Source organism: Quercus suber, unplaced genomic scaffold, assembly GCF_002906115.3.
Source record: "Quercus suber isolate HL8 unplaced genomic scaffold, Cork oak 2.0 scaffold_246, whole genome shotgun sequence".
In the NCBI taxonomy this organism is placed as follows: domain Eukaryota; kingdom Viridiplantae; phylum Streptophyta; class Magnoliopsida; order Fagales; family Fagaceae; genus Quercus; species Quercus suber.
In genome coordinates, this window is record NW_027069702.1 from 673732 (window position 1) to 817455 (window position 143724).

At 33.8% G+C, this 143724-nt stretch overlaps 11 protein-coding genes across 18 annotated transcripts in view; 7 read left to right on the plus strand and 4 right to left on the minus strand.

Annotated features, from left to right (window-relative positions):
* Positions 1-1456: 1456 nt before the first annotated feature.
* LOC111991804 (U3 small nucleolar RNA-associated protein 21 homolog) lies at positions 1457-14562 on the minus strand. Its single transcript, XM_024023617.2, has 18 exons — positions 14315-14562; positions 14205-14232; positions 14017-14117; positions 12474-12677; positions 12109-12352; positions 11316-11491; positions 8730-8812; positions 8254-8326; positions 7313-7378; positions 6858-6900; positions 5627-5766; positions 5084-5296; positions 3922-4006; positions 3487-3781; positions 2959-3217; positions 2587-2809; positions 2224-2441; positions 1457-1990 (listed from the first exon to the last, which is right to left on the minus strand). The coding sequence occupies exons 1-18, from the start codon at positions 14438-14440 to the stop codon at positions 1841-1843; spliced, it is 2727 nt and encodes a 908-aa protein (XP_023879385.1). The 5' UTR covers positions 14441-14562; the 3' UTR covers positions 1457-1840.
* A 3435-nt stretch (positions 14563-17997) lies between these two features.
* LOC111991793 (26S proteasome regulatory subunit RPN13) lies at positions 17998-29462 on the minus strand. Of its 2 annotated transcripts, none has more exons than XM_065780763.1 (14): positions 29308-29462; positions 27757-27808; positions 24505-24597; positions 24281-24340; positions 23533-23571; positions 23363-23437; positions 23175-23241; positions 22249-22330; positions 20871-20989; positions 20736-20759; positions 19388-19482; positions 19222-19299; positions 19059-19113; positions 17998-18244 (listed from the first exon to the last, which is right to left on the minus strand). In XM_065780763.1, exons 2-14 carry the CDS (start codon positions 27793-27795, stop codon positions 18105-18107), a joined length of 966 nt encoding a protein of 321 aa, XP_065636835.1. In that variant the 5' UTR covers positions 27796-27808; positions 29308-29462; the 3' UTR covers positions 17998-18104. The 2 variants fall into 2 exon arrangements, with proteins under 2 accessions (XP_065636835.1, XP_023879367.1); XM_024023599.2 differs by lacking the exon at positions 29308-29462 and adding an exon at positions 28019-28179.
* Positions 29463-34283: 4821 nt separating this feature from the next.
* On the plus strand, positions 34284-40494 carry LOC111991797 (protein APEM9). Of its 2 annotated transcripts, none has more exons than XM_065780764.1 (6): positions 34284-34557; positions 34768-34944; positions 37005-37082; positions 38474-38759; positions 39003-39361; positions 40028-40494. In XM_065780764.1, the coding sequence occupies exons 1-6, from the start codon at positions 34502-34504 to the stop codon at positions 40152-40154; spliced, it is 1083 nt and encodes a 360-aa protein (XP_065636836.1). In that variant the 5' UTR covers positions 34284-34501; the 3' UTR covers positions 40155-40494. The 2 variants fall into 2 exon arrangements, with proteins under 2 accessions (XP_065636836.1, XP_023879379.2); XM_024023611.2 differs by having other exon boundaries at positions 37005-37043.
* A 2820-nt stretch (positions 40495-43314) lies between these two features.
* LOC111991795 (uncharacterized) lies at positions 43315-55120 on the plus strand. 2 transcript variants are annotated; one of them, XM_065780766.1, is made up of 9 exons: positions 43315-43618; positions 43755-43860; positions 44994-45175; positions 50001-50146; positions 51373-51464; positions 51664-52004; positions 53456-53519; positions 54188-54250; positions 54687-55120. In XM_065780766.1, the coding sequence occupies exons 1-9, from the start codon at positions 43449-43451 to the stop codon at positions 54876-54878; spliced, it is 1356 nt and encodes a 451-aa protein (XP_065636838.1). In that variant the 5' UTR covers positions 43315-43448; the 3' UTR covers positions 54879-55120. The 2 variants fall into 2 exon arrangements, with proteins under 2 accessions (XP_065636838.1, XP_065636837.1); XM_065780765.1 differs by having other exon boundaries at positions 43316-43618; positions 44982-45175.
* A 2811-nt stretch (positions 55121-57931) lies between these two features.
* On the plus strand, positions 57932-59791 carry LOC111991782 (uncharacterized). 2 transcript variants are annotated; one of them, XR_010631828.1, is made up of 3 exons: positions 57932-58872; positions 58955-59299; positions 59381-59791. XR_010631828.1 is itself a non-coding variant. In XM_065780756.1 (2 exons), exons 1-2 carry the CDS (start codon positions 58615-58617, stop codon positions 59150-59152), a joined length of 456 nt encoding a protein of 151 aa, XP_065636828.1. In that variant the 5' UTR covers positions 57932-58614; the 3' UTR covers positions 59153-59791. The 2 variants fall into 2 exon arrangements, 1 of the variants encoding a protein (XP_065636828.1); XM_065780756.1 differs by having other exon boundaries at positions 58955-59791.
* Positions 59792-71396: 11605 nt separating this feature from the next.
* Positions 71397-75726, plus strand: LOC112008809 (pollen receptor-like kinase 1). Its single transcript, XM_024041150.2, has 3 exons — positions 71397-72294; positions 73514-74104; positions 74818-75726. The coding sequence occupies exons 1-3, from the start codon at positions 71586-71588 to the stop codon at positions 75423-75425; spliced, it is 1908 nt and encodes a 635-aa protein (XP_023896918.2). The 5' UTR covers positions 71397-71585; the 3' UTR covers positions 75426-75726.
* A 2507-nt stretch (positions 75727-78233) lies between these two features.
* LOC112008824 (glutathione S-transferase) lies at positions 78234-79541 on the plus strand. The gene is made up of 3 exons (XM_065780767.1): positions 78234-78466; positions 78652-78700; positions 78940-79541. The coding sequence occupies exons 1-3, from the start codon at positions 78317-78319 to the stop codon at positions 79386-79388; spliced, it is 648 nt and encodes a 215-aa protein (XP_065636839.1). The 5' UTR covers positions 78234-78316; the 3' UTR covers positions 79389-79541.
* A 72-nt stretch (positions 79542-79613) lies between these two features.
* Positions 79614-90564, minus strand: LOC112006395 (inositol-tetrakisphosphate 1-kinase 1). Of its 2 annotated transcripts, XR_010631840.1 has the most exons (3): positions 90008-90563; positions 80469-80703; positions 79614-80178 (listed from the first exon to the last, which is right to left on the minus strand). XR_010631840.1 is itself a non-coding variant. In XM_065780768.1 (2 exons), exons 1-2 carry the CDS (start codon positions 90105-90107, stop codon positions 79754-79756), a joined length of 525 nt encoding a protein of 174 aa, XP_065636840.1. In that variant the 5' UTR covers positions 90108-90564; the 3' UTR covers positions 79614-79753. The 2 variants fall into 2 exon arrangements, 1 of the variants encoding a protein (XP_065636840.1); XM_065780768.1 differs by lacking the exon at positions 80469-80703 and having other exon boundaries at positions 90008-90564.
* A 19666-nt stretch (positions 90565-110230) lies between these two features.
* Positions 110231-117050, plus strand: LOC112008815 (U-box domain-containing protein 35). Its single transcript, XM_065780750.1, has 10 exons — positions 110231-110350; positions 111242-111481; positions 111711-111832; positions 112556-112770; positions 112861-112912; positions 113616-113880; positions 114150-114251; positions 114836-115264; positions 115801-116559; positions 116673-117050. The coding sequence occupies exons 1-10, from the start codon at positions 110231-110233 to the stop codon at positions 116760-116762; spliced, it is 2394 nt and encodes a 797-aa protein (XP_065636822.1). The 3' UTR covers positions 116763-117050.
* A 1137-nt stretch (positions 117051-118187) lies between these two features.
* Positions 118188-121335, minus strand: LOC112008810 (pentatricopeptide repeat-containing protein At3g42630). Of its 3 annotated transcripts, none has more exons than XM_024041154.2 (2): positions 121156-121335; positions 118188-119691 (listed from the first exon to the last, which is right to left on the minus strand). In XM_024041154.2, the coding sequence occupies exons 1-2, from the start codon at positions 121288-121290 to the stop codon at positions 118546-118548; spliced, it is 1281 nt and encodes a 426-aa protein (XP_023896922.2). In that variant the 5' UTR covers positions 121291-121335; the 3' UTR covers positions 118188-118545. The 3 variants fall into 3 exon arrangements, with proteins under 3 accessions (XP_023896922.2, XP_023896921.2, XP_023896919.2); XM_024041153.2 differs by having other exon boundaries at positions 118188-119694; XM_024041151.2 differs by having other exon boundaries at positions 118188-119703; positions 121156-121334.
* Positions 121336-135094: 13759 nt separating this feature from the next.
* Positions 135095-143724, plus strand: part of LOC112008823 (biotin carboxylase 2, chloroplastic) — a 24955-nt gene continuing 16325 nt past the window's right edge. Inside the window, 1 exon segment of the mRNA XM_065780751.1 lies at positions 135095-135208. Within this exon segment, the coding sequence (XP_065636823.1) occupies positions 135095-135208 (114 nt within the window).

Below are 143724 nucleotides of genomic sequence, written 5' to 3' on the forward strand. Positions count from 1 at the left end.
TATTTTGGTTTTGAGACCCCAAAAGCTGCTGTGCTAAAACGTGACTTGGGTTTTAAAACTAGCGTTTTCTAAAAAGCTCTCAATGAGAGCTTTGCTATCACAACATTTTCCTTTTGGAAGCAAAAAAAGAAAAAGTTATGAAGACTCGTTGCTGAAATATAGCAGCGTCTCCTAAATAATACGCCCTCCGTCCCAAATTACTTGACCTATATTCCATTTTAGTTCTCAAATAAGGTTTAAATTATCATTACCCCACTAAGCTTAGTTATGTGAGCTATTAAAGTAATTGAAAATATGGTTAAATTGGCTTCGGTTGAGGCACTACATGGACTATTGGTTTGGTATTGATGTTAGCATGTCCCCTCGTCCTCGTCCTCGGCCTCGTCCTCGGGCCTAATGGAACAAACACATTCTAAAAAAAATCATCATTACTAACAAACCAGGTTAGACTTGCCTAATATTCATTCAAGTAAATGTTCAATAATGCATACAAATGATTTAACCCATCCACGGCCAGCCTACTTTTCAAGAAATAATTAATCAAAGAACTCGAAAATTTCATATTCATGTTTCAGAAATAATAATAATAGAAAAATAATAATAATAATAATTTGCAATTGAATAGATAACGATAATTTTAATCTGTTTAATCAAGCTATGCATAATGATCAGCTGGCACTTGGCCATCAGATGGATCACAATGGAACCACTTGCATATATTATAGCCCGTTGGGACTTCTAGGTGGTCCACTTATTTAGCTTTTTGTTAAGCATACTTAAAAACTTTAAAAAAAGGAAAGAAAAAAAATGAAGGTTTAAAAGTTGTATATAAAAACCAAAAACTAAACAAAATAACTAATACCAAACACATATGACCATGATTATAGATATTATCTACAAAATCTCCAACTTCCTTTGCCGCTAAAGTGAATAGGTGGAATAATCAAATGACCGTGACACTGCTTTGAAATCTATTCCCTGACACTGACCCAAGTCATCTTTTAGCTATCAAACCTAAATAATTGTAAGAAATCAACAACCATAGCTTACCAGTAATCACAATCACAATACCAATTGTCTTCGTAACTTAGTTCCTTCTAACAAAATTTGTTGCCTAGAATTCAATCCAACTATTTTTTCGATTCTGTAGGGCTAAAAGTCTAGTTTACCGTCTAGGAAGACACTATCTAAACATGACTTGGGTACAACTACTTGTATCAAGTGGCCACAAGACCGAAATGCATTACAAGCTGAAAATGACTGCTCTTGGTGCCTGCGATGAAGATGCGTAACCAAAATGTTTCAGAGAAACTTATTTCCATGCTTACCCTCTTTTACCTTTTGTATGAGATAGATTGAAAAACTCGATTGAGATAAAATTGTTATCTACTTACAATAGTAGGGAACTCATGCCAACCAAAATAAGAAGGGAATCAGTGTGGAATGAAATGAAGAATAAAACAAAAACTCAAAGTAGATTAGCACAATTTGACAGGCTAGGATGAATATTTTAAATTTTCTCCCTTTTTTCCTGGGGTATCAGTATCATATGGAGTTGAGCTATAGCTTACAACATATCATGACATGAAGACTCATCCACCAGTAATAACACATGAGCGAGTGTGCGCGCACACACTACGTTCCTTGATTGATATATCCATTGAAATACATGGAACCTTTTAAATAAAATTTACTACTACGTGCAGTCTCAGCTCCATCTAATCTATGCCATGATGATTTCTGTAACTATGACACTATTCCTACTTTCGCAATAAATTAGCCAAATTAGCAAACAAAATTGGGGAGGCATTACAATATATGAGCTGCTACCTCAGGACAGCTAAAATTGTGAATTGCTAAGAAAAGTGACCATACATCTAGCACTTTGGAACAATTTATCTACTCCTTGCCATACTGTGCTCTGAATATCAAGAAGCTTCCTCGCCTTTTCCTGTAATCTTGACTGACGCCTAATTGTTTCACCATGAATCTAGCCAGAAACAGGAAAAGATGTTAGCCTCAATAATCATTCCCACACCAACTAGAACCATCCAAATCTGGAAGCATGACTAGTTGGTACATTTCCTTTCATTTAACTTTGATATTGCTCAACTTAAAAACAAGAAAAGATTGGATTGCTGTGTACTACATGACATATCTTCCCTATTCAATAAAATTTTATCTTATAAAAAATAAACAAAAAAAGGAGGAAAAGATCTATACCTTCAGAAACAACCTGATGACAGCTTGAATGAACTCAAAATTGTTTCTGCAGGAAATCTCATGTATAAAGTAATCCAAAAGTAGTTCTATTGAAAACAACTCTGGTCTTTCATCTGGTTCTTGCTGATCATCGTCATCATCTATAATTTGAAGCATTCGAAGTTCCATGTCCAAAGTTGATGGAGATAAACCTTTAATATAATCAGTAAATGCTGAAACTGCAAAATATGAAGTACACAAAAATAAGACCAGTGATGTGCTTCCGAAGATGTTACACTACCACCAGGAGGGGAAACACCACCAATTCATGATTGATGATTCACAACATTCAGAAATAATCGAATTAGTGTTTGGCATACTTACAATTTTTCATCTCCATAGAGGACTGAAGATGTTGCAAAAATTGGGATGGTGGCATATCAGATTCCCTCCTCTTGTTTTCCACCTCATTAACTTTAGTATCCTTCTCCTCATTTGCTGTCTTACTAGGGTTAAACAATATTTCTCCAGAGAGAGATGGAACAGAAGGCAAGAAGAAAGGAGCCTTTTCGGGTTTCTTTGGAGGCTCTATTGGTTTATTACGAACCTGGAAGTTGCATGTTCATGACAAAGAACTAATAAGTAACCATCCACTCATACAAGGAAAACCATGATACAGATGGATATTATCCTTCTTTTCTTAGTTGGGTTATCAAGTTAGAATGAGAACAATTAAGAATGGAGACAAGAAGAGACCTTTATGATATCTAGATTGATCAAGCTCTGCCACTGACTCTTTGGCAGTAATGAAAGAGTAACTAGATCTGGGATTTGCTGATCTGGAGTAGTAAAAGAAGCCTCCTTAGACTCTAAGTGGTTCACAACGGCCTGATCAGAATCCTCAACTTGAGAACTTTCCATCGAAGAGACAGATGGCAGCTTAACGCTCACAACTTCTTTTCCACTTGCATAAGAATTGACATTTGAAGCTCCAGAAAACATTGCCTGATTTACCCTGATAAAATTGTCTGCTATGAATTTCTCTTCTTCTACTATAAAAATAGGGCAAGAAAACCTACCACAGTCAACATACTGCATGTTGCATGCTAAATTCTTTTACAATGTCATAATATTATTATTAATTTCATTTTGATCCTATAGTAGTTGGAAGAAAAGATACAGTTACAATCACATTAATAACATTCATTTTACCTTTTTGTGTGACACTATACATATCAGGAATGCCATTTGAAAGCAAAACGTAAGACATAACTACAAACTTACCATAGGTATACCCCATTTTGATCAACATGGGTAGTTGCTAAAACATCCATATTGGGTGACAGACACAACGCTGTGATAGACACATCAACCTGTAGTGCATCTATCTGTCTTGCTAGGATAACATCCCAGATTCGAAGACTTCCGTCCATACTGGATGACAAGAGCCATTTCCCATCCTCACTGAAACACAAATCTGTAATGCGATCTGTATGACCTTCAAATTTACGAACCATTCTTAATGCCACAACATCAAACAAGCGGATAATTAAATCATCTGCCACGGTAGCCAATAGACCTGAAAATTATGTCAAAAATAGCTTGATCACAATTTCATCCAAGGAATAATATTATAAGCGTTAGAGATCAGAAAAGCAAGACAGAGAACAATAATAAAGTAAAAAATTGATAACAACAGAAAATCAGCATAAAAGTTACCATTAGGGCGATGGTAAACAATCTTAACAACGGAACAACCAATTTCCCATCTGGATTTTAGTTCGCGTCCCTTGAAATCCCATACCTGCACATTAGAACATTGGAGGAATTGAACTTTCCAGCAGAAATTAATTGATCATAAACAAAGATTTTTCTGTATGATGTACAAAGCATTATAATTATAAGCTGGAGATCCAACCCAACCCATTGGCACCCAAAAATTTTAAATAAAAATAAAAATTAAATTAATAAATAAATAACCTCCCAACCCTTACTAGTGCACCATGAAAGCCATATAAATATGGACAGTCTTAATATATCATAACAGATATTTGGACCCAAGAAAAATCCAATCAAGAGTCAGCAGAGGCATCAGATTGGACAGGAGAAAATTCCTTTCCTACGACCTTTGTGTTATGGTTATCACACATTAGGTAACAGAAGACCTTGCACCATATATATATATATATATATAGAGAGAGAGAGAGAGAGAGAGAGAGAGAAGTTGAAGTTGATATGTTTCTCGAGCTTAACCCATGCTAATCATTACATTCAAGACTCAGAAATGTAAAGTCAATGCAAGAAGCATATACTCAAACTTTCAGAATTCAAATTACAGTAATTGCCTCTATTTAAACCAAGAGCCTAATAGCTTAACTGTGTTTCTAACGGAGTCATCCAAGGTTCAAATCTCCCCTCCCCCAACTACCGAATTACCAAAAAATATAATTGCCTCAGTTAAATAAAGTAGGAAAGGAGTTTTAGATATAAAATTGGTCAGTCAAAGAGCAAAAATTCAAAGGCAGCAAAGAGATTAGCTAATTTTATACAATAACTTTTTTTTTTTTTTTGATAAGTAATTTTATACGATAACTAAGACTAATAAATTTTATTGTTTTTGTTTTTCCTAAACTCACTCCACACCATATAGTGTGCTTAGATGAGCTCATTTTCATTGGCTTATTTTGTTTAAAAAAATAAGTTATATAAACGTACAGGCTTTAAAAAGTTGTACATAGGCTAGCAATGAAAATAAGATGGTATTTTAAGCTAAAACAAACAGACCTTTGGATGATGACATTAAAGCATTAGCCAAAAATGAAAGTTCACAATTACAACCTATATGAAAAAAGGATATATCTTGGGAGTAAGAAATAAAGACCTTTATATCTCCACTATAGCCTGCACTTATCATGAGGGTATTTGTTGAATCACAAGCAACTCCAGTCACTTCCCCATCATGGGCACAGCTTCTTCTTTCTGATGTATCCAAGTAGCTGCCACGGCTGATTCCTGATTGAAGGTTGAATCGCTCAATCCAACCACCTGCTGTCCCTAACACAGCAAAATTGCCACATGCACTGATTGCACAGGCCTGCCACCAAATAAAAGCAATAATCAACTACTTGATTTTAAAGTTAAAAGATTAAGCACTATAGGAGTCGTTTGCCACAACTTTTCAGTTCTCAATCATATTTTCATTGCCCATTTGGTGATATTCAGAAATACTAACAAATCACATTGACTTGTCAAGATACATGTGCTTTCCTAAATCACAAAACTTTGGCTAATCAGATGAAGCAAAAATAAATAAACAACTCATTTTTTCCGTCGATAGAAATGGGTTTTGTACATCATGGAAATCTAAAATCCTTCCACATAAGAAAATAATAAATGAAAATGAGAAGTAGAATGAAACTCTAACCTTAACAGGGGTTGGATTTTCTGGACATGGATTTAGAATATGTTCGCCAAGAACAAAGTTTTGAAGTTGCCACACGTATGCCTGAGCAGTATCCATATGACATGTTACCACATTGCACCAATCCCGCTCTCTGATTTCAGCTAAAGTTGATTTGACAAAATAAAAATTAGTAAATCAATACATTTTATAAGGAAAAATCCACGGATTAAGTCATTTAGCAGAAAAGGCTTCCATTTCAGCTAAGGTCAGATAATAAAGTACTAATTGCAACTAAATTTTAGGCATTTATTTCATGATAAAGTAGCTGACACAAGATATAAAAATAAGCTCAATGGTTGATAAGAATATACACATGATGATTAAATAGAAAAAGGACCAAAGTAAATACATACAAATATCAATTTTACCGTTCTTATTCCAGACCTCAACAACTCAAACAAAAATAGCATTAAGCCTTCTTTCTTTCTTTTTAATAAGTACATTAAGCCTTATTTCACCCTGTAGTAGTGGTCTAGTGCTTTTATCCACTCCTTCATCTTAAGACTTTATTGATTTCTTAAATCTTAGATTAATTCATTCAGGAAACCTTTTGTAATCTAGTATGCATGAGCATCTACGCATTCTAATAAAACTTCATATTACTTATTCAAAAGAAGTAGGTATGAGTAGCATGTAAATAAAGAATGTAATCCAAAATGACTCATTTGTGAGAAGAGAAATGCACCATCAGTGTGCAACAAGATGACCATAGGCAGCTTCAATCAATAGTTAGCACACTATAATAAACAATGGTTGCAAAGATTGTCTAGCTAAAAGGACTAAAGAAAGAGAAGGATGAAATGGTTGGCTAAGTAACCAGACATGAATTGACATAGATGAATGTAAGCATTTAGTTTAACAGAAATACCCTGCAAAGTACCAGATTGGCAAAAAAGGCGGGGGGAATATATATATATATATATACACATAATGCAGCCAAGTCTAGATACTCAATAAGGATGGTGAGATAAGGACATTTGACCCATGGACATTTGACCCATAACCTAAAAACCTACTATTAAAAGAAACGGCCACTATAGGCCACGAAATGAAAGGACCAAAATCAGAAAACCTTTCGGTTATTGTACTTTTTTTTCAGTTATTAGTACTGAATGCATTAGCCTTTTCACATCTCAATTACATCAAGATGTAACCAAAAATCATTGAAAGAACTCTCATAAGAAGACCTTACCACAATCGAATGCAATAACAGGCTTCAATTTTATCTCTTCTTCCTGAAAAATAATCAACAAATAAAAACTAAGTGCTTGGTAAAACTTAACAACTAAAACAAGATTGCAGTTCAGGGTTAAAAAAAATGATAAACTCCCTAACCATCAAGCATTTTTCTGAAAAGATTTTAAGGACTGTGGTACATGAGCTTGCTTACGAACATCCATGATATACAAAACACGACCTTCTAAAGATTTGTAATAGAACAAGTAATGAAGAATTATATATATCACTGCTGTAGCAGGGAGGAAACTTTTGAAGTAACTTATGCTATGCCTGGAGATGTTTTAGTTAAGCCTTCACAATTTAAAACTTCACACTAAACTTGCAGAAGAAATACAGCAGAAGCAATAATACAAATGAACTTAGTAATATGATAAATAAGGGTGAAAAGTACCAACTCATCAGTCATACCTTCACCCTCAGTTTCTTGGCTCGCTTAGATACATGACGTTGAGAAAGCTCCCTACTTTGCTGATCCTATACACAAGTAAAACTATAGAGGTAAAGAAACAAAATTTGCAGGCATAACTAAAGTGGACATCACTTAGAAACAAACAATAACAGTTCAAAGAAACTTTAAGAAGAGTAAAAACATGCCAAGAGCTTAGTAGCTCAATTGGCACCTCCTAGAGTTTCCAACGGAGACATCCAAAGTTTAAATCCCCCCTCTCCCAACTATCGAACAATCCAAAAAAATATAAAAGAGTAAAAACTTCAAAAACAACCACATTTAGGCATTCAAACACATGCACACAAGTAGATCATATAATATTACTTAATTGGCAATTAACGTTATTCTGATAGGTACAATAGAATTTCAACTTATGGCATCCACTCCATAATAATTGATCTTTACCATCAAGCCAAGACAGCGCATGGTTTTTTTTTTTTTTTTTTTGATAAGTAAAAATTTTATTGATCTCAAAAAACACATGGTTTTTTATGTAGACAAGGTTCGAACCCCAGATCTCGTGTATAGAGGGGCAAGTGTTACACGGGTAATAGTTTAGGGGGTAAGTATGCATTCTCATAGTTTAGAGGGGTAAGTCTAAAGGGGGTATAATTTAGAGGGGTAAAGTGAAATTTTCCCAAAATAATAAGCATACTAAACATTGTCCACAGAACAAAGAGAAGTTGTTACTTTTTCCCCTAAAAACAAAAAAAAAAAACACAACGTATTGTGTAGTCCAGAAAAAAGAAACATAAAAGTATCACTGTGTTTTGGTAAGCCAACTCAAATGACAATTCCTCCCCACAAGTGGAGGTGGAGGGTGATGTTGTGGGTTCAAAACCCACTAGGTGCATGCACACACAACAACAACAATGTATTGTATTGGTAACTGATGCCAAACCTGAATTACAGAGAAAAGGCGAAAGGCACGATCCTGCCCAGCTGATAGAATATGCCTCCCATTTGCATAAAATCTGTGAAATATGACTAAAACTCAAAACCAGAAAGGATGCCATGAGGAATGCAAATGTACATTCTAACAGTGTTGAGTAAGCAAAAGCATAAGCTAGACAAAAAAAAAAGGGCAAAAAAACCATGGTGAAGCTGGATTCACATTGAACTTTTGTTTTGTTAAGTAATTTGTGGGAATTAGAAGATTCTAGGAAAAGTTCTCAGGTTCATGTGACTGCACTACAATCAAGAAAGAAAGAGCACCCAATCAATGTTTGGGAATTTGTGAATCCTATAAGGGCTTTTCCTTAGCAAGTATAAACCCTTTAATGATATACAGACGGAAGGTTCTGGAGTAAAATAATAATGACATTAATGAGCTCAAAATTTCATACCTATTACAGAATTATGGCAAAGCATTATTACCTTATGCAAAGTGGAGGAGCACTATGTCCACTTCGAAAGCGAAGAAGACGGGGATCTCCATCACTTGTGTCAAAAATCCACATCTGAAAAGGGGAAAAAAAAAAGGGTCAGATATTAATTTTCATGTAGGATAGAAGTAACATACATCCATAAAATTTGCAAGATGAACTCACCCTAGCAGTTAAACAATTAATATCCACAAAGAAAACAAGGTTGTTAAATATTCATTTACTGTGTCATCTGATACCATATAATATCTAACTTAAATTGCTAACAAAAAAGGTTGAAATTAACCAAATTCAATTATGATTTCATAGAGTGCGCAAAATTAAGCACTAGAACTGACTTTTTTTTTTTTAATAAGTAATAATTTTATTGAATAGAAAACTGAAACATCAAGTATACAGGGGGGTATACTAAATACATAGCACATAAGTTCTAAGTTTACAATGATCCATAAACTCTAATAGATTATAGAAGGTATATTCTCCTGTAGCCATCATCCACTCAAAAAAAGTTCAGAAAAATTGCATCCTCACTTCTAAGATGGACTGCTCGGACTGCTCACATCCCTCAAAAATTCTAGCATTTTTTTCATGCCAAATGCACCACATCACACAATGAGAAATGGCCTTCCAAATTGCACTATTTCTATGTCTTCCCAACCAGCCTTGCAGAAAGCTAGTAAATCTACAACATCCTAGGCATCGCCCAATGAACTCCAAACAACTCAAATATCTGTATACTTTCTGTATACGCTTTTCCAATTTTAATAGTTTACAAATACTTATAAAAGAATGAACTCCAAATAACCCAAAAACTATATCCCATAATTCACTTGCAAAAAGGCATTGTAATAGTAAATGACTCACCGTCTCCCCATCCTACTTACACATGAAACACCAACTAACCAAAATTATGTTTCTCTTCCTCTAGAAGTGACACTATTAACCATATAATGAAGAGAAGAAAACACATCATCATTTAATTTTTAAAAATTTCTTAAAATAATGAATAGGGATTGTGAGAGAGGAACTAAAGATCTTTGAGGACGCCGTGCGTGCTTTGGTAACAGTATGGAAACTAGTTCGGCCACCAACTTAAATGAATGCCCACGCTCAATTATTCTCAGTGGTAAGATAGGGCTTTTTCCTTTTCTATTCTACATATAACAATCATTAAACGTATGTTCAAACTCCTTCTCCATCACCTGTTGTGGCCAAACTCTCACAGATGTTCCCTTTGAACCTGCTCCACCACATAGGAGCGGGTGTAGCATGTATAAGTAATAATGATATGCATGTATATGCTCCCTCCAAACCTGTTGAGTGTTGACTATGATAATTCTATCAAAACCAGGCTTCTAGTCTTACTGTATGGCTTAAAATATGGCAATTACAACAAATTTCTAATGTCATTGTTAAGAGACATTTTATTACACTAATTGTAAGGGCCAATGGTGATGACAGGAGTAAATAGAGACATATGCCAGTATATAGAAAGATCAAGGGAACTCACTTCTGCAAGAGAATTTCCTATGAAGGGACTCAAAGGATTAGTCAACACTGAAGTAAACTTCCTGGCTAAGAAATGCAACTCTAATATAAAGAATACTTTTGGAAAAACTCTTCACCTACAATGTTCAACAGTCTTTGTGATTTCAAAATTATTAGCTTTCGTATTTCCATGTGCAAAGATATCCTAACCTTTCGTATTTCCTTCTTTATTTACAATGAAGCTTTACTGCATCAAAAGCTATAAATATAAGAGATACGCAACCTATAACCACCTCTTGATTTCCTAAAACAAATATCCACTAAAAAGACAATGCATGACTTGTGGTGAGAGAATGGTCATCTCTTCATCTACTTTTTTTTTAATTGTTAAGTACTTATCTCTTCATCTCCTAACTTTGCCAGATCACTACTACGTCAACACTCAAGTCCTTTTGATCAACAGACCCACAAATCCTCATAAAAGATGCCATTTTTTGCTAATGCTACATACGTCATAATGGAAACACCAAAGCATGAGAATGATATATTCTAAATTTATAATGTTTTAACTTTCACCCTATGTCTCAAATCAATTTTATGTAAAATTCATCAAAATGCAACACAAAATTATGTTAAAGATGATTACCATGCCTGATGAAAGATGTGGATTAACTAAAACAACATGAGAAGCTTGGCACAAAGATTACATAGAAAAACTCTAATATCCTTTTCGGAGTAAAAAATTTCAACACAAGACTTTCGAATCAACTTGATTTGGAATAGCTTTGAGGCCCATATGAAAAGTTGAAAGACAAAGAACAACTTAATGTAAAATGATATGCTTAGTTTAAGAATCTTCATTGAAGGTAAAATCAAGTTTAAATTATGTATCTTATACAATATTCTGGCTGCACTAATAGGCCCATATGAAAAGTTGAAAGACAAATAACAACTTAATGTAAAATGATATGCTTAGTTTAAGACTCTTCAGTGAAGGTAAAATCATGTTTAAATTATGTATCTTATACAATATTCTGCCTGCACTAAGATTCACTATAAACACCAAGAAAGGACACTTCATTCATCTTACTTTAATAGAATTGTCTGCTGATGAACTCATTAAGACAGGCTCATTAGCAAAAAAATGCAGTGAAATTATCGAACAATCATGAGCCTCTCGTATGACTGATTGAAGCCTTCTCTTCTCAAGATTCCATATGCTAATGACACCAGATGAGCCTCCAGATGCTAGAAGAGGCTGTCCATCTACAAAGCATAGTATATAAACAAAAGCAGAAACCACATCCTAAGTTCAAAAATAAACATCGAGAGAGAGAGAGAGAGAGAGAGAGAGAGAGAGAGAGAGAGCATCTCATAATTCAAAAGAAAAAGGAAGAGGGTAGGGGGAGACAACAATCATCAAATGAAGTTCCGAGATTGACTTCCATTGGTATAAGCGGTGATACTTATTACAGAATTATAACACAATATACAATTGGGAGAAAAGGCAAGGAGATTATCTGTAAAATCTCTAAAGAATACTCCTCTGGATAAGTAATGTAACAAAGAATAGTTCAACTTTAAAGGCTGTATAGCAATGGAAAATGCAACTTGGCTTTACTAGTTGCAACAATTAGCTTCAAAATTTGGTGATTGTGATTAACAATACACACGCACAAAGAATAAAACCATTGCAGCATAATCTAGCAAAAATGTAAAAGTTATTTGCTAAGCCTAGCAAAAGCATAGACTACATATGAAAAATAAATATGTTCATCAACATACAAAACTCCAAATCTAGCACAGTATCCTTGATGACACCATGCTGACATTAAAAACGCCTTTACAATTACAATATTATATCAAAAGCTTCAAGCTCTTACCTGTGCTAAAAGATAAGGCTGTTACAGCACCCCGTGTAGAATGCGAGAAGGTAACCAACTCTTCATCATAGCGAATGTTGAGAACATGAATCTTTCCATCAGCACAGCCGACTGCAATGACATCAAGTGCTGGTGATGAAACACAACTAGATATAGATGAGTTCCATCCCTTGAACTCATAAATTTTTTTCTTTGTGCTAATGTTCCAAAGCTGCAAAGAACCTTCCTGGCTCCCAAGAAGAACCTGTGTTGCAGTGCTTCTTGATAAGAGGTTCTTTCTAGAAATGAGCGATAGGCAACCCCATCCATGTGATATAACTTTTATGACACCTAAATGTTTGTAGGAACAAAGAAGAAGTGGTTACCTTATTCAAGTAGGTGTCTGGATGCACTATACAGCTAGGACTAAACTTATCATCTAGCATGATGTGTCCAACAGGAGCAGAAGGCTGGTCAATTCCTTTAAATGCCCATATGAACATGTTACCTTCCACATCAACACTAAGGACATGTTCTCCAAACAACAGCAACGAATTGACTTTAGCGTTATGCGCACTCCAAGTCGCTACCTGTTAAATATATCATTTTCAGTACTATACATGCACAAATCTTGCTACTTGTATGGTGGAAATCGCTTTAACATAACAAAATAAAATCTCAGTTAGATACTTTAAAACTAACAAAATTTTTTGCAGGATTGACATTTGACAGCTTTCTAAGAAGTGTCCGGACGGCCACATTGACCATTGGATGAAGAATGATCACAGGGCCGACCTTATGCCTAGGCCATGGCCCAAGGCCCCCTACTACTAGAGAAAGGTCCTGAAATGTGGGCGGCAATAACTTTTTTTTTTTTTTTTTTTTTTTTTTTGTACTTTAAAAATACATTTTTTCCTCCACTCTTAAGAAGGCCCAAAAAATTAAGTGATGCTAGAGATACCACAAATTTTACTACATAGGTCTTACAAAATGACGTGTCACCAATCACAAGAAATAATTCAAATACCCATTTATTATCTTGTTCAAATGCCACCAATCACATTCATTAATCATTACCACGCTAGTTTGTAAGCTTTTCGTAATAAAATTTGTAGTAGCTTTAGCATTTACCCAAAAACAAATTATGGTTCAATAGAAATCCAACCCAATTACCACTAAGTGAATTAGTCATATAAAAAAGTAATGATAATCAATTTTAAATACATAAACAAATATTTAATATTTTAAACATTAACTAAAAATTATTTAAGTGATATTTAAGTATATAAATGGTCCTTTAAAGCTATAGCCTTGGGCCTAAAACTGTATTGAGCTGGTCCCAAATTATCATGCATTCCTATTTAGAATGGAACATCCTCCTACTCAACTTCATACAATTGGTGCAAGTACAATCATGTCTATCAGTTTGTTTGTATGGCATTAAGTTATCTGGTTTAATTTCTTGACTTACTTGACAATTTAAGCCCAAGTCAACTCAACAATGCCTCACCGCACACAAAAACACGACAACAATTTTGAGAACAACATGATTATACAAAAATTTGCACGGCAAACGAAAGTCCAAGACTAGCATTTATTTAAAAGTTAGAGTCAACATTTTTCCCGGCGGTCAATAATAAGAAACAAGAGAAGTGAAAAGCAAAATCAAAGCCTGTTTTTTTTATCATTTTGGAGATTATACTCATTATATAATCAATACTTCCATAAAGAAAGCGAACATGAAATAATTAACAAAATGGAAAGTTTTTGATTTGGAAGCCTAAAAAAAGGCGCTTATACAAACAAACCCGACATTTTTCCATAATATCTTTGATGGTCAGTTGTAATTGGAGATACAAAACTAGTGTACCACGAAGTGAGTTAGAGACTAATAAAACAAATTTTAACAAATTTACGAAAGAGACAAACCTGGTGAGCACGCTTAACGACCGCAATCTCATTCCCGTATGCCACGAATGTGTAGTCGCGATACGAAGCAAGAGCACGGATCTTCTTGCCCAATTGAGGACCTTCATTCATAGATTTTTAAAAGTAAACACACAAAATTACATCATTATTATTCACAGATATATATATTTTTGCATATATAACCTTACCGACGAGAACCAGAGTAAGCTTGGCGCGCTGAAAAATCAAAAAGGGAAGATTGATAAGAACCAAACATTCTTTCGCATTAAATCGAGGGAGAGAGAGAGAGAGAGAGTACGTTGTAGACTTGAAAAGCTTTGCCGACGCTGACGGTGACGAAGGTTTCGGTGCCTAAACGTTGAACGGAGAAGGGGACGCCGCTAGTTATGTATCCAATCGCTCTGTACGGTTCGAATATTCCCATTTTTCGAACCAATACACAGAGAGAGCAGATACGAGAGAAGGAGAAAGAGAGACTTGAGGGGTTTAGGCGATTAGGGTTTTACATACTAGCACTAAACGGTGTGTTTTGTTGATCCGCTTTGCTGCTGCTTTTCTTTTTTCTTTTGTGTATATATACACACACACACACACATATATATATATATATATATTTTTTTTTTTTTTTCTTTATTTGGCCGACTAAAAATTTCAAATTTCACCAAAAACTTACAATTTGCCTTCCTAAACTATATCTCAAATTACACTTTATATCCTAAATTATGATCATTATTACATTTTGCATCCTAACATTAAGTTTTTCGTTAATTTGGATGTAAAAGTATCACATAATGTGAAAAATACTCAATTGCCCCTTTTCTTAATCCCTTAAAAATAAAAAAGAAATCGCATTTTACCACCTAAATTATACTCTTGATTACACTTTGCACTTTAAATTTTATATTTCCATTCTAGTTAACGACAAATTTAACATTGAGGTGCAAAGTGTAAGAAGGGTTATAATTTAAAGTATAAAACGTGCATTCGAAAAGTTTAGAGTACAAAGTGTAATTTATGACATAGTTTAGAGTAGTAAAGTGTAATTTCTCTTTCTTTCTTTTATCTTTTTTTTTTTTTTTGTTGTATATATGACCTAGGATAATTTCACTCAAATTAATTGCACGTTAAGAACATATTTGGTTTGCTATATTTTCATCACCTATCACTCAATTTTTATCACTCATCACTCAAATTTTGGTGAGCCCCACCATCTAGGTCATTGTTTGGTTTGGTTTGGTTTTTGTTTTCAATTCTCATAGCTCTTTACTCAAAAAATTGAGAATAAGTAATGAGATATGAGAACAACTTTTGGGAGTTTTTAGAGTATTAGGAAACTAAGTTAAGTGACATTTTTGTAATAACTCAACACAAATAGGACCCACTCCATTGTCTTGTCTCCATCATGGCAAGCCACTTGTCTTTGGATTTTACAACGAAAACATTCAAGATTTGTAATTTTACCTCTTGAAGTTATATTTTGTTTGTATCCCCTCTTATCAGTATTTTTAGTTAAGTGTCACATAAATTTGTCATGTGAGTTTGGCATGTCCAATAAAATGATATCACGTTGTATGTGATAGTTGAGGTAGTAAAAGTTAAGGCAATCTTCATTTTGGGCCTTTCATATATTATTATGTTTTCACATTGATCCTACTATCATTTCTATAAATAATATGACAATCCATAATATATAAATGCGTGTAATAATAAAATTCATGCCTTTTACAACATTTTTAAAGCTAATTGTCATTAAGTAGTCAATATGAAAGGCACTTTTTTTTTTTTTTTTGAGAAAAAATATAAAAGCACTTAACAGTAGATTACTAACGAAAATAGACCGCATGGTCAATATAAAAATGGAATCAGACATGATAGGTTAAAATGAAAATTTTNTTTCACCAAAAATTACAATTTGCCTTCCTAAACTATATCTCAAATTACACTTTATATCCTAAATTATGATCATTATAAAGGGGAAGTTTTATAGAAAAGTATTTTTAAATGATATTTTATATTATATATATAATTAAAATTTTAAAGCAAATAATTTATAGAAAAGGTGTAACCATATTAAATTATGATTTTAAAATTTTTTGGGTAAAATATCATTTTCGTCCCTAAACTTTCAAAAGTTCTATTTTCGTCCCTAAACTATCACAAAAGTTCGTTTTTCGTCCCTAAACTTTCAAAAGTTATATTTTCTTCCCTAAACTTTTCCAAACGTATTGATTTTCGTCCCTCCCACATCAGCACTCTGTCAAGCCACGTCAGCACTCCGTCAGAACTTTTGAAAATTTAGGGACGAAAATAGAACTTTTGAAAATTTAAGGACGAAAAATGAACTTTTGTGATAGTTTAGGGACGAAAATAGAACTTTTGAAAGTTTAGAGACGAAAAATGAACTTTTGTGATAGTTTAGGGACGAAAATAATATTTTACCCAAAATTTTTAATTAAATTTTATTTAATGATTCCTTTTCTAAAATTTCTTCAAATTACATGGCCAAATTTTTTTTTTTTACTAAAATATAATAAATAATGAACCCTTATAACAGAGCTTCAGTTAAGTAAACTATGTTAATAAGTTTAATGTTAAATTATGTTATACAATTTTTAATTTTTTTAAAGTGCATTTCATAATATTAAATAAATAAAATGAGAGGGCATCAAGTATGACACAACTTTTACCTAATATTTTACTTTAAATCCTATAGTGTAAAGGCTCAAATAAATCAAACCCTCTAGTTTCAAAGGTAACAAATTAAACCTTATAGTTTTAAGTACTTTAAATTCTGTAGTGCAAGGGCTCAAACAAATCAAACCCTCTAATTTCAAAGGCAACAAATTAAACCTTATGGTTTAAAAAAAGTAAAAGATTAAATTCCACAATTTCAAAAGCATATTAGACCTTGGTGTTTTAAAAAGTTATAAATTAAGAAGTAAAATATTAAACTTTGAGATTTATTGACCTTATGTTAAACTTCAAACACAATATCACAATATCGTTTTGCTGAAAAATCGAGGCTTAATTTGTTATTTTCTTAAGATTCAGAATTTAATTTGTTATTTTTGAAACTACATGATTTAATTTGTTACATCCCTTAAATATGGGATTTAAAATGTAATTTTGCAATTTTAAAATATATTATATGAATTGGAAAGGCAATGTAATTTCCCCCAAACCTTTATAATATAGTATATATATTTTCATCCATTGCCACACCCCTATTTCAAATTAGCATTGATAAACTCTACCTGCAACGATTTCTTTCTTTCTTCTTTTTTATTTTTTCAACTACCTGCAGTGATTTCTAGTCATTGATCCAAAGACATGTTGCTGCCACTTTTTTTTTGTACGAAATCACAAGGACTCATATCACAAAGTAACAAAACTTTTTTTCAAGGAAGTAATTCTAAAACATTCTGGATCCCATATGTTGGCATCATTATGATGAACATCAAAGAACACATCCCTCCAGCTGAACTCGTTCATATCAAAACTATTTTCTTATAAGTAAAATATCATTTTTATTGATCTATTAAAATTATTCTAGCACACAAGTATACTAGAACGACAACTACAAAATTACAACTTAAATTTAAACGATCAATGGATTTACAACAGAAGAATACTTCGTCTTGGTTAGAATTCCCATTTAATCATACAAACTTAGTCTAGCCCTGCTCCAACAACAGTTCAATTATTCTTTTCTATCCAAATAATTCACATTGCTAATGGAGTAACAAAAACAGTAATCTTATACAATCATATCAATGAGACGCATAATCTGATTGTTTTATTAAAAAAAAGGGGTTATAGATCAGTGTAGAGAGGAGTTATAAATGCAAATTAAAACCAACCCTTTACCCACACAAAAATAAAGATAAAATAAAATAAAATAAAAAAGAGAAAAAAAAAAAAAAAACATTTTTCCTGAATATATGTGAAAAATACAAGGTGAGCAAATAAAAAAGAGAAAAAAAAAAAAAAACATTTTTCCTGAATATATGTGAAAAATACAAGGTGAGCAAAGGAGAGTCTCATTTGCCTAAAATAAACATGGAGAAAAGAAACGAACAGGAAGCACACTACGACTCATCCATGTGATCATTACGATTACAAGATTGAGATCTTAAATCCTTGTCATCTTGCCTTGACTCCTGGGAATCTAATGTCTTGGAAACTGAATCCTCAAGTGCCTCAAGAAAGGACAATACGGTGAAGTTGTCTGCAATAAAAGATGAAAAGAAAATGGTCACATGACAACCCCTCTTATATAAGGAACTGTAAAACCCTCTTTCTTCTCTATTTCCTTTTCTAAAAATGAATTGTGAAGACTGAAAATTAAAAACAGGCAACAGCTCTCTACATGTTTGGATCCAATAAAGATGATCTTTTCACGAACATTTCATGCCACATGGTTCAAGGAAATGTTTGTGAACATCACAGCAGTATATGAAACAGAAAGGTAAGCCACTAGACCAGCTGCTCGTTATAAAGGCTATGAACCTTACAATAGGCTGTGCATTTTTCTTTATTGGTAAATTACACAGCACTCCCAATGGATTTATTTGAAAACACCCATGAACCCTTCATCTACTGTTGAGAGGAGGAAATGCCATTTAAGGCAGAGCTCATTGACTTACAATGCACTTTGCATTTTTTTCTGACAACAAATAATATTTTCATAAATAATAAAAAAGATATTAAAATAATCTAGGGAAAAAGTTGAAGCATACAGATTATATACCCATTGGCATCAGCAACTTAAAACCAACAATACACGGAATCCAAGAAATTGAGGGCCTCCTATCATCTACTAACATCCAAGAGAATAAAGAACTGACAAACTCAAGACTTTATTCACTCCAGTGAATGCTCCTGCCCATCAAACAAGTCGCCCAAACCAACATTTTTCCCGTTCCCTTGTATATTAACATTATACACTACTAACCAGTAGCATGCTAAAGACACAATACTGCAGAGTAAATTGGGAATAAAAAAAACAAAGATAAGAGATTCTAGAACCACTAACAACTTACATTTACTTGGGTCAATTCCAAACTGAGTCAAATCTATCTGTCCAGTTTTAAGTACCTACAAGAAATGCCAGGATAAAAAAGAAAATAAAAACGTTACCCTTGAGAGACTTCTACAGCATCATACACAAATAAGAAATTAAATAAATAGGGTTCAAATTCTCACATAAGTAAATGAATCTACTTGTTGACGGAATGGTGGACTTTGTAGCAACTCTAATATGTCCTCTGGAGTCCATTGACCCTGAAAGCTCATAAGCAATTAAAGTTGTAAAATGGACAACACTGAGGTAATGGAATTATGGACACTACAACTCCAAACTATTGTATACCTCAGGTAAGTATGATGTTAAATGCTCTTCCAATTGCAATGTCTCAATCAATGGCATTATCAATTCAGGCTTCAAAATATCTCCTAATCCCAAGCCTAGCCAACAAAAGAAAAGTCAGAAAATAAAATCCATATGCCAACAAAAGTAGAAATGCATGCAGTATTAGTAAAACCAACTGAACCATGAACCCTACATAAAATTAACAGATTTTATGAACTCACTCACAGATCCTACTTGAAAACATTTGACCTAACTACACTACCACGAAAGCAAACAAAAATCCAGCCATTAAAAAATATCTGGCATAAAAGGCATATCAATGAAAACCAACATATGGTAAACCTGCCCCTCTACAAATCTATTGCTACCTGGTCATATTCTTTTTAGTATCATTCACTATTTTAACAATTCTTTCTGTTATTTTGATTTGTAAGTTACAGCCAGTGAGCATTGAAGCCAACATCATCCTCCATCTTACTCTTACCAGGAAAAGAGGTGCCATTTGAGCTACAGCTCTTTGGCCATTATTTAAACAAAACTCAATAAAATGAATCAAGAGGTCTCCACAGAAGCAGGTAATAGAGAAAGAAATGCAAATCGGAAAATGATAACCAGACTTTCTTATTGGGTGATCCAAAGGAGAAATGTCTTCACATGCTAAATAAATAATAATAATAATGGCTCTTATTTCTTTCATTTTCCACTTGGTAATGTATGTTTTGTGATCTATTTCATTGTGTGTAGCAAGGACAATGCTTAACATAACTTTAACACTAGTTTAAATTCTAATATGTGCATCACACATAATTTGACTTCAATAAAGGTTTCTCACAAGTCACAAACACCTGAAAAAGAAGGGGAACTGGGAGAACAATAAGGAAAAGGATACAAGAGCTGTGAAGCTGGACCTAATAAGGAAGACATTTTTGATAAGTGCACCTAATAAGGAAGACAGAAAAATTTCACAAATTGGGGAAGAACCCAGATAAGTGGCTTATTAACCCAAGCAAGCCTCTCAATCCAAAGAAGTGCTGAACAATAATCCTGGTGGAGGCATCAGTCCATAACTTTGGATCCAACTCAACTATTCCCCTTTGACTTGAACTAACGAACACATTAAATAGATTTTTCTTCTTTTTATTTATTTCAATTTCCCCTTTTCTTAATTAAATATTGGATAAACAACTATGCCACATGGTCCTAATAAATATCCTAGATGGGGGGCAACCCATTAATGTAAAGCTTTGAAAGTGCATTTAATACTATCCATTATTATCTATTGACAGACGTAATTTACAGTCAGCAGATACCAGAGATTGATATGTAAAACAACAATCAAATTTATCACCTCCATCTGGATCTCCAGCAATATCTGCATCAAGTATCATCAAATAAGAAAAGTGAGATTTTAGACCATCAAAATCACGAATGCATGCGCGCGCGCACACACAAACAAGCACTCTTTAAGGGGACATCTTCATACCTGCAGGTCCGATGTTACTCAAGATTCGTTGCAGGTCTTCCAATTTCACTGGTCCAGATGATGAGCTTACTTCACTGGTTACATCTGCACTGAAGTTTGGGACAACCAAGTTTCCAGCTCTGGAGATCAAATGAAAAAAACAATATGATATACAGCAGGACTTGGAAAACAAAGATCAACAAGAGTAGAGTGCAAAAAATCACTTCTAAATTTTATAAAAGAAAAAAGATTCATCAAAAAACTTTATAAGTTATAGCCTGCACAAAACCCCCCAAAATTCCATTCCCTGCAGCCAAAAACCACCTTAACCTACTAATAGTGCCAAGACTAGATGCATTGCAATGTGCACCAAACTTAAGAAAGACAGTAGCAAGCCTTGTGAATGATCAAGGGATGCAATATTTGGTCCAATGGGAGGCCAGAAATGGCCTGTGATACACAATGGTTCCATGCATGGGCAAATTTCCCTATAAAAGTATTATGCAATCAAATGTAGAATCATTCTCCAAATTGATAGACTTGTCACAATTATGTGAACTTGAACTCAAAACCAGGGTTCTTGGCTTTAACACTGTTCAAGGTCTAACCCGTCAGTGGTGAATGTGCCTAGATTACCTGGCAACTAGCTCTAGTGGGCGGGGTTAGTTTGCCGTGGGTTTTACTAACTAGAGGCGAGTCCAAAGGACCCTTCTATAGAAAGGTTCCCTACGATATCACAAAAACAAAAAAAAAAAAAAAAAAAAAAAAAATAACTTAAGTACGCACAAATTATATAGGTCCCAAAATATAACACCATGAAGAAACCTATCTTCATCTTTCAAATGATTTCCCTGTCCAAATTTCCCATCATATTTGGTGTCACAATAACCCTTTTCTTTCCGATCATCGAAAAAATATCTCTGTGGATTTGTTCTTACAAGTTAATTTTCTGGCCACCTATATAATCTGTTTGTTAAACATGAATTAACATGTACTGGTTCCTGCCTTTTGGAGATCAGCTGTCATGTATTGAATGTTGCATATGATTGTTGGTGAGGTGGAGGGGGAATTTACAACTTGAATTTCTACAAGTAAAAACAAATTCCATTTCATTTTTGGATTATGTATCTTGTAAGTATTAGGAGTTCAATTATTTTGTTAGAAGCTAGCAACATATCGATACACATAAATATGATCATTGACTGCCTGATTAACAGGTTAGTAAAGTAAACAGCTTTTATAAATTATGTATCTTGTAAGTATTAGGAGTTCAATTTATATAACTAACAGCATTGCAAGAGTTGTTATAGAAACTTCATACTCTCAGTATAGTAGTATTGTTCAGTAGTTAAACCCAAAAAATAAAAAAGTACAAGTTCTTCTATTATAAGAAATATACCTCGACGAGATGTCATCTTCAACCATATCTTCAGAAACTTGTAGAGGAACAGAAGCATCAGGCTCCTCTTCACCAAGGAACTCTGTTAAACAAAAAATAAAAATAAAAAGTTTAAACTTGATGGAGATATCTCACAATAAAGCAAAATAGCCAGCTTACTTTGAAAGTAGGTTATATGATACTATTTTTTTTTTCTCTTATAAGTGTTATATAATATATAAATTAAAATCAGTCATTTCAAGTGCACTAAATAATATAATGCCATATAATACTATAGCATACCCTCTTGTATTGTATTAGGTTATATACCTTCTTATATTACATTATATGAATTACATAAAATATGAAAACCTTCAACAAATTAACAAACTGTGGTAGTGTATGAAAAATTACTGGGGGATGGGAGCAGCTTTTCAAAACAACAGGCATGGTTAAAGTGAAGATGTATAGACAAACACACAGTTAAACAAGAAAAAAGAAACACTGAAAATGGATTTTTTTACTTTTTAAGTTAAAAAAGAAAGGGAAAGTGAAAAATTACAACAGAATTAAATAAAGATAAGACAAGGGATTTGGCATGGAAAATTTGGTCACGCACAAAAGATATCAGACAGACACAGACACAGACACACCATCAGTACCATGAGTCATTTCAGTTTAGAGGCATTTAAAAACCATGATGTACCCCAAAAAAAAAACACATGTATTTGGTGAATAAACAAACATGTTAGCCCGTGTTGTGCTTGATGGGAATATGGCCTTCAAGCAGAATCATAAAAGAGGATCGATGCAGACAATGTCAAATAATTGGGACAAATCTCTATGCATTCTAAGACTACAGTTAGTGGAACTTTGTTTTTTGTAAGTAAATAATTTCATTAAAAATAGAGTTGGTGGAACTTAAATAAGCAAAATGAATTTTATACCTAATGGTCGGTTCATGTGGTAGTTGGCTAAGCTACATAACTGTGAGTCACCATCAGCATTAGGCTCCTGGAACCAATTCAAGGAATAAATGTCATAATATTAGAACTTGTGGCTCAGCTAATTATACACAAAAGGAGGAAAAAGAAAAGAAAAGAATATATATATATATATAAACATTGAATCTGACCTGCATCCAAAACATGAACTTTCGGTCGTCGGTATTGAACTTCAATATGTAAACCCTTCCTGATGATTGATTAACCTGAGTAAATCAAGAATGATATTCACGATGATCAATACTAGACTCAAATATACCACAATTATAAAGGCCAAACAATTAAACACAAAGTGATATACCTTTTCAAAAACTGCTTCATCAGGAAAGACAATCTGATCCTATGATATTGTGTCAAGAAAAATTTTAGAAGTAAAAAAGTTCCAATCAATAGCCACATAAGAAACACTAAAGATAGTTTCTCAACCAAAAAAAAAAAAAACTAAAGGTACAAAGATAAAAATTAGAACAAATCACTGATGAGGGAAGAGGAAGAAGGGGAAGAAATCAAACAGGCTCCCAAAGGCAGGGGCAAGGACTAGGCTATAATATGAAACCACTATGGAGAAACAATGATAATGTCATCCAATAACAGTGAAAGCAATGAATTTAATTATGTCAGTTGCTACTTCCATGAAAGAAACAGAGACAATGAGTTCACTACTTATTTTGGATATAACTGGTAACAAACTATTTAGCATGACAGCCCTATCACACAGCACACCCATACACACAAATAGAATAAAACATGTGGCCCACGCATATCTAGCTGTCTTTTACAAAATTATTATGTTAAGTTATTCACATGCATCTTACACATACCAGACGTGTCCAATGTATTAGCCATTAATAAAGGGGAGTTTAAAGCTATCCACGCTTCCTAGCTTGACATACAGTAGAATAGTGGATCTAATTATCTAACTGAAAGTCAAAAACACAACCAAACACAATGTTAAACACAACCAAACACAACAACATTGTGTGCATTTCATTCTCTATACACAATTTGCCACAGCAGCCAGTGAAAAGTAAAAATGATAACTAGGATACATCTTCGACAGCATTCTTTGTTCGATCAATCCACTGAAAATGGACCAATCCTTCCTCCCCCTGACACAAATACAACATAGATTTTCTCAGAAGTTGTACCAAAGCATAGGTGTTAAGATAAATTAAAAATAACAGAAAATGAACACTTGAACTTTAGTAAGGTAGATCAATAGACAAATGGAATGTCAAAAAATATATATTCAGTAGGTTTTTATTTACCATACCCTTGCTATGCGAACAAGCCCTTTGCGAGTATCAGGGACAACCCTTTTCCCTTCAAACAACATTTTACCAGCACGGAACTCCAGCATAATTTCCTGCCAATTGAAGCTTGTTTGAAAAATTCATGCAACAGATACCATAGAAAACAAGAAAACTGGATACACACCCATGTCCCAAAATATTTATCTCATGCCACATGCTGAATATTATTAACCTCAAATGTCAATGCCAAACAAAAAGCAGAGCAGAAGCACAGGAAGAATCAAAAGAAGAATAACAAGAAGTGTGGCCAAAATGATGAGCAGATAAAGCGCATAACAATATAGTACATACAAGTTCACAGAGACAAAATAGTCTGCTTGTGCCTCCTAAATGTACTGGATTCTTTATAAAATTGTTGAGTTTCGTGTCCAGAAAAATTCCACCTGTATGACTTGCTATATAATATCCCATGCTGCAATACCAGACACCATGCCACAATTGAGCATTAATGTCTGGATTTCAGGTTATTGATCTAAAAATCAACAGCAAGACAAGGTATTTTCATAACTGGAGGACAGGAGACGAAAGAGGAAAGGATCTCTAGACGCTACTCTAAGCTTTTTACCACTCCAAAAGCATAGGCCTAATGCAAATCATTTATTTGCAAAGGCAATATCTTATTAGAGCTAGCATAGGTTAGTTTCTTTCTATGGACAGTGGTGTTGGGGAAAATTTTGACCATTGATAATTTACAGAGGTGACAAGTGGTTGAGGTGGATTGATGTTGTATGCGTAAGAGGAACAGGGAGACTATTGATCAATCACTCCTACATTGCCCCGTAGCTCAAGAGTTGTGGACTAGGAAGCACAGAAACTTCATTTGCGGTGCCGTACTTGTGTTGTACCTGCCATGTCATGTTATAATTTTTAAGGAATTGCTCATGTCCCTGAGTAGCTTCTGTATCCATGCCCATGCTTCCTAGGTTGTGGAATAAGGTGTGTTCACTGTTTGGGGTTCACTGGGTCATGCCACGTGGTGTTGTGGAACTTTTCGCTAGTTGGTCAGGCAAGTTCAATAGACACAAAACTAAGGTGCTTTGGAGTATGATCCCTCAATGACTTATGTGGGTTATCTAGAGGGAAAGGAATGCACGTACCTTTGAAGGGAAAAAAAGATTGATTCATGAGTTGATGCTTTCCTTCTTTGAGACTTTGTTTGAATGAGCAAATGCTTCGGGCGTTCTTACTTTTATTTCTATGCTTGATTTGCTTAATTTTTGCACTTTCATTGTTATTTTAGGTTATATTTGCTGTTGTCTCTATAGCACACTGCCTATGTGCCTTGGTTTCATTGTATTGTTTTTGATAGGTATGCCTTGTTTTCATTGGAAATTCTAATTTCAATTTTCAATGACATTTTTTACTTATCAAAAAAAAATTGTATAGCATATACGAGGTAGGCAGACCACTCACAAATTAACATCGATGATAGTTCTAGATCTAGTCCAAGAAAAACAACAATAGGGGTTCTATTGAAAGCACTGAATTTGGGATATGATAAAAGTAGTTTCTGTTTGGAATTCAATCCTAATTGCATAAATGGAGCACACAAAAGAGCCAAAGCAAGTGGATGTCCATCACAAACTAGATAAAAACAAAATACAAGAGAAGCCTAGTAGAGAAAATTATCAAACCTAAATGGCCCATTCAAAATGAGAATATATAGGTTGACTTTCATGCAAACTTAATGTTCTTCAGCTCAATGTTGGGCTTATTATTACTTGGCAAGTTTTTACTCCCATGGTAAAATAATTAATGCACATGATGAATGTGATCCTTCTACCTTGCCATCCATGTTACCCTTACAAAGGCATAAGGTGCCATTTAAGCTCCTGCTGGGCTTTTTTAAAATACAAATTTCCCTTTCGCATTAATTTTGAAAAATATAACATTTTTTTTTTTATAGGTAACAAATATAAACATATCTTTCTTTTCATTTATTTTTGCTTTCGGTATATCCATCGTCACAAAGATTAATAAAAGACTTCAACATTCTCGGATAAGAGATTAAACCAATCACATAAAAATGTAACAAGCAACCAATGACCGTTAAGTCAAATGGCATTTCCTACTGTTTCCAGCAGAGATATCCAGGGTACAAATCCCCCTTCCCCACTTAAGATGTGTGCATATTTGTGTGTTTGTGTGTGTCATTTATCTCCATTTCTTAAAGACTACTCCCTGCCTTACAATTTTCTCTTTCATTTACTTGTTTTTTATAAAACCTTTTGCATGCAACCAAGATGGAGTGTGAATATGATTGTATCTAATCCATAACTATAAGTAATACTATATTGAAGTTAATTCTCTGATATAGACTGCTTTGATGTAAGAAATGTCAAGGGCTCTGTGTGTTGCTTACTTGCTTTACTTATGGAGGATTTCAACTACTGTTTTTTTTTTTTTTTTAATTCTTGCTAGTTTTTTGTAACATTAGGAGGCGCTTTCTCGGTAAGTCAGGTTTTCCGCTGGTTTTGCACTTGTTATAAAGATCACACTGTTTATCGGATAGTGTACTCACACATCCAATATTATTTTAAAAAGAAAAATTAAGTTGGAACTTCCTAGGCTAACAAAGAATCGTTTTTTATGATTCCAATACAAAGAAACAAACCTTCCCTTATTCAAACAAGAATTTCTATACATATTAACTGAAAACTCGCAATTAGTATCAAATACTCCAATTAGCCCATGAGCGATTTTAGTCCCTAAAGTTTAAAGTGTGATCGCTTTCCATCCCTATAATGTGTCTGATGTAGTGTAATGATGATGTGTCACTTTTCAGTTTGGCCACGTCATTAAACGTAAAAGCAATCACTTTAAACTTCAGAGACTAAAATCACACATATTTTAAACTTTAGTAACTAACATTATATTAACCGAAAACTCGCAATTAGTATCAAATACTCCAATTAGCTCGTGAGCATGATCGCTTTCCGTCCCTATAACGTGTCCGATCAGTGATGACGTGTCAATTTTCAGTTTGGCCACGTCAAAACAAACTAGAAACGATCACTTTAAACTTCAGAGACTAAAATTGCTCATAGGCTAAAACTTTAGGGAACTAACAGCATATTCTCAAGGCCATACTCATACATATATCATGTACATGTGTATACGCAGGCATACAAATACATGTATATTGTACGGAACCACATACATACATACATGCATAGAAAATTATGATAAAATGGGTAAAATACAAGATGTACCTGCATTTGTGGAAAAGCTTCGGTCGAAGACGAACCCATAGCTCCGGTTATTCTAAGTAAAATAAAATAAAAACAATTTATCGGATTAAATAATTAATTAACGTTTAATTTCTTTGATTCATTTCTAAGTCCTAGTAGTTCATTAGAATTTTTCTTTCTATTGTATAATAAAACCCTAGGTACAGACTGAGAGATAAATCAAAACCCTAGAGAAAGGAAGTTTAATTAAAAAAATAAATAAATAAACAATAATAATAAATACCTGTAGAAATTCACGAATATTCCTCTTTAATCGGTATTCGGTGGTGGGGAGATTCAAAAATATGGTCAGGTTTGTGTAAGAGAGAGAGAAAATGAGAGAGAAAGAGAGGTTTATTTAGGAGTTATCGACTTTATTATGAAGGCTCATAGTTGAGTTGAGTTGAGATATCGGATCAGACGTCACAAGCAAATTACGCATTTGACATTCAAGCCCCGACCGCCTCAATTTTTTATTTTTTTATTTTTTTGGGAAGTTAGTAATTTATTAGGATAAAGTATTAAATTTTGTCTTTTTGGCAAAATTGGCTGAGTAGTATTTTTTAAAGAAAATTTTAGGAGAGTAGATATTTATGTAAACTCCTTTTCAAATTTGAGTTTGTCAAACCTTAAAATCGAGTTTAGTAAACTTGAATTCCAATTTGTTATACAACTTTTAGCTGTCACGCAACCTAAATTAGTTGAAACTTAAGTTTGATTAACTCGATTTTGGGTTGGAACTTAAGTTTAACAAACTTGAGTTCCAAAAAGAGTCAATATAGCTAAATAATTTCAGTTACATGCTATTCTTCTAAAATTTTCCTTAAAAAGTACCATTCAACAAATTTTGACTCGACTAATTTGTAGGGAATTTTCTGATTGGGCAATTCTTATAACAATTTATATGTGTATTTTCAGTCATATCATCTATTTGAAGTATATGTTAAATAATTCCCTCAAAAAAAAAATTATATGTACAATAATTTAATGAGTATGCAATTTAGTCAGCAAATAGTATTATGAATTGGAGGGGATTTTTTGAAGTTGGTTTGGAGAAAATTAGGAAAACCAAAAAAAAAAAAAAAAAAAAAAACTTTCTTGCTTTATGCATGGGTAATAGGAACTAACAGCATATTCTCAAGGCCATACTCATACATATATCATGTACATGTGTATACGCAGGCATACAAATACATGTATATTGTACGGAACCACATACATACATACATGCATAGAAAATTATGATAAAATGGGTAAAATACAAGATGTACCTGCATTTGTGGAAAAGCTTCGGTCGAAGACGAACCCATAGCTCCGGTTATTCTAAGTAAAATAAAATAAAAACAATTTATCGGATTAAATAATTAATTAACGTTTAATTTCTTTGATTCATTTCTAAGTCCTAGTAGTTCATTAGAATTTTTCTTTCTATTGTATAATAAAACCCTAGGTACAGACTGAGAGATAAATCAAAACCCTAGAGAAAGGAAGTTTAATTAAAAAAATAAATAAATAAACAATAATAATAAATACCTGTAGAAATTCACGAATATTCTTCTTAATCGGTATTCGGTGGTGGGGAGATTCAAAAATATGGTCAGGTTTGTGTAAGAGAGAGAGAAAATGAGAGAGAAAGAGAGGTTTATTTAGGAGTTATCGACTTTATTATGAAGGCTCATAGTTGAGTTGAGTTGAGATATCGGATCAGACGTCACAAGCAAATTACGCATTTGACATTCAAGCCCCGACCGCCTCAATTTTTTATTTTTTATTTTTTTGGGAAGTTAGTAATTTATTAGGATAAAGTATTAAATTTTGTCTTTTTGGCAAAATTGGCTGAGTAGTATTTTTTAAAGAAAATTTTAGGAGAGTAGATATTTATGTAAACTCCTTTTCAAATTTGAGTTTGTCAAACCTTAAAATCGAGTTTAGTAAACTTGAATTCCAATTTGTTATACAACTTTTAGCTGTCACGCAACCTAAATTAATTGAAACTTAAGTTTGATTAACTCAATTTTGGGTTGGAACTTAGGTTTGACAAACTTGAGTTCCAAAAAGAGTCAATATAGCTAAATAATTTCAGTCAGATGCTATTCTTCTAAAATTTTCCTTAAAAAATACTATTCAGCAAATTTTGACTCGACTAATTTGTAGGAAATTTTCTGATTGGGCAATTCTTATAGCAATTTATATGTGTATTTTTGGTCATATCATCTATTTGAAGTATATGTTAAATAATTCCCTCAAAAAAAATTATATGTACAATAATTTAATGAGTGTGCAATTTAGTCAGCAAATAGTATTATGAATTGGAGGGGATTTTTTGAAGTTGGTTTGGAGAAAATTAGGAAAACCAAAAAAAAAAAAAAAAACTCTCTTGCTTTATGCATGGGTAATTCATAATTCCCCTTAAGTCAAGCAATTTCCCTCTTAACTATTAAAAATAGCAAATATTATAGGCCATTAATTAGATCAACCTCACCAACTAGGTTGCAAGGGGCGTTTGGTTAGAAATTTACTAAGATTCTTGAGAATATGATGACATTCTTATGTTAGGTTTATTCCTAATAATTTTATATGAATTTTTTTATGTTTTCCAGAATATTGTTAGATTTGTAAACACAATATCAAGTCATTTTTATAATTTTTTTCCAAATAAATAATAAGAAACAAAATATAAAAGTATAAATCATGGAAAATTCACTAAAATTAAATTCTAACACTCTTCAAATAACATATAAATACAAAAATAATTTTTAAATTCTTGTTCTTCAGGACAATCACGACATCATGCTTTGTTAATAAAAATAATTTATTTTCATTTAGCAACTAACTTAATCCCGAATAGGAGATTTTTATAAATAAATAAATAAATCCCAAATAGGAGATATATAACGACTAATTCTTAACCATAATTTTTAAAAAAGAGATAAAGACAACATTTTTTTGTTTGTTTGTTTGTTTTATTTCTATTGGTATAGGGTATGGAGGAATTGGTAAAATTTTAAATTTATGCCCCAAAAAAATGTAACTTTTGGGTCAATCTTTGGTACTTCTGAAATACAGTGATGTGATACTCACTTCTCTTACATTTTTGGTTAATTCATATCAACTGGCAACTCATATAGAAAGTCTATGTAAGGGATAATTCGTGTAACAAAGTCAATTAGTCAAGTTAGTTAGAGTTAGTTACTGGTAGCACATGCATGAATTAGTTAGATTAGTGGAGAGCCCATTCAAAATGTGTTAAGTATGAGAATAACCATCTTTTACATATGCTAAATGAACAACTGATAGGTATTACAGCAAATAGTATTATGAATTGGAGGGGATTTTTTGAAGTTGGTTTGGAGAAAATTAGGAAAACCAAAAAAAAAAAAAAAAAAAAAAACTTTCTTGCTTTATGCATGGGTAATTCATAATTCCCCTTAAGTCAAGCAATTTCCCTCTTAACTATTAAAAATAGCAAATATTATAGGCCATTAATTAGATCAACCTCACCAACTAGGTTGCAAGGGGCGTTTGGTTAGAAATTTACTAAGATTCTTGAGAATATGATGACATTCTTATGTTAGGTTTATTCCTAATAATTTTATATGAATTTTTTTATTTTTTCCAGAATATTGTTAGATTTGTAAACACAATATCAAGTCATTTTTATAATTTTTTTCCAACTAAATAATAAGAAACAAAATATAAAAGTATAAATCATGGAAAATTCACTAAAATTAAATTCTAACACTCTTCAAATAACATATATAATACAAAAATAATTTTTAAATTCTTGTTCTTCAGGACAATCACGACATCATGCTTTGTTAATAAAAATAATTTATTTTCATTTAGCAACTAACTTAATCCCGAATAGGAGATTTTTATAAATAAATAAATAAATCCCAAATAGGAGATATATAACGACTAATTCTTAACCACAATTTTTAAAAAAGAGATAAAGACAACATTTTTTTGTTTGTTTTATTTCTATTGGTATAGGGTATGGAGGAATTGGTAAAATTATAAATTTATGCCCCCAAAAAATGTAACTTTTGGGTCAATCTTTGGTACTTCTGAAATACAGTGATGTGATACTCACTTCTCTTACATTTTTGGTTAATTCATATCAGCTGGCAACTCATATAGAAAGTTTATGTAAGGGATAATTCATGTAACAAAGTCAATTAGTCAAGTTAGTTAAAGTTAGTTAGAGTTAGTTACTAGTAGCACATGCATGAATTAGTTAGATTAGTGGAGAGCCCATTCAAAATGTGTTAAGTATGAGAATAACCATCTTTTACATATGCTAAATGAACAACTGATAGGTATTACGGAAGTCCATGTATAACAACCCAATTGTAAACCCTAGTCTCATTAATGAATACTGATGCATTTTCTTAACTCTCACACACACACACACACACACACACACACACTCTCTCTCTCTCTCTCTCTCTCTCTTGTTTTTTCAATACTTGAAGTTATCCTACACCAACACACACCACATGCATTAATTCCTTTCACACATGTACCCTAGACTATGTTCATCATCAACCCTATTCCCTTAACACTCAAACACTTAACCCTAAACACTCGCCAATAGCCTTTTAGCTCAACTAATATTTTTCTAGCGTTTCTCATGGAGACATTTAGGGATTAAATCTCACCAAACACTCAAAAACTTAACTCTAAACACTCACCAATAGCCTTTTAGCTCAACTGACATTTTCTAGTATTTCTAATGGAGACATTTAGGGATTAAATCTCACCTTCTTTGATTATCAAAAAAATATACATATAAACCCTAAACCCTAAAAGACCTAAACATCACCTTAATCCTTTCAGTACCATTAAAAAGGGTATCAAAGCAAACTTGGTAACCCTTATGCGGGCTTGAATATATTGCCCACAATGTGGACCTTATCAAGGAGCCTCAAATGTGTTTGGGTTGATCTGGATTTTACAAATGACTACAAAGAGCCTTACTATGTTAGATACTTGAGTAAAGCTCAGTCTCCTATTCTTTTTATTTATGATAGACTTGGAGTTAAATCCTAAATCTCTTTTGTCAGACATGAAACAAAGCACTTGGCATTGCTATTGCAAGAATCAACCTTCCTTTGCATTTGGAATTGGTTCCTCATAATATGCCCTTTTAAGGGAATTGGGGGTATTTAAAATTGTAGTTGCTTAGGTATTAACTTAGGGGAATGTGAAACTAGGACTCATGTACAATTTTTTGTTTGAATAAAGCTATTGTGTATTTTATTTTATTTTATATAAAAAGTGGATGACACATCATAAAAAATAGATAAGTTTATTGCTCTATTAGCCACGTACATAGGAAATTTTAACAAAAGCGAACGAAAAATCAAATATAACTTGTTTTTAGAACTTTAGAGACTAAAATCACTCATTTGAAATATTGAAACTAAAAGCACTCAAATTTTAAACTTTATAGGTAATTATTTATTATTTTTTTTAAGAGAGTTTCAATTTATGGAGGTCCGCTCCTGATGATAGCTCATTATCATCAAACCAAGACACCAATTGGTTTTTGGTGTAGGCGGGGATTAAACCCCAAATTTTTTATTCAACCATTAGAGACTTTGTTGAGCCAACTGGAATCTACTTTTATAGGTAATTATTGAGTACTCTCAATAATATAATGGAAGAAGGAAAAACCCATTAATTAAATTCATGGTGCCACCTACCAATACCTTGGAGCAAAATTAATGTGGTCTTTTATTGATTTATTTTGGATAGTTCCATAGTTACAAAGGGGCAAAGAGGTTGGCTAAGTTGGTTGGGCTATCAATCTCAAAGTGCTTGTAACCGTAAAAAAAAAAAGAGAAGGGACGAGGTTATTTTCCCTTTTATTTTGAAGTAAAATATTTTTCGTTTTACACATTCTACCATGTTTTTGGGAGTAAAATCGGTTCTCTCCTTCTAAAACGACCTTATGTACAAGGAAGACACATATGCAAGGGACCCATTTTAAGTGAGATTCTGTTAACCTAACGTTAACTATTTTCTCTCTCAGGACAGACGGCTACGTTGGTGTTGGTAAGTAACGTTGTTACTATTCTGTAGCAAGCGGCTTGATCCTCACCATATTCCTCCTCGCCCCAATACCGGCGAGCTTCTCATCAAGATTCAAGACCAAGGTCCGCTAGTCTTAAAATATCAAATCTGACCGATCAAGGATTAAGGGTTAACAGCAATTTTCTCTTAAAATGGATCATGTGCGTTGCACGTGACTCTTGCATATCCCCTAATATTATTTCTTTCTCCCCTACTTGCACAGCCAAAGCTCCCACCATACTCAGAGAGAGAGAGAGAGAGATAGAGAAAGATGGCTGTAATTGAATCAAATCCTTCAATTTGGGAAGAAATCGAGCGCTCCGAGAGGTAATTTGGCTTAACTATATCTAACTTCTTTTCGTTTTTTATATTCAAATTTCTTCAACAATTCCTTTCTTCAAAGCAATTGATTTTTTTTTTTTTTTATACCGGCGAGCTTCTCATCAAGATTCAAGACCAAGGTCCGCTAGTCTTAAAATATCAAATCTGACCGATCAAGGATTAAGGGTTAACAGCAATTTTCTCTTAAAATGGATCATGTGCGTTGCACGTGACTCTTGCATATCCCCTAATATTATTTCTTTCTCCCCTACTTGCACAGCCAAAGCTCCCACCATACTCAGAGAGAGAGAGAGAGAGATAGAGAAAGATGGCTGTAATTGAATCAAATCCTTCAATTTGGGAAGAAATCGAGCGCTCCGAGAGGTAATTTGGCTTAACTATATCTAACTTCTTTTCGTTTTTTATATTCAAATTTCTTCAACAATTCCTTTCTTCAAAGCAATTGATTTTTTTTTTTTTTTTGGGGGGGGGTGTTTAATTTGGGTTCTGTTTGTATTTGAAAATTTTAAGAATTGAAAAACACTGCCATAAAAGTTTTGATATTGTTGTGTTGTGTTGTGTTGGGAATGGCAGCTACCTTGTTTGCTCAATGTATTCGGAGGCAGAATCATTAGCTTCGTCCATATTGAAGCGTCTTTGTAAATATGATGATAAAAGCATATTTGAAGTCGGAGAAGAAGATGTTGGATTCCGTGACATGTTGGAGTCGACTGGTATGGTGTTGGTCCAATCCTTGAAGGCACTAGGAAGGTACCTTTCATTTAACTCTTAACATTTGTTTTGAGAGAGAAACATGAATTTCATTGAATTTATGTTACTTTTTAAGACTTGCTATTACTATGTTTTGGAAGTTTTTATAAAAGGATGGAGTAGAGTAGGATAGAAAAATGCCTTCTGGGTGCGAGGATAAACTGCTTAACCCGTCAGGAGTGAATAGGCCCTTGGATTACCCGCAAATTGGTTCTGGCGGGTGGGGTCGGTTGCCTGTAGGAGTTTAATTAACCGTGAGGCTTGTACAGTATATTCTGCACCGTGTAACTAATTTGAGTGAAGTTCTCCCACGTCATCAAAAAAAAAAAAATTTAATTAAAGGATAGAATAGAGTATGATAGAAATTAAACAAGGTTGTATTTTACTAGATAAAAAGGTCATACTAGTGCGCAATGCTCTCAATTAATGTAGGAAATGCAACATTCTGCTCACTTGTAAGTAGAACATTGATATGGAAATGGATGTTCCATTGGATGGGTTTATTAGACGTATATGGGTTTCTTCTTTTTCTTAAAGACCCATGTTCTTCTATGAGTTTTTTTTTTTTTTTGGGGGAGATTTGATGGTTTTCTTGGCTGTTGATTCGTTATATAATGGTTTTGGAAATGCTTGGGGATTCGTTAAATGGTTTGATATCGAGCATTTTTGAATGAATGGAGTTTGGGCCTTCCAGTGCAAACAAAATAGTTTCTAGAATTCTTTGGGATCAGCCGTGATAGGGGGTCTGCTGGTGGCAGGGGGATGATCTATTCTATTCCATTAAATGGAGTTGGGCATCATAAGATGTGCTGGAAACCTGCTAAGAGTATGGGTTTTTTCGGTGCATGGGTATTATCGTGTTTTGACCCTTTCTAATGATATGTCTTTCTTATGGAAGAGCAATTGGATGTTGAAAATCATGCTTAGAGTAGCTTTCTTTTCTTGGACAGCAGCATCGGGGAGAAGTTTGACTATTGAAAACTTGCGTAAGAGGAACATTTGGGTCTTGGATTAGTACTATTTGTGCAAAGGTAATGCGGAAACAGTGGATCACTTATTTCTTCATTGTCTTGTTGGTATGGAGTTGTGGTTGATGGTGTTTGGCTTGTTTGGAGTGTTCTAGGTCATGCCAAAGACAGTGGTAGAATTGCTTGCTTCTTGGCAAGGGCTATTTGGTTGTCATAAGAATGGAATTGTTTGGAAAGCCATTCCACACTGTTTGATGTGGTGTCTTTGGGTGGAGTGGAATGCCTGAAGCTTTGAGGATGTTCAATGGAATATGCCGGACATCGAATTGTTCTTCTTTAGGACTTTGTTGGATTAGATGTCAATTGTAGATTGATATTTGTAATTTACTTGATTGATTGAATTGTCCCCATTTGTGTACATCCTGTATACTTGGGTGATTGTTTTATTTGATATTAGTAAAGTTTTCATTATTTATGCCGCATGGGGTCCTTGATTTATTTTCGGGTTGGCAAGGGTCTTTTGGTGGGCATCGGAGCATTGATCTATGGAGGACTGTCCCACATTGTGTCCTATGGTGTATTTGGCGAGAACGGAACTCAAGATGTTTCGAAGGGAAGGAACGGTCTATTTCAGAAATTAAATCTCTTCTTCTCCACACCTTGCTAGAGTGGAGTTCTTCCTTTAATCTTTTCCCTTGTTCTAATTTTTTAGAAATGCTTGATCTTTGTAATTTTTGTGTTTGATGTACTGTTTTCCACGTACACCTCCGGTGTACCTGGACTTTTAATTAATACAATTCCGTTATTTATCAAAAAATAAATAAATAAAATTTGATGCCCCTTTATCATATAAAAGAATTATATTTGGGAGGATTTCTTTATAACTCTCATAAAGGTTATTTTGAGAGATGGTAATTTAATTCTTCTCCTTTCCCATCTTCCAAATGATATAATTAGATCATTTTATTTTTCTCTATTTTGTTCCAAAACTCATCAACTTGTTATAATGGATGTTATCTTTTGGCTAGGCAAATGGAATGTGTTATGGTAATCTTGAAAATTTTACTCATAACTTCTTCTGGGTGCATGCAGGACATCAGAAATTCTGACTCAACTTAAACTACTATACGAGTCTGTTACAGCTATCCCTGTTCAAGTTCTACTTACTGGGTACCTTTATCATTTGCACATCATACTTTCTGTTTTGCCATGTGATTTGAATTTGAAAAGAATATATGAAGGGTTATATTCTAATGTTTTGTTGTCTGGCCTTAAATTTAATAAAAATAAGCTCAACCCTAAAAAGTTCATTTTGTCAAAACAGCCTTGATATGGATAGAATGTCCATAATTGGTCTTGTTTGATAGTATTTTTTTGGTATGTAAAGTAGTCCATTAAAATAAACAATGCCAAAGGAGTTTTTAGGATATGTCAATTGTCTATTACCCCAGTTGTTCAAGTGATTCTGACCCTCCATCTCTTCTCTCAATTTATTGGCTTTGGGGATGGATTTCCTTAAATCATCAGAATTTAAAGTAAATAATCTTCAATTATTATTTGAAATGCTTAGGTTGCACAACTACTTTACTTTTGTCAAATAACTAATACAACTTGGGACATTTGTTTGCATGCAAAAGGCCAGGGAAAAGCTTTTTCTTTTAAAAAAATAAAATTCTTCATAGAGAACGAAGAGGGGCTAAGGCATGTAGATGCATACAATAGCATAAAAGGCTTAGAGAAGAGAATAGGGATTAACAAATTCAGGAAGAAATGTCCTTTTGGCATCCCAAAGTCTTACACACTGATGGTCCCCAGTTCGATCTTGGGCAGCATCATCATTCCATTTTTATTATTCATCAATATGTTTTTTTCCCTCTTGCTTAATCCTTTTCCCTATCGGGCAAAAAAAAAAAAAAAATCCCAAAGTGAGGAGAGCACCATAGCATCATGAGTTTAACCAAGGAGAACTTCTAATTCATGTTATGTCTCCATCACTTTTTTTCTCCAAGCACATGCCTAAGAAGACAACGTAGCCACTCTCCAGAAACTTTTATTGAAGCCCCTTTTTTTTCTCCCTATTAATGACTTTTCGTGGCTTAAAGCATGTGTAAGTTTAATCTAATCCACAAAACGTAGGACATGGGACATGGTTAACCTATGGATTTATCTGCTTCTTTTCATTGTTTGCATGTTGGGCAAACTGAAGGGTCCATGCAGTGTAGCATCTTTATTGAAGTATTCCTATAACAGTGAAGGATCAACAAACCAATATGTTCTTTGATTCATACTTGTTATAAATGTCTTTATGAGTAAGCATGTGGGATTTAAATGCATATTATAGTCTAGAAGATGTGCATGGGTAATTCAGTCTTTCTATTTTGTCCATGTAACTTGGAAGGGGTATTCTCTATACTTCTAAAGGAGTGGTTGTAAAATTAGAAGACATGGGTAATTCAGTCTATTTTGTTCATGTAACATAGGTTTTACAACATATTCTTGGAAGGGGGTATTCTCTATACTTTTAAAGGAGTGGTTGTAAAATTTTTATCATTGTTTGTCAGGGCTTGTTTTCAGATATCAGATGGTTCTTCTTTTGGTGTTCGAGAATTTCTTGAGGAGTTCCTTAGCAAGTGGAATTGTGTGGATGAACAATACTATGTTCTTGTTGGTGCAGAAGCAAATGTAGATTGTATGGCAAGATCTGAGAGGCATTTTATTTTGGGAGTTGATGAATATGTGGAAGTTGTTGAGGTCTATGCTGTGACGCTACTTGCAACAGTTTTACAAGATATGCACCTCGCTATCTTGTGGGTTGAGAAAGCTGCACTACCTGAGGAAAAACGACAGGTATATATATATATATATTATGTGGTACATCTAAGTTGGCAGTACATGTACTGTTCAAGAACTTACTGATTTTGTGACATTTGATATCATTTTTGGACTAAGCTATAAAATGATGATTGTTGATTCACATTATGCTCTATGTTATATAACATATCAAAATGATGATTGTAAACTTGATTGATTTTATTGATAGATGAAAAGAATATTCTTTCTTCTTATATTCTACCATCTCCTTTCTTCTAGGTACTTTTGAGGAAATTGCACTCCCTGCATTCTCTTAAAGCCACCAACTTGTCACAAGGGTCCTCACCTCTGCCGGCAGATAACCATGATGGCCATTTATCTTCACAGAAAGAACTGAACGTGTCTGAGGGTTCTCAAATAGCCTTAAAAGCCACATACCCACCTAATCAAGGGAATGTTACAAAACAAGCAGTTTTAAAATTGTCTGAACGAATGGAGCCATATTTCTGGTGGTTTCGTACCATCACTTTGAAGTTTGGTAATGCTCGATTGGTCGTATCTAATGGAAAGATTATGCTGGGCTGTTTGATCCTGCTCATGTTTTATGTTCTCCGAAGGAAAAAAGCTGCTTTGAAGAGGTAATGTATTTTTATTCTCTCTGATCTACCATGACTTCAAAGTCAAAGCCTCAGGTCAAAATCTATTCCTTTTTCTTTAGGTTCAAATCTTATTTGGTTCCTGGTTCATTTTGCTTGCTCTCAGTATGGAGTGCTCTAAAATAAAAACTGTTTAAAATGCCCTTTATTTATTTAGCTGAAATGTCATCTCTTTGTCCTAGTTATCATAAACTTGATTAACAATTGATGGTGAATTGGAGGAGAATGGGCTTTATAAATAGGTTATTTAGATCCACATATGTTAATTGCTGCATTCCAATATTCCACACAGTTATATTTTTATTGTTACTATTGAGTTCCAAACTAATATTTATCTGGATGACTAATGTCATGAGTGGCCCCCCACCATTTCTCCCACCTCCTCCACTGCCCTCACAGCGAACCCTATTCCACAACACAACTACTTTTCTCATGTTTTCCTGTCAATTCCCCCACCAACACCAGGAAACTCCAAACTATTCCCCTCATGAACTGGACTTAACATATTTCATGGAATCACTTTGTTAAAACGAGTCATGTAAAGCAGTACAAATACTTAATGGAATTGAAAGTTTGAGGGCCAGTGGTGGAGAAGTTAATTATCGTATGTAAGAGATATGATGTTTTTATAAAATATCTTTGTTTCAGGACTGTTACAAGACAAGCGCTGTTCTTGAAAGGAGCTCTGGTAGATTTGTGGAAGCTCGCATTTTCATACCAAGTGAATCCTCTGGCTGCTGTTCAATCTCTGGCTACTGCAACACGGGGACAGTGACATAAATTTTTAGTCATTATGCTCTTTAGGTGTCCAATACAGGTATAAATACAGATATCTTCAAATGAGCAGCCTCTATTCTAAAGAGGCAATGTTGTTTTAGTATGGATCTTGTATTTCCTCTTGTCAATAATGCCATGCTATTGTAATCATGATTCATGAACTGGTATGAATTAAATATTTAACAAACAGGTGCAATTTCTATGTTTTACTGTTTGTTGCGAGGAACTAGATATATCATGTGAATTGTGATGCACGTTTACCACTAAACCTCATTGTTCTATGTACATTTTCATGGTTATAATGAACAAACAAAGTGAGAATACAATAATTCATGCCCCACGATGCATTCAATATCAAGTGATTGTTTGTTTGCTGAGAAAGAGGAGATCGAAGGGAGCGAGGGGGGCAAGATGTTGGGCCAAGTGCCAATAGACACGTTGGGAATTTTGTTAAAATAGCAATGACATTTGTTTTTACGCGACTTCTATTAGTCATCTTATTAACTTTTGAATCAACCTACTCTATAATTCGCACATATGGATTTGTATTTTATTTTTCAGTAAAAATTATGGTTGTGTATAAAAGAAGCTTGTGTTATCTAACATATTTGCATTTTCTGTTTCATTGCTCATGACATGGTCTTGGCATGATCACGACTGTAATCAGAACGATGTTATATTGCCCAACATGATAATGTTTGATGAGACAAGAGTTGGATTTTGAAAACAAATTGTTAGTTATTATAATTAAAAACCATTCATTTGATCATTTAAAAAAAAGAAAACCATACATTTGGGATTGCACTAAGATGTAGAGTTTTAGTTCTAGTAAAATTAATACCTCCTGCGGTAATCCCAAACTGACTCTAAAACTCGATCTCTTGCTACCTCGAAGTTCTTTTTAGGGAATTCCGAACACAATGCCAGACACGTCTAAAATCATGCTTGAAAATACCTAAGATCATGATTGTTTTTTCTTGTACTATTGTTTCGCAATACTGATATTTCAAGTTAGTGGGGGATCTGGTTAAAAAATAAAAACAGTTCTCCAACTACAGTTAACAAAATTTGAAAAAGAATAATCAAAAGTTCAAAACCCTGTCAAATAGAATTTTTTCTCCTTCAACACAAGTAATTATTAACGTGATCCGCATAATGTTACTAAATACGCGATTTGACATCTATATATATATAGGGTCCGTTTGGATTGAACTTATTGTTGCTGAAACTGAAAACTGAAAACACTGTAGCAAAATAAATTTTAAATGTGTGAATAGTACCGTGGGACCCATTTTTAATATTTTTTATTGCGTAAACAGTAAAAAATAGTGCGTGAACAGTAATTTCTGTCCCCTGCACAGTAATTTTACTGTTCACGCGAAAAAAAAAAAAAGGGGAAAAACGCACATATCCAAAACGTGAACGCTGAGGCCAAACGGGCACATATTAATAGACAAAATTAAGAAAAAGTTCAATTATAATTTGAAATTAAAATCCAATTTTGTACTATGTGTCTAAATTTATGTGAGGATTATACCATAATTATCCACTTAAATTTGTGCCATATGTCCACCTAAGTTTTTTAATCTTCGTGCAAAGTGAGTTAATGAGGGCAAAATATTAAGAATCTGATATTAATAAACTATAATTAAAAAAAAAAAACCAATCACATATACTCAATAAAAATCACTACACAACAAAGATCACCACACATTTTATTTTATTAAAATTTAGGAAAAAAAATGATAATAAGTAGTATTAAATTTAGATGAGAATTTTAATATGTGACTCATTACATTTACATTTAAAAAAAAATAGTTTGACTAATTATTTATTTTTTTATGATAAAAATTGTGTTTAATTTTAAATGTATCCATACGAATGTATTTGTTACATGCTAATTTTTTTAATAATTTCACTAATTTTTATAATAAAAATTATGTTTAATTTTAAATGTATCAATGCATTTGCATGGGTTAAATGCTAGTTTCATATAATAGGTTATGTATGGGATTAATTTTTTTTATTTTTTTAATTTGTCGAAGGAATAGAATGGATAATTCATAAATGAAAGGAATGAAACATGGCGAATATTTTCTTAGTGTGTTTAGGAGTTTATAAAAGGAGGGGTATTTTTTAAATGTGTTTAGGAGTTTATAAAAGGAGGGATGAAAAAAGAAAAAAAGAAGAAGAAGATATGTATATTTATTAATATATCGTACTCATTTTATTTGTTTCCCCCCCCCCTAAATAAGGATACAATTGGTATTTCACCTTTATTTCATTAAAAAATAAGTGCTCCTTTTGGGAGAAATTCTTATAGGGGAATGGAGTCATTTTATTCATTTCCATTAAAATTCCAAATAGAGAAATAGATGAAATATTCTTAAGATAATCAATTCATTTTCCCTTGGTACCTATTGTTTTTTATGCATCCAATATTTCACTCACATTATATGGGTCCCATAAGTGGACAAGATTCATATGTTATGAGTGTAATTTGCATGCATTCGAAACATTAGATATTACATATGAAATTTACATATTGTGAGTGTGGCGCTGCATGCATTCAAAAGGATCAAGACATTAGATACTTTTTTCCTCTTAAAGGGATTGTAACCTTGGAAGCACATTGGATTTTGTATCCTTGGAATAAAGCTATAAATGAACCAAGTTGTTTACAAATAGCTTGGGTTCGACTCAAAAAATTAAGCTTGTTTATATTTGTTTATTTAGCAAATCAGCCAAGCTCAAGCCAAACTTTAGGCTTGATTATAAAACAAGCCAAGTTTAAAAATAATTATGTTTAAACTAGGCTCAAGCTTAGGCTTAATTTATGGGTGTGTAGTGAACCTGTCAAAACTGACCTGATCCAATCCAATCCACCAGGTTAAGTTGGTTTTTAAGAGTTGATAGGTTGGGTTGGGTTATGATTTTTTTTTTAATACTGTGTTGGGTTGAGTTCAGGTAATAAGATTCACAAATTCACCTAACTCGACCTAACCCCAACCCACTTATATTTAATATATATTTAAAATTTTAAAAATATATTATACAATTTTTTTAATTTACTTTTTTGTCATTTTTCCTAAATAAAACCCAAACCCCAAGTTCTCTCATAAAGTTTATGTTTATTTGGTGTTATGCTTATACTGCTTTGCCCCATTGCCTTTCCTAACTCAGTTAAGCTCGGCTTGGTTTGACTCGACCTGACTAAACGGGGAAGTAGGGGCAGATTGGTCATATCGGCATAACATATTTTGGCTAGAGGGGTTTAGATCTGCAATGATAAATGATAAAAACGTGGGCGTGGGCGTCCCCGAAGCCGAAGCCAATTTTGGTTTGGGGAAGAGAAGGCATTCGATTTCGAAGGAGATTAACGATGGAAACCCAGGCTCAGAAGAAGACTTATTTACATTATAACCACACCGATCCTTGCAGATTCGCTAGGTGGAATGCCAGGTACTTTCGTAATTTTAATTTCATATCTCACTCTCTCAGTTTCAGTTACTAGCTAGCTCTCTTTTTTATATTTCAATTGTTTTTGAATATAAATAGAGTGAATTTGGATTTTTGTTTTTTTATTTTTTTAAAAAAGGGAAAGCTATGAATTCATGGAAGCAAGGCCTTGGCAAGAAGTGAATGAATTTTATTCAAATGCAGTGAATGGGCACTCATCACTGTCTGCTTTGTTTGGGATTCAGGTGGGGTTTTTTTATTTTTTTTTTTATTTTTTTTATTTTTACTATTTTCATAATTTGTATTTGTATTTGTTAGCATGTGATGTATATATGCTCTTTTCATGAATTGTATTTGCTTCTGCATTTCTTATACTAGATTGATGCTGCTCCTGCTCCCTTCTTTCCTTGTTTATGTCATATTTTTAAATATATCTATAACTCAGCTGTCATTAGTGTCGCATAATGGTGTCGCGGAAGCTACAAGAAAACAAAACGTTGCTTTCTGAATGAAAATCTTGAATCCACGAGAGGTTCTTTGTTTCCATAAGGTGATAGGGTTTGAAATCCACCAAAAAGAAACAGTAGACATATGTTTGAATTTTTATAAATTTGATAACTGAATTGCCTTGGAGGATATAATGAGTTTAAATAGTAAAAGGTGGCTAGGAAAATTCACAAAAAACCCTGACTCGTGCTAATCTAGAAATTAGGTGGCAAAATGAGAATGTTAAGATGAACAAGTGGAAATACTAGGAAATATAGGATTCAAAATGAGGAATTTCGATTAAAGATGGGGCGACTCCTGTTGATAAAAAGAGAGCAATACTTGCTTAAGATTGTTTGGTTATGTGTAGATAAGAGCAATTAATACACCTAATGAGGAAGAGCGGGTTGGTTCAAGTCAATGGATTGAAAAAAGGTAGAGGAAGACCTAAGATAACATTAGTAGAAGTGATAGAAAAGAATACGTGAATTAAGGAGGTAACATAATAGTATGATTTCAGATGGAATAGAATGATTGAAAAGAATATAGGTGGTCGACCTTGATTAGTTTGTTCAGGATCCTATTCGATCCAAATTTTTGGGACTTGGTTGTTGTTGTATATCTTTAAATATCCATTGTATAAAGTACCTTATACCATGCTTCTTAATACATCTTTCTTGAGAAATCATTTTGCTATGCTACTTATTGTGAGCTCAATCATCAAGTTCATGTTGATTGATAGTGTGAATATGGATTCTCAAATTAAATGCTGGTAACTTTTCCCCTATGATTGATGGGAAAGAATTTACAAGTTAATTATGTTGATGATGGACTATTATTATCTTAGGTGATTAGTTATTTATTATATTTATTTCTATAGAATTTTCTCCAGACACATCATGTTCACAATAATGCTGAAATTCCAGAGGTTTCTGATAAAACTGAATTGGAGAGTGTTTCTGCTGAAGATAGGACTGGGAGATGGGCAAGATCAACATTCAAAATTGTTCTTTCATATCATGGGGGTTCCTTTGATGGGTGGCAAAAGCAGCCTGGCTTAAACACAGTCCAGGGGTAAGTTGTTTTCCTGTCAAACTCTGCAATTTGCTCAAATCATTAGCATAGTACATGTGATACTTCATTTATTTTTGGCAAGTGATAATTGTTTGCGTGGGTTTTTAATTGAATCCGTTTGAACTGCAAGTGGAGAGGAGTTGATCCTTTTTTTTTTTTATTATTTATTATTTTCAAAAAAACACGATTTATGAAATGAGTTTATTGTGGTTTTCGTTGGTCAATGGAACTTTTGTGCTTTTTCCATAGATTTTTTAGTTATAGGAATAACGGAATCACTTTTTTTTTGATAAGTAAGAAGAAAATATTATTAGTAAAAGAATAGCAAGAAAGGCACACAAAGTTCACGTTAGTGAACAAAGGAAAAAAGAAACAAAAAGATATAAGCAACTCCTAATCTATACTAATAGATGAAAGAAAATCCAACAGAGTAGAACAATCCGAATAGCCCCAACAACGAGACCAATTGAAGAGGGTCCGCTGGCAATACTCTAATAACTGAACCGCAGTTTTCTCCTCATCCTCAAAAGACCGTCGATTCCATTTAGTCCAAATAGTTCACATTAAACATCTTCTAACCAAATCCTAAATATCTGAGCTATGCTTCCCAAGCCAATGATACCACCAAAATAATAAGTCCACAAATGAGCTTGGCATGACCCATTCCATCCCAAACAACTGAAGCATATACATCCACAAAGAATGAGCTGTCGGACAAAAAAGTAATAGGTGATCCATAGATTCCGCATTACAACAGCACAAACAACAACGATTCACCAAAAGGCGACCACAAAGCATAAGGTTATCCAAAGTTAGAATCTGACCATGGGCTGCTGTCCACATAAAAAAACCACCCTTTTAGGAACCTTAACTTTCCAAGGGAAAGTGGAAGGAGCTGCATTTCGAATCTTATGATAAAAGGACCGAGTATCAAACTTCCCACTGCCATTAAGATCCCAACAAAGTCTATCACACCCTCCTTCCCTAGGAATTTGGGTTTGGATGAAATGAAGAAAGGAGTAGGAAGCCGCCAACTCCCAATCATTGAAGTCCCTGTGAAAACTTAAACTTCATACTCTGTCATTATCACCCACAGGAGGGCTTAACACCTTTGAAATACAAGCCTCCTTATTAGCTGAACACAAAAATAACTGAGGATAAAGAATTTTGAGAGGAATATCACCAGTCCACTTATCATGCCAATAAAAGAATACAAGAACCATCCCCCACCACAAAAGAGAAATGCTCAGCGAAAGATTCCCACCCTTCACTAATACTCCGCCATAACCCACAACCATGAGCCCTACTACAAGCTCTAGTGCACCAACCCCCTCTTCTTTCCCCATATTTCATGGCAATGACCCTTCGCCATAGATGCGAGGTTTCATGGCCATTCCTCCAAAGCCATTTCCCTAATAGGGCCTGATTAAAAGGCACCAACTTCCGAATTCCTAACCCACCAAACTCATGTGGTAAGCAAACCTTTTCTCAAGCCACCAAAGGATATTTGAAACACTCAACTGATGAACCCCACAAAAAGTTCCTTTGGATGCATTCCAATCTAGTCGCCACAACTTTAGGGATGGTAAAAAGGGAAAGGTAATATGTCAGAAGGCTTGAAAGGGTGCTCTTCAACAAGGTGAGTCTACCACCCTTTGAAAAATAAAGCCGCTTCCAGCCTGAAAGCTTCTTTTCCATCCTCTCAAGGATCGGATTCCAAATGGAGGCTGTTTTAAACAAAGTACCCAATGGCATACCCAAGTAAATCATAGACAAATTGCCCACCCTGCACTGAAGGATATTAGCTAGATAGTCCAATAGGGACAATTTCACTTTTCCCCACATTCACCTTTAGACCAGTTAAAGCTTGGAAACAAGTCAAAACTAGCCTAATAGAAAGAATCTGCTCTCTAGAGGCATCATAAAAAAGAATGGTATCATCAGCAAATAGGAGGTGAGAAACCTGGATACCAGTAGAATTAACAGGACCCACATGAAAAGCCTGAATGAAACCCCCTTCCTCAGTTTTCTTCAGAATTCAACTTAAAACCTCCATGATCAACAGAAAGAGAAGGGGAGACAAAGGATCGCCTTGTCTGAGACCTCTAGAGCTTCCAAAGAAACCAATAGGAGATCCATTAACCAAAATTGAGAAGTGAACGGTAGAGACACAAGTCTTTATCCATCTCCATCTATCCCCAAAGCCCATCCTCTCCAATAGATAAAATAAGGGGTCCCAATTCACATGATCGTATGCTTTCTCAATGTCTAGCTTACACACCACCTCCAGAGTACGACATTTCAGTCTACTGTCTAAAAATTCATTAGCAATAAGCACTGGATCCAAAATCTGTCTGCCACCAACAAAAGAATTCTGTGACTCCGAAATAAGATTGTCCAGCACCCGCCTCAATCTGTTAGCTAAAACCTTAGACAACAGCTTATACACACCGCCCACTAGGCTGATAGGCCTAAAATCTTTGATATTTGCGGCATTTTTTTTTTTTTTTTTTTTGGGATCAAAGATAAGAAAGAAGCATTTAGAGACCGTTCAAACTCTGAGCTCCTATGGAAATGATCAAAGAATGCGATGACATCTACTTCCACTACACTCCAGCATTTTTGAAAGAAAGCCATAGTGAAACCGTCAGGACCTGGGGCTTTACCACCCTCCATCTCATGAAGAACCTTTACCACTTCCTCCTTAGAAAAATCCCTCTCTAATTCAAGCCGCTCATCCTCCTCAATTCTAGCAAACGCTAAACCGTCCATAGAAGGGCGCCAAGAAACTGACTCAGTGTACAACCTTTGATAAAAATTGACCACCCTAGACCGCACCTCTTCTTCATCCTCAAAGAGGACTCCATCCACCTCTATACCCCGAATATGATTAGTTCTTCTATGGGAGTTTGCAACCTGATGAAAGAAGTGAGTATTATTGTCCCCCTCCTTCACAAATAAAACCCGGGACTTTTGTCTCCAAGAAATCTCCTCCAAAGAGACAAGATGAGCAATCTCTCCTTTAATGTGAATACAATGAGATTGATCCTCTTGAGAAAGACCAGACACGTCCTCCCTAGCATCCAAACCCAGCAATTCAGATAAAAAACATTTCTTCCTAAAGGCTAGATCCCCAAATTCCTCCTTATTCCACTTTTTCAAGTCCTCCTTAAGAGCTTTTAATTTACGTGCCAGAATAAAACTAGGAGAACACGAAAAGCAATACCCATTCCACCAAAGCCGAACCCTTTCTACAAAACCCTTTTCTTTCAACCACATATTCTCGAACTTAAAGGCACTCCGACCTCTTTTAACATTACCTGCCACCACCAAAAGAGGGCAGTGATCAGAAACTACTCGAGGGAGTACCCTTTGAGACACGTTTCCAAAGTGATCTACCCAATCCACCGATGCCAAGGTTCTATCAATTCTTGACATAGAAGTAGACCCCGAATCTCTAAACCGAGTAAACGAAGCCCCTTCAAGGGGTAAGTCCACAAGGTAATTAGCCTCAATGAAGTTAGAAAAAGCAAACATAGTTGGACTAAAAGCCTCACAACCAAGTCTCTCACTTGGGTATCGAATGGTATTGAAATCCCCAAAAAAACACCAAGCCGTATTTCACCTGGAGTGCATCCTTGAATGTTCTTCCCACAGAGCACCTTGCAGATTATCCTCATTAGGCCCATACACTCCTGAACAAGCCCATACAAAATCATTTGCAACCCCTTTCAGTAACACATTAACAGAATACAAACCAACAGCACAATCAACTTTATCAAAAACTCTCTTGTCCCAAACTAGTAACACCTCCCTGCTGTATTGACTGCATCTAGAACAACCCAATTCAGGAACGGACTACCTTAAAGGCTCCGAACAATTGAAGAATTTAAAGAAGACAGCTTGGTTTCTTGAAAGCAAACTATATCACACTTCCACTCCTTGAGAAGATTTTTACATACCTCTCGCTTTTGAGGATTATTTAATCCCCTAACATTCCAAGATAGCAGTCGTAAACTCATTTAAAACTGGTAATCGCCCCTTTACCTAGTGAGAGGTCTCTGTTCATCCCCTTAGATGCTACCCCATCATAATTAATAGAAGAAAACAAACCTTTGAGTTCCCTAAGCCCTTTCTGCTTAGAGTTCACAAAATCTATAGTGGACCCAACACTAACAACATCAACACAATCTTGTTCAAGAAGACGGAACAGAGCCAGGCATTGATCTTCGTGCTTAACAATAGGAAACCCCACAATTCTACAGAAATTTTTCATCAGGTTACAAACCCATTTCGAGTTTTTCACCGCTGACCCTCGAACCTCTCCCTCACCACCTTCCTGGATCATGTCCAGCTCCTTATGATCATTATGATCCCATTTAGATAAAGGTGAGCACTCCAAAGAACCATTCTCATCCTCTCCATGAAATAAACCACTAGGATTAACTTCACTGTGCTTCCACTGCAACAGAGGATGCTCAGGCCCTTCCTGTAACATCTCAACCCCATCCAAATGGCTCCATTTCTCTCCCTTCTCGCTTGAAACCATCATTCCTTTTGAATTAGGAACTCCACTTTGAAGTGTGGTCTTTCTGCCTCTGAATGTGCTAACAAAATTGTCATCATTATTGGTTAATACACAATGACAAATGCTACCTAATTCTGTGTTTTTGGGTGCTTCAATATGCCTTCTGTGGATTTAAAACTATCAAGATTCCTATGTGTACAAAATGAGTGAATTGATTGAAATTTGCTAAGTACTTTGATAGTCCTCTTTCATTTTTATTAATACTCTTGAGTCTTGACTACACTTTACTTTTGACAGCCTAATTGAAATATCTCTTGGGAAATTTGTTGATGAGAATAAAGTTAAACTGCTGAAAGACAAAGGTTTACCACTGGAAGGCTGTGTTGTTGTTGCTGGGCGCACAGACAAAGGGGTCACAGCTCTTCAACAAAATTGTGCTTTTTGTATGTTATTACTTCATATCCCTAAATGTTGTATATTCGCTACTTGAATATGTAAATTTTGGCCATGATGTTATTATTTAAACATTTATAAAGGTGGCTATGCTCTGATGGCTGTTTGCTTTACACACTCCACTTTCTATTTTTATTTTTTATTTTTATGATGCAATCATTGTGTGGAGTAAAAGAAGCTTAGAGTGGAGTTCTTGCAGTATCACCCTAAAAACATATATTAGTTTGAGAACTTTTCTTAACTTTTTTGCTATTGTTACTGAGGTCCATATTCAGTTACATGTACAAATTCCAATTGTCTACTGGAAATGCCCTTATTTAGAATGATAGATGCAGTTATCTCTATGATTGTGATATATAACTGCAAGAATGTTTTTAAATTGGTTTGACTTCATTATAAGGGTTTGAGAGGAAATTGTAGATTTGGACTGTATTCAATGTTACATATGAACTCATCAATTATAAGATCTCAAAGGCCTTATGTAAAAGTAACAAGGTAGCTAGGATATAAACATTGTTGTATGAATTGGTAGTGTTTTAGCTCAATGAAGTGCAACGCACACGCGCACACACACACACACACAATTCATGCATTCGGACATTGCTTCAAGTGAGGTAGTGCTGGTTGGCTGTATGCTCTAATACTATATATGCAGAACATGGGAAAGGTGTTGATATGGCTTGGGACTATTCTAGTATATTAGTCCAAGCATTGTACCTCTTGGACATAATGTTTAAAGTTTATTGGTTCTCTATCCTGCGAATTTTCAATGAAAAATTCTTCTGTTGGTTGGTAGGCTCCATTGATTGCATCATGTGTTTCCCCAAAACATTTAGTAAAATTTATATCTGCACTAGAGTCTTTCATGACATGATCTGTTAGGTTTCTTTGGGGTTCAAGTGATTGCCTAATGGTATTGGGACTATTTGTGGTGCCCAGCGTCAGGGTTCAAACCTCCCCTCCCCCCTATATGCCTAGCAAAAAAATAAAAATAAAATAATGATCTGTTATGTTTCTTTGATACTGCACATATTTGAAGCAATTGCTTTATGGATCTTTGATTGAAGAAATTTTATGTTATCCTTTTCTCCTCGAGTAGAGTGGTTTGTTACTTTGTTCAGAGCTTTAGGAGATTAATCTAGATTGTTTTTGACACTAGTTCCATTTTATCCATCTGGTGTGTGATAATTGCTGACCTTATAATTGTTATATCTAGCTACTTGGAGAAGGGATATAAAACCTCGGAATATAGGGGAGGCCATCAATAGTGCAGTGCCAGGAAAACTTAGGGTCATATCTGTTTCTGAGGTAATTTTTTGTTCAGATTTTCCACAAAACCAAGCTAATTGAAGCTGAAATTTGTTAGCTGTATGTTTATTTCTTCAATATTTGTAGTAGTTGAAATTTGATCTTTGTTATTAGCAACTGGAGATGTTTATCTGATTATACATCTCTGTCTCTCTCACTCTACTTCGAATATACTTATATCACGTGCTACTCACTGTAGGTATCACGCGTATTCCATCCTAATTTCTCTGCCAAATGGAGGCGCTATCTTTATATTTTTCCAATGAATGATTGGGAGGATGGGGAACAAAGTAGTGAGAGTAGGGAGGATCTTGAACATTTTAGATGTAGTGAAAACGAGGATGACCAGAAAATTGGACGTGTTGAATGCAATGGGGAGACTGTTGAAAGCCAAAATATCAATGATGGGGAAGAGCTTGAAAGTGGAAAGAAACCACGTACCTTCTGTATAAGCAGGGTTAACCAACTTTTACATCAGCTAGAAGGAAAATTATTATCTTACAAGATGTTTGCTCGTGATACCAAAGCCTCGAGAAGTGTGTAAGAATAAAAACCTTTGATTGCTTTTGGAACTTGTGTTTCTTGGAAAACCAGGCTTGTATGTATGTATAAGGTAATAAGTGTGATACCAAAGCCTCGAGAAGTGTGTAAGAATAAAAACCTTTGATTGCTTTTGGAACTTGTGTTTCTTGGAAACCCAGGCTTGTATGTATGTATAAGGTAATAAGTTTCTGGTTGACATATTCTCCCCTTGTAAATGCATGGTGGAGGGTAAGATCATAGGATCAAGACCCATCGGGGGTGTGTGCAACTTTTTAGTAATTAAAAAAAAAGTCTTTTGTTAGATTTTGAAGAGTTATACTCAAGACTATCAGATATAAGTATAGATGAAAAAATAAAATTGGACACAAACACTTTGCTAGGTAGGTCATTTTATATATGAATTCTCAATTTACATGCTGGATTGGCTTCATTAATACTTATAGCTAAATTTTGGATGGAGTGAGTGTATCGCTCTCCAACCCCCCACCTCCAACCCTTTTCTTTTACTTCTTGTTGGCTAGCAAGGTATTATCGGCCATTTGACTATAATTGGAGCCTATCTTTAGCTAAACTAGAGCTTTCAATCTTTTTTGCAACTTAAGTTTGCATCCTTTCCTGCCATTGTCCTTTCGGTGATGCAATTCAGATCATTTGTGTCCATTGGTGCAGCCATTGGACAACAACAAATCTTGCAGTTGATCATGGCAGCTTGCCCGGAATTAATGCAAGCCATAAGCCTGTAACCACCAAGAATTAAGCAAGCATCTTATGTTGCCACATGCCCTTCTGATCAGTTTGTGCCCATCTGACTATCATGATCTGATAGGTACAGGAACATGCCAATTTTGCTGTGTTTGAAGTGTTTAGGATTCTAAAAAGAAAAAAAAAATGACAAAAACTTAGGATTCTTTTTGACAATAATCTGAACTTTTTGAATATATTTATATTATAACCAAAGAAAGAAAATGGATCATACTAGATAAATATAGTACTATATTTGCATGTTTTTAATATAGTAAACTAGTCTGCATCGCACTATATTTGTTGAGCTAATGTCTACCATCCTTTTGTACCTTTTCAGTTCTCTATGTTGACCTCTTCATTTCTTGTCTGCTTCCTATCTTGAGGAGGATGGTGGATAAATTGTTCTAGTAGGCATTAGACTTTGACAGTTAAAAGGTTGAAAGCTTCGGATAATCTTACAGTATAAGCCATCGAAGTCCCAATTTTATGCTACTGACCTGATCTGAGTTTTTTGGGACTTGGGAAAACTGAAAAGATTGCATAGGTTCAAAGATACTTGCTAGTGTATTTTTGCATGACTCAGTTACAGGATAGTAGCTTTTCTGGGAATAACTTTGCCTTTGTGATGATTCCTTTGACGTTGACTTGATTTTTCAGAGAGGATCTGTCCATGAGTGCTCTAACTGCAACTGTTTCTATTTCAGTGGTCCTCCTACGGAGTGTTTTGTCTACCATGCTCGAGCCACAGAAGCTCGACTGCCATCCTCTGTAAGTGTTTCATTATTCATTTGCTGTTTTCTTTTCTAACTTTTCTTTCCTTTTTTCTGCTAATGTTAAAATCTCCTTAAATTGTTGTTATCCTGAAGAATGGAACCCCATTAACGTGTGACTTTTGTGTGTGTGTGCCCGCATGCATGCAACATGAATGTGTGCTTGCAATATTTGAGGAAAAATTCTCAATTAACAAGACTTTGTTGGGTTTTGGGTGATGCAAATGATAAGAAAGAAAGTGAAAATCTTGTAAATAATTTAAGAGTTGACATGGGACTTCTTGTTCCAAGCTCTCAACTTGTGGCCTAACTGAAATTGGAGCTGGATACCAATTCATCTAAAAAAAATGTACAGCTTGTGTGGGTGTTCTAGATATCTTTTCTTATAATCTGATAGTTATATTGTAGGATTAAGTAGAACTTCTAGAATAACATTCTATTTAATCTTGGAATAGTCATCTGCTAAGAACATATTTTATAAACTAGAACATGTAATAGTTAAATTTCTTCTTGCATTTTTGAATGGACAAATAGTTATATGATTGATTTTGTAATGTGCAAGCATGTCCAAACCATTTTTATTTGCTGATCGGACGTGATTGTGTTGTCCTTATGTATGCTGCAACACCAATTTTTGGATATTCATGTTTCTCTGTATTTTTCTAGGATCATGGGGAAGGAAGAAAGGTTATGTGTGTTGAGCTGGTTGCTAATCGCTTCTTACGCAAGGTGATTGTTTTACGTTTTATTATGTCAAGAAATGTATGTGGTAAAGTGCATACATTGAGAAAATAGGTATTGCAAAGATGACGACATGAACTTAATTTCTTTGGATGTGGAAACTAAAGACCTGATTGGAACAGAAAACTGTTTTCGAGAAGTAGTATACAAAACTGATTCCTATTATTTTTTAAATAAAAAATGTGTTCGGTAAAGAAATAGTTCAAAAACAGTTTTAAAAAATTAAACACAATATGGGTTTGGGTAATAAAAAAAACGGTTGGAAAGTGTTTAAAACAACAAAACTAACAAGAATGGTTAGTGCCATGCATACATTTATCTTTGTATTTCCATTCTTAAAACCATCAACCTGCATTTTCGGGTTATCTTGCTGATGCTCTAGGGTCTTATTGCCACTAATTTGGTGGCTAACCATAATTGACAGATGGTCAGAGTGCTTTTGGCAACCTCCGTTAGGGAAGCAGCAGCAGGTGCAGAAGAAGATGCACTGCTAAAGCTAATGGATGCCACTTGTAGACGGGCTACTGCTCCCCCAGCACCTGCTGACGGCCTATGTCTTGTTGATGTAGGATATGAAGAATTTGATTCGCAAATCTGCCTCATTCCAAAAGACTAAATTTATTCTCATAACCACACAGATCAAGCCTCCAATCTAGATTGTTAGTATCATGCACACAGATGTGTTGGGGAGGGGCCTTCATGACTATAGATGGATCCTGCCCTGAATTACTTATGTAGAAACTGCAGCTGTTTAAATGGTCATAAATATTCCATCAATCGTGTCGTTTTGTTTTTGTTTTTGTTTATTTTTTGTAAGACCTACATTTATACATGAGTTTTGTTCTCACTTTTAGCTTATTAAGCTTTTGTTTCCAGTGGGTGAATTATTTACTAAATTAGTTATTTATATAAGAGCCATTCTTTTTAAAGAAAGAGGTTCTTATTAAATATGTTCTACTATGACGTTAGCAAAATAAAAATTAAGTGAATCATATTATAGATTCCACTTAGTAGTATGGGAGTTGTACACTTTTATTTTTTGGGATTTTTAACCTATGACATATACTTCTGATGATAGTTCCATTATTAAATCAAGACACCAATCGGTGTTTTTGGTGTATGCGAGGATTTAACTCAGATATTTTATTCAACTATTAGAGACTTTACCAGTTGAGTTGATTGGAACTCACAAGGGAACTGTACACTTGGTTGAATAAAAGAATAGCAACCATTTAGTTTTGATACTTAAAATTTAGGGATAATTACAGTAAACCCACTTGAGATTAGACCCGTTTTCACTTTGCCTACCTGTAGTTCAAAACTTATTACTTTGCTCACCTGAACTTCAATCTGTTACTCCCCCATTGCTCACCTCACCCTCAGACGTTAGACAAACACGTTTTTATTCAAAATTAGAACATGAAACGGATCAAACAACACAAACTCACTCTCTTTCCCTCGCGAGCCCTAGGAAAGCGAAAATTCATTTCTGCATCTGATATTGACATTGTGTTGCAAGTGTAAACCCAGACGAGCAACGGGTTGTTCGAGGGACTAAAATCCTAGTAAGAAATCAGTCACTGTTTGAGTTTTTACTTTGGGCTCGTGGTTGTTTATTGTGTTTTTATTATTCAATCAATGGTCAATGTTACATGTAATGGAATGAGAATATTGGTTGTGTTTGTTGATGCTTATGAAAAATGTGACCACCTGTTCTTTGGATTTGTGTTTGTTTGTGGGCATTTTGTCTGTCTGTCGTGGTCATTGTGTCTCACAGTGGACCCAAGTTTCTATTTGCTTTAAATTTTCAGTGTTTGCATGTGTTTAGTGAAACAGAATTAAAAAAAAAAAGCAGAAAATGTGGTCCCTCTATGTGTGTTGTATTCCAAAAGCAAAACAGAAACGTGCAACTGTTTATTTTTTTGTTGTTTACAATTCTTTAATTGTTAATTGTATATGTGTCAAATGGCAATTTGTTATTGCAGAAGGATGATATTGTGAAATTGGAGGTACATTATGGGGGTGCTTTTCTGTGGAACCCTAGTTTAGAATACTTTGGAGGGAAAGTTGAAATAGTGTATAGGGATCCTGATTTGCTTAGTTATTTTAAACTAAAAGGTATATGTGAGGAATTGGGAATTGATGAACCGTGTAGGGTTCAGTATTTAGGTCTTGGGGGCAACTTAGAGCAAGACTTGAGGCTTATATAAGATGATTAAGATGTGGTAGCCTTGTGTAAGCCTAATGAGGGAGGGCCAAGAGACACCATCATACTATATGTGGAAAGTGGTAATGCTCCACTTGCAGTTGAAGTTCTTGATGGTGCAGGGGTTGGTGTAGGAGCTGGTGCAAGGGCTGGTGTAGGGGCTGGTGCAGGGGGTGCAGGGGCTGTAGGGGCTGGTGCAGGAGCTGCTACAGGAAGTGATGGTCTGGAGGAGGAGTTTGATTGGTTGAATGAAGGTCTCTCCACCTCATCCAAAAACTGATACACCTCATCCAAATACTGATACACCTCATCATCCAAACACTGATACACCTCATCTAAATAGTAATACACCTCAGCCAAACACAGATACACTGGCCCAAGCAATGTTCCTCCTACAAACATAGATTTAGATGAAGAGTGGGTTGAACTAGCTTTAGAGGATGATATTGCAAGTGTGGATAGTTCTGATGATGAGCAGGGTGGCAATTTGGAGTTCAATGAGAGGACTGATATGGAAAATGTTAGGTTGGCAAAAGGGATGAGGTTCCCAAACTCCCAGGTGTTTAGGAAGGCTTTGAGGGAGTATGTGATTCAGCATCACATTGATGTCAAGTGGAAGTTGAACGAGAAGAAGAAGATTTTTGTACATTGTAAGAACAGTTGTGGATGGAGGTGTTATGCCTCAATGGTGAGTGGAGAATGCACATTTAAGATCAACATTTTATCCTGAATGTACCTGCCCCCTAACATTTAAAAATGGGCAAGTTACATCAGCTTATGTGGCAAAAAGGTATTTGGAGGATTTTGGTAAGAATCCTAAGTGGGAGGTCTCAGGTGTTAAGCACCATGTGATGTAAAAGATTTCTATTAGTTAGGTGTATAGAGCAAGGACGACAACTAGGGGGCTGATTACTGGGAATGAAGAGTCTCAGTATGGCCTACTTAGAGATTATGCAGAAATGATATTAAGGACAGATGTAGGAAGTAGGGTGATTCTGCAAACAGAAATGGAAAATGAGAATGCAGAGCCCAATTTTAAAATGATATACATTAGGTACAATGCTCAAAAGGTTGGCTTTCTAGGTGGTTGTAGACCTTTTGTTGGGTTGGATGGATGCCACTTGAAGGGTAAGTTTGGTGGGCAATTATTGTTTGCCACTGCCAAGGATGGAAATGACAATATATTCCTAGTGGCAATGGCTGTGGTTGAGCAAGAGACAAAGGATAGCTAGATGTGGTTTTTGGAGCAGTTTACAGATGACATTGGCAGGCCAGAGGAGCTTAATCTGGTATTCATCTGTGACAAGCAGAAGGTATTGCTTACCTTAGCTGTTTACATTAACTTACTTGATTGCAGGGCCTTTTACATGCTTACTTGCTTTTTACATGCTTACAATGTGATGACATTAGCTTGCTTGCTTACATGCTTACTTGATTGCAGGGCCTTTTACCTGCAACAGAGACTCTATTCCCAACTGTGGAGCACAGGTATTGTGTGAAGCACATATACAACAACTTCAAGGTTAACCACAAGGGCATGGAGTAGAAGAGTGTTCTGTGGAGGTGTGCTGGCACAACATCAGCCAGAGAATTTGAGAGGGGGATGAACCATCTTAAGAGTTTGGATGAAGAAGCTTGGAAGTACCTAGCTGATATAGAGCCTGCACAGTGGACCAGATCCCACTTTTCTTCAAGAGTTTTGACAGATTGTATGGTAAACAATCTGAGTGAGATTTTTAACTCTATGATTGTGAAGGCTAGAGACAAGCCCATCTTATCAATGCTGGAGTGGATCAGAGTTAGGCTTATGAGCAGGTTGTATATAAAGAAGACTGGCATAGAAAAGTATGGTGGCAAGTTGTGTCCAAGCATACAAAAAAAGTTGGAGCAGTTAAAATTAGAGTCTAAGGGTTTCTGTGCAATGCCTTCTGGGAGGTTTGTGTATGAGGTTGACAATGAGAGGGAAAGGCATATGGTGGACTTGGTAAAATGGACATGCAGTTGTAGAGTATGAGACTTGACAGGAATCCCTTTCAAGCAAGGAGTTGCAGCCATTTTTGTAAATCGTGAGAAACCAGAAGACTACACCCATCCATGCTACTACAAGGATGTTTATGTGGAGACATACAAGACACCCATACCTCCCATGCCTAGCCAGTCTGAGTGGATGTCAAGTGCCCAACCCAAGCCTGTTGCACCTATTGTCCATAAGCCACTAGGCAGGCTACCCATGAAGAGGAAGAGAGATGCTAATGAGTCGAACCCTTATAAGGTTTCTAGAGCAAACAGGCCACTGAGGTGTGGAAAGTGTCACCAAGAAGGGCACAATGCAAGGGGATGCAAGGCCAATGTCACTAGTGAGACAGCATGGGAGAGGAGGCAGAGATTGCAGAAAGGGAAATCTGTAAGTTTTTACAAATTTTTTTTATTCAAATACAAAATGCCAATAACTGACACTGTAAAAACATGCTCATATTTGGTTGCAGGGAAGTGGAAGGCCTTCCACACACAGACAAGGATCACAGGCCCCATCTTCATCACAGACCCAATCCTCAGCTCAGCCCCCATCTTCATCACAGACCCAATCCTCAGTTCAACCCCCACCAACACATCAGCCTTACACTATGGCCTCATCCTCATCCAACCAGGCAGCAGGGTCACAGCCACAAGATCCAGCTCCATAGCCACAAGCTCTATAGTCATAGAACCCAAGTCAGTGGTACTTTTCAGACTTCAGGTACATAGTTAGAGGAGCTCATTGGTTCTCTTCAAGCCAGCTAGCACCACACACTCCTGCAGAAACATGGGAAAGTAGAGCACCATCATCACAGGTACTGTACTTGTAGGTTTGATGTTTTATTCATTGCAACTGTGATACTGGTAGTTAACATGTGAATTCTCGTACTTTATAGCCTACAAGACCACCTGTTACCAGAGGAGAAGCTGCTTTGAGAGGAAGGGGTGATGCAGCTAGGGATCAGAAATGTAGAACAAGAGGTGGAAAAGCCAGCTGTGGTGGGAGAGGCAGGGGCAGGGGCAGGGGTAGTAAATGAAGACTAAGTCAAGCCACTTTTGTTGCTGTGTATAATGTATTAGGGTTATGTAGCGTTAGGGTTTTATGTAGTTTGTAGACAATGGCAGGGCAGACAATGGCAACACTTTTTTATATAGCTGTTCAAATACTTTTTGTATTTTTGTAAGTTTTGTAAACATTGGGCAGTTGTAACTGTTTTGGTTGTTGTACCAAATGTCTTATATTACTGGTGGTTGATGAAAGACTAAGTCAATAACACCTTAAAATATGTATACAATTTCCAACTTAATGACAGGTGTTCATAATTATTATTCTGATTATTGCAGTTTGTTATTTGAGTTATTATTATATGAGTTTGTTTATGTGTGTAAGGTGTATGTATTGAATAGCAGGTGTATGTGTGCATTTGTTGTCTTTTCTTGCAAGTTGATAGATTGTCATGCACTTTAAAACAACTTTCGACACAATTGTCTTCACACAATGCACTTTATGCATAAACCAACATAGTTAACAACATAAAACAAAACGCCAACACCAACACCAACACCAACAGCTCACAGCTCACAAGTAGTGAATTCACTTTAAACAAAAAATACCAACAACATCTAACAGAAATTACACTTTATCTTAAAAAGGCATATATTATTAAGTGGCTTCAAGCCAACAACATCTACCACTTTACATAGTTCTCATTCTCAAAAAATTCTTTCATACTTCTATTACAATACAATTGAGGACCAGCTTATATTACAACCCATTAGGCAGACTCAATCTCATCATTCCAACATTCTCACTTGAGCCAAAACATGAAAACAACATAACCAAAATAAAAAAACACACAATTAGTGCAATTCTACACTTTCTCTCTTACTCTAAAACTCTAACTGCTATCTCCTTGGCTTGAACAGAGGAAGTTCGAAACTTTCTCTCCCTCTGGGTGGCTTTTACTGCCCTATCTTGAGCAATTTCTGCCATTTGGGTAGCTTCTGTTGTTGCCTAGATAGCTTCTGCTGCTGCCTGGGTAGCTTCTCTTTCCCTTTCATGTGCAAGTTGCAGCTTTTGTTGCACCAAATGGGCAGCTTCATTCCCACGCATACAAGTGGGATTATCAATCCATCTAAAGAAAGGGCATTTGGGACTAACTTGTTCATAAATTGAGTTGAACACATGACATTCCAATCTCACGTGAATAAACTAGATTAAGTAAAAAATATACTTACCTTATATCGGCTACAACCCAAAAACCTTCTCCCAAAACTATCCACTGTCAGACTTGTTCCCAACACACAAGTCTCATATGTACACATATGCCTACTTGAACCTGAGTAATTTCCACTCGAAGAAGACATCGATTACCAACTTCCTGTGAATCAAAGCTACCATCAAAAACTTGAAATCCCAGCTCAGAACCATAAAGCAAAAATGTCGTACCTGGTGATGATCTATCTTCGAATATTCAATGCCTCAAGACAACCCAAAGTCATAACCTCACCCACGAAAGCACGATCAGGACTAGCTCAGTTATAGGGATTTTCGCTTTCCTAGGGCTCAAGAGGGAAAGAGAGTGAGTTCGTATTATTTGATCCGTTTTATGTTCTAATTTGGAATAAAAACGTGTTTGTCTAATGTCTGAGGGTGAGGTGGGTAACGGGAGAGTAACGGATTGAAGTTCAGGTGGGCAAAGTGATAAGTTTTGAACCACGGGTAGGCAAAGTGAAAATGGGCCTAATTTCAGGTAGGTTTACTGTAATTATCCTTAAAATTTATAATACTTTTCAAAAAAAAGTTGCAAATTTTAAAGCTTTTCTTCAAAATTATCAAGAATATGATTTTAATTCAATTCGATAAGATTATATAATCATGATAGACATTAGATAAGATTATTTTTAATTGTGGTTCTAATTGGAGTTTTAATTAGGGTTCTAATTGGGGTTTGCTAATGACAGGGCAAAATTTAGGGTGGAAAAATTTAGTGTGGGATCTACACGTGAGAGAGAAGTCAATTAAGATAGTTTTCCAAAATTTAGAAACATATAAAGGTGATTAATTGCCACTCTAGCTTTGTAAGATTTAGAGCTTCATTAGGCTTTAGTATTCTTATTCTTCTTTTGTTTATTCTTCTTCGGACAAAGTTTGACTCCAAACCTTTTTTTTTTCCTTCTTCTTTCTTATTATTATTGTTAGAAAAGATTGACTATGGGTATTTAAAAGAGTAAGTGTGGTTGTATACTTGTATGAATGACAAAAATGGGAATAGAACATCTAGTCTTCAAGTAGGAGAAAATCCATGTGGGTTGAAGGTCAGGGGTGGGAGGGATTGAATGCATTTTATCTTAATTGAGGTGACTTCGATACTGGTGAGATAGAGATGAGAAAAGGAAGGGGCATTTGAGAGTGTTGAGAGAGGAAGAGAGCAGGGGCGAAGTTATAACTAAACTCGGGGGTGGGGGAACAAAGTTTCTTTTCAAATTAGTTTGGAGAGAAACTTTACAAACTCCTCATATATCTCTATAATGAGTGTGTATTTTGAAAATCTAACCTTTAGATTGCATGTTCTTATCATATTCTTCATGCTACAAAATTTCAAGTAGATCAAAGATCAATTGCTATCTCACTAAACAAATGTTAAAATTTCAAAAATTTGTGGTTTAAAATTGTGTATAAAAAATAAGTTTATTTATCAAATTTATATATATTTAAAAGCTAAAGCGTAGCATTTATTTTTGTTATGCTCTTGTTGAGCCACATCAGCGGCTAAATCATCTACTTATTTCTCATTTCTTTCTACTACTTCCAACCGTAACTTCTCTTTTACCTTTTCATTTCTCCACTACTCTCAATCTTAATGTCACTCTTCATCTATCTCTTCCTCTTTCATTTATTTTGACTCTTCTTATCCCCATTTTATTACTATAAGTATGACATTCTCTATCTCATTCTATACATATTTTCTCACATGAAAAAAGGTTATTACTATCTCTCTCTCTCTCTCTCTCTCTCTCTCTCTCTCTCTCTCTCTCTCATGTTTTAGCAAAATTTAGGGTGGAAAAATTTAGTGTGGGATCTACACGTGAGAGAGAAGTCAATTAAGATAGTTTTCCAAAATTTAGAAACATATAAAGGTGATTAATTGCCACTCTAGCTTTGTAAGATTTAGAGCTTCATTAGGCTTTAGTATTCTTATTCTTCTTTTGTTTATTCTTCTTCGGACAAAGTTTGACTCCAAACCTTTTTTTTTTCCTTCTTCTTTCTTATTATTATTGTTAGAAAAGATTGACTATGGGTATTTAAAAGAGTAAGTGTGGTTGTATACTTGTACGAATGACAAAAATGGGAATAGAACATCTAGTCTTCAAGTAGGAGAAAATCCATGTGGGTTGAAGGTCAGGGGTGGGAGGGATTGAATGCATTTTATCTTAATTGAGGTGACTTCGATACTGGTGAGATAGAGATGAGAAAAGGAAGGGGCATTTGAGAGTGTTGAGAGAGGAAGAGAGCAGGGGCGGAGTTATAACTAAACTCGGGGGTGGGGGAACAAAGTTTCTTTTCAAATTAGTTTGGAGAGAAACTTTACAAACTCCTCATATATCTCTATAATGAGTGTGTATTTTGAAAATCTAACCTTTAGATTGCATGTTCTTATCATATTCTTCATGCTACAAAATTTCAAGTAGATCAAAGATCAATTGCTATCTCATTAAACAAATGTTAAAATTTCAAAAATTTGTGATTTAAAATTGTGTATAAAAAATAAGTTTATTGATCAAATTTATATATATTTAAAAGCTAAAGCGTAGCATTTATTTTTGTTATGCTCTTGTTGAGCCACATCAGCGGCTAAATCATCTACTTAGTTCTCATTTCTTTCTACTACTTCCAACCATAACTTCTCTTTTACCTTTTCATTTCTCCACTACTCTCAATCTTAATGTCACTCTTCATCTATCTCTTCCTCTTCCATTTATTTTGACTCTTCTTATCCCTATTTTATTACTATAAATATGACATTCTCTAGCTCATTCTATACATATTTTCTCACATGAAAAAAGGTTATTACTATCTCTCTCTCTCTCTCTCTCTCTCTCTCTCTCTCTCTCTCATGTTTTATTTTTGTGTGATTTTTTTATTTTTTTGTATCTCTACTTTAGATTGATGTACTTATGTGTTCTATAGAATTTTACTTTGGGTTGCAATTTGGTTTTGTGTTTTTAAATTATTATCTTTTTTTCTTTTCTATAATTGTTAAATGTTATTTTATTGCATATAAATATAGTTTACAAGAATATAATGTTATTCTATTATTTATCGTAGTTTAGATAATTTGGTGTTTGACTTATGACTATATTTTTTATTTAATACTTCTTTTTCTCATTTTATTTTCTATATTTCTCCCGAAAAAGGTGATTACTCTCTCTCTCTCTCTCTTTATATATATATATATATATATATTCTTTTTTGCAACTTTACTTTAAGTTGATCCCTCTTTTAGTTTTTGTTTGATTTTTTTTTTTTTTTTGGACATAGTACTTAGTTATTTTGGAAGTGAGATTTTGAATTTATATCAAAATACAATGTTGGCTATATATTTGAATGTGTCTATCGACTATTAAAATTAAACCGCCTAAGATGAATATGTATATACAATATTTTTATTTTTATTTTTAATTGATTTATTATTTAGTTATAAAATTAAAATTAAATTAAATGAATATGTAAAGTTAAAACTATCTAAAATGAATTTTAAAAACCAATATATTTAATATTTTCAAAAAATTAGAAGTAAAAAAATAAATACTAAAAAGAATTATGATGTGGCTAATGATGTGACGAATGAGAAGGCTCAATAGGAGTATAGTAACAAAAATGCGATATGAAGATCTAGTTAAAGGTAATTAAATCTTAATAAATAAAAGTGTATGTAATAAAAAAAGAAGAAGATCATGTTCTCTTTATGTTAAACTGATTATTTTCTTTCATTTCGATAGGTAAAGTGTTTAATTTTAGACATAAAGTCTACTTTTTTCCTACATATTATTTTAAATATTAAATTTATAATATGATATAGTCACACAGGAATATCTAAGAAATATGCAGTTTCAATTTCATGTATCTATATTAGTAAACGAAACTCAATCAATAATTCGAAACTACTCCTATGATAAGAAAAATTATAAATATAATAATCTATTTTTAAGAGAATGAAAATTTTGAATAATATATTTGAAACTCAAACAATTTAGTTGTACAGGAAAAACAAATTAGGAAAATATAACACACGATAACATAATTTATCAAAGTATGGATTGCCTAAAAATTGAATAATATCAATAAAATAAATCCAATTAATAAAATATTGATATATTTTTTGAGATAAAGAAATGAAAAATTATTTTAGAAATTGTTTAAGTTTTTAGGAGAACAAATTATTTTTCACAAAATTTAGAGAACAAATTATATATTATACCATAACTAAAATATAATTATCCAATCTCACGCATCGTGTGGGTCTATGACTAGTAGTAAATAATATCCAATTTGAATGAAATTTGATATTCATGTTAAGAACATAAGGAACATGGAATTCAACGGTTACATTTTCAAAATTTATACACAAAAAAGAAATATATAAGAAGTTTGAAGAGTTGCTCTCCAAATTAGTTTGGAGAGGAACTTTGTTCGGGTTTGGGGGGAAACTTTGTTCGGGTGGAGGAGCGCATACCCCCTTCAAATTTTTTAAAAACTCTTTTATTTTATGTATAGTTATTAAAATTTTTAAATATTTAGCTACAAAAATAGAAGTTCCCCCCTCTCCCAAATATTTAAGTTAGTCCAATACTGATCTTAAAAAACAATAGAATTTGTCAATTGGCATAGTAGTTATATAGATAAGGTAGTTTTTGTTTTCTCAAATTGGTTTTTTGTATATGTTTAATATTAAACTAGACAACTTTTGTATACTCATTGAAATTTAAAAGATGATAAATTCCTCTAAAAATATTATCTAGCAAATATATATATGTCAAAGTTGATAGTTTTATACAATATATTTATAAATTAAGACCTACTTTAGTATCAAAATATTAAGGTTTATATATGTGTATGTGTATTTATTTACGCATGTGTGTGATGATTTATCTTGACTTTTGACTAATATATTAGTGCCACAATTTGGTCACCAAACAAAAAATCCTAGCTCTGTCCTTAGAAGAGCAAGAATTTAAGGGATGATAGTAAAATATAATAATATATACTAGCCCCATTACATGCGCTCCGCATGTGCGATGAGACTTTATTTTATTTTATTTTGAGTTTAATATAATTTTTCAATTTGAATTTATTTGTTGTTAGTGAGGTTACATTGTAAGAGATTTTTATAAATCTAAAATTTATGATTTGAAATGAAGCAAATTGCTGGGTTTAGTGTGTGCTATTTCTTAGGGGGGGAACTTTTGACTAATATATTAGTGCCACAATTTGGTCACCAAACAAAAAATCCTAGCTCTGTCCTTAGAAGAGCAAGAATTTAAGGGATGATAGTAAAATATAATAATATATACTAGCCCCATTACATGCGCTCCGCATGTGCGATGAGACTTTATTTTATTTTATTTTGAGTTTAATATAATTTTTCAATTTGAATTTATTTGTTGTTAGTGAGGTTACATTGTAAGAGATTTTTATAAATCTAAAATTTATGATTTGAAATGAAGCAAATTGCTGGGTTTAGTGTGTGCTATTTCTTAGGGGGGGAAAAAATAGAGAGTGTGCTAATTTTTAGGAAAAAAAGTTTCTTTGGTAATTTTTGTTTTGTTTTGTTTTTTTTCTTTGAATTTTGTTGAATTATAATTTTAATCCTATTTTTTATTTTTAAAGAATAAAGATTATCTAATTAGATTATGGGTATTTTTGACATTTTTTGAAACCATAACTAACTTTTTGAATCCTCCGTGCCTGTGATGAGGCTTTTTTATTTATTTTTTTTATTTTTTTCAGTTTAATATGATTTTTCAATTTGAACTTGTCTGTTGTTAGTGAGGTTACACCGGAATAGATTTTTATAAAACTAAAATTTATGATTTGAAATAAAATAAATTGCCGGGTTTAGTGTGTGCTAGTTTTTTGGAGGGGGAGGGGGGGAGAGTGTGCTAATTTTTAGGAAAAAAGTTTCTTTGGTAATTTTTTTCTTTTGAATTTTGTTGAATTATAATTTTAACCCTATTTTTTTTTTTATTTTTTAGGAATAAGGATTATCTAATTAGATTATGGGTATTTTTGATATTTTTTGAAGCCATAACTAACTTTTTGAATCCTCTTAATAAATACTCTCTCTGTCCCAAATTGTTTGGCCTAGTTAGAAAAACCCAATTATTTAGGGAAACATCATTAGCTACCTTATCTCTTTGAAAAAAGTTAGAAATTTCCTAAATTACCCTTAAACAATTTTTTTTTTCTTTGTTGATTTGTTTTTTTAATAAAATTTTTAAATTTGAATAAAGATGGCATGTAGAGTGGATTTCAAAATTTAGGTTTTTAATTTAAAAAAAAATGCTCCCACAAATAAAAAAAATTGTTTAAGGGTAAAAGTTAATTTAGAGCATTTATTATAATTTGAGATTATTACATTTTTCAATCACAAAAAAAAAAAAAAAAAAATATTATAATTTGAGATTATTACATTTTTCAATCACAAAAAAAAAAAAAAAAAAACCTAGAGTGTGATGAAAAATTATTTTTTATAAACTATTGGGAAGAGTTTGTGTTTGTGAGAAGTAGATGGGTAGATAATTGATAGAGCATTATTTGAACGTGCGGAGTGTTTTTTTTTTTATATGAAATACTGAAACTTTATTATGAACTAGAAAATCTTATTACATCATGGTCAAGAGCTTGCTCAAGAAAGTAGCGCCCAATTTGTAGTGCGTGTCTTGCTAGTCCGATCAGCAAATAACACCCAATGCGTGTCTTGCTAGTAGATGGGCAGGTCGGTTACCTTGTCTTCTGACGTGGGAAAACTCTACCCCACGAAATTCTTTGCATAGTTCCTGCATTCCTTGTATAATAGCAGCCACGGAGGATGGTGGGTCTGAAGTCTCACATAACGCTCTGTAGATAATAAGCGAATCACCCTCTATGATTAAATTGTGGATGCCGATATCCTTTGCAAACAGCCAAACACCAAGCCCACTTTATGCGCCATAGCCTCTGCTTCCACGACTCCCAACGGTGCATTAATCCTTTTACTCATTGCAGCCTTAATCCTACCCTTATCGTCTCTAATAATCACTCCAACCCCCACTGCTCGATGACTTGTGAACACCGCTGCGTCCATGTTCACCTTGAAAGCATTACTTGGAGGAGGGGTCCACGTACCCCTGACTTCAGCCACTACAACTGTGCTCTCCATGCAAGCATTTGCTTTTGTAATTTCCTCAGTGTACTGCGCTACCCAGCTGACCACTTCCTTACCAGTCCGTCGTTTACCACCATGTCGCGTCGCATTCTGATTGTGCCATATGGCCCATGCCGTGCACACCAGTTTTGCTTATGTTAGAGATATATTAGCCCATTAGCATAAGCTCAAGCCTAATTCTACTTTGTGTGCAAGCCAAGTCTCCTACTTGTACTAGAAGTCTTTTAGTCTAGGGTTTAGTCTACTATATATATACATGTTATGCTTCATTATAACATAGGATTTGTACTACACTATAATATATTATTGATGTAGCCCTTTAGGGTTTCCTTCGTAGATGTAGGCCGTTAGGCTGAACCATGTAACCCTCGTGTGTTATTGTGTTCTATACTTTATGCTTTCGCTTCCACATTCATACTAGCAAATTCAACATGGTGTATCAATGCTAATATTTAACATGGCATCAGAGCCACCTTCTTGTAGCCATGGTTTTCTGTCCTTGCGATATATTTAAGAGCAATCTTTGTCTTCCTCGGTGTTTTTTTCGCTGCATTCATCGTCTTTGGCTTCTTACTGCTGCCATCAAAACTCTTCGGTATGGTCATGCCATCATTAGAAGTCGCATCAACACTACAAGACCATTACCTTCCTCAAACTACCGTAACAAAGCCAAACTTCATTCAATGGATCTTCTCAACCTTATCAAATCTCAAGATTTCATCAAACTTCCATTTTGAGTTTGAGAGGGGGTGTTAGAGATATATTAGCCCATTAGCATAAGCCCAAGCCTAATTCTACTTTGTGTGCAAGCCAAGTCTCCTACTTGTACTAGAAGTCTTTTAGTCTAGGGTTTAGTCTACTATATATACACATGTTATGGTTCATTATAATATAGGATTTGTACTACACTATAATATATTATTGATGTAGCCCTTTAGGGTTTCCTCCGTGGATGTAGGCCATTAGGCTGAACCATGTAACCCTCGTGTGTTATTGTATTCTATACTTTATGTTTTCGCTTCCGCATCCATACTAGCATATTCAACATGGTGTATCAATACTAATATTTAACAGCTTCCACGTCCACGTCGGCCTTATCTTCCATCATCACCCCCCACAATAAGTCATAAAAGGAGTTCACTCTCTCATAACACAGTGCCACAACTATTTTTGAGAACGACTACACTTCTCTGGCTCTTGGACAAAACCACAGCAAATGACCTGTGGTCTCATCATCTCGTGGGGAGTGTTTTGGTGTAGTGCGTGGGATAGTATTTCAACATAGAAGTAAAAGTAGTGTTTCAAAGAGGGTAGATATTTATTTAGGAGAGAATTTATTATTTTAACCCTATTTTTATTGGTTTAGATTAATTAAATTAAGGGTATTTTTGACAATAAAAAAAGAAATAACTAACTTTTTGAATCCCTTTAATATATATATATATATATAACAAATATTTTATAAATTAAATATGTATAAAAAAAGATTAAATTATATACACACTTGGAATATGAATATATTATACACACACGCTTCGGATTGGGTGGGTCTAAGTAAGATTTGTTCTCATCCCACCTCTTTGGGGCGGGGCAATTTTGCAATCCCACCTATTTGATCATGATTCATTGACTATTGTTAAATAGTCTTACAAATAAATAGATACCTTTAGTAGATTTAGAGTCGGTTTGAGAACAACTTATTTAGCTAAAATTGAAAACTTTTGTTGAAAGTACGGTAGATAAAATAGTATAATGAGATCTATGAATAATACAATGAGCCATGAATAGTACCACAAAGAGCAATAAGACCCATGAATAGTGGCAAAAATAAGCTAAATAGTAAAAAAAATTGCTCACTATAAGCTATCCCAAATAGCATCTCTACCTACTTGATCATAAGTTGTTGCCTATTGTTGAATGGTCTTTGCAAATTTTTTTTTTTTTTGTTTTTTTAGAAAGTTTCAACTTATGACACTTACTCTTGATGATAACTTTTTATTATCAGATCAAGACACTAATTAGTTTTTGGTGTAGGCAGAGATTGAATTCTAAATCTCTTATAAAACGACCATCAGAGACTTTACTGATTGAGGTAACTGGAACCCATAATAGTCTTGCAAATTAATATAAATATATATATATATATATTATATACTTTTAGGCTTTTAGCCATTGAAACTTATTGCTTCCGAATTTTCTATTTATAAAATGGGAGTTTTATAGTATTGCCCTTTAACATTAATGCTATGTTTGTTTCGACTTTAAAATTTCATAGAAAATGAGTTATTTTCTAAAAGTATTTTATATAAAGTTGAGTTTTATTTTGGTAATTGGAAAAATTTTCGATTTAAATAATTAATCCTCTAGATTTATGACAAATCAAACATTTGTTAGTATTTTTTTTTTTAAAGCTTAACTAATTTAGTCATGTGATATGCACACATAGGCGGAGCTAGAACGGTGCCAAGGGGGACCATGGCCCCCCTAACTTTTTAAATTTTCCATTATTCTTCTTTCATTAATCATTATAATAATTCTATCTCAAATTGATATTTTGAAAGAAACCATGTTTATATAGTGTGATTAAATTCATATTACATTATAACCAACAATAACAGAGGGTTTGATTTGACGCAAACATAATATTCTGGTGGTTTTTTTTTAAAGGAATATTTAGGTGGTTAATTGTTTAAATGGAAAGTTCAAGAGCCTTAACGTCAAAGTAGCTAGGATGATATTTATATTTTCTAAAAATATTAGTGATATTTATAAAAAAAAATTATTTATAATTGATTAGGTTCAAGTTATACTCAGTGTAACTCTAGATTACTGGATATGAATTCTAACAAATCTATTGTTGGATTAGATTTTCTTTTTATACTCTACATTCTTGCAAATTTTCAAGCTAATTTAAGATCAATAACTATATATGTTATTTTCCATTAAAAAAACCACATCATCAATCTATTTATAATAGTGTACACCTGTCATCTTTATTGTTTATTTTGAATTGAAGTTAGGAATCAAGAATTGACGTTATGGGTGTTGATAATAAGTGGTGCAACATGCTCTTACAACAGCTAATAAAATACAAACAACACCTATGCCTAAAAACTCTCACTGTATTTTAACCATTTAGCGCATTTATAGTGGGGTGTACTTTCTGTACATGAGTGGGAAAGCTCATCATTTTAAAACACAAACGTTAAGAAAAACAATAAAAGTTGGATTACACTTGTAGCCGTTTTTACACCCATTCAAAGGCCCTCCGGATACTTCTCTTCCCATGCACACACATGCAAATATAAAGCAATACAAAATACATAATTTTTTTTTTTTAGGATAGTTGATTTGATAAGTTTTTATTGGTTCTACTCGCTACTATCATTACTTTTTTTTATCTACCCCTAACAATTTGCCATATTAACAATTGTAAAATTTTCAACGAAATTTTTTGGTTCCATCAACTTTCTCATGAATTAATAAAGACTTTGTCAACCACAAACCCCCCTTTAATCTATCTCTTGTAAACAGCCTTTCTTATTTACTATTCTAAGCTAGTACCTCGTCTTTCTCTCTCTCTCTCCCCAATGCCATCAAACTTCCACCATTCTTGCATCTTTCATGTTACCTCAAAAGAACCCATTACCAATTTGCAGCACAGCCCACTCTAATGGGCGGGCACGCCGCCCCGATAATGCGTGCTCGTCCTTACTACACGAAAGCACGTAATAATAAGCGATCATTGCTTGTTACCATTTTCATGTTTTTGCACGTCGTTATTCATGTTGTTTCTGGGGCTTCAGAATCAGAAACCCTCATCAAGTTCAAGGGGTTCCTTGAAAACAATAAAGCACTAACCAGTTGGAGATCAGGCACAACCCCATGCTCTGGGAATGTACCAAATTGGGTTGGTGTTCATTGCTTGCAAGGAAAAGTTTGGGGCTTAAAACTAGAGAAGATGGGACTAAAAGGTGTCATTAATGTGGAATCGCTCATGTCACTGCCACATTTGAGGACCTTAAGCTTCATGAATAATCACTTTGATGGTCCATTGCCGGATTTGAAGAAACTCCCTGCATTAAAGTCAGTGTATTTGTCACATAATAATTTTTCAGGAGCTATTCCAAGTGATGCATTTTTAAATATGCTGTGGTTGAAGAAATTGTATTTGGCGCACAATAAATTTACGGGTACTATTCCTATATCATTATCACCATTGCCAAAGCTTTTGGAATTGAGGCTTGAGTATAACCAATTTGAAGGCAAAATACCCGATCTTCGTCAAGGACAGTCTTTGCAATCTTTCAATGTATCATACAACAATTTGGATGGTTTAATACCAGGATGTTTTGCCATGGCAGATTCGAGCAGCTTCTTGGGTGAGCCAATTTCTTAATTATGATCATATATGTTTTCATAACAATATGTTTCTTAAATAGTTAAATTAATCGGGTTAATTATTCTTTAATTCACCAATAGTTTGAATTAAATTTGATTTACATGTGGTTTAAAACGTTGTAATTTACTTACTCAATGTTACTTTTTTTGTTGTTGATATTTTTTCAGTTCCAAATTGTTAAAAATTTACTTGTTTAGAATTTGTGCCTTGACAGGAAAGCCCAAAAAGCACAATAATAGCCTCTCATTGTAATATGGATGCGTTAAACTTATAAACAAAAAAAGAAAATACCATTTAAAATGTTATGACTAAAAGTGCAAGCCTATGCCAAAACCCTTTCTATTTTATGGTGATCTGCGAGTCAATTAAGTGCAACCATTTTTTTTATAATAAATTTTTGAGAAGAATTAAGTGCAACTTAAACACATATTAACAATTCAAAGTTGGCCAAAACTATAGGTAGAAAATTTTAATTTTACCTGAAAATAGTATCAGTCAGTCTTTTTAATTAGAATATGACTATTTTCAACAAATTCAAGGTACAAATTATTATTAACATGTGATTTTAGGCATTTGTTAAGGAAGCATCAATTGAGTCCCATTTGTATTGAGAAGTAGCAAAAAGAGCAAAAGTTAATTTAGAATATGGACTTCTTCATTGCAAGTGACTCGATTGTTTATAAAAGTAACTTGACTGCTTTAAATTTTCCATTCTTAAGACATTCATTAACTGGATCTATTACCAATTTTTAGTTGATCAAGCACATGATTCTCATATTTCTGAGTTTAAGTTATGCAAACTTAATTTTAATTTACCATTTCAAATTAAAGATAGTTTCCATTAGACTTATCCGATATGAATCAGATGACACAATAGTTTGGTAGCATGCACGACTCTACTTACGATAAAATTATCTTATGAAGCAGTTATGTGATGAAATCATCGTCTAACAACATGTGGAACCCACAAATACTGTGAGAGGTTAGTCTTATGAGTAGTCTATACTCTATTAGCAGTGATTCTCTACCTTCCTAAGGATCTTGGATCGCTAGCTCTGTCTGAAGTTTATCATTATCCTCTGATCGATACAACCAACCATATATACAAATGCACACAAAGATACATATACATATATGTGTTATATCTAGAAATATTTTCAGGTATATATTTATGGTACTTTGTTCAATATACCGAGCAGGCAACATGGGTCTATGTGGAGGTCCTTTAAGTAAATGTGGCAAAACCTCGAAGGGGAGTATCATTGTGGTTGTCATAGTTGTGGGGCTGGCACTAGGCGCCATTGGTGCGGTGATCTTCATCCTTAGCTGCCGGAGCAAACCAGTTTCATCAGTAGAGGCTCCCTCATCAAAATCAGGTTCCGAAAAGAAAACAGGTATTAAAGAGTCAGAACAAGCTTCGTATGGCTCACTAGATCCCTCTGGAAGCAGCAACAAGAAGATTGAGAGTACACTGAAGCTGACCTTTGTCAGGGATGATAGAGAGACGTTTGATTTGCAAGACTTGCTTAGAGCCTCAGCTGAGATATTGGGAAGTGGATCCTTTGGGTCTTCTTATAAGGCAGGTTTGGCGACTGGATCAGTGATGGTTGTGAAGAGGTTCAAGCAAATGAACAATGTTGGGAAAGAAGAGTTTCAAGAGCATATGAGAAAACTAGGGAGCTTCTCACATCCTAATCTGCTTCCTCTGGTTGCTTACTACTATAGGAAGGAAGAGAAGCTCTTGGTATATGACTATGTTGCGAAGGGTAGCTTGGCTTATCATATTCATGGTACTTTCCTCTTTATTTTACTTTAATTTTGTCACCCAACTCTCTTACTCACTTACTCCACTGCAACTTCTAGTTCAAAACTCATTCATACAAACATGGTCTTTTTTCTTATTGGTTAAAAATAAATTAGGGCAGTTGTAACGTCCTCATTTCGTTTAAAACACAACAATGTCCATTTTTGTAATGGGCATTTTACCTCATTCCTTATTATTTCCAATCAAATTGATGGACTTTTTTTTAATTATAAATTTTTTGTTCAAACCCACCTATTGATAACCTTAATTCTCTCCAATAACAAACATATTACATGTATAATGATGACCATTTACATCGTTTATGTGATGTGTTTGTGTATGTGGCACTTTTGTTATAGAATGTATAATATGGTCATCGATCAACGTGTGGATTCAAAAAAAAATTTTCAAAAAGAAAAAACAAAAGAAGAAGAATTTTCATTAATTTAATGAAAAATACTAATGGAAAGGGTAAAGTGATCATTACGAAAATATAAGGAGGATATTGCAACTGTTCTACACAATAGCAAGTGCAATAAATTATGTATCCTCATACTAATTCAAAATAATAACCCCATGTATATGATTGAATATGGTACCATTATCCTTTTTTATAAATCCATTATGCATGAGGATTCTGTGTCTTGCAACAACTCCTGAACTTGCCTAAATAATTTTCTGCCGTTTACATTCTTTCAGGACATAAAGCTCTAGGCCAACTAAGCCTTGATTGGCCAACCCGGTTAAAGATTGTTAAAGGCATTGCCAAGGGCCTTCAGTATCTCTACACTGACCTTCCTGGCCTAATCGTTCCCCATGGCCACCTAAAGTCCTCAAATGTTCTTCTCAATGAATACTGGGAGCCCCTTCTCACTGACTATGGTCTAGTCCCTGTGGTGAACCAAGAGCATGCCCAACAGCTCATGGTGGTTTACAAGTCTCCAGAGTACTCACAACTGGGAAGAATAACAAAGAAGACTGATGTATGGAGCTTTGGAATATTGATATTGGAGATCTTAACAGGGAAGATCCCTTCCAACTTTCTACAAAAGTGTAAGGGAAGTGAGGAGGAATTGGCAAGTTGGGTCAATTCAATTGTTCCTGAAGAATGGACAGAGGAAGTGTTTGACAAGGAGATGGGACCAATTTGGGGTAGTGAGGGAGAGATGCTGAAGCTTTTGAAGATTGGATTGGATTGTTGTGAAGGGGATGTGGAGAAGAGGTGTGATTGGAAGGAGGTTGTTGAAAGGATTGAAGAGCTGAGAGAAAAGGATGGTGATGATGATGATTTTTCCTACACTTCATGAATGAGGCAGACATTGATGAACCTTGAAGAAGATTGTTTGTTTGGTTGGTTCAACTTCTTCTTGGAAAGTTATATACATTAGAAGGTGGAATGGTTTAGTGTAAAAATCCCTTACTATAGGGGGTGGAAGTTACTTGTGATAGGGTTTGTTAATGCACTTACAACATGGTTTTGAAGTAGAATGGGAAGGCTGTCATTTTTTTTTTTTTAATTTTCTTTTAAATAATTCAATTATTACAACAAGTAGTGGAATTGCAATTTGAACCCTGAATCCCGTCATATATAGGAGACTAGATAATATAGTTATGTGAATACTCTTCGCGGAAGGATTTTCCTTTTGTTTTGCTTGATTACTTAGTATAAGCTTTACTTTCTCTCTCTTAGAGAATCTCCAAAGAGTTCGAATTTGGTAAGAGTGGAGTGTAAAACCCATATTTATACCATATAATAAGAGATTGCCACATTAGTTTTTTTACTTAAAACTCAATATATCCTACTACACATAATAACATTTCATTAAAATCACAGTTAAGTTGGATTTTTAAATGAGTATTAAAATTGATTGAGTGTATTTTTCAATATGTAATGTGATAATGTGGCATGTTGGGATTGGAGGGGTAAAACTAAGGTTTTACACCACATCCTTATTGAATTTAATCTCACATCGAAATGCATAGTTTGTGAGTAGTTTCAAACATGCTTGGACCTAAAGTGAATAACACACCCTCTTGATAAGGTATCATATTCAGAACAACCAAAAAATAAGGAGGCTAGGTAACATTTAAGGTCATTTCCCCAATAATCTTTTGAGGAGGCTCAATATGGTTTTTTTGTTTTAATTTTTTAGGAAATTGATAGTCTGGAATATAAAAGGCAAAAAATTAGCATCTAATTAAATACGTGGACATGTGTCAAATTTTTATTTGTTAAGCATAAAGTAGAACAGGGAGAGTGGTACAGAAGATTTAGACTCTCAATTAATACGCATTAGCTAATGACTCTTTAAATGAGAAAAAAATAATTGGAACACATGACATTATTCATGTTTCCTATTTCTTGGGCAATATGTTTCGGGCTATATCATGAAGTTTTGATTAGTTTAAACCCATACAACAACAAAAATTTCAAGTCAATCGACCTTTAGTATTATGTCAATTATTATTTGGAAAATTTTCACTTTAAATCCCATGATTTAGGGGTGTAACTAGTTAGACTCTATAATTCCAAAAGTAACACGGCCCACGGCCCACGGCCCAATACCCATAACTGGGCCCTTTATCCCTACAATAATATTTTAAATATAATAGGTATAAGCCCATATATATATATATATATATATAGACTCCTCTTCTAAGTAAAGTGGCTCTTTCCCCTTCTGAAATCATTTGTCCAACCTAAATTCATGTAAATTCTCATCCCCCAAAAAAAAAAAAAAAACCAATGGTGTTTTGTGTCTTTATTAATAGATAAATGCATCTAAATGTATTATTTATTTATTTATTTATTTTTATGTATTTGTCTTGGTTAATAGTTTATTAATACTATATAGATGCTTATTTAGAGAATTTTATTTTATTTTTTATATTTATCATTTGGTCCCCCTATCTTGAATCCGGAGTCCATACACTTTTTTTTGATAACTTGATAATTTGACAGAATTGATAGTGCAACAAAAATTTGGTAAAGCTTTATGAAGCGTACGGATATAATGGTTGTCCATTAAGAGGACAACTGTTAAGGATTTGTGAAGCCTTCATTGCAAGAGGAACAACCACACACAATGGTCCTTTATCAATAGAGAAGTTATCTTATATGTTGTGGGACTTACATATCAGTCTCACATAAGTTTTATACATCCGGATATATACAAAATTTTTTTCCTATCATTGACCCTTATCTATCAATACCAACAATAAACCGGTGGTTGAATTAGTTGTTCAATTTTTTTAAGCCACATGTGGCAGCAATCAGCTACTAGCATTATTTACTTCGGGGGTTGGGGTTGGTGATATCATATCAGAGCATGTGTAACAAAACTGGAGCATTAGGGCCATTTGGTAAGAGATATATAATAATGTTATTGTTTTATAGAAATATATGTGAATGAAAAAGTGTGTGAAAAAGCGTGTAATGTTATTTAAACACTGAAAATTGTTGTTTAAACAACAGTAAAAAACACCCCTTAGTGGCTAAATTTTTTAAGCCACAGACAGCCTAGCACAGGGAGCTCAATGGCTAAAATTTATGAATTTGCACATAAAATATTACTACTATGGTCATTATGCTCACTAGTAAATTACTACCACTTGTTTTGATCGGGAATTAAAATAGTACTTGAAAAGTCCCCAAAGCAATAATAGTGGAGGATATAAAAAAATCATCCAATATGTAATCAGCTGCCAAGGACTTTCAACTTTCAGTTTCCATGTACTTTTGCCAGAATTAAGAATTTTTGTATAAGTAATTCTAGCCTTTTGTTTAGCCCAAAAAAATAAAAATAAATTCTAGCCTTCTAAGATCAATTTATTTCACAATTTTTTTATTACAATTTTAATGTAGTAGACTTAGAGTGATTAATCATTACTTCCTACTATTTTTTTCATCAATCACATTCTGTTATATCATAGTTGTAGTAAAAAGATGTGAAAAATTTTGTAGTTCCAAAAATACAAAAAAGTTTTAGGACTATTCAAGAACACTAACCTACCTTCCAAATACCCATATAAACTATTATTTAAAAAAATAGTTTATATCGGTATTTGGAAGGTATTTGAAATAATTTATTTCAGATACCAATATATATGTATATATAAATGGATCAGATGAGGCCTGTGGCATATAGCTTGCTCTATCTCTTCTTTGTTTTTGATCATATCACCATCCTCCCCCATCATGGCAGCGATCAAAGTCCATGGAAACCCTCTCTCAACAGCTTCAATGCGAGTTCTCGCTACCGTCTATGAGAAAGAGATAGACCATGAGTTTGTTTTTGTAGACATGAGAGCTGGTGAACATAAGAAAGAACACTTCCTGTCCCTTAATGTAAGGAAACTAAAAACATTCATGTATCTCAAACAAATTTGGGTTCAAGTACAAAAATCCAATCCTTCTATTCCCTATAAACCTATTATTCATTATAATCATGAACGAAAACAACAGTGAAATAGGTTCAATTATTTTGCTTTTATTATAATCATTTTGAATCTAAGATTTTCTTGTCTATGCAGCCATTTGGTCAACTTCCAGCTCTTGAAGATGGAGATCTCAAGCTCTTTGGTATGTCTATATGCAATTGGTAGACATTAGTTATAATTTTGCTCTTGTTTGGACTGGGGAGAAAGACATTAATATATCTCAATCAATTTCCCTTTTCTCACTCGTAAAATTGAAACTTTCATTAGCAGTATTAGTTTTTTGGGACAAGTGTTAGTTTATCACTCTTCTCTCTTTCCGCTCAAGCATAATGGATGCATTTAATTAGTATGATCCTCATGCTTTGATCTTTTGTAATTCAGAATCAAGGGCAATTAATAAATACATTGCCTGTGAGTATGCTGACAAGGGAACCCAGCTGATATACCAAGACTCTAAGATGATGGCAATTACATCTGTCTGGATGGAAGTGGAGGCCCAACAGTACGACCCAGTAGCATCAAAGCTAGGCTGGGAATTGGCAATAAAGCCACTACTTGGCATGAGTACAGACACTGCAGTTGTGGAGGAAAATGAAGCTAAGCTAGCTAAGGTTCTTGATGTTTATGAGAGTCGATTGGCTCAGTCAAAACACCTTGGAGGTGATTGCTTCACCCTGGCGGATTTGCACCATTTGCCCACTTTGCATTACTTGTTTGGGACACAAGTTAAAAAACTCTTTGATTCCCGCCCCCATGTGAGTGTTTGGGTAGCAGACATCACAGCAAGGCCAGCTTGGTTGAAGGTCCTTGCCTTGCAAAGCCAACAATAAGGAATGGACTGCTATCGACTACTCTCTGGTCATTTGTCTCCAATAATATGTGTGCTTTGACTTTATGTATTTTGATTTTAACGTTTGGCAAAAATGTAAGATTGGCTCTTTATTTTTTGGTCTTTTTCATTTCAGTGCTCTAATTTTTAGTTTTGTCATTTCAGTTTTTTAACTTTCAATTTTTGTCAATACAGGACTCCGTTAAAAATTAGTTAGGAGCTGCCGTTAGTTGAGCCAAAACAACGTCGTTTTGGCTCTTTTTATTTTTATTTTTTATTATTATAATAAATTTCGGAATTTAAAGAAAAAAAATTTGTATAAAAAAAAAGAAAAAAGAAAAAAGAAAAAAGGAAAACGTTAAAGGGTCATTCCCCTTCCCCTTCCCCTGAAATCAAAACGTGATCTCCCACCACATACACCTTGAAAATCACTCCGCCGTGGTTTACAAATTCTTGCATCACAAATGGTTTTTTCAGTTTCAATTTCTTCAACCCGTTCTCGTTGAACACCAAGAACATCTCGTGTGACTTGGCACTGCCGTCGACCGACACTTGGTTCGTTATGAACGGAAACTTGAACCCTATTTCTTCAATCGAATCCACAAGATTCTCCGACTCTTCCAATACTCTTTGATTTGGAACCCCGAAGGTTTGGTTTCCTTGAGGGATTTTTATGCCGGTGACCACATCAAGCATGGAGACCAGGTTGTGGAGATGGTCGATTGCTCCGACGGGTCGATTATGACAACATTTGGGTAATGGAGAGAGAGTTGCTGCACTTGGTTGTTCCCCTGAAATCAAAACAAAAAAAAAACTGATTCAGAACTCCATCACCGAACTCCATCAGAAGCGGTAACTGAGTTGCCAATGGTTTTTTTATTTTTATTATTTTTTTTATTTACAGTTTTTTTTCTTTAAATTCTGAAATTTATTAAAAAAAAAGCCAAAACGATGTTGTTTTGGCTCAATCAACGGCAGCCCTTAATTGAGTTCTAACGAAGTCTTGCATTGGTAAAAGTTAAAAATTAAATAACTGAAATGAAAAAAATTGAAAGTGAAAAGATTAATTTTGCATTTTTACCTTAACTTTTATAGTTGGCCATTTCCAATGTGGAGGCTTGTATGTTTCTAGAGTTTGGTTTCACAGGTTGTCGTTGTGTCTTCAATCTTCAAGTTGGAGGCATCAAGTTTATGCACTTTTAATAATCCATAGACATGCTCCTCAGGTTCATGTCCCACATTAGTCAACCTGAGTTTAATCATCTCTCTCTCTCTCTCTCCATACAGATCAGATAGATGTAGCTAGGGACTATGCTCTATTGATTTGCAAACATAATGATAATGTTCAATAGTGCGTGCAAATTCATAATTCACACAAGTCAAGGACTCTAAGATTTATACCCACTCCATGTGATTCGTCCCAGCCAATAAGGCAATAACAATAATACAAAGGAACAGATAAAAGAAGGTAAAATATGACATGAATAACAGAAAAATTGGCACTTTTATTAAATGCGAGTTAGAATCTCGATGAATTGAAGTGTCAAACAATGCAAATTTATTTTAATCCCCAGGCTAGAGGCTAATCATAAAGTTTCCTTGAGGTCATATCCACAAGAATAATGAACGAGGACTTAGTAAACAAATTGGGTTGATTATATTCAGATTCAGTCTAATCAAGTTCAAGTTAAAATGTTGCCGGCAACGTAAACGGTTTGTAATGTCTATGAACTTTATTTGGTCTTTTGAGTATCATATCAACTTGGTATGACTTGTATTTTTTTTTTTTATATGCCATAAAAAAAATACAAAATAAAAAATGAAATTCAATATTATTGTCTTTGTCATCCTTTTAATACAAATAAAAAGAAGAAATGAACAAAAGCACATAAAAATAAAAGTTAAATAATATATAAAATTTTAATTTTACATAGTTTGAACATTACTTTAAAACAAAATCCAAAAGCCAAAAGAAAAAAAAAAAAAAAAAAAAATTCAACCATGTGACCCATGGGTTAACTCAACCCACCAATTCAATGGGTTAGGTATGCGTCGTTTTCCACTTGGTTAAAGGTCGTTCCCTTGCTTTCACTAACTAATATAAAATAGTGCATAAACTTTGATAGGGGTATTTTTGACAAAGAAATTGAGACTTGTAAACAAATGACTAAGAAAGCTGACGACATCTACGAGGCCGTCAGCTACATAGAAATTGAAGGATGCTCTAGAACGACGACAATGGGGGCGATGCGCCCTTAAGAATCGACGGAGCTTTTGAAAGATGATTCCACCATAAAAGCTAATGGGCGTGTCTCCTTCACGAAACGATGGGAGATCTTTGAGCGACGGATGACCACAGACCGATAGAGGGGGGAAGCTGACGGGTCCTTCATGGCCTTGCTTGGTCCTCACGAATACTCATATATGGAAACCTCTTGCGTATCACGCACAAAAACCCCACTACTCACCCATATCACCCTTGTATGGAAAGACACCCTAAAATCTTGGAAAACCTAATACTAGATCTTCCCTACAAGGAAAAATCCTCGCTCTCAAGGGATCTCGATTTACTACTTACCACTATATAAGCACCAGACCTTCTCTTTTCTCAGGTACGCAAAAAAATCGCTAGCTCTCTCATTATAGAGTTCTTGGAGATTTCTCATTCACTAACTTGACTTTTGGAGGGTTTTTGGCCGGTACCACACCGGTGTCTTCTGTTTGGTCCTTTTATTCTTGTTCCACATGTACCTATTGGTGTGATTTTGAGCCTACAACTCACTGACGGTTTCAGCACATCATCAAACTTTATACCTTAAACTTGAAGATTAGATTTTTTTTTTATATGCCATAAAAAAAATACAAAATAAAAAATGAAATTCAATATTATTGTCTTTGTCATCCTTTTAATACAAATAAAAAGAAGAAATGAACAAAAGCACATAAAAATAAAAGTTAAATAATATATAAAATTTTAATTTTACATAGTTTGAACATTACTTTAAAACAAAATCCAAAAGCCAAAAGAAAAAAAAAAAAAAAAAAAAATTCAACCATGTGACCCATGGGTTAACTCAACCCACCAATTCAATGGGTTAGGTATGCGTCGTTTTCCACTTGGTTAAAGGTCGTTCCCTTGCTTTCACTAACTAATATAAAATAGTGCATAAACTTTGATAGGGGTATTTTTGACAAAGAAATTGAGACTTGTAAACAAATGACTAAGAAAGCTGACGACATCTACGAGGCCGTCAGCTACATAGAAATTGAAGGATGCTCTAGAACGACGACAATGGGGGCGATGCGCCCTTAAGAATCGACGGAGCTTTTGAAAGATGATTCCACCATAAAAGCTAATGGGCGTGTCTCCTTCACGAAACGATGGGAGATCTTTGAGCGACGGATGACCACAGACCGATAGAGGGGGGAAGCTGACGGGTCCTTCATGGCCTTGCTTGGTCCTCACGAATACTCATATATGGAAACCTCTTGCGTATCACGCACAAAAACCCCACTACTCACCCATATCACCCTTGTATGGAAAGACACCCTAAAATCTTGGAAAACCTAATACTAGATCTTCCCTACAAGGAAAAATCCTCGCTCTCAAGGGATCTCGATTTACTACTTACCACTATATAAGCACCAGACCTTCTCTTTTCTCAGGTACGCAAAAAAATCGCTAGCTCTCTCATTATAGAGTTCTTGGAGATTTCTCATTCACTAACTTGACTTTTGGAGGGTTTTTGGCCGGTACCACACCGGTGTCTTCTGTTTGGTCCTTTTATTCTTGTTCCACATGTACCTATTGGTGTGATTTTGAGCCTACAACTCACTGACGGTTTCAGCACATCATCAAACTTTATACCTTAAACTTGAAGATTAGGGAAAAAACAACACAGTTTATGAAAGTAACTTATTAAAATTATACAAAGCAAGTATCCCACTCCTGTGCAATGGGACTTGTTGCACTAACAATCCATATACGTGCTCATTAGCTTCATGTCCCCCTTAACTTAACTTCAACGAAGTTTAATTGTCTCTCTCTCTCCCTCCCTTAATAATTCAAAATCAAATAATTTACGTTCTTAAAATCATCATTAACGTAACATGTCATAATTTTTTATTCATTTATTTATTTGGAGAAGAAGGTAAAATGAATAACGTCATTTCTGAATTATAAAATTAAAAAAAAACAAAAAACACACACACACATTCTTAATGGGAACAAAAAATCAAATTTAAGTAAGGTAAACAAGAAAAACACATTTTTAATGAAAGTAATTACTATAATCGTGTTTTCAAAAACACAACAATAGGTCTTGGCCTATAGCTGTGGTTAAAAAACGCAACTATAGACCCGCAGGAGCTATTGTCGCAGAGTATAGGCCACGTGTGTAAGCGTGGCTATAGACCAAACGGGCCTATAGTCGCGTTTTTAGGGCTATAGTCGCATTTTAGAAATGCGGCTATAGCCCTTATTTTTTGTAGTAGATATAGTTGATTATGATTTTAAAGTTTCAAGGTTTAATTTGGTAGTTTAGCTTAATTGGTCAAGTATCTGATAGTTGACTAAGAAATCTGAACATCAATCACTGCCTACACTAAAAACCAATTGGTATTATGGTCTGATGATAAAGAATTATCGTCTGAACTATTATCAGGAGTGGACACTATATATTGAAAATTATATTCATAAGTTATAGGTTTTAAAATCTATTTTTTTTTACTATTATTCTTATTACTTTGATCTTTAATTCAAATATATATATATATATATATGAGAGAGATGGGTTCAAGTTACAGCTAGTGTAACTCCACAAGAGTTATACATTTTTTAAACCGTAGATTTCTAAGAAATCTAATGATTAGAAAATCAATATATTAATGTCATCTTTAAAATTAATTGCTTTTCATATTAGCTAACCTAATTAATTTAAGAGAATATTATTTTATTTTTTTCTACTTTCCTTCTCTCTCCTAATTAATTCATGCCTAACCTTACACAAGTGCCTATTCTCAACGTTCTTAAGTTGTAGATTTTATTTCTCTTGCACAAGAAAGATAGCCTCCCCTTTTTGTCATTCTTTGTTATTGTTAGCTAAAATCTATTATATGCTTCTAAGAATCTTGCAGTGACCCACCACTTCAATGTTCTCCTTATATTAATATTCTCCTCTACCAGTCCACCTAAATAAATTTCCCTACCCTCTTTTTTTTCTCCATTTCTATATTTTTCTTACATCCATTGTCAAAACCCAAAACCATATATGTCCATTTTCATTTTGATCTTCCAGTTCCAGATCTAATCTTCATTTTCATTTTTATTGTATTGGTAGTGCCATGGGTAGCTTGCTGGTTAGATTTCAAATCCACCAAACTAAGAAAAATAAAATAAACAGAATAAATAAAAACTAAAATTAATAGTGTCCAAAATTTCAAAACCCAATATTTTGACCATACTCGCTTCTTTCACTATGCATGAATTTTAACTTGTTTTTAACAAAAAAGGACACAAATGAGGGGGAAAAAAAAAAAACTAGGCTAAACTAAACGGTAATACCACCATATCAGTATGGGAGGAGAGGGAAAGATGGTTGATTAGTGTGAGGCATTAAATGTGGGGCATTTAAGTAAAAGTAGCTAATTTAATTTGAGAAATTAATACTATACATTAATGACATGAGAGGGTGATTTTCTCACCCTTAGATTTAGTAAGAATATACGGTGTAGAAAAGGTATAACTCTTGTGGAGTTACACCAGATATAACTTGAACCCATCTCTCTCTCTCTCTCTCTCTCTCTCTCTCTCTCTCTCTCTCTATATATATATATATATATATATATATTTATATATTTGTGGATTGTTTATTAGGCATCGATTTGGGCAAGTTAGGCAAGCAAAAATAGTTCTTGCTAGAAATGAGATAACCCAAGGCAAACCAAAAACCTAAAAATATCCTATACCTAAGTGAATGAACCATTTAACAGACAAACTAAAGACCAATAATAAATATTATCTTCCCCATGAAAGAAATTTGTCATGTTTGAGGTTTCCTAATGCAAAACCATTTTCGTGACATAGGACAACTTGGCCATTGATAGGGAATATTTTCATCAATTAGAAATTTTTTTGAACACCCTAAAGTCTTCGGTCACCAAAAGCATTATAAGCTTACCAAAAGAATCTTTGGTCTCCCAAAGTATCGTTGGTCACAAAGGGAGCGTGACACCGCACGATGCATTTCGCCTTGACAGTTGTCACGTATCAAGGGGTCGTCAGGTACCTTCCCTGACACCGCGTGACACGCCCCGTCCTGATGGTTGTCACGTATCAAGGGGTCGTCAGGGACCTAGCGATCGTTAGGTACCTTACCTGACACCGCGCAACACGCTTTGCCTAACGGTCGTCATGTATCAAGGGGTCATTAGGTACCTTCCCTAACACCGCGCAACATGTTTCGCCCTAACTGTCGTCACGTATCAAGGGGTCGTCAAGGACCTAGCAGTCATCAGGTACCTTTCATGACACCGCGCAACACGCTCTGCCCTGACGGTCGTCACGTATCAATGGGTCGTCATGCACCAAGGGGTTGTCAAGGACCCAGCGCTTATCAAGTACCTTCCTTGACACCACCTGACACACTTCGCCCTAACAGTCGTCACGTATCAAGGGGTCGTCAGGTACTAAGGGGTCGTCAAGTACCTTCTCTGACACTACGCGACATGCTCCGCCTTGACGGTTGTCATGTATCAAGGGGTCGTCAGGTGCTAAGGGGTTGTCAAGTACCTTCCTTGACATCGTGTAACACGCTCCGCCTTAACTGTCGTCACGTATCAAGGGGTCGTTAGGGACCTAGTGATCATCAAGTACCTTCCCTGACACTGCGCAACACGCTCCACCTTAACAGTCGTCACGTATCAATGGGTCGTCAAGTACCAAGGGGTTGTCAAGGACCTAATGCTCATTAGTTACCTTCCTTGGCACCACTCGACATGCTCCGCCTTGACGATCGTTACGTATTAAGGGGTCGTTAGGTACCCTACTCATCGCCCAGAACCTGCACACACTAACTCATCTAAATCGATGAGACACTTTTGGTAGACGACCCACTATACTCATTTAATCAACAAACTAACTTGCACACTAATAAGGGTATTTTCTCCAATAAAGTCCTTCGAGCACTTTGACCCATCAGGATGGAATACTCCGCTACTAACCCATTGATAAGGATAAATCCCAAAGCAGACGGATCCTATTGACAGAGTTAGTCATTGGCAACGGTGCTGTCAAAAGAGACGGTCTAGTTAGCCTACTAGTCAAAGAGTTGGTAGAAGGAATCATGCCTCGGACGGAAAGGCAGAGAGACAGACGGACTCTTTAAGGTGGACCGACTCAAGGGAGATGGGTGTCAAAGTCACGTGGCACCTACGTGGCCTAAGTGGTCTCCAATGATTCTAATATGGAAATGTCTTGCATTCTACGCCTAACCATAATCAGAAGAATCCCTACATACCCTCTCCACCAAGAAAGAATCCCACAATATATGAGCATTAATGAAGATCTTCCCTATAAGGAAATACCCTCTCCACCAAGAAATTAAGGTTGGCTCTACACTACTATAAAAACCCTAAAGCCCTCAGAAATCAAGGTACGAAAATTCTCTCTAGCTTTTGCACTCTTGAGTTCTTAGAGATTCTCCTATCACTAACTTAACCTTCGGAGGGTTTTTGGCCGATACCCCACTGGTGTCCTTTGATTGGTTCTTTTCTTTTGTTCTTCAGGTGCATCCATTGGCACGTGTGTGGATGATCTACTCACTGACGATTTTTGTGCATCATTAGCCACAGAAATTGTGACAAAGATATTTAAGACCTAAGCTGCTACCAATTTATAAGGAATAGACTTTATTTATGAGATGCTGTAATTCTAGAGGAATCAACTTAAACCCTCAGGGACCAAGATTACTTAATCTTTAAAATCTATGGCATGCTCTCTAAGCCTGTCTCAAGTGGTAGAACGCATAGCAGATTTTTCTAATGGGGACCAAACCATCAAAGTTCAAGCACATCCACTAAAAAAGAGAGGGAGATAGCTAGTCACATAATTTGTTTGGTTCGTATTACTTTCAACCACTCACACAATAAATACTCTACCAGCAGATTCAGCTGAGCTTATATATATGCTACTCATTTCTTTGTGGATAGAATCAAGAGGTGCAACTGTTGAATCGCATATAAAGCAATATAAATTGTAAATATATGTAGAGTATTTAGAGATTATAAGACGTGATAAGTTAGTTCATGCCTAAGAGTTAGATATATATATATATATATATATGGAGCCATTATAGCAAACTTTAAGCATAAGTTGTTTAATACGTAGGTATTACAACTATAAAAAAAAAATGCTTTCATTTTATCTCTTAACCTACGAGAATAAATAGACATAAATATCAACATTACTTGAAGTAAAAGTAATTTGTAACAAGTAGTATCAAAGTTAGATGGTAGGTATTGAAAGTGGATTAGCACTCACAGTTATATTTATATATATTTGGCTTCTATATGACCATGCTGTTTAATTTTTATTTTTGATAAAAGGATGCTTAATGCACTGATATAAGGGATCATTAAGCTCCCTTATCAACTCAAATAATGGGAACAGGAACAATCACTAACAGAAAACCAATTTTTTAAGGCAGTTCATGCACAAACTAGTGGGTGTAACGGTAGGTCAGGTTAAAGTAGTTCATTCAACCCAGTTAGAGTCAGGACCTTCCCACTCAGACTGCACAATCCAACCCACTTTTCGTGTTTCAAAAAGCCTCAGTTGCTCTCATGATACCAAATTATTAATGGTTTAGAATAATCTCATTCTTCTTTAACAAAAAAGAAGAAGAAGAAGAAACTCAACTCAAATCACAACCTTGTAAGTAACCTCTCCTGAGAAACTATATCAGGTAATCCATCTCAAAAGAGATTCCATATTAGGCCAAGCCTAGGGTAAACCTTTTCTAAATATTCATTGTCATCATGCTAAATCATATTTGAATAGATCAATATAGATTTTCTAGTTGGCAATAATTTAGACATAAACAAAACGCCTTCAGTCCTTGACTTAAATTACCACAGTGCCAACCCTACTAAGTTTCACCTGTAATAACAATTTAAGTTCAAAAGTGGACTATGAGAAAACATAAACAAATAACAGTTGGCATAAGTAGGGATCTCTAAAACCAACAGCTGAAGTACAATTACTCAATTAGTGGTTTCTGTATAATAAGTTGACACCAAAAGCCAAAATGAAAAGTCATCATAATTTACCTCTACCAATGAGTTCACTAGTGCATATACCCCTTTAAAGACACATAAACAATCTTGCAAAGGTCAAATCTGTAATAAATGTATTCAACACCATGGCTGATTTTGGGAAAATTATAACATTTATTTCCTAAAATTGCAGATGAAATAGGGGAAAAATTGACATACAATGGTGCCCTTACCCACTACCGATCAGCCTTTAGGAGCAGAGGAGGGATGGTGGATGTCTGGGCTCGGTTTTAGGGGCAGAGGTGTGGCAGCGGATGGAGTTGTAGCGTCCTCTTCGAGGTGTAGCGGTGCTTGCTGGGTTCCCTATCAGGGACAACAAAAGGGGAAGCCGACAGACGTGGGTCTCATGGCAGTGGTGTAGTTGGGCGAGGATGGAGGAGTTGAGGTCAATGGTGGTCGGCGGTTTGGGAATTGAGAGCAGCGATGTGAAAGCAGGGACGAACGCAGGATTTTAAGCCGGGGGGGTCGGAGATAAGCGAAAAAAAAAATTTCAAATATGCATCCATATAGTATCAATAAACTATCAGCCAAGACAAATACCCAAAAATCATTGTTTCTTAATATATTAAGATACAATCTACTAACAAAAACAAAAGACATGAAACACTATTGTTTCTTTATACAATCATCTATAAAAAGGGAACTCGCTCTTTCAAATCTTCAAAATCATCTACTGTTGAATCTAAACTAAATGTTGAAGCTATATCTTTTTCAATGTATAACATCAAAGAGTCCGTCAAAAAATCATTTTCCGTTTTGTTTCGAAGGTCAGTTTTGACAACTTTCATAGCTGAAAATGCTCCCACTAACCCAAATGCCCAATGAATCCCACTACAAACACAGACACTACTAACAAAACTTTTCCCTATTATTATGCCCAACTACCAATCAACAAAGAAAAAACTATCTGACTATCTCTACAAACTCTACAGTCTACTCTCTCTATCTATCTCTTTTATCTATATAATGCAAGAGTCACAAAGCCAAAAAGCCAAAAAAAAAAAAAAAAAACACCACAGGTAGCAGCTGCAGCACATATTCAATTCACAAATATCTCTTTTATCTATATAATGCAAGAGTCACAAAGCCAAAAAGCCAAAAAAAAAAAAAAAAAACACCACAGGTAGCAGCTGCAGCACATATTCAATTCACAATCACCAAATCAGTTCAATTCATCACTCATCAGTAAAAACACAAACATGAAACACCACAAGTCCATAAGGCATAAGCACAGTTTCTTTGATTTTCAGATCACAAGGTTTTAAAGGAAAAGATAAGAGTAAATACCTGTGAACTGTGAAGGCTCGAAGCTGGGCTGGTTAGGCAGATCGAGCAACGGCAACCGGCGGCGGCGGCGGCAAGTGGGTCTCGTCTCACGTAGTGGCATAGGTCTCGCTCTTGCCGACGTGGGTACTGCCGTAATGAACTGAGTTTCGTACTCTCTCACTCTTGTCTCGCTCTCTGTCACTCTCCGTCACAGCGACATGGGCCTCTAAATCTGATCAAGATGGGTCTCTGTACTCTCTATCTCTATCTCTATCTTTGTCTCGCAAGTCGCAGCTCTCGCCTCTCACTTTCCTTTTTTTTTTTCCTTTGTTTTTTGCTTTCTCCGTTTGGTTTTGGATTGCTGAGAGCTAAGTTTTTTTTTTTTTTAGATTGACATGGGTCATGGGCTCTGCTCTGAGCTGGCCGGATGATGGGCTAGGGGAAGGGGTTTATGATTTTTGGGAGGGGGGCCGGAGCTAAAAACTAGGAAGGCCGGAGCTAAAATCTTAGGGGGGGCCCAAGCCCTTTTTTTGGGCCCGAGGGGGTCTAGGCCCCCTTAGCCCTCTACCTGGGTCTGCCCCTATGTGAAAGGGAAATGAGATGTTTGAGTTTTGTGGTTGAGACTTGAGAGAAGAAAGTGCAAAGCAAATAAAATTAGGTTCAATCCACGGGTAACTGTTCTATGTGCACTGCAAAGTGGTCAGCCTGTGGGTCCCACAAAAATGTGAGTTTTTAGGCAAAAAACAGAAATGGGTTTAGTTGCCAAACAAGAGTGGGAGTGTTTGGGGATTTTTAAGTTATGAGAAATGACTGATAGGGTGATGAGTGATGAATGATGAATTAACTATCACTTAACAACCAAACAAGGCCTTAGTTTGGGTTTTTTAAGAAAATAACCATCAATCCCAAACAATATCATTAGTTAGGCAAACTTTCAAACTAATTTCATTTTTAACAATTCGAGTGAACTGGAGTCGATTTCCCTGTGCTTGTTTTGACATTTGCCAGCAGCTGAGGCATAAATCGACCCCAGAGGAGACGAATTCTATGTACAGAAATCGACTCCTCTGGAGACGATTTCTATGTACAGAAATCGTCTCCTCTGGAGTCGATTTCTGTACATAGAAATCGTCTCCAGAGGAGTCGATTTCTGTACATAGAATTCGTCTCCTCTGGGGTCGATTTATGCCTCAGCTGCTGGCAAATGTCAAAACAAGCACAGGGAAATCGACTCCAGTTCACTCGAATTGTTAAAAATGAAATTAGTTTGAAAGTTTGCCTAACTAATGATATTGTTTGGGATTGATGGTTATTTTCTTAAAAAACCCAAACTAAGGCCTTGTTTGGTTGTTAAGTGATAGTTAATTCATCATTCATCACTCATCACCCTATCAGTCATTTCTCATAACTTAAAAATCCCCAAACACTCCCACTCTTGTTTGGCAACTAAACCCATTTCTGTTTTTTGCCTAAAAACTCACATTTTTGTGGGACCCACAGGCTGACCACTTTGCAGTGCACATAGAACAGTTACCCGTGGATTGAACCTAATTTTATTTGCTTTGCACTTTCTTCTCTCAAGTCTCAACCACAAAACTCAAACATCTCATTTCCCTTTCACATAGGGGCAGACNCTTCCATTGAACCTAAAAGTACTCCTAATTCAGGCAATACCCGTTTTAATTACAAAGTCGAATAATTCATCCAAGTCGAATCAAAACTTGATATAAGGCATCGAACTACCTGTAATCGCATCAAACATGTTAAAATTAAAATACTCTTAAACAAATTGGCGACCATAGTGAGAGATATGCCAATAACAATTACAAGTATGGAAAATAATAATGACAAAAGCTTTGAAGTTCGAACCCAAGAGGAGCTTGAAGTGAGTAAAAACCAGTGCTACTTTAGAAACAGTGGCAGAGTGGCTGAAAGGATTGAACAAGGTTTTTAGGCTATTTCAAAACAATTGTAAGACAAAGTGGCTAAAAAGCTACAATAGTAACAAAACAGATTAACAATGCATGGAGGAGAAATGGGACAATATTATGGTGGTAAGAATTGGGACTGGGAGGATGGGCCTATTAAAGCCAACCGGGTTGAATAGCCTAGAGTTAAGCAATCTAGGGATAACCATAGGGTTTAACAATTACCTTGAGTTGAACCATGGATTGAGGTACCTTGAAATGAGATATCCAGAAATGAGGCACCCTATAGACCATCACATTTGTAATATGGCTATGAAAGTAGAAGAAAAGACCATGAAAACAAAAGATATAGCTTTGAAAACAAAAATGGCCACAATATATATATATATATATATATCAGGGATGGACCTAGGATTTTAAATTAGTGAGGGTCAGAGTATAAAGGAAAAAAAAAAACACTCCAAATAGATATCCATATAGTATTAAAAAATTATAAATACAAAAAATCTTTGTTTCTAAATACATTAAGATGCAATCATTTACCAACAAAGAAAAAAAAAGTTTTTTTTAATACTAGATTGACTAGGATTTTTTTTTGAAGTTCGAGCATTCATAATGGTAGTGCTAAAAGTTTTAGCTTTTAGTACCTCAAAAGCCACTTTATTTATTTTACTAGCTCATTTTACAATACACCAAATATTAAATGTTCTATTTTTTTTTATCACTTCATTTAAAATAATATAAACAACTCATTGAAATAATAAGAAAGAGAGAGAATTTGATTTTTTTAATTGAAGGAAGAGATATAATTTTTGTTGAGGGAAATTTTTTTGATGTTCCTAAATAGAATATGGGGTAGCCAAGCCGAAACTCGACGATGGGCCCCAGAAATAAAGTCCAAAGGCTTTCGGTGTCGTGTAAGCTCGCCCAAGCAAGAGATGGAGGTTTCACCCTAACAAGAAGACAACAATAAAGCATAATAAACACGTTACTATTGTTAGTTTGTTATATTATTAGTCCTTTTACAGCATCATAGTTCAAATCAGTCCTCTAGTGATACAGTATTATCTCAAGTGGTAGGGTAATTTCAGGTTAATAAGTGTGTTTACATAGTAAAAATCATATGTTTTCCTTATTATTATTATTAAGTCTACATAAGGGAAAACTTCCATAGTTTCCAAGACATTATGGCCTTCATCATAATAATACTAAACAAGGATTAAAGGCTTTATAGTTACAAATACAAGAGAAAAAATAGGATGGAATGAAGGGAGAGAGAGATCCCAGCTTAGTGCAGCAAGTATTAAACTAAGATTTTGATGAGTATGTGTGCATAAGGCATGAATGAGGTAATGTGGGCTGTTCTGAGTGAGTGAGATGAGATTAACACCGAGGTTAAGGCTTTAGTGAGTAGTGGGCTAAAGGGGGATGAGTGGTGAGCTTAAGGAGAGCTAAACCACAAGTAAAATGACAAATAAATCATGAGTTTTAGAGGGGGTAGCTATTTGTGACTAGTTGGGAGATATTTTATAAGTTATGATTGTGTAAAGGAGAGAAAAGAATATCTGAGGTTAGATGAGTGTGGGCTGAAGGGGATGAGTAGTGAGCTTAAAGAGAGCTAAACCACCAGTAAAATGGCAAATAGATCAGGAATTTCAAAAGAAGTAGCTCCCCCTATTGTGGGCTGAGATGCTTTTGCTTTTATAATGGAGTTTTAGAGAGCATTAATTGACAAGAATGCAAAAAAAAATGTAGGCTTGATTCAGGGGAGCCAGACAGCTACATTAATAACCTAGATTTGGCCTAAAAATGAGAGATTTGCTTTTGGGGCTACCTTGCTTTTTTGGGTAATGATGAGATTTTAGAATGCTTTGCATTGAATGCCATGTTTTCTAGGGCTGAGCTTAATCAATGTGATTGAGGCGTGTATCAAGAGCGAATCCTAATGTTGCAACTGAGATGTGGACTCCCAAGAAGTAAGATTCAACACCTCAAGTCAGGTGTCAAGCTCTAAGTTCACTTCAGGGGGTTCCACTGGAGATCAAGGTTTTGAAACCCGGACCGGACCGTACGGTCTGACCGAAAAAACCTTGAACCTCTCAGTTTTGCAGTTTTTTTTTAGCTTCAAGAATCACTCTATAGGAAAAAAGCAAGGACTCGTGCTAACCGTGGTTGGATTGTATTGTTCTGAGAACTGTGGCTGGTTTTTGAGGTTTAGACGGTTCCTCTTTTTTTTTTTTTTTTCCAGATCTGGAGCCATTGATTTGTAAGGATTAAAAAAAAACACACACACACACACACACACACACAAAAAGAAGAAGAAGACGAGGAAGAAAAGAAAGCACAAATTCAGGTCTTTGTGGATGAAGCTAAAGTTTGGCTGCCATTTGAAATTCTTTTCTTCAAGGCTTGTGCCTCTGGAACTTCTAGAGTTGATTTGAAGATAGATGATTTCAGTACCTTGTCGTTGCTTTGGAGGCTAAAATTGATTTGGAAGGTGAAGAGAAAACGTGTGCTGATTCTTGCAAGTGGATGAAGAAACTGCATCCGTGTGCTAATTCTTGCAAATGTTAGATTTGCTTTTTCTAGTCTCTGTTCTCTTTTGATTTTGGTCAATTAGATAATTTGGTGGTTTTGAAATATGTGGTGGAGAGTGATGTTTTGTTTGTCAAATTTGTGGTGGTGTTGAGGAGTCTGTTAGAGTGATAATGCAACCTAGGGAGTAGGTATGAGTAGGACACGCAAAGTATCTTTAGGAGAATTAATTATATCTACAGGACTTCAATCCAACTCAATTTTTTCTCATGCCTAATTACAGTGTCAAGTTGGTCCCATTTGTCCAAAATTTTTAGTTGAATTCGGAAATAGGAATGTGGAATTACTTCTAAATTCAGTCTTTATTTTGCCAAATTAACTCACTGTCCTCGTTTCTATCAATAACTCACCACATACTAATATATTACATAGTGTCGCATAAACTCATATTTTAACAATATTCATCCCAAACACTCTACTTTTCAACAACCAAACACGGCAGGATTTTTTTGAATTGATTCTTACCATCACAAATAGTCTCCAATTTTATTGATTCTTACCATCACAAATTATTGTTCATTTGTTACTACTACTACTACTATTATTATTATTATTATTATTATTATTGAATTGATATTTTGGCTTAGAGATTGAAATATGAACTTAAAATTTTAAGGCTATATATATAAAATAGTAACTCTGAAATTGTAAGTCAAAATAAGAATATATTTATTTATATTTTAGTTAATTTTTTATTTTTACTAAGTTAATATATTTATTTATATTTAAATAATTATTAAATTAATTATGATGTCATCACGGTTCGACCTCGGTTCAACCTCAGTTCGACCTTAAAAACCTTAAATCTTTTCTTTTTACGGTTCAATGAACAGTTCGGGTTTCAAAATCTTGCTAGAGATCCTTTTTGCCCTCCAAACCACATGTTTCCAATTTTTCCCCTTTAGGATTTATGGGTTTGGGACATTAATCACGTCTTGAACGTTTTTAACATTTATAGCATTAATTTGTTGAAGTTTGGATGACTTGGTTTCAGCTCCCCTTCCGCTTGAGGTGCAGTCTTGAGGAAGATGATGAAATCCTATCATCCTTTTGACTTCAGCTGATACGACAACCTTAGGCACTATTCACGTTAGGTAGAGGGTGGTAGAAAACAAATGGGACAGCCCCTAGTTCATCCTCAAATGCTTGGTTCTCTTGTAGGGGTCTCTAGTTGTTTCTTTGGTTAGGGATGAACAAGGGCTGGTTGCCCACTTTCAAGCCTCTTGCTGGGACCTTTTTGGACTAGAACTTTGCTCCATTTCAGCACTTTTAGTTGGGCCACATGGCCCTTTCTTTGCTTGGACTTGCTCCTTTCTCCACGAGATTCTTGGACCTACAAAATGGGCATTAAAGACATGCTTTGCCATGAGTTTTTTACTCCTCACGGGCTTTTGTTGTTAGTAAGAATAAAATGAATCTATGAGCTTTAATAAATATTTATGATAGATTTTGGGTATTAATTCCCATGGGCTTTAAATAACTTTTCATAATTTTTACTATGGATTACTTTGTAAGTCATATTTTCCTTGGGGCTTTTTTAAATAATGGCCTCCAATATTCTTCTTGAGAATAATATTTATCATGGGTTTTAAATAAATATGGTAACAACCACTATAATGGAATAATGTGATGTTTTCATGAGTTTCTCTATAGATAATCATAATGGAAATGTAGGATGAATAATTACCATGAGTTTTGGTAATAAATATTATGAATGTTGTGATGTAAGATGGATAGTGAATATGAGTTTATAATATGAAATAAATAAATGTCATGGGTCTAATAATCATATTTTTATTATGAATGTTGTGATGTAAGATGGATAGTGAACATGAGTTTATAATATGAAATAAATAAATGTCATGGGTTTAATAATCATATTTTTCCATGGGCTTTTATAAGATGATCGTCATGGGTTTTGAGAGTAGATAATTTATAAGTTCCATGAGCTTATAATATTATATTAATAGTTTTAAGAATCTAAAGTATTGTTCATTATTGGACTTTTAGGTGAAATGATTATGATATAGTATTTTGCCAAGTATTGATAACCTTGGGCTTTCGATAAATAGTGCCAAGTAGTTAGCTTGGGCTTTTAATAGTGCCAACGTAAGTTGGACTTTTGATATTGCCAATAAGAATTGGGTTTTGATATTGCCAATGAAAATTGGGATTTTGATGTTGCCAATGAGAATTGGACTTTGATATTGCCAATGAAAATTGGGCTTTGATGTTGTTAATGTGAATTGGGTTTTGGATAAATAAATCGCCATGGTTTCAAACCATGGGCTTTGATTATGGATTTGAATTCCATTGATAAAATTGTTTTGCCATGTATTTGAGTCATGGGCTTTTCAAATATTGCCAAGCACAAGTATTCTTGGGTTTTAAATAGAATAAGATGTGTGTATTGGGTTCATAGGTCCGGTTTTGGGCTTAGCTAAATAATGATAATAAAATTGGATAAAATATGAGTTTTTTGGGATTTTTGTGATAGTTTATATCATAACTCAATTTAGATAATGAGAAATGAAATATTTGTGATTAACATGATCATAGAGCCAAAAAAATGTTATTGGGAAAACCCAATAACTTATAGTGGTATAAATAGGTGGTACTCGAATAAAGTTAGGTGTAAAAAAAAAAAAAATACTACCCTAACAATTTTAATAAAATATTATATTATATTTTTAACAACTTGTTATAGTTAACTGGTATTTATACCAGTTTACTGTAGTTGTAAAAAATTTAGTTTTAGCTTCAACAATAACACATGATTTTTTGTTCTTTGGTAGTAAAATAGTTTTTTTTTTTGTTAAAATACAATCACCATTAATTGTGATTTTTTTTTTCTTTTTTTAAGTTTTTGGGTTGGATAGTTGCTATTTGGATTAAGCTAACTAGACTGATTGAGGGGGACCCAACTACAAAAATGAAATATAGAATGACTAAAAAAAAAAAAAATTGTACCCAGGGGGGTCCGAGCCCCCTTGGGCCCCCACCTGAGTCCGTACCTGATATGTGTGTGTGTGTGTGTGTGTGTGTGTGTGTGTATAAAACATGAGAAATAGCAAAGATGATGCAGAGGTGCTTGGTATGTTGAAGGTAGGTTGTAAGAAAATAGATCATTGTAAGCATTATTATCATTTTAATATTTTTAGATTAAATGATTAAATTCATTATTTTCTAAAAGTTTGAAATTTTAGAAAATAATGAATTTAATAATTTAATTTAACACTCTCCCTTCATGTGTTGGGCCCCCACTCAATGGCAGCTTAGGTTGTTACATGTGAAAGGGGAGTGTTAGATTAAATGATTAAATTTACTATTTCTTAAAAGTTTAAACTTTTGAAACAATTGTTCATTTAATCCCATGTGTTCATCTTATCTCACATTTAAATTTTCACATTTTAGGCTCCCACTTATTGGAGGTTTACGTGGCCCATATGCAAAAGGGGAGTGTTAAATTAAACAAATCAATACACAACAATGGAACTCTTAACACTTAGCTTGGGATCAAAAAAAAGAAAAAGAAAAAAAGAAAACTTTTCAATTTTTTAATCACTTCATTTAAAATAATATAAACAACTCATTGAAATAATAAGAAAGAGAGAGAATATGATTTTTTTAATTGAAGGAAGAGATATAATTTTAATAAAATATTGTATTTTATTTTTAACAACTTGCTACAATCAACTAGTATTTATACTAGTTTATTGTAGTTGTAAAAAATTTAGCTTTAGTTTCTCTAATAACACATGATTTTTTGTTTTTTGGTGGTAAAATAGTTTTTTTTTTTGCTAAAAAACAATCACCATTGTAAATATTTTTATAATTTTTTTTAAATAAAGTTTTTTGACTTTGAGCCATGCTTAGAATTTTCAGAACTTTGGAATGTTGCAATGTGATTTTGAAGCATTTTGATTTGGCAAATGGAAGGATGTTGGGTTTATTTGTGATTCACTGTGGTGGCTTTAGATGAATAGAAAATGAAGGTTTTTTTTTTCTTCCGCGGCGTGGAGGATTAAGGATGACTGGTGTTTGTGGAGATTGATTTGATTTAGATTTTATTTTTCTGGATTCATGTTCTTGTTTGAGTTCAAATCTTCTGTTCTACTTTTCTTGCTCCACTCTATGCTCCATCAATAAAAACTTGCCATGTGTTCACCTAATTAATTAAATATTATTATTAATTAATAATTGTAGTATTAATAAGTCAATAATGATAGTATTTAATTAATTAGGTGAACACGTGACAAGTTTTTATTGGTGGAGTAGGAAAAGTGAGACAGAAGATTTGGACTCGTTCTTGTTCATGTCAAAGATTGTTCCAGATCTGAATTTTCTTTTTTTGCTTTAAATTTGTTTTTATTTTTTCTTTAAAATTTATTATTCAATGCTGATTTGGCATTTTATAATGCCAATAAAAAAATATTTTAGGCGAAAACACTATTCTGATGTGGCATTTTTTGTTGTTGTTTCTTTTTTACGTGACTTTATTATTATTATTATTATTATTATTATTATTATTAAATTGCTGAAGTGGCAATTTTTAAATACTATTCTATAAGCCACATAAGTTTTAAGTGTACCAGCAATGCACATTGTTAACCATATAGGCGTTTTTCATTAGTAAGCTAACAAAATTGACTGCAATTTGAAAATGGCAGTTACCAAATTGACTTCTACTAAAATGTAAGGACCAAATTGACTATGACCTCAAAATGTATGGATCAAAATAGTGTTTTCGCCAAAAAAGAATTAAACAAATTGATAAATATAGATAGGTATAAGATTTTTTTTTTTTTACCCAAAAAAAAAAAAAAAAAGATCTTTAACAACCAATCCAATGTGCCCGCTATGCAATTCAACAAAATTGTTGATATCTCACCCTAAAAAAAGAGACTAAAAAAGGGAGAGAGTAAGAATTAGTACAACTACATTATCTACATAAGCTTTGAACTTATTAATTATAGGACAAAACTAATTAGGTAAGAGTACTTTAGATGCTATTCCTTAGGTTCTCCTTTTAAAATTCAACCATGTGGCTTTTTTTCTCATTGGATGAAAGTGTATTTTTAGTTAAGTAGTCACATAGCTGAATTTTAAGAAGAGAACCTAATTAGGTAAAAGTACTTTAGATGCTATTCCTTGGTTCTCATTTTAAAATTCAACCATGTGGCTTTTTTTCTCATTGGATGAAAGTGTATTTTTAGTTAAGTAGTCACATAGCTGAATTTTAAGAGGAAAACCTAAGAAACACACAAAAGTACTATACCTAAGTTTGCCCTTAATTATATTACAATCTTATCCAAATTGCACAATTTGTCAAGTTTAATACAAATCGATAAATATAGATAGGTATAAGATTTTTTTTTACCAAAAAAAAAAAAAAAATCTTTAACAACCAATCAATGTGCCCGCTATGCAATTCAACAAAATTGTTGATATCTCACCCTAAAAAGAGACTAAAAAGGAGAGAGTAAGAATTAGTACAACTACATTATCTACAGAAGCTTTGAACTTATTAATTATAGGACAAAACTAATTAGATAAGAGTACTTTAGATGCTATTCCTTAGGTTCTCCTTTTATGTGGCTTTTTTCTCATTGGATGAAAGTGTATTTTAGTTAAGTAGTCACATAGCTGAATTTTAAGAAGAGAACCTAATTAGGTAAAAGTACTTTAGATGCTATTCCTTAGGTTCTCATTTTAAAATTCAACCATGTGGCTTTTTTCTCATTGGATGAAAGTGTATTTTTAGTTAAGTAGTCACATAGCTGAATTTAAGAGGAAAACCTAAGAACAACACAAAAGTACTATACCTAAGTTTTGCCCTTAATTATATTACAATCTTATCCAAATTACACAATTTGTCAAGTTTAATATTATTATTATTTTTTTATTGGTTAAGATTGCAATGTAATTAATTCGTTCATCTTTTTTTGGCTAATAGTAGAGTACGTAACACAATTTGATACTTATCCAAATTGCAAAGTTTGTTTTTTTTTTTCAAACAAAGTTCTATGTACTGCTATAATCAAAGAAAGTAAGGAGTAATCCATTTTTTTTAGGTAATGAGTAAACTTTAACCCACAAACTCATATCACTCCCCCCCCCCCCCCGCCCCCCAAAAAAAAAGATAATGATAAGGAAATAAGGAAATGAAGAAAAGCAGTTTAGAGTCCATATAATTAGCATAAGGAATAGCAAAAGTAACCTACCTAAATTCAACAAAAACCAACTACAAATTGCGTAATTCTCATCAATAGGCAAACTATCAGTGACTATGATAAAAATAAAAAAATAAAAAAAAAAAAGTGTTAGAAAACAGTATAACACGTGGGTTATAGCCGCATTTTTTTTTAGCCTGTTTACAAAAAATGCGGCTATAGCTAACCTATAGCGTGTTTCTAAGAAATGCGGCTTAAACTATTGACCTATGCCGTATTTTTTAAACATGGTTATAGGTTAAGTCTATAGCCGCGTTTCTAAGTGTTTGTAGCCGCGTTGTTTTGGATAGGGCCTATTGCCGCATCCAAAAAGCGTGGCTATAGGTCCAGCCGAATAATTTTTTCTTTTTTATAAAAGAGGACCTATACCTGTGTTTAATAAATGCGGTTATAGGTTAAGTCTATAGTCGCATTTCTAAGTGTTTAGAAGCGTGGCTTTATGTTCATCTAGAATTTTTTTTTTTTTTTTTAAAACAGACTACCTATAGCCACATTTTTGAAACACAACTATGGGTCCATCAGGAAAGTTAAATAAATAAATAAATATATATATATATATACATAATAATTGAGGACTTAGTTCCTTATTAAAAAAAAAAAAAAAAAAACAATAGAAAAGAGCAATGTACATTGACATATCTTTTAAGCAGGAATAATTAGAAAAATCTTTTGTTTTTGTAAGTAGGGTTTCTTTGTCTTGTATCTATTTATGTAGTTACTGTAACACTTTAGCAACCCTAATCAAGAAAAATAGAAATGATCACAGAGAGGAGTTAGCGTTGCTCCTCTCTGTTTTCAATANTTAGGATAAATAAAAAAAAAAAAAAGTGTTAGAAAACAGTATAAAACATGGGTTATAGCCGCATTTTTTTTTAGCCGTGTTTACAAAAAATGCGGCTATAGCTAACCTATAGCGTGTTTCTAAGAAATGCGGCTTAAACTACTGACCTATGGCCGTATTTTTTAAACATGGCTATAGGTTAAGTCTATAGCCGCGTTTCTAAGTGTTTGTAGCCGCGTTGTTTTGGATAGGGCCTATTGCCGCATTCAAAAAGCGTGGCTATAGGTCCACCGAATAATTTTTTCTTTTTTATAAAAGAGGACCTATACCTGTGTTTAATAAATGCGGTTATAGGTTAAGTCTATAGTCGCATTTCTAAGTGTTTAGAAGCGTGGCTTTATGTTCATCTAGAATTTTTTTTTTTTTTTTTTAAAACAGACTACCTATAGCCACATTTTTGAAACACAACTATGGGTCCATCAGGAAAGTTAAATAAATAAATATATATATATATATATACATAATAATTGAGGACTTAGTTCCTTATTAAAAAAAAAAAAAAACAAAATAGAAAAGAGCAATGTACATTGACATATCTGTTAAGCAGGAATAATTAGAAAAACTCTTTTGTTTTTGTAAGTAGGGTTTCTTTGTCTTGTATCTATTTATGTAGTTACTGTAACACTTTAGCAACCCTAATCAAGAAAAATAGAAATGATCACAGAGAGGAGTTAGCTTTGCTCCTCTCTGTTTTCAATAGTCTTTTTGATAATATTTCTCAACAAGACTATACACATCATCCACATTAAAGGATTGGTAAGCATCCTTTGGATCCCAAGCCAAGCTAAGTGTTAAGAGTTCCATTGTTGTGTATTGATTTGTTTAATCTAACACTCCCCTTTTGCATATAGGCCATGTAAACCACCAAGAAGTGGGAGCCTAAAACGTGAAAATCTAAATGTGAGATAAGATGATCACATGGGATTAAATTAACAATTGTTTCAAAAGTTTAAACTTTTAAGAAATAGTAAATTTAATCATTTATTCTAACACTCCCCTTCACATCTAGCCACCTGAACTGCCATGAAGTGGGGCCCAACACGTGAAGGGAAAATGTTAAATTAAATTATTAAATGCATTATTTTCTAAAATTTTAAACTTTTAAAAAATAATGAATTTAATCATTTAATCTAAACATATCAAAATGATAATAATTCTTACAATGATCTATTTTCTTACGACCTCTACCTTAAACATACCAAACACCTCTACATCATCTTGGCTATTTCTCACATTATATATATATATATATATATATCAGGGATGAACCCAGATGGGGGCTTGAGCCCCCCTGCATTCATATTTTTTTTTGAGTCATTCTATATTTTATTTATGTAGTTGGACCCCCTCCCCCCCCCCCCCCCCGGTCCCCTTTCTCCCCAATTAGTCTAGTTAGCTTAATTCAAATAACAACTATCCAACCAATTTGCAAGTTCCAAAATTTACAAACATTAAAAAAAAAAAAAAAAAAAAAAATAGCAGACGTAAAAAGCAACTACAATCTACCAGAGAATTTTATGACCATGATGTGGCATTAACCCAAATCAACAGATCGCCAGGGACAAAAAAATGACTCGGGTTCGTTGAGGTTGATTTGGGTTTTATTTTTGCTTTGATTTTTCTGGGTTCAATGTTTATGTTCATGTTCAAGATCAGCGTGTTCCATATATGAATTAATGTTTTTTTTTAAAATGATCAAATTAATTTTTTTTATTCGGATGCTGTAGTGGAATTTTTTTATGTCAATAAAAAATATTTTATTATTATTTTAGTTGCTACGTAAGCTTCAAGAGTGCCAACAATACACATCACTTACCACATAAGAGTTTTCTATTAGTGAGTTAACGGTAGAGATCAAATTGATTGCAAGTTAAAAATAACAGGGACCAAATTGACTGCTACCAAATTAATTGTGACCCCAAAATATAAAGACTAAAATGATATTTCTACCATCTTTTTTGGATTCAATTTACTTTTTTTTTTTTTGGAATACTAATGTACATAATCACATCTCTTCCATATGAATTAATTATCCCTAGCAATTGCTGTTCCTTTCACAACAACTTCTTTTCATTTTTTTTTCAAGAAAATACATTTTTAAAATTAAATGATATTATTGCTCATATGAGAACCTCTCCCATAAAAAAATCTTAAAAATATTTATTTAATTTTGTTTTTAATTTTTTAGGCATTTGAAAATTTTGTAATGGATGCATGTGTACTTAATGACTACATTTTACGACTAAGTGGCTACCTTTTAGGATTAATTTTTTTTTTTTGTTCTCATTAAAAAAAATTAATTGACAATCGTCAGCCTTTCCCATATTGTTTATTTATTTATTTTTGTTTTTTTAGGCATTTGAAACTTTTGTTATATGGATATGTACTTATTGGCTACATTTTAGGACTAAAAAGAAGTTGATAACGTGATAGGTTTTCCCATAAAAAACAACTAGCCTCAAAGCACACACGCGAGACTCTTTTATTTTTATTTTTATTTTTATTTATTTTGTGAAGGTTAATAATTTTCATTAATAATTTGGGATTATTACATTTTTCAATCATAAAAAAGTCTAGGTGTGTGTGATAAGTGTTATGCATTTGTAGGTGAAATAAGTTTTTCTTATATGAGTGTTTTGCGTTTGTGAGTGTGTGTGTGCTAAGTATAATGCGCTTGTGAGTGAAATAAGTTTTTCAAATACGAGTTTTTTGCGTTTGTGAGCGTTTTTATACAGAGGCTACTTATTATTATTATTTGTTTGTCTGGTGAGCAAGAGCATTAGGGCAATAAGAGAAAAGCAAAAAGGTATTAAAAAAAAATAAATAAAGCCCTTCTTCTCAACGGAAAATAGTAAACTTTACAACTTGAACTATAGACTACAGGAGTCCTATGGAAATTTCATGAACCATACACCGCCATGAAATCATATACTTTTCGCGTTAAAAAATAAACTTCATTAAGTACTCTTATACATACAAGAGGTGAAGGGTAACCTAAGAAAATATTACTAACAACTAAGAAATATATAACTAACTAATTAACTAATTCTAAATAATTACAAAATCACATATAGAGAATACAAAAGCCACATATGGAAAAGATATAGAGAAAAATACAATGTACGACACAATACAAATCACATATAATACCACTAGCCTATTCATCAAAAAATAATAATACCACTAGGCGTGTGATGAGACTTTTCTTTTTGTCTAGTGTTATAATTTATTTTTTTTTTAATTTAAAATTTTTGGATAAGTTTGTTTTGAAAATATAAATTAATAGGAGAGTGTCATATTTTGTAAGCATTTTAAGTAAAGTTGAATATATTTTTTTTATTGGGTTGTCTTTAAGTTTTTTTCCCAGTTAAATGTAAGGTTTGTGAATATTTTTAAATCGCATAAAAATCTAGTCCAAAAAGGAAAATGCTCTTATATATAGTATAAATATTATAAAAGTTAGCCTAAAAGTCGTGATCAGGCTAAGTGACTATCTTGCTTTTAAGGAAAAATACTAATTAATTAGAAAAGTTCACTTTAGTTTAAACTTAAAGTCTATTAGCTAAAGTTTCAAGATATTTTCAGAATTCTACTCCAAGTCTCCAACTATATTGTTCAATTTAAGTCAAACTCAATCACTTTAATTTCTCTTTCCCTTGTGTGTGCTTTTGTTTCTAAGATAAAAAATTAAGTAAAACTCTATGAGATAAGTTTCAATAAATTTAAAACTCTAATCCAACTACTATTCTATTTCAAAAAACTTTCAACAATTTTTAAATTTAAAAGTCTAGATAAGTTTCAAGAAATTTAAAATTCTATTCCAACTATTGTTTAATTTAGATAAAACTCTATCATCCAAGTTTCTAAAAATTTAATACTTCAACTATTATTTTATGAGAAATGTTATGTTGGCAACATTTTCACAACAATCATAGGTGACAAGTTGTTATTAGTTTTAATTTAGGCCCACTATCAAAATTATATTTTACCAACCAGTAACAACCAATGATAACATATCCGTAAAATTTGATGTGAAAGTTTTACAGTGTAGAACTTCTATTACAAAAAATTTAGAATAAGGTTATAATCACAAATTATTTTACAATATTTTTATAAATTATTAATGTGATTAATTCTTATTGGTTCTTATTTGGGTTTACTACTAATATCACATTTTCTCTTACCAAATAGTCACTCACCACATCAATTTTTTTTTTTTTTTTTGAGAAACCACCACATTAGTTATTTGTAAAACAATTTGTAAAGTAATTGGTAACTCTAGCATTTTCCAAATAGAATTTCTAATAATATATATATACACACACACCCCATTTATAAGAACAAAAACATTCAGACTTTAAACCCTACTTCGCTTAAAGCCAAGAACCAACCACGGAGATCGAGTGCTCTTTGAACATGTACGAACCCAACACACAAAGAGTCTCCAACACCACCACACTCGCCATCTGCATATTCATCACACAACGATACCAACTCAAAATCCAGCCCTCCCAAGACGTCAAAATAGTGCTTGAAGACGCTATTTCCCCACGGCTTTGCTTTCACCTCAAAGTCCCACTCTCTGTTGTTACTGCTAGGCTGCCTCATCTGCGCCAAAACTACGTATTAAAGGAGTTGTATAAACTCAACTTCGACCCTACTGTGAGTAAGTACTTGAAAGAAAGGATCGAATCTTGGGTTCTTGGGAACTCGAGAAAAATGGGTGCAAGTTTAATGAAGGGTGTGAGGTTGTGGCTGAGCTTAAGGTTTTCAAGGCCGAGTCAGTTGGTAAAGAAGAGTTTGATCGGATTTCTTGCCAAATTCTTGGCCCGGAAGGTCTTAATTTGTTGTATTGGGATCCATCATATTTGTGATTCATTGCTGGTTTTGTACAAAACCATGATGATTTCAATGTGATGGATAACCTGTGCTTACAGGGGGTTAATTGTAATATCTGTTGCTGTTTCTGTATTGTATTTGTCCATGGGCTGTATTTCTTTTGCTGCATATTTTGTTTTCTGCAGAAAGATCTTTGTTCCCCTGTATTTTTTGTTCATGTATTTCCCTTTTATCAAATAAAATTTCTATCTCTTATCTCAAAAAAAAAAAAAAAAAGTGACGTATTTTCTTTCTTTTTCACTTTTGTTTTTATTTTTTAAATATTTTTTTATTCTTTTTTTAATATTGTGGTACAATGAATCTTCCTTAGAGATTTAAAGAGATCAATTTTTTATTTTATTTTATTTTATTTTATGAATATAGCGTGGATATTTAAAATGATTCTCAAAAAAAGAAAAAAGAAAAAATTGCTTCGTGTGATGTGTAATATGTAATACATTACAAAGATCGAAGGTTTCAAGTGTTGTGAAGATCACTTAGATTTTATTAGGGTTGTTTTGTTGCATCGATCACTGGTACCATTTGTTGTGGTTATGTCTCCAAGATTTTAATGAATTGTTGATATTGTAGATGAAAAACATGGTGTGGGTACTGTAACCAGACTAGAGTGGTTTTGCAATATTCTGGGCTATGAGGGTTCGTAGTTCAATTGGAGTGACAGATTTGAGGGTGCTGATCTAGTGCTGGAATATTTCCAATGGTATCATTAACCACATCTAGCCATATATGGCAACATCAGACCATATGCTCAGTCACAGTGTATATTAAAGGTGGCATGGCAACCAAAGTTGTGTAAATGCTTTCAATTTGAGGAAGCATGGACATTGCGAGATTGGAGTCCAAAAATAGTTAGGGGTTGATAAAAAACTTACAGGCTAAAAGGGATCTATTGCATTAATTAGAGGGGATTTGAACATGCTATAATTGTAACAGAAGAATTAATTTTGAGACTAGCACTCTCGCGAAACTTGTTTGAAGAACAAGGATAGGAATACCAAGTATTTTCATGCTAAAGTAGAGCTAAGGATGTAATTTGAGATTAAGGGGATTAAAAACTTTTAATGAAGTGTTGCAAATTGAAGCAAACAAGATTGAGGATGTGATTGTAGGGTACTTTATGGAAATATTCAATTCTTCTACACTGGTCACTAATCTTTTGAGTCCATTGGTTACTTGATGAATATGGAATATGGATCTCTTATGAGTTTCACGATGTGGCCACCAACATAATGGATGAGTGCAATGATATGAGATAGTCGTCACTGTTGATATTGTATTCTTTTTCACCCTCATATAATATATATATATATTTTGGTGAAAAATGATTTTAATGAATCTTGGAAAAATCTTAAAATTGTATTTTGAATCCAAAAGCCAAAATCCATAGTAACCACATGAATTGTGACAATTAATCCTGATTGAAAGATATATAAATTAATTAACCAATCCCATGAACTAAAAGCCAAAATTATGAGAAAACCCTCTTTGACTAAGGATTAAAGAAGCCTGAAAAGACACCAAATCACTAAATTGTGGCTTACTAGAGTCAAATACACATAAGAACATTTTGACCATGGTTGACAGGGTTTAACCTTGGTTGACCAAAGTTTGACCCTGAGTTAACCAAAAATCTAATTGTGAAATCAAACTTTATATGTAAGATATAAAAATCCCTTTAAAACAACTGCTCATGAGTCAAAGTTGGATTTAAAATGAGTAAGATGTCGTAAAATCGTTGAAAAACGTTAATGTAAGTAAGTAGTTTGCTTGTTAACTTATTATCAATACTCTTATGCTTATGAAGCTTTATTATTATTATTATTATTATTATTATTATTTTTTTTTTTTTTTGAGAAGATGAAGCTTTATTAGATTCCCAGCAAATTCATAATCGTTAATCCATCAATATAGTCCTTTTTGAATTGCAGTCTTCTATTGCTCATCAATATACTCTCCGGTAGTATATGTAGTTTGGTAGATTCCCAATAATTGACTTAGTAGCATTCGCTTCGATATATTAAAAGTACTCTTAATTGAGGCAGTATTGAAAGGTCATTGATACTTTGGCAGCAGTTAATACACTCATAATCATATCGATATGTTAAAAATTAAAATTATCTCAAATAGCTTCGTTTGTTTACAGTCTAGCCACACACACACAATTTCATTACAATTTATTGTTGCTGCACTTGTTTATGAAATCAATTTTTACAAGCAAAGATCTAAAACTGAAAAGGAATAGATATAAAATGTACAAATGGCCAAAGAAAGAGGGAAGGAGATTGTGAATCCCATTAGCCATGAAAGTGGGGCAGGGTTTGGGTTTGAGAACAATTGAGATCCAACCCTAATTTGCTATCCAAGGTAGGGAAAAATATATTATGCATTTGATGTATGAGTCCTCCTTCTCCACAACATTGGGACATAGTTTAGGTTAGAGACCAATTGAGATCCAACCCTAATTTACTGTCTAAGGTAGGGAAAAATATATCATGCATCCGATGCATGGTATACCTTCTTCCAAGGTAGGACTAGGTTGGGTCAATAAAGTTTTCCAATTATGTTCGTTGAAAAAAAAAAAAAAAAAAACTAACCTATATTCTCTTTGGCTAATTACTGCCCCCCCCCCCCCTTTTTAAAAGCTTGACTAATGCGGTTCTAACCATATATATATTGATAACACATATATTTACAAGCTTGTTTTATTGAACTATAAATGTCCTTTCAAAGTGTCTTGAAACAATATGTGAATTGAAGTCTACTGAATATAACCGTGAATTCCCTAGTATATATATTTGAGTTCCACATGCATATATCTCTGAGTGACACATTAATTTAATATGCTTCCATTTTTTTTTTTTTAATTGTCAACTAGTGGGGGAGAGGGACCCTAATTCTCCTAATAAAGAAGAGCGAACAATGTTACTGAGTTACAAAATTCTTCGTGTGTGCTAATGTGCTTCCAAGTTAGAGAATATACAAGACCTATAATACATGCTACAAATATATTGACATGCATGCACGACTTTCCAAAAATAGGGGATCTGGTCAAGAGAACCTCTTCTAACCATGCTGTCAAGGTCCCGGAATATTTATGCTCTTATCTAGCTAGAGGTGCATGTGCTGAAAAAGACATAATTATCCTTCACCCTTTTGATTAAGATTGCATCACAAGAAGTGAATTTGGTGAGTATTATGTATTGAATATGTATAATAAGTTAATACTTGTTAGCTAAGTTTGGAAGGCTATCGAGGGTAAATTAATAAAACTGAAAACTGCCAACCAAAGATGGACTGGGTCTCCAATGGTACCGAAATACACACGGGAAGACCCCAGTCTTTCAGTTGAAATACATTAGCTTAATATAGAGAAATAGGAAAAGGTTAAGGGAGGGTTGGTTATAATTGTTTTTATTAAGGAACATAGTAATCACACCAGAAAAAACTAACACTCTTTGTTTCTTTCTATAGAGGGAGATAGAGATGATGAATCTCTCTTCAGAAGATTGAAAGGGAAATAACAGAAAAAGAAAAGAAAAGAAAAGAAAAAACTAAGGTCTGTATTAGTTTCAGAGAATCCCTTTGTTTCTGTCATCAAAATATTGCTACATTCGATCAGTGCCAGGGTGTTACAAGATATTGTTGTGGTTTTCTCTCTTTTGGGTTTTAACTAGCTAGCTAGCTAGCAAGTTTTGATTTTGTTTGGGAGTTTTTCTTCTTCTCTTTTACAAGTTAAAGAGGGAGAGAAATGGCAAGGGGGAGTGCGGATAATAAGAAGGAAGAGGTGGTGGCAGTGGCAATAGACAAAGACAAAGGGAGTCATTATGCTCTGAAATGGACAGTTGATCGTCTTCTCACCAGGGGACAAGTTCTCACTCTTATCCATGTTAAGCAAAGAGCATCTTCATTGCCCACCCAAAGTAAATATCCTTCTCTCATTCAAGAATAATGATAATATATATATATATATATAGATATAGGTATTATTGTAGAATATTACTTGACAAAAACATATTGTTTTGAAAATTAAGAAAAAAAATTAAATAAAATTTACAGTTTAAGTTGTCTTGAAAGTGGTGATGTCACTTTGTTATATGCATACTAGCTAATGTGAATCCATGAAAGGCTTACAATATATATATATATATATATTATATAAATAGGTATTATTGTAGAAGATTACTCGACAAAAACATATTCTTTTGAAAATTAAGAAAAAAATTAAATAAAATTTACAGTTTAAATTATCTTGAAAGTGGTGATGTCACTTTGTTATATTGCATACTAGCTAATGTGAATCCATCAAAGGCTTACAATGGACTACATTTCTGCAACACAGTGTTCTCAGGCTCTCATTCTCACTAGGAGGTTTAGGGACATTGTATTATTACACAGTATGCTATAGTCACAATAATATTCATAATTGTTAACAAAACATTATTTTACTCAGATCTATCACTTACACCACTTTTATTATGCACAATTACAATGTCATGTAAACAATTGTGAAAAATGATATGTGCTTAGACTTATTGTTTTGCATAAAAGTTAACAACTAGTAATATGAAGTTAATTTCTTGAATCCATAAAATGATGTGGCAAAAGAAAATCGTTAAATAATAAATGAAAAAAAAAATTGTACTAGTCCTGAATACTTTAAAAAAAAAAAAATGAAAAGTGGAATCTTAGATGAATTTGTGGATTCCATGTAAACGCCTACTTTTTAGCACATTGGTAAATAATTTTTATGAATTTGCAGATGTATATGCCATCTAATATCAGCAGTGTCAAGTTTTTCACATTTAGCATGTATATTCTCATCTTGACTATTGTTAATACAATCCAATCTCATGGACTATTTCATTTGAATATTCATCTTTTGGGTGCAGTTGGGAACCATGACGTGAGCGAAGAAGTTGCAAGAGCATACAAAGAACAACTTGAGAATCAAGCCAAGGAGTTGTTCCTTCCATATCGTTGCTTTTGCACAAGAAAGGATGTGGGTTCTGCCTTTCACATTTCACATATTGCTTTCCTTGAACAACACAATTACTTATAGCTAATGAAGAAAAATTAACACATTTGATCACCCAAAAAAGAAGAGTAAGAAAAGAGTTAAGAAATGGCCAAATCCGAGCTCAGCTAATATTCAAAATATCATCCATTGTTCTTTGTTTCCATACTAGATGGTATTTTTTCTTTCAACTAATTATTTATGTTTGCAACAGATAAAATGCAACGAAGTCATAATAGAGGACTTGGATATAACAAAAGCATTAATTGACTACGTTTCTGCTAATTCAGTTGAGATTTTGGTCCTTGGCGCAGCATCAAGGGGTGGTCTAGTAAGGTATATACCCTTTCTCGAACTTGGCCAACCATGCTCTTGGTTATATACATTTCCAGTTTGGAAGTTCTGATGGTTTGAAAAAATTACAATGGGTGGTATGAATCTTAATGACCTAACTAAAATGAAACTACATCTGAATTTTATGTATAAAATCATGATGGCACTCATCTTAGTGGTTCTGAAATGAGGAGTCCTTGAACCAACATGATGATGCATTTCAACAAGTGACACTCCCGTTTGGTACAAATTTATTTTTTTTATTTTATTTATTTTTTTGTTTTTATGAAAATGAGATTGTTTGAAAGAATTGCACCTAGAAAATGAAGGACATATCCATTGCACAAAACTCTCATTTCTGTAGGTTTAGAAGAGGTGATTGGTAAGTAATCTTACCCCCTATCTTTTGGAAAGTTTGATTCCCAGACATGAATTTGTGATTTGTAGTTTTTTGGTGGAAGGTATTGTACCTAGGAAAAAGTGAAGTTTAAAATGATGTACTTTTAAAAAGTGCAGTTTGAAAAAGCTATAGCTAATGGGCAATGGCTGACAGCTGGTGGGTCAATATTAGAGTTTGCCAGTACAGTGCTGTTTGACGTAATTTGCAGGCTAACGATTCAACCAAATTCACTGATGTGTTACAGCTACTTAATGAAACAATGCCACATGTGACATTTTTCAATATGCAAGATATAGCATCCTAATTTTATTAGTCATTTCTCACAGAAGATTCAAAACTACAGACATTCCAAGTAGTGTGTCAAAAGTAGCACCAGATTTCTGCACGGTGTATGTCATTGCCAAAGGAAAGATATCACATGTTCGAGCCGCTACTGGTCAACCACCTGCAAAGATACCACCCCTTAACCCAATGCAGCATCAAGCAAGCAATATTTCTGATTCAGGTGGAGCAAATGTCATGCGTAACCAACAATCTAGAGGTCTGCTTCTGTAATACTAGCTGCATTTTTTTTCCAGCTGTATCGGATTTTTGTCATTACTAAAACAATTTTTACCTGATCCTGCAACAGAGAAGGCAGCATTACCACCCCGTATCTCACAATCACATGATCAGGAAATCAAGTAAGTTATGATGCATTAACCATCTAGAGGAGAAGAGGTATAGATTTCTATGGCTAGTCCAATATGAGAAACAGTCTATAAATAATATTTTAATCCAAATTTCTAAAAGTTTATCTCTGTTTCCTCCCAAAAAAATCTATTCTGGGTTCTTTTACTATAATTGTTGTATTGTTCTATTTTGGTCCTTCTACCTCTTATGCTTCTTAATTTTTCATAAGTCACTGCTACGACATTGATTTAAGTACATATTTGTAAGTACATGTTTCCACATCTTACCTTGACACATACTTTACATGGTTTTTCATTCTCTGCTCATGTGCATCACTACTGCCCGTACAAAAACTATTGATTCAAAAACAGAATGTTGTATTCCTCACAGCTAAGGCATTGCTTTTTAGTTTTGAGTCTTGTGAGTTGTGACGGATATAACATTTTATTTGTTAGAATGTAATTAACTCCTTGTAAACTGGATATGCTTGTGTGTCCTGATGTAGGCACTAAGGGGAAATTGCTGGACAGAGTTGACCTAGGCATTGCCAAGGTTAAGCTTTAACCATAATAGGAACAAAATCAACATACCAACCTATCACTTTCCTAGGTAGAAATTGCTGATGTGATGATAATTGCTGTGTATGCCACACCTATGTCAACTGAAAGTTTGGTTTGCCATAAAAAAGTACTGAACTGATAATGTCTGGAACAGGTCACCATTCAACAGAAATAATAGAGCTTCTTTGACCAAAGCATTTGAGCTCTCCATTCCAGATTCTGACATATCATTTGTGAGCAATGGAAGGCCAAGCATAGATCGCATGTTTCCTTCTTTGTTTGACAATATAGAATCCGGATTGAACCCTCGACTTTCAACCAGCTCAGATTTTGACGACAACAACTTAGGATCCTTATTAGCAGGAAACAACTCAATTGATATGACCTCTTCGCAGGTTGACTTTTCATCAAAAAACTTGGTAAGGACAATACGTCTGGGAGAAAGGCATGGTTATTAATTAATTATATGGATCAAAGCATCCAGTTAATTATATATTAAACGTAAGTGTTACTTTTCACAATAGAAACTGCAAAAAGTTTACAAGTTTTCCTATATGCATCAAGATTTGAGCGGCTATGTTTATGATCCACTACATAAACATATATTTTTATCTGCCTATGTACAATAATATACAATTGAGCGGACGCAGGATAGAAAATTAATACAAAATTGCTCTAAAACTTACAGGATGATGTAGAAGCTGAGATGAGGAGGCTCAGGCTAGAGCTCAAGCAAACAATGGACATGTACAGTACGGCCTGCAAAGAAGCACTCACAGCAAATCAGAAGGTATTAGTTGCTAAAATAGAATTGGGGCCAAGTCTATAATTACTAGTTTGGTATTTACACCAATCTTGAAGAATTGAAATAATGAAGCTTTCTCAAATTTTCATTGTTTTGATTGATTTCCTATCAACTTCATAAAAATTCTTATAAGATTTCCTGTCACTCAATTCACAATTGCAGCACATTTAATGTTACTAGACTATGGTCCATACTATTTGGGTATCAAAAAGAAGTTTGAGACCCATTGTATAATGAGAGACCAATTAGTTATTGACTTGTATATGCGCATAAATAAGTATCAAAGAGCAGATGGACCCAACTATGTAATGCGCCTCAAAATGTGATTTAAATACTTATTTAAACTAATATAGCAGTCTCTCTGTGTGTGTGACCATAAGGTCAAAGAAATGTACATACAAGGTAATTTGCATATAGAAACAGTTTGAAATGGAGCAAATTTTCTAAGAAACATGTACACAGAGTTATATACATTGATTATGATAATAAAATAAACTTCAAAAAAAAAAAAAGTTGATTTTGAGCAGCAACTATGCCAGCATAAAGTCTGATTATATTTCATCACACAGGCAAGGGAACTTCACCTCTGGAAAATGGAAGAAGAACAAAGATTAGAAGCGGCACGACTGGCCGAGGAAACTGCTTTGGCAGTTGCAGAGATGGAAAAAGCTAAGTGTAAGGCAGCACTTGAGGCAGCTGAAGCAGCTAAGAGGTTTGCAGAACTGGAAGCACAAAAAAGAATGTGTGTAGAAATGAAAGCCTTAAAAGAAGATCAGGAGAGAAAAAAGGCAGGAGCTGTTTTGGCAGCAAATGATCTCAGGTACAGAAGATACACGATTGAGGAGATTGAAGAAGCGACAGAAAACTTCTCAGATTCTCGCAAGATTGGTGAAGGAGGTTACGGACCAGTATACAAGTGTGTACTGGATCACACACCAGTGGCAATAAAAGTTCTACGTCCAGATGCAGCTCAAGGACAGTCACAGTTTCAGCAAGAGGTGTGGAAAACTGCCTCCCTCATCTTTTTTTTTTTTTTTGGTGGGTGGTGGGGTTGTTAAATCAATCTAATGATCATTCAAACTGGTTTCTTCCAAAACTCCACATTCAGTACTTCAAAAAAGAAAAGCATTGAAGTTCAGTAATTAGTGGAGGGGAAAAACTAATTTAACCATAACCATCTAAAATCACTTTGAGGATAGCAATTGAGCCTTTTCATCATTGATAAAAAGAAGACTATTTGTTTTGGGATTAAAATAACTAGATAGAGAAGAAACAAATTATGGGGCTACATCCTTTGAGATAAGGCTATGAAATTGTGCAGTATTTGTGATGTGCTACTTTGTTCACAATAATTAAATGGTTATTCAGTTGATACGACCTCTACTTCTATCTGTAAGCATATATCTCCCAAAAAAAAGAAATCTAAATCAATCAAGTACCTCTAAAAATTCTATGATTGCTAATTCTGCACAAATTTACTAAACACCTATTGATGTTTTTATTTTTAAGCTATGTTTTGGCACCTGTTATGCAGGTTGAAGTACTGAGCTGCATTCGGCATCCAAACATGGTTCTCCTCCTTGGAGCTTGCCCAGAGTATGGCTGCCTTATCTATGAGCACATGGCTAATGGGAGCTTAGAAGACCGTCTCTTTCGGCGAGGTGGCACTCCTGCTCTTCCTTGGCAATTAAGATTCCGAATTGCTGCAGAGATTGGCACTGGCCTCCTTTTCCTTCACCAAACTAAGCCTGAACCTCTTGTACACCGTGATCTAAAGCCAGGCAACATTTTGCTTGACCGTAACTATGTCAGCAAGATTAGCGATGTTGGCTTGGCCAGGCTTGTTCCTCCATCAGTAGCCAACACTGTAACTCAGTATCGCATGACATCAACAGCTGGAACTTTTTGTTACATTGATCCTGAGTATCAGCAAACAGGCATGCTGGGAATAAAGTCTGATGTATACTCACTAGGAGTTTTGCTTCTACAAATAATAACAGCCAAGCCACCAATGGGTTTAACTCATCATGTTGAACGGGCTATTGAGAATGGAACTTTTGCTGAGATACTTGACCCAGCTGTACCTGACTGGCCAGTTGAAGAGGCACTGATGTTCGCCAAGCTAGCTCTTCAATGTGCAGAAATGAGGCGAAAAGATAGACCGGATCTTGGGAAGGTTGTGTTACCCGTGCTTAACAGACTAAGAGCACTTGCTGAAGAGGAAATGGTCTGCTTCTCAATGAGCAATAGTGCAGCAAACTCACCAAGAAAAAGTCAAGCTTCCTCAATACAAGTAAGTCGAAATTCCAAACAGACAACAGTTTTATAGAACACGAGTCTTATTACCCAGGAAAACTTCACAAATTTCTAAAGTTTTTTTCTAAATAAAATTTTTCTTCCTTCCAGCATGCGATTAATGTGTCTCAACTAGCACAAGCTGGATTTGATAGCACAAAGAACCGACCGAGCACATCATCCTTCATAGGAGCAAGATAGCGTACAGATTGAGCTTTTATTTTTTATTTTTTATTTTTTTTTTAATTGAAAACCAAATGAAGTTTTGCTTGAAAGGTAAGTTGGCAACTGAATTTGATCAAATATGTCAGGGAGTAAGGAACCAAGGCAAGAAGCCAAATTTGGTTTGTCAGCATAGAAGGAAAATTTCCTAGTCAGTGTTGTCAAGATTGCTATTGTTTTCTGCTTCTTTGATGAACATCAAGAAAAATGTAATTATACAGTACTTCCATAAAATAAAATAAAAAAGCTTAAGCCCTTTTTTTGTTTTGCTTTCTTAGAGAAGATAATTCCTGATTTGATAGAGAGATTCAAAATTTATAAAAGCTTTGGAAATGACTAAATCATAAAGATGATTTACTAGCATTGTTACATAAAATTGCTAAAAGCAAAGAAATAAAGAGAAATTAGATAGTAGGAATTTTAAGTGTAACCTCTAAAGGTACCTGTACAATGATACACAAAACAGATGACCAATGACAATATGCTTCCTTCCTTGAGCGAAGGAAATCTAAGGTCCGGAATAGATACAAAGAGATGACTCTATACAATGATATAATTAGACTCCCGAATCTCACTGTGCTGCTAATAATTTCTTAAAGCTCAGAAAAGAAAATAGAAAGTCTGACACCAGAGACACAATGAGATTTTAATTTTAATTTAGTATTATATATTTTTGCAAGTCAACTGTATTGTTATGTTTTAGGTCCTAGTATTTTATCAGGCTATTAGTATTTTAATATTTGGAAGCAAAGATATTTTTTGTTCCTACACCAATTAGAACTAGAGTTTAGTCTTTCTATATAAGCAAACTATTGTATTCTTTTTGACGATGACTTTGATGAATGAGAAGTTTCTTTCAGTTTCTTTGGTCTAGTGCCAACTCCAGCTGACCCTAGTGCTAATTCATTGTGGTTTTCCTTGCTTAGTGCTGGCTCCAAGCAAGTCTAGGTGCTGACTCCTAGGTTTCTATAATTATTTTCCTCCATTTAATTTATTTTTGAATCATTCTGGTTGTCTTGCGTCAAAGTTAGAATTTAATTGAAAGCTTCATAATTGCATCATTATAATCATTCAAGATGTTAAGGGAGGTCTAAGAAAAACGTAAGAATCACGCATTGATCAAAACACTGACTCTAAGATGATCACAACACACAATTTAAAAGAGAAGAGTGGCCAAAGGGTAGAGAGAGAGAGAGAGGAGGAGGAGGAAAAGAGAGACGCACATTGGAGCTTTCCATATATACATATCGGCAATAGTCTCTAGTCTCTACAGGGTGTTTTAGGACCACCAGTCACCAATTTTGTGAGGGGAAAAAAAATTCTATAGAATATGCTTTTCCATTTTCCAGTATTCTTCTATTATAACATAATACTCATTTAGGAATTCTGAACAAGATAATCAGCTTTAAAAAAACAAATTTCTTGAAATTAACATCTCCCAAAGTTTACATCTTTCCAGACAAGATATCAAATCTATTCAGGGCAAACACATGAAGTACAAAGGAAGACGAATCTCGAGCCAATCTAGTCATATATACAAAGTGACAACTGCAGGTTTTAAAACCAAAGCCAATGTATCAAAGAACTGATATATAACAACAACAACCAATCCTTAGTCCCTAATTTGGGGTCAGTTATGAATCCTCAACATACTAATCATGGTCAGCATCAAAGAACTGATGTAGACTCCATTATCATTAAGAATCCTTTTTTTCTACACTATCTGGTCAAAATTTCCTGTACACAAGCAGCCCACCACTTGTCAGTAATTCCAGAAGATTTGATCCCTCCGATATTGTTTCTTGAGATACACTGCAATTAGCCGCCTGTAGTTCCATTTCCCTGGGCTTTTAAACTCCAAAAACGCCTCTGAGCTTGACTGAAAATCCCCTTTACCCAAAACCTCAAACACAAATGGATCTGTTAATACTACTGGAGAATCATCCAAGTCCATTTTGTTCAAAGCAAAGTTCAAATTTCTTCCAAGTCTTTTATCCAAGTATGCATCAACAAAACAACCACAAGTCACAAGATCAGGGACAATTTTTTCATGTTTCATGTGTTCAAGGCTAAGATGTAGATCCCAAAGCAAAGACATTCTTGAAAAGGCCAGAGCTCTGATATTAAATGTTGTAAGATCAGGATGGAATCCAGCTTCAACCATTCTCACAAATTCTCTCTGCAAGCTTTTCATTTTAAAATTGGCAGCATAGGATAGCAGCAGCAGGTTCCATAAAAGATTCCCTACATTTTTCCGACCAAGACCCACATCCCTAAGGAACTCACCCAATCTGTAAAACTTTCTTTTCTTAATATATGCAAGTGATATTGCCCTGATTCCTTCTTTTTCTAATAGAAGTCTAGACTTTTTAAAGCGGCCATAAGCGTTCTCCATCTCTGTTAGAGAACCAAAGATGCTATAATATCTTACAAAAGCGTTACCAGTGGAAGAATCTACAACATATCCCCTAGAAACCATTTCCTTCAAAGTTTTCTCCATCAATTCAAGCTGCCCTCCTTTTCCAAAGCAAGAGATCGCCAGTGAGTAAGCTTCAGGTAACAAATTAAGATCCCTTGAACTTACCTGATCCAATATTTTGGATACTTCATCGAAATACCTCATCTTCCAGTATGCATCAAATAACTCTGAAATTATTTGAATACTTGGCACAAAAGAACTATTTATTAATTCATCCCAAACTGCCTGTGCTTGGGGAAGAAGGCCATTATCTGCATAGCATAACATCAGAGATGACAATGTAGAGCTGTTAGGCAAAAAACCTTCAGATTCAATCTCAAGTACAAGCTTCTGAGCTAGATGAGGCATTCTTTTTCTACTCAAGGCTCGTACCAATGCAGCGCAATCTATATATCCATTTTTGTGATCAAAACCTCGTTCCTGCTTCCACTGCTGGATTATCTGTTTGAAGCACACCCAAAGGACAGGAAGTTAGATAACATCTGTCTTAAGAATTCTAAACAATTGCAACTCTATCTAATTGTACAAAAACATAAACATATTTTCAACAAGGGAACTCAAAAGAAATCAATGTTTGAATAGTTTATTAAATTTTCATGAACAATTATAGTCATTGCAAAGGAAATGCATGTTTAGATAAGCTGATATAAAAGAAAATTGTACAATCATATATGGCAGTTGTCAGAAGATGTCAAATACATTAAGGATTTTCTATTTATAGAGCTTGGTAAAAAATTGGAACAAGAGATTGTTGAGTTAATACATGATATGTTACATGTCGCTAGTTTCTTACACAGCTGATAGCCCTTTTTTTTTTTCTTTTTTTCTTTTTTTTTTCTTTTTTTTTTTTTCAGAATGTAGAACATCAAACGATTAGACAAAAGGGGGTTTTGTGTCTGCCATGAATATACTATGAGAAACATAGAATTTTTCCCTCCAAGGAAAATATCAATAGGAGCAACAGATTGAGCTAAAGATTTCCCACCATAAGCATTTCTAGCATAATTACTAAATTTACACCACAAAACTCTAATGTAAATGCAGTTAAAATAGCTTTAGCAATAAGTAGGAAAAAAAAAAAAGTTTACTTCATGAACTTTCCTACTAGAAAATTAAAATAAAAAACTGGTTTGGTTTGGGAGCACCTCGGTCAAATGTGGGTTGCTAGCATTGCTGAGAGCCACCATCAATGATAATGTGGGATTCAACAAATCTTAAAAAGAAATTTTTAAACAGGATGCACCATTTTTATTAAAAAAAACATGGAAACCCCTTACAAAGGATATATACATTAATACTCCTTTTTTTGCTAATATATATATTACATACTAAGTGGGCATTTACATGTACCAAAATCATAGATAACATGGATACAAGCTAGTTTATAAAGCATAAACATTTACAATAATGATCATTTATAATTATAATGACATTGAATACATTCAGAAAGGCATGCGGTTAATGAAAATTGACAGCAATAGTGATATATGAACAATGAGAATACTTTTGTGAAAAATAGGATATGGCAATATGAACATAGAGTTGGATTTTTTTTTTTTTTTTGGATAATGTATACCATAGAATTTCAACCTAGGACGTCTGTACCATAATAATTAATTTTTATCATCAAGCCCAAACACTTTTTGTCGGTTGAAAACTGAATCCCACGTGCGCACTACAGTGTTCTAGTCATATAATCTTGCTTTGGCAGATTTCACTGTTCTACCCAACAGTTTCTTCTCCTGTTTGTGGATCATACTAATAATTCAAGCTCTTATTTGGAAAGTTAAAAACATTTAATAAATCTCAAGAATTTTACAACAGCCAACAAAAGCATCGAAGTTGTAGTAGAGATGAGAATTTAGTAGCATTCTTTTAGTTATGCATATATACCTTGTTGTGTGGTAGAGATGGAAATTGTGAATGTGAATTTTGGTGGCAGAAAGGCGTGAAACGAGTGGTTTTCTCAGTCCTTCGTCCAAGGCAAGCAGAAGCTGAGAGAAGAGCGTGATGATAATGAATTTCCATTTCCGCCGCATATTCGGAGAGAGATAAGAGAGAGATTAATATTGGGCACTTTGTGTGGCCTTTTAACAAAGTTAAAGCAAAGCCCAAATCAAAGCCCGTTTCCCATTTATACCGAAATTATTATTATTATTTAAATTTTCACCCCATTTCTTACATTGGATTCTTCACTGCTAAAATTTTTCAGTGTCTTGTGTAGTTGTGTATTTCAATTAGTTCAATTAATAAAATTTTTGATGGTTAAATAAGAGATCTGAAATTCAATTCATGTCTACACAAAAAATCAATTGGTGTCTTAGTCTGATGATAAAGAGTAAAAACCATATAAAATCACTACTATCTTACTCTTTGGGCGTATTATTTTACTCATTCTTTGTTTATGAAATATTTCTAAAAGACAATAATAATGCTGTGATAAAATGGAATTTGAGGCCTTTATATATACAACACATATTTCAAGTCTATTTATTCCACTACCTAAGTGTTCATAAATGGAAGTTTATTAAATACTTAAAATCACTAGAAATCAATTATACTACAACAATAACAAAGGCTTAGGGGTGGCAAAATAAGCCCAAACCTATTTGCCCGCCCAAACTTATTTGTCTGCCCAAACTCGTCCACTCTAATTGAACCCAAACCCGCCCATTTAACCCAAAAACAATTAACCAAAATTCAACCCAGCCTTTCCCATCCAAAATAAAAAAAAAAAAAAAAAAAAAACATAGCCCCACCCCTCTTTTAGCCTCTCTAATCGTTTCACTAGGTTTTCAAATTTTAAAATTTTCTTTCATTTTTTCAGCCTTCAATCATGTATTCAAATTCCTAAACCCACCTAAGCAAACCAACCCAACAAAACCCACTTGCGCGTGGCTCCACCGCCCAACTCTCATTCTCACTCTCACTTGCCTCACTCCTCTACTTCACTCTCCTCTCCTCATCGATCTTGTATAGCTTTTCCAACCTCAGAAATTCCTCTTCTTCTTCTACACCCTACCATGGAATCCAACTCCACAACGTAGCGTTCAATCATCGAATGCCAATTCCGGTTCCGATCGGCATTCGATTCCTACTCCATTGCTTGTGAAGCCTTCTCGGAACAACAGCTTCTTCGTTCTTCGATCAACATCAAAATCAAACAACTTCTTTGATAGGGTTTGCGATTTGTTTTCTTTTTCTTTCTTTTTTTCCTGTTAAAACTCTCTCTCTCTCTCTCTCTCTCTCTCTCTCTCTCTCTCTCTCTCTTAATTCTTTACTTTAGCTATGGATTTCGGTGTGGTTTCAAAATCGAAAGCTGAGGTTGGTGAGGCTATGGAGAAAGATAAGACTGGACGATACATTCGAGTATGAGATTCACAGTCTCTTTTTGCTGTTTGTTTGCCAAGAAAATTAGTTGCAAAAGATTGAACGTAGAATTTTGAGTTTTTCACTTTAGGGGCATTTTGGTAATTTTGATAATTGGGTGGGTTGGGTTTGGATTATAAGCAATTAGTTAAATGGGTTTTAATGGGTAAATGAGTTTTATATATCCAACCTAATTATGTCCACTCCAAACCCATCCAAATTAACCCATTTGACACCCCTACAAAGACTTAATCCCAAAATTTTTGGGGCTTTATGGATCTAATACTTATGTCACGTGAGACCTTGACCCCTTTAACTTAGGCCAAAAAAAGGGACTAAATTAGGAACTTTTATTTAGCAACTTCTTACAAATTGGGATGACAGTGGAGCTCTACATTAATAAGGTAGAGATGAAAAATAAAAGGGAGAGATAGCTGTGAAAGTGCTAAAAGCACCAAAAAAACAAAAAACAAAAAACCCAAGTATTTCACCGACAGTAATATAATATATATATATATATATAACTATAAATTGCATATGTATATAAAAAGATAAGTTCTATATATAAATAATTTACAATATATATTAAATAAATAAAAAATCTATACATTCATTCCAGGACGAAGTTAAACATGATAAAGTGAATAAAACTTGTTCCCGTCTGTTGCCTCTTTTAGATGGAGAAAATTCATGCGGAATAAAATGAGTCAAGACAGATTAAGCAGAGCGGAAATTTTTCATTATTCCAACTTGCAAATACTCAAAAAATAATAATAAAAAAAAGTTGTATTAAAAAAAAAAAAAAAAAAAAAACCATTCTACTTTCTCAATATGCTATGATGCAGGCCACGAGAAACAACCATTTTTTTTTTTGGGTTACTCAGAGGGAAGGAGCATCGCTTGGGCCTTTTGGGTTATGAATTGGTAAATTTGAAGCTATTTTGACTGTTAGACATTGGGCCAGGCTCGCTTGTATAATTAGCCTCAATTAGGACTAGTCAAAGAACACTTTATAGTCTACATGATACTGTTGTTATCCAAGCAAGGCCCAATGGCCCTGGCATAGACCAAACCATGATATCATTGGTCGATATTGAGGAGGCATTTGAATTAGTTTCTTGCACAAATTATATATTTTTATTTACTAAAAAGTTGTATATACTAATAGAAGTGAATAATTCTATCTAGAAACTGTGAGACTTGTAAGGCTTTAAAAAGGTGTATAGAAGTAAATAATCTAAAAAATTAAAAGAAAGTAACTAATCCAAACATGTCAGGACTAATTTCACAAAGCCCTTGGGGAGTGAAGTGTAAATGTCTTATATAATTCATGCTATTACAAAAGAGATCTTGGAGGATCAGATTATTTATATATATATATATATAGATGGTACATCTACAATAATTTTACAATATTTTTATAACAAATTACAGGTGGTTAGTTGTTATTGATTCAAATTTGAAACTAATACTAAAATTATTTTTTTGCCCCAACAATAATAACCAGTAACAATCTGCCACTTAGGTTTTGTTATAAAATTATTGTAAAAATGTTGTAGACAACCAGTAACAACAAATCTCATATATATATATATATATATATGGTATGAGATATCTATAAGAATTTGACACAAACAGCGTCCAAGCCAGCTCTCACCATTTGGGCTTTCAACATAATTGAGGAATATTCTCAAATCTCAAGGTCACTTTAATGAGTGTTTTTAGGACAATTATTAATAAATTATATTAAAAATTTGATATCATTTTTATGAAAAATGTAAAAACTGTCAATGCAATTAATTGTTTTATCATTTTTGTAAAAAATATTTCTAAAAATAATTCATAAACCAATATTCCTAAAGCATTAGTTAACATTTCAAAAAAAAAAACACATTAAACGTTTCTTTTTTATGGAGGTTTCATAATAGGACAGACCTATCAAATTAATAATTCCATGTGGCTGAGAATCACTAAATTGGGGAAAGTTTCAACTCATATAGATACAGTCGTCGATCTCGTAATCAATGATCACTGTATCTAAAAGTAGAATAATCAAATTAACAGCACACATGCAATTTCGAACCACTTTTGCAAGTTGACATGGTCAGCACATGCAGAATACGTGGCATATTTCAGAAATGGTTACGTTTGCTGGGCGACAGACGGAAATTTAAATTTAGTTAGGAAAAATTCACAGATAGGAGAAAGATATTTATTTTTTTGGAGGAAGATACGAGAAAGATATCTGATCTCAGCATATAATTATTACATAGATATCTAATGATAGAGACGTACAAAAATATTAAAAACTATAGAAAATAAAAATGATTTCATTTAGGTAAAGTAAGGGCTCCAAACGCAGATGTGGGAAGCGCACAAACGCACCCATAATCACTTCTTTTTTTTTTTTTTGGGAGAAGAATGTAAGCGAAATATTATTAAGAACCAACACCCAACAAAACAAACTCAAGGTAAATCTGATTGGAATATGTCTTCCACATCTTCGAGTAGAGTTTCTTCTACTATACATCAGTGTTAACAAATAAAATTGCATTTTTAGCTAAATTATAAGCTAGTCTATTTCTCTCTCGCCGAACATGCTAAAACATATAGCTCTTCAACGTTCCTCCAAGTTGCTTGGTTTCATCAATGATGCTCCAATAATATTATATATTATATAAACTATAAATTATAAATTATATAGCAATGAATTTCTTATATAAAAAACTTTGTTTGGATATATGACACTATTCTCAGAAAAGTGAGTGAGTGTGCAGTCAACTTGCCAATCTGCTAAAACTGACCTAATCCAACCAAACTTACCAAATTTGGTTAGTTTTTAGAGGTTGGAAGTTAGGTTAGATTGTCAAAATATTTTTTACGGTGGGTCGGGTTCGATGTGGATAAGTAAATTCACAAATTCGTCTAACCTAACCCGACTCACTTATATTTAATATATAATTAAAAAATATATATTATATGATTTTATTATTTATTCTTTTGTTTATTAATTAAGTTGGGATATAACTATATATTATCTTACTAACTATATAATAATAAAACTAATTTATGTTTATTTTGTTTCTTAACTGAGTTTAGATAGAACTATTTGATATCTTACTAACTAGTGAATATCTTTTGATTTAATTATTTGTGTTGGTTAGATGTACTGCCAATATGAATTTGTGAAATTTTCACTCTTTCTCACATAGAAGTATTATTACTTACATGATTTTAAAAACTAATACGATAAAAGAATCGAAAAAATGACCAATTCTTGATTTTTATTGAATCAATTTAGGGTCCACTTCAAGATTGAACCGACCTGTCCAATTTTTAAAACAGTAGTTAGTCACCTCATTTCGAGATCACCACAAACAAACAAAAAAGAAAAAAAAGGGGGAGGGTGTGAAAATTTCACAACCCATCAACTTTATTGACAAATTTAAGCATGACAAAGGCATGTTCATCTTTACTATTATCATGACAATAATATATGCCTTTGTCGAAGTGCTCAAATTTCAACTCATTTGGCTGTTTTTGAGACTATCGGTACTCATGCTTGATGGGGCCCTTTCATAACTCCATTGTCATTGATAAAATAAAGCCATGACAAAGGAGGAAAGCTACAATTTTGAAAACTCAAACTGATGTAACCTGTCTGATTGGTTAAGAAATTCCCATCAGTATTGCTCTAAGTTTTAAGGACCATCAATTAAAGTGGCATTTTCTTCCACTATAGACTGGACTGTGTCTTTATTTGGTCCTGGTGGTAGGGAAGCCATGGTCACTTAAAAATGACTAACAAAGATATCTCATGTAAACGAGTGATGTACTGATGTGGTCCACAGTTTGGAAACCAATAAAGAGAAAGTGGAAGCAAATATATAAAAAGAAAGTAGGCATTCTTGTAGAATAGTTTTTTTCTTTTTCTTTTTTTAGTCTAAGATCTACTTCCCATTATAACATTTTAAACTAATGTTGATATATCACTTTTCTAACTTGATGGATCAATTAAAGAAAGGCTATTCAACTTGATGGATCAATTAAAGAAAGGCTATTCAGCCAGGATATCTCCTAACTTACCAAATTCTATGTGGTTTTAGAGTGATATAGATGTGTATTCCACTATAAGAAAGTAGATTCTCGGGTGAGTACAAATCCTATCAGATTTTTCAAGCATATCACACCTCTAACTAAGTGTTCTTTCTTGTGAACAACTTTATTTTATAATCTTCAGTGGTTTTTTTGAGGCATAAAAGATCTATTCTTCCCTCATTTCAACTCAACTTTATTAAGTTTTAATGCGAATTAAATATATATTAACTCTACTAATCCTCACCAACTAATTGAAATCAAATGTGGTTTCTAGTTAACTCAACTGGTAAAGTATCTGACAGTTAAATAAGATATTTGAAGTTTAATCTCTACTAAAAACCGATTGGTATTTTAGTCTGATAATAAAAAACTATTACCAAGAGCGAAAGTAGTAGATTAAATAACTCGAAAAAAAAAAAATTTTGAGATCAACTACATTTATTTAATTTGTTTCTTCCATAAATCTTATAAAAATATTATAGTCTATTGTCCCTTATTATCATATATGTATTTTTTTTTTTTTTATGGAAAGCTGGAGGTCTTATTTATATAATATAAAGTTTATACATCACCAACATCTTATTATCGTATCTTTCTTCATCACTCCTTTCTGTGTTCTTTTAGATCCCCACATCTATTATAAAAGCTGCACCCACTGGTGGTATTAGAAATGAAAATATTAAAGAAACATTAATGAAACACTGTTTTTTTTGGATGGGTTAATGAAACACTGTTTGTTTGTCGTTTTTCACAACTTTCTCGTACCATCCTGCGAGAATATGCTCAGACCCCTGAACTGTCTCAAGTACAACATGCTTTACTAAAACCACAAATTAAGCATCAAACTATTGTAACAATTTTATAACAAAAGATGAATAAGAGACATAAAATAACTAAGTGCTACCCCCCTGGAATCCAAGTGGAAGGGTTTGGACCACCATGGAATTGTTCTTGCTCTCCCATGATCCTTGTAGGTCCAAAAATAATTCTTTTTTACCTTCTTTTCCATTGGAATTTATCACTAATTTGATTATCAAAATCTTTCCAACTGTCCAAAAGAATCCATGCATTATTAATCAGAATGTTGAATTTATTGTAGTGAAAAGTCAAAAAAAAAAAAAAGAAAAAAAGAAAAAAAGAATTTGTCTCTTATAGCCGCATAACAAATTATATCCTGAATTTTTTTTTTTTTGCCAATTTAAATCCTGGATTTTATAAATCATAAGTCATAACAATACAACTTCTTCTTTTTAAATCTATTAAAAAAAAAAAATACTAACATAGCAACTTAAATGATGAGGAAATTTTTTATTAGCACCCATACACAAACAACTTTATTTTTATCACTCTACATATATTCTCTCTCTCTCTCTCTCTCTCTCTCTCTCTCTCTCGGTTTCCTCATTTCATGGAGGGAAAAAAAATTATGCATGACAAAATTGCTGTTTGAGTGTAATAGAAGGCAATAGAAAAAAAAAATCCCTGCAAATTGGTTACTCTATTAATGATTTTCAATAAATATGGATAAAAATTAAAAGAGAGCTAGATTGTCATGACTTATAAAATTTAAGTTCTAAATGGACAAATTAAAATGTCAGGGTTTAATTTGTCACAAATGGCAAACTTTGAGATATATATATATATATATATATTTTCTCCTTGGATTATATTTGGTTCATAAAGGCTTACAATTATATATATTAACAAATAAGTTGTTGCCATGTACTTAAGGTGTTGATTATCAAGCAATCATTAAAAAAAAAAAAGATGAGAAAACGTAAAGGAGCTCTGGTCTCCAATTGAAGGACAAAAACAAAATACACGCTCTTTGAAAAAGAAAAAATTAATTGACTGAAAGGTTGAACTCTTGCAGAGCGGTGCCTTTTAGCACAGTAAGCAGCCAAAAGAATTAAAAGAAATGACCTGTTTTTTGGTTCCTTAGTGGAAAGCAGCCCCCCCATGATTTACTTTCTTCTAAAATAATGTGCATTGAGAGGATGTGTAGTGACTGGTGAGTCTAAGCCAAAAAGATCTCACCACACCTAAAAAGACTAAGAACTTTTATCATTTTGCTCCAACTCCATGAACAATATTTTAAAGTCTCTCTTGACTCGAGTGATGCTACCACAGAAGAAAAGAAAGCTAGCCAGCGACCCACCCACCTAGCACTAAGTTTTTGCGACCAATTGCATTTGGGACATGATTATGACCACTAATGTGGACTTCAAGATATTGAAAAATATTAATGAAATAGTTGTTTAAGGAATTCGGATAGCTTTATAGTTTTTAAAGTAGCTCTACCATATAGTTAAAATCTTGTCAATACATTTTGAAATGAGTGGATGAATGATATCACATCGTAGATAATATTAAATAAATATCAGAGTGTTGATAGTCAATATTTTTTTTTTTTGAACGTTGATTCAAATAGACAGATGAGATTTTATTAAGAACTTATAGTGAAATTATCTTAAGAACTATTTGGTTTAGTTATTTTTCCATCTTAATAGGAAATGTAATATTTTTTTTTAAATATTGTATTTTTCAAGGTACAATTATACTTGTACTCTTATTAAAGAAATTTATTCTTGTACACAATAAGTAAAATAAATTAGTAGTGAAAATAAGCTTATCCAAAAGCACATTGATGCTATGTTTCTTTAATAAATAAATAAAAATGAAAACTAATGGGTTTAAGTCGAACAAAAGATTATGGATAATTCTTTTTATTCCAAATAATTAATTATATGAACAAAAACTTTCATTCATGAAAGTAACCTTCAAGTGGATTTTTTTTTTTTTTTTTTGTTTTTTGTTTTTTGTTCCTTGGGCCGTTTGGAAGCCTCAAATAGGGAAGCAGCCACAAAAATCTGTGTAAAAAAATTGAGTGAGAAAGTGGTGGATTTGAGCAAAAGGGGCATATGAAAGAAAAAAAGAGAGAAAGAAATCAACGGTCGATTAATGACGATCAACAACCAGTCAATAATAGTCAATGACGATTAACATATGAGGAGAGACAAAGGTCACCTTCAGAAGTTTTTATTTTTTTGTGATCTGAAGTTTATTAACTTTATTTATGACCATTTTATTTTATAAACTATTTATGACAGTTTATTGAATATGTAACATTTCGGAAAACTTCTAAATGTGGAAAAAATCTTTATTATGTTAGGTCTGTTTCCATTTATTAATGTTTTTTCATAGTACCAAATAATAAAAATGAACAAAATATTTTCCAATGGAGCGTAAGATTGTACTTTTATACTAAAGATTCATACCAAAATTAAATGGACTTTTGAGAAAATAACAAATTTGATCATGGATCAAGTTGTTACCCTACTATTCTAGATGCTAGGGTTGTTGTAATGTAACGATGACAAGATAATGACATTCATCGACCACAAAGAGTCTTTATGCCATCATTTAAAAAAAAAAAAAATTGTAACTTGTTTTTTTGTGCATTTTTTTTATGTTTCCATTTATTAATGTTTTTTCATAGTACCAAATAATAAAAATGAACAAAATATTTTCCAATGGAGCGTAAGATTGTACTTTTATACTAAAGATTCATACCAAAATTAAATGGACTTTTGAGAAAATAACAAATTTGATCATGGATCAAGTTGTTACCCTACTATTCTAGATGCTAGGGTTGTTGTAATGTAACGATGACAAGATAATGACATTCATCGACCACAAAGAGTCTTTATGCCATCATTTAAAAAAAAAAAAAATTGTAACTTGTTTTTTTGTGCATTTTTTTTTAAACTTCACTTTTTTAAAGTATAACAGCATTTTAATTAACATTCAATAATAATCAACAATCGACAAAAAGTTCCATACAAATGCACGCCTAGTTCCCTAGGCTCAACTTATTATAGTCTATAGTTATAATTGATTGAGAAAGACTAGATAGGGCGTCTTCAAGTTGATGGCATACCGATATTGATTAATAATCTATCAAAAGGTCTATAGGGCACAACAAAACTCAATATTTTCACGAGAAGTTTGTTGTGACTTGCGGTGGGCCCTATTGTAATTTTTTTCTCTTATTTTATTTTAGTTTTAGCACTGATAGGTTGACACCTAAACTTGTTATCAAAATGCTACCTAAACTTGTTATCAAAATGCTGTGATTTTGTTATAATATATATATATATATGTATGTTTATAAATTTGTGGTATTTGTTTTACCCTAAAAGGGCTCAAAGTCTAATACAACTTGAAATGAATATGTCGGACCTTAAATGAAAAATCTAAACGAGAGAAGAACAACTACAAGAATCTAGCTTTTTTAGCATCCCACTGATTTCAAATATAGGTCCATATATTGTAGGCCGGTATTGGAATAGTTGGAATGATTCCTTGAGACCAATTCCCTCGAGCAAAGCTAGAGAAAGTTTTAACTCAATTAGTAGTGGGTATCACAACTAAGTTAATGGGGTTTTCTTGACATTTATATATGAAAGCGAAATGATTGTTAGAAAGCTATGGTCATTTGGACCATGCAGAGGTAAGTAGGTAACATGTTCCCCAGGGGAAAGAGATTGCTATCAATTCTATTCAACAAATAAAGGACCGCAAAATTCTACTAGTCTTTTCTCCATGAAAGATGCTAAACACATCTCTGCACTCAAAGAGCTCATCATCATCATGTGGTCCTGATGATTTTGGTACCCCTATTAATCACTGTTGGTGTGATACTTTTTGTATATCAATGGATGAGAGCTATATACTTTGTGATACAGTTTGGGCATGAGAGAGAGAGAGAGAGAGAGAGAGAGAGAGAGAGAGAGAGAGAGAGAGAGAGAGAGAGAGAGAGAGAGAGAGAGAGAGAGAGAGATATATATATATATATAAATTTGTGGTATTTGTTGTACGCTAAAAGGGCTCAAAGTCTAATACAACTTGAAATGAATATGTCGGACCTTAAATGAAAATCTAAACGAGAGAAGAACAAATACAAGAATCTAGCTTTTTTAGCATCCCACTGATTTCAAATATAGGTCCATATATTGTAGGCCAGTATTGGAATAATTGGAATGATTCCTTGAGACCAATTCCCTCGAGCAAAGCTAGAGAAAGTTTTAACTCAATTAGTAGTGGGCATCACAACTAAGTTAATGGGGTTTTCTTGACATTTATATATGAAAGCGAAATGATTGTTAGAAAGCTATGGTCATTTGGACCATGCAGAGGTAAGTAGGTAACATGTTCCCCAGGGGAAAGAGATTGCTATCAATTCTATTCAACAAATAAAGGACCTCAAAATTCTACTAGTCTTTTCTCCATGAAAGATGCTAAACACATCTCTGCACTCAAAGAGCTCATCATCATCATGTGGTCCTGATGATTTTGGTACCCCTATTAATCACTGTTGGTGTGATACTTTTTGTATATCAATGGATGAGAGCTATATACTTTGTGACACAGTTTGGGCATGTGAGAGAGAGAGAGGGAGTTGTGGTTGTGGAACATCCATTTGGATTGAGTAGTAGTATCCTAAAGTGTTCTATCAAGAACTCGCACAAAAAAAATTCTCAGTATTAAATTTGTTAAGAAATGGTATCAAAGCCAATAATTTGGGAAAGTAAATGGACTAGAACCCATGGTAAAAAGTATGTACGGTTCTTTTTACTTATTAGGTGTGCATGTTATGTGAGTTTTAGTTAGTTCAACTGGTAAAATTTCTGACGGTTGAATAAGATATCTGGGGTTCAATTTTTGCCTACATTAAAAACTGATTGATATCTTAGTTTAATAATAAAAAACTATCATCACAGCGAATGCCATAAATTAAATCTCTCTAAAAAAAGAAAAAAATGTGCATGTTATTAAAAAATAATAATAATAAAAGAAAAAACCCACTCGAGGGAGAGATTGTTTGAATAACTAACGTTTGGATGATTCCCATATTGGATGGTGGCAACAAAAGGGAAGGATTTTTTATAGTATTGATTGACTTTATCTCATACATTTAGTTGTTGCTCATCGTGAGACATATAGGCTAGACTTGCGACTTTACAGTGGCGAGTAATTCAATGACTCCCTAAATAAAACTAAACAACTTACCATGTAATAATTAATTATTAATTATAATTCAATTAAGTAAAAGCTATTTAAGTAAAAGATTTGAAAATTGTTCATTTCAGTTCAGCATCTGCAATATATTCCACTTCAAACTTGCAAAGGCCACAATGAATTAATATATTTTACTACCCTAGTTCAATCCATTTTTCCTTTTTTGACTCTTATAATTACTCTTTTTACTTGTAACATTTCCCTTGTCACTCTATAGATAAATTTTTGCATCTTAACCATTTATTTGGAAATTGTTTTCCACGTCATGGTTTAACTCGATCCCTCTTTCCATTTTAGCCTTTTACTCCTTTGATCTATATGTTTTGCTTTGTTGGGCTTGTAATAGGAAACCATGGACATAAGCTCTTCTACCATCATGATTACAAGAGTCTAACCTCGTTTATATATGTCAAAGTTCAACGTCAAATAAGACCAGTTAAACACAGTTTTACTATTTACCAATAATAAAGTTATAATCATTTAGTCTTGAATTGAATCTTTTAACAGAAAATATTCAGTTTTTCCAAATCCCTCTCCAATTTTGATACTATACAATGTAAACAAACTATAATGATTTGAGTTTGAATCTCAAGTAACTTTGTTCGGTGTATTCTGTTTTGGATTTTGAACTAATTCCAGTGGATTCTTGAGTTATATTAGATCATGTTATTTTTTTGATAAGTTATACTTCGTCAAGAGAGAGAGAGAGAGAGAGAGAGAGAGAGAGAGAGAGAGAGAGAGAGAGAGAGAGAGAGAGAGGGAGTTGTGGTTGTGGAACATCCATTTGGATTGAGTAGTAGTATCCCAAAGTGTTCTATCAAGAACTCGCACAAAAAAAAATTCTTAGTATTAAATTTGTTAAGAAATTGTATCAAAGCCAATAATTTGGGAAAGTAAATGGACTAGGACCCATGGTTAAAAGTATGTACGGTTCTTTTTACTTATTAGGCGTGCATGTTATGTGAGTTCTAGTTAGTTCAACTGGTAAAATTTCTGATAGTTGAATAAGATATCTGGAATTCAATTTCCGCCTACATTAAAAACTGATTGATATCTTAGTTTAATGATAAAAAAACTATCATTAAGAGCGAATGCCATAAATTGAAACTCTCTTTAAAAAAGGAAAAAAAATGTGCATGTTATTAAAAAAATAATAATAATAAAAGAAAAAACCCACTCGAGGGAGAGATTATTTGAATAACTAACGTTTGGATGATTCCCATATTGGATGGTGGCAACAAAAGGGAAGGATTTTTTAGAATATTGATTGACTTTATCTCATACATTTAGTTGTTGCTCATCGTGAGACATATAGGCTAGACTTGCGACTTTACAGTAGCGAGTAATTCAATGACTCCCTAAATAAAACTAAACAACTTACCATGTAATAATTAATTATTAATTATAATTCAATTAAGTAAAAGCTATTTAAGTAAAAGATTTGAAAATTGTTCAAATCAGTTCAGCATCTGCAATATATTCCACTTCAAACTTGCAAAGGCCACAATGAATTAATATATTTTACTACCCTAGTTCAATCCATTTTTCCTTTTTTGACTCTTATAATTACTCTTTTTACTTGTAACATTTCCCTTGTCACTCTATAGATAATTAATTTTTGCATCTTAACCATTTATTTGGAAATTGTTTTCCACGTCATGGTTTAACTCGATCCCTCTTTCCATTTTAGCCTTTTACTCCTTTAATCTATATGTTTTGCTTTGTTGGGCTTGTAATAGGAAACCATGGACATAAGCTCTTCTACCATCATGATTACAAGAGTCTAACCTTGTTTATATATGTCAAAGTTCAACGTCAAATAAGACCAGTTAAACACAGTTTTACTATTTACCAATAATAAAGTTACAATCATTTAGTCTTGAATTGAATCTTTTAACAGAAAATATTCAGTTTTTCCAATTCCCTCTCCAATTTTGATACTATACAATGTAAACAAACTATAATGATTTGAGTTTGAATCTCAAGTAACTTTGTTCGGTGTATTCTGTTTTGGATTTTGAACTAATTCCAGTGGATTCTTGAGTTATATTAGATCATGTTATTTTTTTGATAAGTTATACTTCGTCATTCCTTTGAATACATATTTCCACATTAATTTCCATGGTTTTTAATTTTTCCAAAACCGCACATTCCAAATATAAGAAGTATAGTCTTATTCATCTTTGGAAGCAGGAATCCCGCGAAGCTCTCAGCCATGCTCTTCATAGGTGACACATAAAGTGGTTTGCCATTTGAAAAGCGTCATAAGGCCATTAAGGCCGAAATGGAGGAGGAAGAGGAGGAGCTGAAAAGCAAACAAGAATGTAGTGTGAATATTGCGTACAACGATCCCACAACTTTTGATGCACAGCTTGTTAAATCTGTGTTTCAGCGAAGAGTAATCTCCACTTCCCAATTATCGAATTATCCACACAAAAAAATCAAATATGAAAAAGTTGCGAAGAAAAGGGTATGACCACTTATTATTTGATTGAAGTGAGGAGGGTATTTAAATGGAAATTATTTAATACGGAAATTGAATGCAAATTATTATTATTATTATTTTTGAATAATTGATGTATTATAAAAAAAAGTCATGCATGCAGGCAGACCTAAAACTGTGACATAAGAATTGCATGAGGTTCTGCTTACATTTTTTGTGTGAAAAGGAACAGAAGGAATTTCATGAGAAACGTTTGCTTAAATTCATTTTGCTAAGGGGGAAAATTTTATAACTTCCACCATGCCGTTAAATTTCATTGTTGCTCTCCTAAATAGTACAAACTAAGCATCTTATTTTTCATTGAATTAAATCAAAATTTTGTTTTCCATTGAATTCTATGATTTTTTTTAATAAAAAAAAAACTAATATTGTATTCCCTCTCTCTCTCACATGATAAAAAATAACCACTTTAATCATGTCATTTAAAAAATAAAGTGACGAAATCACAAAGTAACTTTTGGATATTTGCATGTTAATAATTGAATTTAAAACAAGACAAAGTTTCTTTAAATTGGTTCGGCCAAAATGGGCATTTGCTCCTTTTGCCCAAAACAAGTAGCAAAATGCCCATGTTCCGAAACTATTTAGGCACATGTCTCTGTTTTAAACTCAATTTTCTAAAAATCGAGTTTCAATGAAAAACTCGATTTTTTAAAAATTAAGTTATAGACAAAAAACTTAAAAAAAAAAAAAAATTATATGGAACTCAAGTTCCACGTAACATTTTGCAAGTAACTCGATTTTTATTAAATCGAGTTTCAAAACAGGGCATTTTGCTAGATAATTTTAGAATATGAGTATTTTTGTTACTTGTTTTGGACGAAAAGGGTAAATGCCCATTTTGGCCAAATTGGTTAAGAAGAAAATTAGTTGTTGCGATTAATTTTGAATATGTTATTACCTACCCAACAAAGCACTATTTTGCACCATTATACTACCGTGAGTTCGTGACAAAACCAATTTTCTAAGAGTGCACAATTATATTAATGTGATTTTTTTGTTTTTTGTTTTTTGTTTTTGTGTGTGTGGATATTTTCATTAACACCTACCATGTTAATTATAAACTAGTTGTGAAAAACCAACATCCCGAAATCCCAAAGTAAAGAATGGCAATGCAAAAGTTTTTCACAGAGTGAACATACTATTGCCTGAAAAATCATACTCCCATGCTTGTCTTATTATTGCTTCACATTCATTATAGTGGGTCCAATAGCTTTAAACTGGATTGGTCTTCTTCGAAAGCTTGCCAAATCTTCTCGTGGTCTGATGCTAGTGGTGCGACTATGTGACTCGTGAGAGACTTCATACCTCACTACAAAATCCAAGAAATAACCTTTTATAAATCTCACTCTTTAAGTTTAAATTTCAAAATGAAGAAAAAAAAAGAGTAAATAATAATGATAATAATTTACATTAAAAAATAAAAATTGTAAAAATGTTCCAAATCTATTAAAATAAAAATGGATGAATTCAAATTATGTGAATAAATAAAATATCAAAGTATACTAAAAGGATTTCTTAGATAAAATGTGAAGATTTTGCACTTTCTCACAATTTGAACTTATTCATACAATTTTGAAAAACAAAAGTTTTGAGACAAATTTCTTAAAAATAAAATAAAACCTTTTGATCATAATATTTAATAAAAGTAGTATTGTATATATATGTTTTAAACAGTAAGGGCAAAAATTAATATAAATAAGGTTAATCAAAGGAGAAGATGATATATAGGTGATTTACTACAATCAAGGATAATTTTTGAAAGGGATTCTAATACAAAGGCACACCACAATTTCACTCAAAAACCTTTCCCTCTCCCTTGTGTGTGTATGTTTGTTTTTCAAAAAAAAAAAAAAAAGAGGTAATTGTCTCACATTGCTTAAGAAAGTACGTCATGTATAGTATAACTTGTCTCCACCCTCTCTTAAGAGTTACCATGGCTTTTGAGTGAAATTGTAGTGTGTTTTTGTGTTAGAATCTCTTTTCTTTTGTGTGTGTGTTTGTTTCTAAAAAAAAAATGATAATTTTTGAGCCGCCAGTATAAATAAGATTAATACTTCAAAATACGGACAACATGAACATGCAAATGTATCAAATTTAGGGTCCGTTTGGTTCTCATAAAATATTTTCCGGAAAATACATATTTTCCGAAAATGCTATTTTCCGGAAAAGGAAAATATTTTTAAGTGTTTGGTTGTTTTATGAAAATTGGTGTGGAAAATATTTTCATGTGTTTGGTTCAATTAGGAAAATGCTATTTTCCTACAACAAATTCCGGCAGCAAATTCCGGCCACCACAACAACAACAACAACAACAACAACAAATTCCGGCAACCACAACACCACCACAACAACAACAACAACAACAACAACAACAATAATCAGTTCATCAAAAAAAAAAAAAAAAAAACAACAACAGCAATCAAACTTTAAAAAAAAAAAAAAAAAAAAAAAAAGCGCTGAGAGATCGAGGAAGAGGAAGCGATCGACGGCGCGGCGCGGCGACGACGATTGACGGTGAGGCGCGGTGCGACGAAGATCGACGGCTTCTGGGTTCGCTGGTGGGAGATCGAAGGCGAGTTGCGATAGACGAAGGCTAGATCGCGAGATCGAGCGAAGGTGATCGAAGGCGATCGCCGGCGTGGTGCTCGGGTTCGACAACGCGGTGATCGAAGGCGCGGTGCTCGGGGTTCGCCAGCGACGTCTCCGGCGTGTCTGGGCTCGCTGGGTTCGGGGTGCTGGTGCTCTCTTTCTCTCTTTCCCTCTCTCTGTCTTCATGCTCTCTCTTTCTCTCCATTTTCTGGAAATCATTTGGAGTGAAAATGATTCCGTAAATCATTTTCACCCTTGATCGTGAGTCAACTGAAAATGATTTCCGGAAAAAGCAATTTTCCGGCGCAACCAAACACCCGAAAATATAGAAAACCATTTCCGGAAATGAATTTCACCCAAAACAAACGCAGCCTTAGACGCAATTGCAGTTGTTATGTTAACCCAAGTGTATGGTAAATTGCATTTTTTTTTTTTTTTTGCACTTATCAAGTATTTTTATGTCAAATTAGTGTAGAACATTAGCCTTGATTCCCGTTAATTTGCAATTTATAATTAGTCATAGTTAACATAATCATCTTCAAATCATTATTACAATCATTGTGCCTTGGATAAAGTTCTCATCGTTGAGGGAAAAATTTATCAAATATCAAGTGCATATATCTCCCTCTTACATGTGGGTGGACTATAGTAAGAGGGGAAATACATGTACCCGATGCATGTGATACCCTCTCCTCGTTGATACATTACTAAGCCTAGAACTCTTAAATAAGAGTTGAAATGCACCCTCGCGACCATCTCAAGGCAAGAGTGAGGCATAGACTCGAGGCTACCACAAAGCATAATTGTCACATCGAATAAATAAATTGGAGACGACAGTAAGAGATGCCAAGCAAAAAAAAAAAGTATAGAAATATTAAAGAGTACAGGTAATGAAGCTCCAAACCCAGAAGAGAGCCAATTCAAAGATCCTTTAACAGACCAATGCCACACGTAATGTGTTGGCAAATAAGTTGAAGCGAGGGGGCAAGAATGACCTCTTGGTTATCCTAAGATCCTCAGGTGGAAATCCATTATTGAAATTAAAGGAGAATATTGACGTAGAGAATTGTAGAGATTAACAAAAGAGCAGAGATTAGAGAAAATAACAAAATGATTACACGGTTCAGTCTGATAATCCATATAAAGGAGTCACTTAGCAATTACATCTTTACTGACAAAGTATGAGGTACAATGAACCTTAAATAGGAAATTTAGATTTACAATATAATCAGGTCTCTTGGACCATTACACATAATGCATAATAAACTAATTAATATCTTTAACATTCTCCTTAAACTAAAGGTATAGAGGTTTGATGATGTCTTGAGTTTGGAATATAAGCTTGTGAAGATCCTTCGAGTATTTCTTTGAAAGTGACCGAATTAGATGGACGCTGGATTGAGCACAAAGTGGAAATATGTAAATGAATTGGCAAATTTCGCATAAACTGTGAACCCAAAGAGGACAGATGAGTCAATTTGAGTGATTTAGTAGTCTTATATAGAAAAGGGGACCCTAAAATTCAAATCTACATGAAAAGTAAAGCAAGATATGCCTAGTTGGAACAAGTCAAAGTCAACACTCAAAGAGTAATGGATCGATTTATTGTTGACATGGCAGAGTCTGTTGCTGTGGCAAATGATGTAGCATTAATGTGGCAAGGCATTAACGTGCAAGTGCATTGACAGACATGTGCTAATATCACTATTGACATGGAGACGGTTGACGTGGCTTGATTGGGATGTGATCAAGGAAGTCGATACCGTACCGGTACCGGCCGGTACGTACTGTACCGGTTGCATATCGGTATCGAAACATTAATGTTTCGTACCGGTTTAAATACCGGCCATACCGGTCATGTACCGGTCATACCGGCCAATTTCGGGCAATACCGGCCGGTACCGGGCGTACCGGCCGGTACAGAAAAAAGTTTAGGGACGGAACCAGGATTTGAACCTAGGGGGGCGAAAGCATGAACCAAAAAAATTTCAAGTGACATGGTTTATTAAAAAAAAAAAAAATTATGGTAGACAAAACAATTGCACTTTATTACCATAAATATTTAAGTCAAGAAGGAAATAATATGAACCAAAAAAGTTGAAAGTCACAATATGATATTCAAACCTTTTCGAAGAAGAGAGTAAAAAAAGAAGAGGACTTCGAATCTCCAAATTTTGGATAATTGAAATTAATATGTTGATTTTATCACATTGACCAACTCACCAATATGATAAACCCATACTTTTGGATGCAACTAAAAATCACACTAATGAAGTTTTCAAAACTTTGTTTGAGGATTTTAAAAATTGGGATATTAATATTAAGAGTTGGCAATGCTACATCATCAATATTGGCTTCTAAAAGAATTTTGCATTTTATCTTTTGAAAAAAAAATTTAATATTGTAATTGACTTTCCCATAATTTATAAATCAATTAAAAAGTTATATAAATTATTGTCACCCCCATAAGGGAATTTATTTTTCTATGAGATTTTTTTGGTTATGAGTTATTGAATTATGATATTGGTGATTTGTGGATTTTTTGTTGTGTTGTATTTGGACTATGGAGGGGCCATGGGTCCAAAGAAATGGTTAAGTAATTAGTTTCTTTTAGACTATTTGGACCAATTCAAAAATTTGAGAGGGGCCAATTATAAACTCTAAAATATGGGCATGAAAAAAAAGAAAGAAAAAAAGCTAATTTGAAAAGAAGAAGGGGGGAGGGGGGGGGGCAATGACCCCCCCTGCCCCTTAGTAGATCCGTCTCTGTTTACTTGTAATTGGGTAGATTTAGGATGTGTTTAATGTTTCAAGGAACAAGATTTCAAGTTCAAGTGTTAAAGTCATGTAAGTCTGTCCAAGAATCAAGAGAGAAAGTGCTGGATTTTAAAACTCGACAGCTAGCATCTATCGAGATTTAAAAGCTACTGAAGCCTGTGCTTCGACAGCTAGCTCGATAGATGGCTATCTATCGAGATTTATGAAATTCAGACTTTCAGTTCTAATTTTCATCCAATCCGTGAGTATATGTTTGGACTTTCTTTTCTGATAACCTTAAACATATATAAGGATTATTTTAAGAGCTGAAAAGGTTACACACAATTGCACAAGAACACAATTCCACAAGTATGAAGAAAGTGTAACTAGAAACTTAGTTTGCCCTATTTCTTTTTTCTTTTGAAGAAGTTGCTGTGTTTATACACCATAGGGTTTTATGACCAAGCAACTTCATGATCTTTATCATGTGATGAACAGAAAAACTTTGCAATCAACATCTTTTTCAAGTTGGTGATCAAGTCGCGTACTGGGATCTGCACAATTGGTTAGTCACGTACTAAGAATTGAAAATGAGAGATTGTCACTATAGAACAAGTCCAATTAAGTATTAGGGTAAAAGTTCAACTGTAAGTTGGTATAAGGTATTGAGATTCCTTTACTTGTAACCTCTTATTTTGATAATAATAAATTCTCGGGAGTGGTGACCTTAAAATCACCCGGTGGGGTTTTGTCGTGTAGGTTTTCTCTATTCATAAACAAATCACCGTGTCAATTTATTTTCCACTGCATACTTAGTTTAATTGGTGATTTGTTTGTGCTACCACACATTTTGCATGTTAATTTGATTATATTTGCATGTCACATGTTCATGCATTTTCATGCACACGTACCTTCCTGCTTTTATCATCTGATATTAAAACAACTTGGTACTCTTCTGATTGGCTCCCTCTCTTTCTTTCTTTCTTTCTCTTCCTTTTACGTTAGTTACGTCATTGCACCTAAATGTAAGTCCATTCCATTTCGGAACCTTCTTCGTTTTGGGGCATTTTCTTTTCTTCTCCATCTAACCCCACTCCTTCTCATGTCCGGTTCTATGATGAGAAGGCCACATTGGACTTCTTGGAGAACTTTTCACTAACCCTAATCAAAGTGTGCCTGCTCTGATACCACTTGATAGGCTAAGAATGAATTGACCCTTGTGATAAATTAATTGATTAATTCACTTTAGTGATTTGGGTTGTTTGGAACTGTCGGAATAACCTTAGGTTAGGAAAACCGTTTGTGCCCTTGATCAGTTATTGCAACTACCAAAGAAAGACAATTGGAACATGTCGCAACCCATATGAGCACTCCAATGCACCCGAATCGAAGACTTATAGTTTCTTAGACATCACCTGCATCTTTGACCTACAAAGTGAATTTTGACAGAGCTATTTTGTCGAGAAAGGTAAAGCTGGTCTGGTATTGGTTTTAGGAAATAGCGAGGGACTTGCCATGGCCTCCTTGTCATAGTTGATACCTTTGCCCCTCACCACTATTGAGGTAGAAACATTGGTGGCTAGACAGGCCATTAAACTTGCACTAGAGTTGGGTTTTGACAATGTTGAACTGAAAGGAGACTCTAAAATTTTAATTAAGGTCCTAAAGAGTGGTAATAGGTCATTGGCACAATACGGACATATTGTATCTAATATCCACTTCCTTGCCTCACATTTTTCAGTTTTCAATTTATCACACGTTCATAGGCATTGTAATAAGATTGCTCATTCTCTCGCGAGAAGAGCAATTATTTCCCCTCCATTATCAATCTGGATAGAAGATGTACTACTATATATTATTCATGTATCCTACCTTAATGATATACATTGTCCTTTTCTTATTAAAAAAAATATTAAAAAAATTAAAAATTAAAAATTTTTTTAAAAAAAACCAAAATTTAAGGGTGAAAATTGTATTTTAGTTTACATAATTGTACAGATTTTCATGTCTTTAAATGAGGGATTCGATGATTGTCATTCAAGGCAAACTCAGGGCTAGATGGGCATTACCGCATAGGCTCTATACACACCTAATGAAGCATCAATTTAATAAACAAGAAGTTATGTGGTGCCATCGTCATGGCGTTGATAAACAAATTAACAATTTGGTCACGGGATGCAATATGATCCAAATTATTAGTAACATCAAAATGTTCATAAATATAGTAATAATCATTTCAACGTGAAATGAGTTTGGTTTACTCATGGAAGACATGATTGAAAGCTCTTTATAATATGGTGTTCAAATTATTAGCATACAAATTAAAATAGTTCTATTTTTTATATAAAAAAAATAAACTTTATCAATTAAATTAACTAAAATCAACAATGTACAAAATAGTTGATAATAATATATCACACTAACGTCATCAAAGAATTTTCAGAGCCGTGCGATTTTAGAGCATACAACAAATATAGAATTAAATATATTTTGTTTCGGCTAATAATTTGGAGATATGTTATTACCATGCAACAAAAACCATGATATTAACTCCACTGAAATTAACAAAACCAATGAGATGAGATGAAGAACATGACGGAAAAAAAATAGGCCTTGTCCAAATGGGATTGACAAGGATCATAAATATATAAATTAGCTGAGATATGAATCCACAAACCCATTATTTCTTTGCCAACAACGAAACAAAACCACCGTACATGGCGGCCAAAAGTGACAACAAATCATCGCTGCACGTTGTCGACGTCATGGCTCTGATCTACATGCATCTAGTGGCGAGTCATCAGATTTGGCTCTGACATACATGCATCTGGTCACACTTTGTCACTTTCCTGAAGAAAATAACATCATCATCTTCCTCGATTTCAAACAAGCCCCATGCACCCTCACACGTGGCCTAGAAATCCTCCCATGCACTAACAGCTTGTCAGAACAAATTTTAGTACCACAAATTTGTAGGCACAATTTTTTAATACATTATATTGTGAGTAATGGGGTCATATAAAATTACATCATCATCTTCCTCGATTTCAAACAAGCCCCAT

What these genes read in the sequence shown, in the direction of transcription:
- LOC111991793 (XM_065780763.1), bottom strand. Translation starts at nt 27,795, where the DNA reads ATGGGTTCGTCTTCGACCGAAGCTTTTCCACAAATGCAG. An exon ending in TAACATCATACTTACCTGAG is followed by an intron (nt 19,300 to 19,387) that starts GTATACAATAGT and finishes ATGAGCTTTCAG; the next exon opens with GGTCAATGGACTCCAGAGGA. An exon ending in TGGAATTGACCCAAGTAAAT is followed by an intron (nt 18,245 to 19,058) that starts GTAAGTTGTTAG and finishes CTTTTATTGCAG; the next exon opens with ACAACTTCACCGTATTGTCC.
- LOC111991804 (XM_024023617.2), bottom strand. Translation starts at nt 14,440, where the DNA reads ATGGGAATATTCGAACCGTACAGAGCGATTGGATACATAACTAGCGGC. An exon ending in GCTCCTCCACTTTGCATAAG is followed by an intron (nt 8,327 to 8,729) that starts GTAATAATGCTT and finishes CATATTTCACAG; the next exon opens with ATTTTATGCAAATGGGAGGC. An exon ending in CCAAGAAACTGAGGGTGAAG is followed by an intron (nt 6,901 to 7,312) that starts GTATGACTGATG and finishes ATTATTTTTCAG; the next exon opens with GAAGAAGAGATAAAATTGAA.
- LOC112006395 (XM_065780768.1), bottom strand. Translation starts at nt 90,107, where the DNA reads ATGCCACTACGTGAGACGAGACCCACTTGCCGCCGCCGCCGCCGGTTG. An exon ending in CGAGCCTTCACAGTTCACAG is followed by an intron (nt 80,179 to 90,007) that starts GTATTTACTCTT and finishes TTTTGATTTCAG; the next exon opens with GGGAACAACCAAGTGCAGCA.
- LOC111991795 (XM_065780765.1), top strand. Translation starts at nt 43,449, where the DNA reads ATGATAAAAACGTGGGCGTGGGCGTCCCCGAAGCCGAAGCCAATTTTG. An exon ending in TCAACAAAATTGTGCTTTTT is followed by an intron (nt 50,147 to 51,372) that starts GTATGTTATTAC and finishes TGTTATATCTAG; the next exon opens with CTACTTGGAGAAGGGATATA. An exon ending in GGGTCATATCTGTTTCTGAG is followed by an intron (nt 51,465 to 51,663) that starts GTAATTTTTTGT and finishes TACTCACTGTAG; the next exon opens with GTATCACGCGTATTCCATCC.
- LOC111991797 (XM_065780764.1), top strand. Translation starts at nt 34,502, where the DNA reads ATGGCTGTAATTGAATCAAATCCTTCAATTTGGGAAGAAATCGAGCGC. An exon ending in GTTCAAGTTCTACTTACTGG is followed by an intron (nt 37,083 to 38,473) that starts GTACCTTTATCA and finishes ATTGTTTGTCAG; the next exon opens with GGCTTGTTTTCAGATATCAG. An exon ending in TACCTGAGGAAAAACGACAG is followed by an intron (nt 38,760 to 39,002) that starts GTATATATATAT and finishes CCTTTCTTCTAG; the next exon opens with GTACTTTTGAGGAAATTGCA.
- LOC112008824 (XM_065780767.1), top strand. Translation starts at nt 78,317, where the DNA reads ATGGCAGCGATCAAAGTCCATGGAAACCCTCTCTCAACAGCTTCAATG. An exon ending in AACACTTCCTGTCCCTTAAT is followed by an intron (nt 78,467 to 78,651) that starts GTAAGGAAACTA and finishes TTGTCTATGCAG; the next exon opens with CCATTTGGTCAACTTCCAGC. An exon ending in TGGAGATCTCAAGCTCTTTG is followed by an intron (nt 78,701 to 78,939) that starts GTATGTCTATAT and finishes TTTGTAATTCAG; the next exon opens with AATCAAGGGCAATTAATAAA.
- LOC111991782 (XM_065780756.1), top strand. Translation starts at nt 58,615, where the DNA reads ATGCCTAGCCAGTCTGAGTGGATGTCAAGTGCCCAACCCAAGCCTGTT. An exon ending in GATTGCAGAAAGGGAAATCT is followed by an intron (nt 58,873 to 58,954) that starts GTAAGTTTTTAC and finishes ATTTGGTTGCAG; the next exon opens with GGAAGTGGAAGGCCTTCCAC.
- LOC112008815 (XM_065780750.1), top strand. Translation starts at nt 110,231, where the DNA reads ATGGCAAGGGGGAGTGCGGATAATAAGAAGGAAGAGGTGGTGGCAGTG. An exon ending in GCGTAACCAACAATCTAGAG is followed by an intron (nt 112,771 to 112,860) that starts GTCTGCTTCTGT and finishes ATCCTGCAACAG; the next exon opens with AGAAGGCAGCATTACCACCC. An exon ending in ACTTTTCATCAAAAAACTTG is followed by an intron (nt 113,881 to 114,149) that starts GTAAGGACAATA and finishes TAAAACTTACAG; the next exon opens with GATGATGTAGAAGCTGAGAT.
- LOC112008809 (XM_024041150.2), top strand. Translation starts at nt 71,586, where the DNA reads ATGGGCGGGCACGCCGCCCCGATAATGCGTGCTCGTCCTTACTACACG. An exon ending in AGATTCGAGCAGCTTCTTGG is followed by an intron (nt 72,295 to 73,513) that starts GTGAGCCAATTT and finishes TATACCGAGCAG; the next exon opens with GCAACATGGGTCTATGTGGA. An exon ending in CTTGGCTTATCATATTCATG is followed by an intron (nt 74,105 to 74,817) that starts GTACTTTCCTCT and finishes ACATTCTTTCAG; the next exon opens with GACATAAAGCTCTAGGCCAA.
- LOC112008810 (XM_024041151.2), bottom strand. Translation starts at nt 121,290, where the DNA reads ATGGAAATTCATTATCATCACGCTCTTCTCTCAGCTTCTGCTTGCCTT. An exon ending in CATCTCTACCACACAACAAG is followed by an intron (nt 119,704 to 121,155) that starts GTATATATGCAT and finishes TGCTTCAAACAG; the next exon opens with ATAATCCAGCAGTGGAAGCA.